Here is a 144,179-nt window from a genome sequence, read left to right as displayed (position 1 = left end):
CCTAATAGATATCAACAGAATTTTGAATACCAATTTACGCATTCAGAACAGTGTAGAAACTAACATGCATAGAGTATTGCCTAACATCATTAAGAGCATAAATAGCTTTGAAATAAGGCATAACACTATATTTTAAAGCTATGTGTAGTGTATATGTGGGGTGTTGTTTTTTCTTGGATTGTTTTTGTACTCATACAAACCTTATTAAGGTTAGTATTGTTATAGATTTAAGGTTTTAAAAAAACATGAGTGTATGAAATAAAAAGTATTTTTTTCAGAATTGTAAATTCTCATGCCAGGAATGCTTGTTCTTTCTCTGACTGCTATCTGTTCATTCCTAACAATTGTAAAGCACCTGGATAAATGTGAAAAGTGAGATAAATTATAAACCATAGGTATTCTCTATCTACAATGGAACAGTGCAGAGCTCAACAGCATAACTCTTTAGAAACAAGGAAGGAGATCTGCCAAGAGTTTTGCACTGTAACTACTATCTGTGTGCATACTCTGCAACCTGCAAATCCATTTTAGAAAGGTAGATATGACTTGCAGTTGGTTTTAGATGCTTTCCTTGATGTTGCCGTACTATAGAAATTGTTATTCAAATGTTTTTTTGAAAATTTCTCCATTCTCAATAAATTGTCCAGAATTTAGATTTTCTTGCTTACTGCATGTGTGTATAGTGACACACGCTTTCATGATCTAATTTTCAGTCCCACTTTTACATTTAGCACTCATGGACTTGTTCTATTATTCTTACTTGGAAAGAGAAAATTAACAAGAAACAGGACAACTATTTTACTAGTCATCATCTTCAACTGGCATGTAGAGGCTTTTGCTGAGAATAGCCCTTGAAGTTTGGTTTTATATTAACAGGAAACAGAAAACTATTGTGGTTTAGCTCACTGCATACAGGAAGTGTGACATATTCATAGTCTTTAGCTTCCGTGTTCAGTTCTTAAATTCAGAATTAGAATTTGCTTTTAACTTTCATCTTATATGCATAAAAATGGCCACCCAAAGGGAGTCACAGGGCAACCCAAGTACTGGGACAGCTAATGCTTTGCAGAGGCTAGAAGGGTTTGCAAACAGACTTTTTCATAGGCACTCCAAGGGTTCTGTAAGTGAATTGAAAGTAACGGCAGAAAATGGATCTTCGGACATGTCTGAACTGACTGCACTGTGGGAAAAATCAAGTAAGTGTGTTTAGGTTCCTTGGTTTGAAACTGCAGGCTTTCCAATATTGCCTACTAAATAAAGGAAAATGCTGAGAGCTAAACTGCTAAATTAAATGATTGGCAAGTTGATTCAGGGCTGTGGCTCTTTTTCTTCAGCAGGGGCTTTCATCATATACTATCAGCCAGTTTTCTTTTGTTGATTTATTGCCATGCAGGCTGTTCTGTCTGCTTAAATATGTATTTTTTCATTATTTAAAGTAGGTCTTTTAAAGCAAAAATGCTAGAATAAAATTATTAACTGTTGTCATACAAATGAAAGAGGAGAATACGATGTGCCAGATGTTATCAGACAGCCAAGAAAGGCATCTGGTGATGATAGATGGGGGGTCTCAGGTACATAGACTGATAGAATGTGGAGGAAGATGGCTAGTACATAAAGACATTAGAACTGAAAATATATCTTCTAAAAGTACTAGAAATTCTTGGATGTCTGTGTTGTTTCTGCATGCTACATATATAATTTGCAATCACGAAGTTGCTAACCATGTTTGGGATACGTGAGCAAGGGTGCGTTTAGTGACTGAGGCTGGAAAATGGATAGGGAAGTTCCACAACTTCATAAAACCAAACTGAAAATGTAATGTTGACTTACTTTTCCAAATGATGAGACTACTATGCTCTAATTTTTGTCTACCTATCGAGTCCTTTCCAAGAACCTGGGATAGGCAGGTATGGATGTTTGATGGTGTTACAGATATTGTTGCAGAATGTAAGCTGTTCCGAGTAAAGCTGCCTTTTGCAATTGACTGATAGTGAATTTGTCAGTGCTGATGGTGTGCAAGTGGTGCTTCAATTGTTTTAGGATTGTATCCAAGGCCCTATTACATTTGCTTGCTTTTGCGATAGTCATTCTATTTCTATTTGCAGGTCTTTATATTTTGCTATCTTTGCTGGTTCTTTCTCTTCTTCCTATTGTATTATTGTTATTGTTGTTGTTATTAAAAAATTATGTGCCGCCTATTTTGCCATAAAGTAACTAAGTTAATATTGACAAATGTGCAGTCTGCTAATTTTAAAATATTTACTAGCATGTTAAATATTAAGTTACCTTATAGCCACTCAGAGTAGCCTTATCGGTGTGAGGGGAGGCATATACATTTAATAAATAAATAAAATATTTACACATATGTTTCTGTGAACTTGCATGGAACAATCAAGAGTTCCCTCATATTTTCAGACAAGATCTTTTATACATAAAAGTCGGGATTTTTAAAAAGCTGCTTCTGTCGTACAAAATTCTTCAATCTATTATTCAAAGTAGCACTTATTTTAAGGGCACCGATATACAGTTGCTTTCATTTTTTCATATGTTAAATTATCTATATGATGTAATATAATATTATTAGTTATATATACCAATATGCATTGGTTTCTTGATCCTGGTGCCATATGTACTGTATGTACCTATTTAAATATAGCAGATGTAATTAGATTTAATTTTAATTAATATATGAGCAAATTATATTTTGGACTTTATTGTAGAATATTCTACTTGGTCCTTTGTTGTTGAAACACAATAGTCTTGAGAGAATGTTGTTTAAGATGAAAATTGACATTTTAGCATGTTCTTAGATTTGTATTTATATGTTTTACACACAAAGAAAGATAAGTAATTATATATGTACTTAAAATCCATGGGCAAAAGCTGCTATCCAAATATTGATGTCTCAAGAGGTTTGGGGAACAACTAATAAAAAGACTCCCTAAATTCTGTAAAACAAATTCATTGAAAAAATTCTGGCCTTCTATATGGATTCCAGCAGTAATTGATCTATAATTTATAACATGAACATTTATTAAATCAATCTTATAATATTGACGGAAGTCGCTTCCAATGTCAATAGTGTTACTTATTTTATGCTATCGGAAACAATTGCAATCATGAGCCTGGGTTCATCTTTATAACTTAAGGAAATCTATATTCCATTATGTATGCTCTGAATGGAAAACACAGAACCAATCTAAAAACCCAGATTTATGTTACGAATCTGGGATTAACTTGGAAATCATTAGAGAGGTTGCATTTTTATTGGGCTTTTTGTTTGTTCAGTTCATAATCATCTGTGTTGCAGAATTCTGAGTTGACATGTACAATAAAGAATGGTTTTATTGCAATCCTAGTTAATACCTTCTGTTTTTTCACAATATGAATCTCTGACTCTTTTTAGTTGATAGCGTCTGCTTTTCTGCAGTGAGAAAATGTGTTATTTTGGATTTAAGAGTTTAAACTTTGAACCAATTATTTTTTTGTTTAAATAAGTAATTATATACTTGTGAGTCAGCTGACCCACTTTAACACTGTAGCTTGTTGAAACAAGGAAATATGGATTCAAGAACTGTTCTGCATTCATAATATCAGACTTGCTTCAGTTGTAAGTGGTAAAACATTTAAAAAATAATGTGCTGAGAAATATTTATTCATAAGGGGTTTTTGTTTTTGCAGTGGGACTAAAAGACTGCTTCACAACAGTTTTCCAAATATTGACCTTTCCCTCTGTGCATTGTTTTTGATGTAATAATAATAATTCTTATTTTGAAAGAGGGGAATATGTACTAAATTTAGAGTCTAGGTGATGACAGCCGAGCACTGATTTGTGCTATCAGAATTGGTGGTGACCCTGCCTTCTTCTCCACCTATTATAACGAGCATCATTTGTTTTTGTTCATGCCCTGTTCTTTCTGCCAACTTAAGCAGTTAAAGTAATAGAAATTAACCTGCAAATGAAAACAGTGCTTTGTTAGAAGGAGTACTTCTCATTTGTCTATCTAGAATGTTTCTGTCTATTTGTCTATCTACAGTGTTTGCTATTGGTTTCTAATTTATGAATTGTTAGGAAGCAATTTTTCAACCCTCCAAGGAAGACAAGAATAGGAAATCAAAATCATGCAGGCTAATACTATTTAATAATAATAATAATAATAATAATAATAATAATAATAATAATAATAATAATAATAATTTTATTTCTATACCGCCCTTCTCCCGAAGGACTCAGGGCGGTGTACAGCCTATTTAAAAACATAGACAAAACAACAATATAAAATTTAAAATAATTAAATAAATTGGCTCAGATTTAAAACCCCAAAAAATTTAAATACCCCAATTTAAAACTATTGTGTTGATAGTCCGGCCTGGCGGAACAACAGGGTCTTCAATGCGCAGCGAAACACCCGGAGGTCGGAGATCTTACGAATTTCCGGGGGCAGTTCGTTCCACAGGGCTGGGGCTCCCACAGAGAAGGCCCTCCCCCTGGGTGTCGCCAGCCGACATAACTTGGCTGATGGCACCCTGAGGAGACCCTCTCTGTGGGAACGGACTGGTCGGTGGGAGGCTATTGGTGGCAGAAGACGGTCTCGGAGGTACCCGGGTCCTATGCCATGGAGCGCTTTAAAGGTGGTAACCAACACCTTGAATCGCACCCGGAAGACCACTGGGAGCCAGTGCAGCTCGCACAGGAGGGGTGTCACATGGGCACAACGGGTTGCGCCCATAACCACCCGCGTGGCCGCATTCTGGACCAGTTGGAGCCTCCGAGTGCTCTTCAAGGGGAGCCCCATGTAGAGAGCATTACAATAGTCCAACCGGGAAGTAACAAGGGCATGAGTGACCATGCGCAGGGCGTCCCGATCCAGAAAGGGCTGCAACTGGCGGATCAGGCGAACCTGATAAAAAATTTTTATTGTAAGGCTATAGTAATAGAGTCTTGCAAGTCTGAATCCTCTTCCTTTCCTTTATCTTCATGAGAACTAGGGACGATTTTGCCCAAGACACTTTCTTGGGTTACAGTTCTTGCCTAGACTTGGATTTCTCTTATCTAGCCATTGCCTTGGTTGTGGCTCTTCGCCCTCTTCCTCAAGTTTATTCCTTCTGCCCATTACAGCAACAGATAAGGAATCTTGAATACCTCTACTTTAGTTTCCAGTGACTTGAGCAATTAGACAACATGCATGATTTTTTTTCTTTCCCTTGGCTTTTGTGATAGGATATTGGAGGCATACTTTCTTACAGTGCTTCCACTCTTTCCATAGTGAATTAGCCCAATTAATGGTTATGGGAGAGGAGGGTTTATCTTGGTGACTGCACTCTTGAGGGATGATGGAAGATTCAGTCTTTTAAGATCTACTTGAAGCTATTGGATATTTATTGATTGATTGATTGATTGATTGATTGATTGATTGGTTCGATTTATATGCCGCCCTTCTCCGAAGACTCAGGACGGCTTACAATGCGCTAAGCAATAGCCTTCATACTTTTGTATATACCTGCTTAGTAGGGCTTTCGGGCCCCTCTTAGCGGTGTTCTTTTTACACAAAGTCAGTTTATTGCCCCACAATCCAGGTACTCATTTTACCTACCTCGAAAGGATGGAAGGCTGAGTCAACCTTGAGCCTGGTGAGATTTGAACTTGCAGTAATTGCAGGCAGCTGGCTTTACTTTAACAGCACTTTAGCCACTGATATCATTTTGTTCAGAGCTTACAATATTGAATTGTATATTGTCACCCTGGATCGTGCCGATAATTTTGTTGAAGTCCTTTTCCAGTAATCTGGAAGATGTTGAGGCCTAGATGCAGGTTTTGTACTTTGGGAATCTCTTGGACTTACTTTATTTATGTTAATAAATGTATATGGCCATTTATCTCAACATTATAACTCAGACACCAGTCAAAAGAACATGCTATCGAAATAATAAATAGAAATTAGCAACAAGGTTAAAAAATCACAACCATTCCACAGGCTCTGTCATACATCCAAACTCCCATGGCCAGTTATAGTACCAGTTTTCAGAGCTTTATGAAATGCCACCACAATTGGGTCTAATCTGAAACCTAGCAGAATGATGTTCCAAAGAATAGAAATGGCTGTCATCCTGAATCCCACTATATAGCTCACCTTAATAGACAGGATCCAAGCATACCTCTGCTGCCAGATCTGCTGGAATAAGTAAACACAATCTAGGAAAGGCAGTCCCAAATAACCTGGTCTCGTGTCATAAAGGATTTTATAGGTAACCAGCACATTGAACTTAACTGAGAAGCACACTGACAGCCAATGAATCTTGTAGAGCAGAGATGTAATGTTCACTGATTGAGAACTATGGATAACTAGCTGCAGCATTGCATTTTGAATCAGTTGCACCTTCTGGATGTTCTTCACACATAAAGCACATTGCAGTAATGCATTTAAAAAGTGACTAATGCGTAAGTGATTGTGAATGAAGTTTCTTGATCCAGGAACAGGTGCAATTAGAGCTCAACACAAAACTGCATACAAGCCTTCCCAACCACAGCTGCCACCTTTTCCTCAAAGCAGGGGCTGAGGATTGACTTCTGTACCATTATCATGACTGACTGAAGCCACCCTTGAAGAAAGAAAGAAAATTAACACAGCACATTGCCACCCATTTGTAATCCCCAAAGCTGATCCAGAAGTATATGAATGCTGCTGAGAATTCAAAAAGAACAAGGAAAGATGTACTATTACCACACCAGCTCCAGAGGTTATCCATAAGTGTAACCAATGGCATTTCAATCACATACCGAGGCCTGAATCCCAACTGAAAGGAGTCCAGATAATCCACTTCTTCAGTGTTCTCTCAAATTTAGGAAAGACTAGGCCTAATTGCTTAAGCAATTAAGCTGTGGGAAGTTTATGCCTTCAGACTTGCAGGATTTTGTTAATGTTGCCTTACAATAAAGTAAAATTGGTCCATCTAATTGGACTAATGTGTTTCCTTGTGCTTCCTATCTGGTTTATTTGGGAGGGCTGACAGGCTACTAACAGGTGATTTCTGAATTGTTTCAAAAGTCAATATAAAAATATTTTAAAAATGCTAATATCAAGAGAAAGGTGAAAGAATGAAGAATTAAACACAAATTTAGTAATGTTTAGTAAAGAATATAGTATATGAAACGTATATGAAGTATATGAAAAGAGCTATAACCTACAAAGAAGAATTAGAATGGAACGAATGACAAGCATGCCATAAAAATACATGTTTTGAAATTGTTTTGTTGAGGATGAGCAATTACATGTTGTTGCTATGGAGAAATGGCATAAGAAACAACTGAACAGAATATGTGCAACTGTCTCCAACCTCTGTATCTGAGCATATTCACAGGCATTCCTGTTTGCAGATATTGAACAAAATCCCCTTTGTCGCCTTTAAGGTTAGATGTCAGACCTTGCTAATATGAATGCCTTTCTGCGTGGGTGGAAAGGATGATGTGAAGATATTTACGGATGGCATAAAGAGTAACAGCATGGTCTCTATAGTGGTAAGTTTAGATCTATTACTTTATAGGTCTGAGTCAAACTCTGCTTAGTCTGTTTCCTGGAGGCAAAATTGATAAAGCTGAGGTTGGAGAGATTGCTGCAAACCAGATCAGAAACTATTAGCTCATTTCAAGAGAAAGTATATTTATCAACCAGGTTAAACTGGGCCAGGAATTTGCCATCGAATACTTGTTTCAGTACCTAAAACAACAGAGTTTTATACAGACTCTCTAGAGCAAAGGCCAACCCAAGATGTATACAAAGAAATGTATAGGTTATGGAGCAGGAATGCAGAATGTAGATCTCAGAAATTCTGACTGAGTTGGTTTTTGAAGCAGTTACATAGTTATAAATACAGAGATGTCAGATCCTGGGATCAAATAAATATAGGATTGGCAAATGTGAGATATTTTGGTTGCATTTAAAGTATTTATGCACCGGACACAAATTCCTTGTGTGTGCAATCACATTTGGCCAATAAAGAATTCTATTCTATTCTATTCTATTCTATTCTATTCTATTCTATTCTATTCTATTCCACTCTACCCTACCTTACCCTACCCACCCCACCTCACCCTACCCTACCCTACCCTACCCTATCGATACATGATAAAGCAATTGCACCCTTTAGAAGAGGGGGGAAAAGAAAGTTAATGTTGTAGAAAGTTTTTAAAAATAATAAAAAGCATATTTGGGAACATAAGAGTTCAATGAATTATGTTTATTGTGTACTGAACATTTATTAAAATATATTAAGCCAACAAATGGGATGGGGGGGACACTGATAAACCGCTGGTTTAGCATTGAAACAAATAATATAATGCTTACAAGAGACTTCAGTGACAATTTCCAGAGGTATAACTACATTAATTCTCAGTATATGGAATTTTATTCAGGTTTATGTTCTCCAAATGAATACCTATTAATGTTTAAAAGAGAATAAAATGTTATTATAACTAACAATCTATATTATTAGAAGATTGGTATCCTTTCATAAAAGTACATTGTGCTGGATGAATTAATGATGGTAATATTCATGCCAAAGTGGTTGTCTAAATCATAGCATTGACATTTAACAGTATATTGGATACTTTCCTGCTTTCCATATAGTATTATTTAGGTCTCATTGCACAATAAAAGCAATGTCCTTTTATTAAAACAGTCACGATATATCTCCAAGAAAAGGCAAACTATCCTTATATTTTTAATAACATCAATGGAAATGTCTAATGCAGGTGCCTTCTGAATGTCATTGTTTTAATAGTATCAAATATCTTCTACACTTCTAGATTAAAACTGTGACTGCATTCTTTTAATGAACTTCCAAACTTGGGAGAAGATTTATTCTCATAATAATGTAGCAGCCATATTAGCTTAATTTAGATGCAAAAGAAAAGCCTTCAAAATGGGGCAACTTGAACTCTTTATTTCAAAAGGGATATCTAGTAAAATTTATATATTTGATAAAAATGAATTAGTCTAATTCTTCTGCTTGAATAATTATTAATGGAATTATTTGCAGTGTAATTAAAAGGAGACATACTTGTTAAGAATGCCTATTAGCTTCGTCAGTATTTAGTTTGATGTAAACATAGGTGTGTAACTTTCACGGTATTTAGGAGCAGGAATTGCATATAGTTCATTGCTCTACACAGGTGTCATGGTTTTTTTCAATGATTATCAAAAGTCTATCAAATTTGAGGAAATGGTATGACACTTTGGTAAATAGGTACATTTATCAAATGCTCTTTACATGGGGCTCCCCTTGAAGAGCACCCGGAGGCTCCAAATGGTCCAGAATGCAGCCGCGCAGGTGATTGTGGGAGCGTCATGGCGCTCCCATGTAACACCTCTCCTGCGCGAGCTGCACTAGCTTCTGGTGATCCTCCAGGTGTGATTCAAGGTGTTGGTGACCACCTTTAGAGCGCTCCAAGGCTTAGGACCTGGGTACCTACGAGACCGCCTTCTGCCACCGAGAGCCTCCCACCGGCCAGTACGCTCCCACGGAGAGGGGCTCCTCAGGGTGCCGTCGGTCAAACAATGTTGACTGGCGGCCCTCAGGGAGAGAGCTTTCTCTGTGGGAGCACCTGCCCTCTGGAACGAGCTCCCCCTGGAGATACGGAGGATTCTGAATTTATGTACTTTCCGCCGGGCCCTCAAGACTTTTTTATTTCAACAAGCCGGGCTGGGTTAACTTCTCCAATTGCTTAATTTTAATTTTAAAAGGGGTATTTTAATTGTTGGGCCAAAATTATTTAATAAGTTTTTTAAACTATTCTTAAATTTTTGTATTCTGTGTGTTTACCTTTGGCTGTTCACCGCCCTGAGTCCTTCGGGAGAAGGGCTATATATAAATTTAAATAATAAATAAATAAATAAATAAATAAAATAAATACGATAAATACAATAAACTGGAATAAATCTAATATTTCCCAATTTGCAATACGCTAATTATAGAAGCATACAGAGGATTAGGATTTATTTATAGTAAAAATGAATATAGCTTCAACATACTTTGAAATTATTGTTTTGTTGATTCTGCTTAGGTATTTTTAAAAAACGAAGGCGTTGGTGTGTTTCTACTTAGTTAGGCATTGATACTTTGATGAACCAGATTCTTGGGATGAAATGTTAAATTATATTTCCCCTAATTTGGAATTGGTCTATTTATGAAGACCATTGGATATAGCATGTTGATGCGTTCCTGGAAGGATATTTTTAAAATTCCAGATTAGGTTGCTTCATGAAATTGGTCAACTCTCAGCCTTTCTATTTATGGAAAAGAAAGATTAGATAATTTGGTTCAAATTATCTAGCTAGGTTCAGGTTTTTTTTTAAAAAAAGTTACAATTGGCATAAAGAGGAAATTTCTACTCCCATAATAGAAAAATAGTCTTAATGTTAGTCATATAAAATTCTGCCTCCACCCTGCTTTTAGAAAACAAGGGATTATTAAATTCATGACAATTGGGATTTTTATCTGCACTAATCTATTTATATGCTTTAGAACTATGATGACAAACCAATGGCACGCATGCCCCCCCCCACGCCCCATTCTGCCTTCCAGGTTGGTGCAGGAGGCTTTCCAGGCCCAAAACAAGGGTGGGGGGGCTCGCGCCTGCAAAGAAGCACTGACTGCAGGCCCTTCGTGCCAGCAAAGAGGCAGTGGCTGCAGGCCCTTCGCACTGGTAAAGAGGCAGCGGCTGCAGGCTGTTTGTGCCAGCAAAGAGGCTGCAGCTGCAGGTTGTTCATGCCAGTAAAGAGGCTGCGGCTCCATTCGCACCAGCAAAGAGGCTGCGGTGGCAGGCCGTTCGTGCCGGCAAAGAGGTGGTGCCAAGCCAGTGTCTCGGGGCGGAGTCACGCCCAGCTACATCAACAAAGGCTGGAAGTAGCTGCCCACAATGTTTTAGCCCAAAATGGGGTGTGGGGGTGCCGAGGTGCATGCGCGGGGGTGGCGAGGCGCATGCACGGGGGGTAGTCGCATTGCATTTTAGGGGTTTGGGCACACGCATACATTCGCGTTCACACACTTTGGGCACTCAGCACCAAAATGGTTAACTTCTTTAGAATATAAGAGTACCAGAGAATCCTACAATATCACATTATATACATTTGTTCTCATACAAAGTTTTCATAGGCAAAAATTTCAACCAATGCAGCTTTTCCTAACAATTGCAAATTAAAGTTTATTGATATAAAAGGTAAAGTCTCCTTCAAGTTGTGCAGGCCACATCCACCCCAGCTCTGCGAAGGGAAAAAAACATTGTGATATCTCACGTGACGGCAATGTGACGCCGCAAGTTTGACACATGTATCTTAAGAGAGAGAAATCACAATAAAACCAATGAATACAATCTAAGCAAGTCAAAAACTAATATACTTTAAGTATGAATTAATTTAAGAAGAAAAATGGAAAAAGAAATTTTAAAAATTTAATAGAATTAAACTATATTGCTCACAGCTGTTTGTTTCATCAGCTTCTGGGTGTTAGATACCTAGAATTGTTTCATAACTCTTGGTATCTTGATTTCACTTACTGTACAGAACTACTTTGCCCAAATAGATCCTAATATATGCATACAGTATTTCACAGGTAGTGGAAAACCTTCATTGCATGGATCACAAGTTCTTGTAGACTCCTATCCAGAATCAGTTTGCTTCTTTTATTGCATAACATATTGAAGCCTGTTTTTCTTCTATTTTAATGAAATACCGTATTTTACAGAGTATAAGATGCACCTTTTTCCCCCCTAAAAGGGGGTGAAAACTTAGGTGCATCTTATACACCGAATGTAGCCCCGCCCACCCACTGGCCCCCACCCTTTGGCCTTTGCCTCCCAGCAGTTACCTCCTTGAAGCAAACAGCAAGAAGAAACAGCTCCTTTCAGCGTCAGCACAGCCTGATTAGCACAAATTGATTGGATCGGCCTCCCGACACTCAGCAGGCCACTGCTGCTTGCTGCAAGGAGGTAAATTGGTGGAGCAGATTTTTTTTTCCCCTTGTGCTAATCAAGCTATGCTAAAAATGAAAATGAAAGTAAAGCAGGCTGTTTGCTGCAATGAGGCAAAATTGCTGGGAGGCAGAGGCAGATTTCTTTTTCTTGTTTTCCTCACCAAAAAAGGTAGGTACGTCTTACAGTCTGGTGCATCTTATACTCCAAAAAATCCGGTAGTTTTTTTTTTTCCTGCTCTTAATTTCTTCATTTTTCTCCCAACTCTTAAAAGTCCCTAGAATTATTTGTCCTTTTGCCTTAATGAAGATCATGCAAGGCTTTTACTAAAAAGTTCACCTCAGGTGTTTTTATTTACAGACCATTCTCAAATGGTCTCACAAGCTTTAAAAGTAGGAGATACTAAGACTGTTGCAACCTGCTCATCTTCCCCTTAGCTTCCTAGGATGTTCAAAAACTTGGTTGGTGAGCCTTCATCTCTTGGACAGATCACTGAATCCATCACTGCTGACACAAATCCTGAGGTTTCTGTTGCATCATTATCAGCACCAAGGAGATCGCCCATTTCATAATTTAGAAATTCTGTAAACCTCTTAACAGAATAATAGAGTTAGAAGGGACCTTTGAGGTCTTCTAATCCAACCCCTGCTCAAGCAGGAAACCCTATATCATTTCAGACAAATGGCTGTCCAATATCTTCTTAAAAATCTCCAGTGATGGAGCACCCACAACTTCTGGAAGCAAGCAGTTCCACTGATTAATTGTTCTCACTGTCAGGAAATTTCTTCTTAGTTCTAGTTTGGACCTCTCTTTGATTAGTTTCCAGTATGGCTTCTTGTCCTGCCTTCAGGTGCTTTGGAGAATAGGTTGGCCCCCTTTTTGGCAGCCCCTCAAATTTTGGAACAGTGCTATCATGTCACTCCTAGTCCTTCTTTTCACTGGACTAGACATACCCAATTCCTGGAACCATTCTTCATATGTTTTAGCCTCCAGCCCCTTAATCATCTTTGTTGTTCTTTTCTGTACTCTTTCCAGAATCTCAACATCCTTTTTTATATCATGGTGACCAAAATTGGATACAGTATAGTCTTACCAAGTCATTATAAAGTGGTACTAACACTTCACGTGATCTTGATTCTGTCCTGCTATTAATGCAGTCTAGGACTGAGTTGGTTTTTTTGGTGGCTGCAGCACACTGCTGGCTCATATTTAAGTGGTTCTCCACTAGGACTCCTAGATCCCTCTCACAGTTATTACTATTGAGCCACAGGTACCAACTATTCTGTACCTGTACATTTAGTTTTTCTTGCCTAAGAGGAAAAACCTTACTTTTCTCACCATTGAATTTTACTTTGATAAATAGGACTCAATGTCCTATTCTCCTGCTCGGTGGGAACGGCAGTCAGGCATGGGTTAACTCTCTGTCTTTTAGTCATTAGGACCGAGTCTGCTTATCTTTTAGTCCCACCTCTTCCTGTGCCTTCTAGTTTATCAACTTGGTCTTGCTTGGACAGACGTGTCTGTTCCATCTCTCTGCTAGAGATACTATTCTTCAACCTCTTTTGCTCCTTTAGAGTTTAATAGGCATTTGTTCTCCCTAACATCGGTGGACATTGTCTCTCAGCGTGAAAGGCCTTTGCCTTACTCCGCTGAGGGCCACATGGCGGCATCGGACTGCCAGTTGGCGGCTCCGCCTGGCAGTGCTAATGAGTCCTCCCGATGCACTCTCCGAGGCAGACCATCAGCAATGGGTAGAGGTAGCTGCGTTTAGAGCCTTTGCTCAGCAGCCTCAATTAGCGTGATGATCCATTCCGTGCCATTTTCTTATTTGCGCTATTGCCGGAAGGCTAGTGACTGGTGGCTCGAATGACAGTTCGTTTTGTCTAGCCGAGCATTTTTCTCACATCGAAGGAAGCCCTAAGCAAGGCTGCAAGTACACCTACTCAGCGCAGTGAGTAGCGGGCTGGAAACCCGCTGAGGGGATCTGTTAATTTCATTTCTAACGGGGCCGCAGTTGGGAAATTCAAAATGGCGGATGCCATCGTTTCCAAGTCAGCCCGTGTGGCATCTACCAAGGGGAAGAGGCCAATTGACAACGACCCTGGTGAGGGCACCTCTGGCATAGCCCCTCATAATAAATGATCCTGGGGGCACATGTCACCCCCTCTGGCACATTTGGAAGGCACACTAAGCCTTCCAAGGCTTCCAAAGCCAAAGAGAGGAGGCATAAGGCCATTGAACGGGCAATCCATAAGGCCCAGCAGAAGGCCAAAAAGAAGGCTCCTCCACCCTCGGGGGTTGATTCTTTTACCCAGCCGTCTCCTATTTCTACCCTTGCAGGTCAATCTTCCACATCACAAGGGCATACTGGGGCATCATTGTCTCTGGATGGGCCAGCCCTCGGGGTTAGTGCCACCCGCAGATGCGGCCTTGTTATTTGCTCCTCTATCCTCTGAGCAACCTACCCCAGCACAGAATATTATTGCAGAAGTTCACGCAGACTCTTTGGTCTCCTTCAAACCCGCAACTTCAGCGATGCTGCCTTCTTCACAGGCGGTTTCCCATGACTCTCCAGCTGTGGCAGCTTTGATTTTGGATGCCATTTGTCAGGGCATCGCCCAGGTCCTACAGCAAAGGGTGTCTTCGGAGGTTTTTTCTTATGTTGAGTGCCTCAGTCATTCCTAAGGGTCTCGGGACCTAGAGGAATCCACGGCGGGTTGGGATCGAGATCGCTCCCCTGGTTCCGCCAGCCAAGCTTCCCTCTCTGAGGAAGGAGAAATCCCTCTGGATCCTGAGTTGTCGGATGATGACGGAACCCGACCAACCTTCCTTTATCGGCCTTTTCAGGCCCCAGCTTTTCCGTTCTTTACTATTCAAGGCTCAAACCACAACGCGTTTGGCATTTCCCCCCTGAGGCGGATCCATCTTCTGCAGGGCATCCCACTTCCACTTTGTTTGAAGAACCAGCTATGCAGACGGAAACAGTTCCAGCGCCTAAGTTGTTTTCAGATGTAGTCTTTCACCAATGGGCTCTTCCGGGATCTGGCCCTATCCCTTATGGACTTGACAAATGCCTTTTCAATCTGGCTCCGGATTTTTCTCATCTATTGCAGGTTCCTACCGTAGATTCTCTGGTCATAGCACTATCATCTTCTTCCCATTTGACGGGCCTTCCGGAGGAATCCTTACGCCTGGAAGATAAAAGAGCAGAATGCACTCTAATCAAGGGACACCAGGCGGCAGCCTGGTCGGTTAAGGCAGCATCGGCCGCATCTTTTTTCAATAGAGCATCCATCCTTTAGCTTCAACAGCTCCAGGAGAAGCTTCCTGCCAGTGATTTGAGTCCCACCAGGACATCAATAAAATTTGAGCAGCAATTGAGTTTTCTGCCGACACTAGCCTCCACACCTCCCGGTTTGCAGCTAAGGCCATTGGCTCCTCTGTCACATCTCGTAGGCTCCTTTGGCTCAGACAGTGGCAAGCCAATGTACGAAACAAATGGCGTCTCGCCTCCTCGCCTTAAGTCAGAGACCAGCTGTTTGGAGCTTCTCTTGATCCCATTCTCATAGAGACCAGAGACGGACATAAGATCTTCCCTTCTGTTTCGCGACACACAGAATTTCGACATCAGAACCTTTTTCGTCCTCAACTCTTTCGGGGTTCAGATGGCGGATCCCATCATTAATGAGCCGAGCGTTTCTTTTCAACCAGAGGGGGTCTACATGAGGAGGGTCAGGTCAGGCAGGGTTCCAGATTCCCTCCCAGGAAATCCTTCAGGGGTGGGAGAGGCCATCCTTTCTGGAGGTTTAAGTAGTCGTGCTCCGGACTCCGGCGTTGGTGGTCGTTTGGCACTTCTTGCTAGTCAATGGGATGCTACGACCTCTGACGCTTATGTTCGGAAGACAGTTAGGCAGGGCCTCTCCCTCGAGTTTTGCTCCATTCCCCCGCACCTCTTTGTTCATTGTCCTATCTCTCAGGACCAGCGTGTTTTGGTGGAATCAGCTATCCAGCATCTTTTAACTATTGGGATGGTTCAGCTGATTCTGCTGGACTAACACAGACAAGGTTTTTATTCCCATCTGTTTCTAGGCCGGAAGGCCGGGGGGGGGGTATGGAGGGCTATTCTAGATCTTAAATCCTTGAACCGGCATATTGTTTATCGCCGGTTCAAAATGCAATCCCTCCATATAATTCTGGAAAGTATCCGGCCAGGCGATTTCCTCTCCTCACTCTACTTGACTGAGGCGTATTTACACATTCCCATTCTCCCTGCCCATCGTAAATTCCTGCGCTTTTTTTACAGAGTTAGTCATTACCATTATCAGGCCCTACCCTTGGGTTATCCTCAGCCCCCAGGGTGTTACTAAGATTATGGCCTCCCTAATTGGTCACATTTGTTCCCTGCCTATTCGAATTCAGTTCTATTTAGATGACATTCTCATTATGTCCCAATCAGCCTCCCAGGCTCAATGAGACCTAGGTACAGCTATTCAGATTTGCAGGATCATGGATTTTCAATCAATTGGTCTAAAAGCCACTTGATGCCTTCCACTCTCTTAATGCATCTGGGGGCTTTGATAGATACTGTTAACATCAGAAGTTTTTTTCTCCCCAGAACGCCAGTTCAGCCTCCGGGAGCTGGCGGGACTTTTCCGATCGGAGCGTTCTGCCTCCCTCATGGGATTTTCCAGGCTCCTAGGAAAGATGGTATCCTCCTTTGGCATTATTTCTTGGTCTCATCTTCACAGCAGGGACCTGCAGTGGTTCCTTCTCCTGTTCCAATGGGCTTGCAGGAGCACATCCTTACAGATTGTCCTGCTGCCTCAAGCAGTCACTGATTCCCTGACCTGGTGGACAACCAGCGCTATTTTCAAGGGCAGCAAGTTCCGGACCCCCCAATGGCTAGTCCTCACTACCGACGCCAGCCTCTATGGATGGGGAGCCCATCTCGGGCCCCATATGGCTCAGGGGCACTGGTCTCAGCTGGATCTGAGACAGAATATCAATTGGTTGGAGCTCCAGGCTATCCACCTTGCACTACAGAGCTTCAGAGACCTGGTCCTCGGTCAGGATGTGCTAGTCCTGATGGACAATGTTTCTGCCAAGGATCACGTAAACAGGATGGGAGGAACGCGTTCAAGAGCCCTCATGCAGGAGGCTCTTTGCTTGGGACTTTGGGCCGAGGCTCACCTGGCTTCCTTGACGGCTGCCCACATTTCGGGAGTGTCAAATGTTTGAGCCGATTCCCTCAGCCGGGCTCCTGTCGACCAGGCAGAATGGAGCCTTTCCCCGCTATTGTTCAAAGAGATATCAAACCGCTTCAGCCTCCCATTGATTGACCTCTTTGCCTCACAGGACAATCATCAGGTTCTGAGATTCTATGCCAGATTCCCAACTCTGGGTGCGGAAGCTGTGGAAGCCTTGCTCAGTCCGTGGCCCCAGGGTCTCCTTCTTTATGCCTTCCCTCCGCTACCTTTGATAGCCAGGGTCATTAGGAAACTGTTGGAAGAGAAGGCGGAACTGATTCTTCTTGCTCCCCATTGGCCCCGGCGACCTTGGTTTGTGAACTTGGTGTCCCTGTCCGTGACACGGCCCTGGAGGATTCCCGACGACAGGATTGTCCTCGTCCAGGGAGCATTACGTCATCTGGAGCCCCAATGGTATCAGTTAACCGCCTGGAGGTTGAGCAGTGCCTCCTAAAAAGGGCCAAGGTTTCCTGTATTGTTGTAGTTATTACAACAATACAGGCAGCGCGCAGGGCTTCTACTACCCGCATCTACAATGCTACTTGGTGGGTTTTCGCCTCCTGGTGCAGACACCAGGGCCTTGCTCCTACTTCCACCTCCATACCTCAGATATTGGACTTCTTGCAGGCAGGCCTGGACGCCGGCCTGGCTCCCAACACTCTCCGCCGGCAGGTGGTTGCCATCTCTTCCACCCTGAAAGGTGACTCTCCGGACTTGATCTCCGGACTTGATCTCAAAGGATCCTCTGATCCGTGATTTTTTGAGGGGCGCTACCAACCTACCAACCGTCGTACATCGTTTTCCTAGCTGGGACCTCAACAAGGTCTTGTCAGCCTTGACTTTAGCTCCCTTTCAACCACTTCGAGAGGTAGGTCTTCGATTCCTCTCCTTTAAGGTGGCCTTTCTTGTTGCAGTCACTTTGGCCCGCCGCATTTCTGAGATGGCAGTTCCATCTCTTTGTAAGGACCTCTGCATCTTCCACAAAGACAAGGTTGTGTTAAGGTTGGATCCCACCTTCTTGCCGAAGATAAAACCTCTCTTCCACAGATCACAAGAGCTTGTGCTCCCCAATTTTTGCCCCTCCCCAACGCATCGTTTGGAAAGGGCTTGGCATATGTTGGATGTCCGGAGGGCTCTTAAAATTTACCTCTCTCGCACGGCCTCCTTTCGGTGAACCGAGGCCCTTTTCGTGGCCTTCCTCCCGGCATCCATGGGTTCCACAGTAATAGCTCCAGCCTTGGGGTGTTGGATCTCAGCCACCATTTCCACGGCCTATGAGGTTCAGTCCTTGCCTGTTCCACACAACATCACAGCCCATTCTACAAGGAGTGCGGCCACCTCAGTGGCCTGGACCACCCAGGCTCCCTTGGATGAGGTGTGCAAAGCCACTACCTGGTCCTCCCCGACTGTTTATTCGCCATTATCGTTTGGACTCCTATGCAGCGGTGGATGCTGCCTTTGGCAGGAGAGTTTTACAAGGAGTTCATTCTGAAGGTAGTCTACGTGGTCCGACTGCTCCCGCCCGATAGGACATCAAGCTTTGGAATGTCCCATGCCTGACTGCGTTCCCACCAAGCAAGAGAATGGGCGTTGGTCTTACCTGATACGCCCTTTCTCTGTATAGGGGGGAACGGCAGTCAGCCCCAACTAGCGTAGTTGTCCCTGGGGTGTCGGGGAGGGTGAATTCTCATTCTTTCTCATTACAGAAGACACGTCGTCTGCATCATGGTCCTCACCGACAGATAGACAGAGAATTAACCCATGCCTGACTGCCGATCCACCCCTATACAGAGAAAGGGCGTATCAGGTAAGACCAACGCCCAATTTGTCGAGTTCCTTCTGGATCTTTAGCCTACTTTTTGTGGTAAAGATACTAACACTTAAAGTAACATGATTAGGTGAAATATGTACAAAATATAGCACAGAAACTTAGTCAAAATAGAAACAAAATAAACAACTGAAAATGATTTGTAAAGAAGCTCGGGTCGTCATAATAAATAGGTTTTTGTACCATCAACACCACAGTTAGAACTTTTATAGAATAAAATGAAAGGGGATACTGTTCTTAATTATAGTATCTGCCATCAATAGTGTTCTGCACTTATATAGAAAAAGGGCAAAGTATTAATAACCGGAGGCACATTGAATTCTTCAGAATCTTTTAGCAGCTATAGTTCTCCTTGTTGTTCTGTTTTACCTATGATGTTAATCTAACTTTCTTTCCATCTGTCAAGATAAATCTTCTGACCTTGATTCTGTCTACCTTAAAACTTTGAGGATTTGATTCACAAAGACTCTGGGGATGAGGTAAAGGAGGATATGTTTATTCCTCAGAAGCCTTCCACAAGGGCTTTCAGCATAACCAAAGAGAAATGCTTTTAGGACTTCATCCAGAAATAGCAATCCAATCTCATACAAATCAGATCCATCATGTGTTGATACATTTGAAAGAGTAAGGCTAGGCTCCATCTTCATTCTTGCAACTAATTCCTCTTTTTTCCTTCATTGGTAGGACTTCTCTTTTTTTTAGCTAAGCACACATCTCTATCTTCTTGCATCTACATTGCTTCTGGCCTCTCATTTACTTTAATGCCAAAGACCTTTAAGCTGATGACTACCATGCTGATTCACCTCCTGCAGAAGGTGGCATTACTAATAACCATGATTTTGGATTGTTGAACTGAAAAACTATGTGATTTATTACAGTATTATTCTCAAAACCTCTTCAGTTTGGGGAAAACATAAATTACATTTATTTCATCCCCTACATTGTAAATTGGATACAGATTAGAGCAGAGCTTCAGGATTGATAGCTAGCTAGACATGAAGGCTCTGACTATTTTTAACTACTTCTAGTTTCTCCCTGTATTCTTCTGCTTTCTTCTTTGTGAAGCAATCATTCATTGTCTTCTCCAAAATTTAGAAAAAGTGAGGGGGGGATCTTATTTGGGATCTAGCAAACAGGATGGGATGGTCTAGTACAGTGATGGCTAACCTTTTTGCTGTCACGTGCCAAAAGCGTGGGGAGTGTGGCGGGATAACGCACACGTGTGCCCACACCAATGCACCCCGCCCCCCCGTGCATGCATGTGCAACCCCCCCATGCCCTCCGCTTTTGGCACGTGATGGCCCGGTAGGCCCATTTTTTGCCCTCCCCAGGCTCTAGAGCTTTCTTGGAGTCTGGGGTGGGTAAAAATGGCCTTCCCCATCCCCCCGGAGGCCCTCTGGAAGCCGGAAATGGTGTGTTTCCCAACTTCTGATGGGACTGGAAGGCCCGAAAATCAGTTGGCCAGCGTGCACATGCGCGCTGGAGCTGAGCTAAGGAAATGCTCGGGTGCCCAAAGATATGTCAGGTGGCATGCGTGCCATAGGTTCGCCATCATGGGTCTAGTACTTATTTTTATTTATTCGTTAATTTTTTATACTAGTCATCTCCCCTATAAGGTGACTCTGGGCAGCTTACAAATAATAAGTAGACTTACAAGCAGGTAGTATTCAAATTGTAGGTTGAAGTTTGCCAACGCCCTTTTGAGATTAAAATACATAATTTGTGATAATACAGAGCAGTAATTCAGAGTTTATGCAATCAGGTAGTCATTGCTTAGCAACCACTATAGAAACCTGTAGCTTTAGCGCTAAGCATTGCAGTTGCTAAGCGGAAAATGAGGTGACCATAATGGACTTACAACATGACTTTCCATTTGGTTGTTAAGGATGTCACTGCAATCGTTAAGTGAAAAATCACATGATTGTGACTTACAAGTTTACTTTCACATTCTCCATTAACTGCTTGTCACAACAAGATGATCAGAAAGCACACAAATAGTCAACACATGACCACAAGATACTTCGACAGTTGTAAATGTGAGATTTGATTCGTCTCAAAACTAGCTATTTTTACACATCAGAACTTCAGGCATTTGCTAAATGAGATATTAAGCAAGGACTATGTGTACTACAATCTTTTAAGAGGATTTGAATGGTTGATTTCAGAATAATTATGTTTGAATCTATTTTAAATCTGTAATTTAAGGATTTAACTATATAGAAATAAATAAAAAATGCAGTTTAGAATAGTTTTCAGCTGGATACAAATGCATTCAGAAGCCATTTTTGAAGTTTGTACATAAATCATATTTTAATTTTTGTCTGAAATCATTGTTCATGAGTTGAAAGGCACACAGCGTTAACAGGCTATTCTTGGGAATATGCAACTGAATTATACATTGCTTCCTAGAAAGTCTACTTAAGCCTTAGGGTTAACATGTTATATTATCATGTGGGTAACATAAAAATCTAAGTACAGAAAAGGCATCTCCTGGTTTTTCCTCAGAGGGCTTTAATATCAGATATTTCAAAACATGCCATGCTCATCTACAGCAGAACAATAACAAAAGTTTATATAGGTTCCTTTTTTTCCCAGCCTGTTAATCCTTCACCTCATCTATCCCATATCATTAGAAACAATGACAAAAAAATACATAAACTCTTATTTTGATCTGAAATGCCTTTCTCGTTTTACTACCACACTACCATCCATCTGTTTCATGGAGTACTGGAACACATACTATGAAAAATGTTGGAGCTCAGTAAGAAAAAAAATGCTTGAATTAAACTTTAAAAACATTTTTGACAGAAAAAGGGAAAAGATCTATATTAGATGGTGAATATTATATATTGCAGAATCTTTTAAGACATTGCTTGGCATATTCTCTTTGCAAAACTTCTTACACCTCATGTGTTGGTACACATATATAAACTCTCAAAGAGGAAGCTGTTTGTCTGTGGGTTAACATGTTGTAGTTAGTAATAAAAGCAGAAGTTCAAATCTTTCCACCCTAAACTGATGTACTCACAGAATCTTTTATTTATTCTATGAGAGTTCTAACATTTGTCTCTTAGGAACAATATTTCCCCATTAATTATCCTTCTAAACATCCAATTTATACAACAGGGGTTCCTAACTCCCAATCCGTGGACCGGCACCAGTTTGTGGCATGCAGAAACCAAGCCGTGCAAACAAGTGAAGCCCAAACTGCGGGATGCTGGCAGCACATGAAACCATGTCCCCTTCAGTTCGTGGAAAAAAACTCTCCACAGAAATGGTCCCTAGTGCCCAAAAGGTTGAGGGCTACTGGTATACAGTACTGTAGTTGTTTAGGGAGATTTTCAGAGCTACAGTGTTTGATTTACAAAACCAATTAACAAACACATTTGTTTTCCATTTTGACATGATAGAAAGATTCATTGCTTAAATTTATCTAGGTTTAGAAAAGTAGGGGTTTTGTACAATTTACTTCGTTTAGCAAAACCATACCAAAAGTTGTTACGTTGATGCTCAGTTTAAATTTTCAGGTTCATAAACATGCCTTCATACATAGTTTTTCTTATTTACAGTTAAGCTTACTGACTGATTTCATACTTCATGCTAAACAAATATGAAACAAAGCACATTATGGTTTAATATGATGAATGATTCAGCCCACTGCATACTATACTGATGTCTGTAAACCTTAGTTTACAGCCATCAGTATAGTATATTTTTTATAATTAAATTCTAATCAAGATTAACATAACAACACAATGATGTAAGTCAGATGCTTTGGAATCTCAAAATCTGGCCAAATTATGGATTTCTTATAAACTGCTTGGCAAAAAAAAAATGGATTTTGTAGCTATTACATTGGTATATCATCACATTTTATCTGATTATCTAAAAGAATGGCATAATATAAATCATGTTGTAAATCACATTGGGTTTGTTTGAATTAGCTGTGTGAATGTTCTAAAGCAGGGGTCCCCAACCTTTTGGACCTCAGGGACCATCAAGTTCATAATTTTAAATCCCGTGGGCCACTAATACGAATCCAGTGTGCCGCTTGCTGAAGCGCCTGGACTCCCAGTGACAGGATGGAGTCCTTCAGGCATTCTCCCTCCTCTCTCTCTCTCTCTCTCCCCCTCTCTCTTTCTCTCTACTTTTCTCTTTCTCTCCCCCCTCTCTTTCTCTCCCACTCATTCTCTCTCTGATTCCCTCTCTGTCTCTTTCTTTCTCTCTCGTTCTCTCTCTCTTTCATTCTCTGTCTCTTTCTCTTTCATTCTCTGTATCTCTTTCTCTGATTCTCTCTGTCTCTTTCTCTCTTTCATTCTGCCTCTTTCTCTCTTTCATTCTCTGTCTCTTTCTCTTTCATTCTGTCTCTCTCATTCTCTCTCTGATTCTCTGTCTCTTTCTCTCTTTCATTCTCTCATTCTCTCTGATTCTCTGTCTCTCATTCTCTCTTTCATTGTTTCTTTCTCTCTCTCTCTCATTCTGTCTTTCTCTCTCATTCTCTCTTTCTCTTTCATTCTGCCCCTCTATCATTCTGATTCTCATTCTCTCTGATTCTCTTTCATTCTGTCTCATTCTCTCCCCCTCTTTCTCATTCTCTCTCTTTCATTCTCTCTGTCTCTTTCATTCTTTCTCTCATTCTCTTTCATTCTGTCTCTTTCTCCCCCCCCTCCCACTGTTTCTCATTCTCTCTGTGATTCTCTTTCCCTCTCTCATCTCATGGGCCAGCCAGTGTCTTGGGGCTGAGAGGAAGTCAATTTAATTTAATTTAATTAATTCAATTTATATGCCGCCCCTCTCCAAAGACTCAGGGCAGCTCACAATACATTTTAAAAAATTATAAAAAACATTTAAAAATTAAAAACATTAAAAACTCATTCACGCCATTCATTGGGGAGACGCTTCAGTCAAGCGTCTCCCCCGAGAGACCGAGGTGCGTGGAGCACCAACAAGGGCCAGAAGAAACGGCCACAAGATCCAGTAAGAGATGAAGCTTCACTCCCGCTCTGGAATATGAAGCGAATCTTCATCCCCCCTCCCTTTCCCTTGCCAGGCGAGGAGTGATTGGGAAGTGAGGGCGAGGGGTGTGGACAGCCACTGGTAGTTCAGCCAACAGGAAGCTTACAGCAGGGGGAAGAAACAGCCCGGGGTTGCTGCCACCCGTTGCTTCAGCCTGCCTGCACCGCCACCCCCCTTGCACCATTACCTCATTCCGGCTGGCAAGGGCTGGCTGCAAAGTTGCAAATTGCACAAACCTCCCTTTACAGCAGAGATTTACAGCCCCACCATGAGCTGCCTGGCCAGTCCCATATTCCAGAGCCCTAGTCACAGGACTGGCCATTGCTCATCCCGGAGCAGCTCCTCCACCTGGGTGCGCCGCGGACACCAAAATTTTCTCATGGACCATCGGTTGGTGACCACTGTTCTAAAGTGAGTAGTATCAATAACCTGGTTTTGTAAGTAGTTACACATGAAAAAAGATTTAACATGGAACCAGTTGTGTCAACCTCGTGGATATATTTCAGTATTTCAATGACTGTCCTGTGTACTATCACAAAATACTTATGTATAAATATCGAGTTACAGAAAATAAATGATTTCCCAGTATGATAAGCTACACTTTTGTCTCAAAGTATCCAAAAGTTTGAAGGGGGTGAAGCCCCTCCTCAAGAAGCCCTCCCTGGACCCGGCTGTATTAGCGAACTATCGTCCAGTCTCCAACCTTCGCTTTGTTGCAAAGGTTGTTGAGAGTGTGGTGGCGCGACAACTTCCCCAGTACCTGGATGAAGCTGTCTATCTAGATCCGTTCCAGTCGAGCTTCAGGCTAGGGTACAGCACGGAAACAGCATTGGTCGCATTGGTTGATGATCTCTGGAGGGCTCGCCACAGTGGCTTTTCCTCTGTCCTGGTCCTATTAGACCTCTCAATGGCTTTTGATACCATCGACCATGGTATCATGCTGCGACGATTGGAGGGGTTGGGAGTGGGGGGCACCATTTTGCGGTGGTTCTCCTCCTTCCTCTCCGACCATATGCAATTTGTGTTGACAGGGGGACAGAGGTCGACCTGGAGGCGCCTTGTTTGCGGGGTGCTGCAAGGGTCAGTCCTCTCACCCCTTCTTTTCAACATTTATGTGAAGCCGCTGGGTGAGATCATCCGTGGTTTCGGGGTGAAGTTCCACCAGTACGCTGATGACACCCAGCTGTACATCTTCACCGCAGACCATCCCAATGATGCCCTTGATGTGATGTCCCGATGCCTGGAGGCCGTGTGGATCTGGATGGGGAGAAACAAGCTCAGACTCAACCCTTCCAAGACCGAGTGGCTGTGGCTCCCGGTGTCCCAGTATAGTCAGCTGGTTCCATCACTGATTATTGGGGGTGAGATCTTGACCCCCTCAGAGAGGGCTCGCAACTTGGGTGTCCTCCTGGATGCACGGCTGTCTTTGGAAGATCATATGGTGGCCGTGGCCAGGGGAGCTTTTTATCAGGTTCGCCTGATACGCCAGTTGCGTCCCTTTCTGGACCGGGATGCCCTGCACACGGTCACTCATGCCCTTGTCACGTCCCGTCAGGACTACTGTAACGCTCTCTACATGGGGCTCCCCTTGAAGAGAATTCGGAGGCTCCAACTGGTCCAGAATGCGGCCGCGCGGGTAATTATGGGGGCGACATGGCGCACCCATGTAACACCTCTCCTGCGCGAGCTGCACTGGCTCCCGGTGGTCTTCCGGGTGTGATTCAAGGTGTTGGTTACCACCTTTAAAGTGCTCCATGGCTTAGGACCGGGGTATATACGAGATCGCCTTCTGCCGCAGATAGCCTCCCACCGGCCAATATGCTTCCACAGAGAGCGGCTCCTCGGGGTGCCATCAGCCAAACAATGTCAACTGGTGACACCCAGGGGGAGAGCCTTCTCTGTGGGGGCACCAGCCCTCTGGAATGAGCTGCCCCTAGAGGTTCGTATGATCCCCAACCTGCGTACCTTTCGCCGCGCCCTGAAGACTCTTTTATTCCAACAAGCCAGGCTGGCCTAATAGGAATTTTTAAATTGATTGTTTGTTAGTTTTTAATTTTGAGGGGCCAAATTTTATATATTTGTTTTTAAATTGTTCTCAAATTTTGTGGTTTATATGTGTTTTAATATGGCTGTACACCGCCCTGAGTCCTTTGGGAGAAGGGCAGTATAGAAATTCAATAAAATCTAAATCTAAATCTAAAAGTTTCCAAAAATCATTGATAACTAATAAATTACATTCCTGAAATCATACAAACATGTACATTTAAGAAATGACAGACAAAACTACTAAATTCATAAGTGCCCACCAAAAGGCAATCTTTTGTAGAAATTAGAAAAAATACCTATGAACATAGGCATTACAAAATTTTAGTACATATCCTTTCAATATACCACTTATACCAACAAACGGCAAAATACATCACCGTATTGCCATCCACCACATAAAATTGCTGAATACATGGAGAAAGGTAATCTAGTCCAAATTCTCAATGAAACATGTTTCACACACAGTGAGTATAGTCTTCTGTCCTTCCTGCAAGCTTAAATTAGGTTAACCAGAATGCATAACACTTTGAAAATGTGCATTTAACACAGCATGGCTTGTCCTGGGTATAAAAGGTAAAATCTAAATCCTTAGGGAGGACAAGAAACTGTTTAAACATCATTTGTGGTATCTGGGTCACAGGTGTCCTGCAAACACTACTATACTAGAAACTTAAGAAATGTGGTGAAGATGGTTAATATTGTATAATAGAAAGAACAATACATTATAATAGAATAAGTTATGGTGTGGGATATTTGATGTAGTAGTATAGAGCTTCAACTAGAAAATTCTGAGTTGTTTGCCTCCAGAGATATATTGAAGCTTATATATATAAAATGAGATATTTTCTGTGTGAATAAATTAAAGCTTTAGAGAAAGCTACTGGTTGGGTACAAGCAGACGGATAATTCTCCTCTATGGTTGCTATGGAAACTAGCAGTGCTTGCTATAATTGAGAGCATCTTAAAACATCCTGACATTTCCTTTTTTTCTCTCAGCCATTTTACATTATTTTTATGTTGTATAGGTAACATCCATTCAAAAGAAAATAGTTAATGAACATTCCTGTTTGAATATCAATCTACTTTGCTGTTATTTTTTATTGGATATTTTAAACTGCCTGCATGAAAGCAAGCTCCCTGGATTTGTTTGTCTTCCAGTTCTAGTGGCTGTGTATATGGGTTCCATTGCATCTACTGTAGAGACTAAAAACTAATTTAACGGATAAATTTTATAGCAATATGTTTCTGAAAACTAATCTTTCAATATGAATGGTAAGTTGATTCATTTTTGCACTTCTGTTTAGATTATTAATTGAACTGCATTTCTTTAAAAAAATAAATCTGTAAAATTATTGTCGTGCCATTGCACATTTGTCATGAGCATTTTTCCTTTCTATAATTTGAATAATAGAGAGTTGCTGTTTTCAGTCAGTTGATACCAAATTATTTAATATTGTACAAGCCATTGAAAAGAAGCATTTCTTACTATAAAAGCATTACATAGGATGTGAAAGATAATGTAATTAGCTTATTTTTTGTAGATTGCTTTTAATATACAGTATGTAATTAAAGTTTGGTAATTTTAGAGTTAGTGCAAATAACCTTTTATTTCGGTTTACTGGCATGTTTAATGTCATATACATTTCTACATAGTATTTAAGTAAGTAATTTGTTTCATGATTGGCTAAGGACTTTTCTTAGTTGGCAATTGAAACTAATATGTGAAGTAATGGTCAGATGGACTGATTAGCTTGCCAAACAGATTTTTGTTATCATTTCTGACAAGAAAACTTGATTTTGATATCAAGCATGTACTGTAATAGGCTGAAGCAAAGTATTGTCATAAATTTAATGGAATTGGAAAATTAAGAATAAAATTATGATGTGTATAATAATTATTTTAGAATTTAGATAGAAATTTATGTTTGACCTTATTTTAGCAAAGATCTCTGCTTCTCTACTTTCAGAAAAATAACTTCTAAAAGATTTTATATAAAATTGTAAGTACCTCAGCAGTCTCAAAACACAGCTTGAATAGGAAAGCTATTTATTTTTAGCTACCTTGGGTGGGGGGTCAATATAGAATAGAACTGAAAAATACTTACTTGCAGGGTTGAATTTAAAAATATATTGACTAAATATAGTCTTATGAGGCTCATAGTAGATATGCAAAAAGGAGTTCTGACTTGTACAACTATCTAATTTAGTCATGGTAACTGACTATGCAGCTGCCACACAGATTGCAAAAACGTGGCCCATATGGAGTGTAGGCTATCTTCCCTTGAATTTCCTCTCTCCTAAAAGATTATACTAAAGGATTGTGATACTTTTTCTATATTCTTCTCCATTGTGGTGGTGTCTTACATACGGTTTGCCTCAACATAGTACATAACATTTAGAATCAGTAACCCACATGTTTATTCTTCCTCTGGATCAGTTGCTATGTGTATAATGGAATGTTATACTGTATTTAAAATGTTATGCTTTTAATATTTGAAGGTATCCATAAGAGTTCACACTGGATGCTTGCAGAATTAGCTTTAGCCATAACATCAGCTGAAATATTTGTCGATTGTATGAACATGTGTCCCTATTTTGTTTCCAATCAAAGTACTTACAGATGAATATATATATATATATTAATAGAACATACTGTATATAGATAGAATCTAGCAAATGTATATTTGAATTTGTATTTGATATCCTAGGCAAAATCTAGGAGTGATCACACAATTTAAAACTATATGTATTTTTATTATTTTGTGCTTATACCCCCCATGCACACATTATGCTGAGATATTGTACCAATTCATGAAGACCAAGAATATTACAATCAAGCCAGATATAATGTTCTTATTTTTTATTAGAAGAACAAGATCTGATGAAGACCAATCTCATTTTGAAAAAAGAAAGTCTAAGCTTACCTTCAACAGTCTCAGTATAGTTGTTTATAGTCATCAGAAGATTCTGTTCCAAAGTTCATAAACCAGAGTTCTGATTAAGAATGGTGTTGAGAACAAGATTTCATGTTGATTGGTACCATTATGGTCCTCTACTATTCTGTCTTTAGGTATCTGGCATTAAAGAAAACTTTATTCATCTGAAGAATGTGATATATTTACTTTCTTTTATACCTCCCTATAGACTTCAAGAAAACAGATGGGAAAAAGTCAGAATTAAAGATCTTAAATTAACTAATGAGATGCATATTTTCCTATAATATTTATTCTCTTGTTTCCACTGTGGTCTGCATTCAGTTGGGGTTTTTTTTTCAGATCGTCACTATCCTCTGGAGTATTAGTAATGAAGCAATATGCTACCAAAGTAATTGGAATACATTGGAGAAGAAAAAGGTAGCTTATAAACCCTGCCTGGATTTGGAGGATTAAAACACAGCATATTAATCTTTGACAGCCTGAAAACTCAGAGCTATGTGCTGCTCCCTGAAATCCTTGAATGCAATCCCCAAGGCCCCATTAAAAATTACCACTGTATTATAATGTTTAATGTGATAAAGTTAAATTATTGAATGCTGGAGAATAATCATGCTAAATGGATTTGTAAATTTAATATAATTGTAGTTATATTTCACTGTAGAATAAATTTAGTTTGAATTTTAACCTTATCTATTTCACCTGGCCAAACTTTTTTTATATATCTAGAGCACAGGACACAATCTAAAGGCCCATAATGTAGTCCATCTTTTTATCTATGGTGTACTTTGGAGCAGAGCTGGAAGATGTCCCATTGCTAGATTATGAATCCAAACTGCAGTCAGAAGCATGGCATTTAAAAGTTGAAATACAACAATCCAAAAATTGAAAGTTAATACAAAAGATTTGTATAATACAAGTTATTTATTTAGTTTTAATATTTATATATTAAAATTAATCTTCTAGGCCATGGAGATAAATAATATAAATAATAAAAATTGCAGTTCAAGAAATAAAACTTTCTACTCTTAACTGTGATTGTGAACTGTGATTGTTCTTTTCATATTTATCTGGCATTATGACAAGCCATATCTTCCCAATGTAATTGTTGTTTCAAAAGTGACTAGATATACTATAATTTTCATCCTGCTCACTTACTCCTGCTCTGGTGGCTAGGAAGACTAAATCCATCATCATGCAGGGCTGACTAAGACATTGTAGATTGAATGTTGCTGACACATAGAATTGAAGTAATAGGCTGGAAGTGGAGATGTCGCGTAAAATCATGTAGTATGTAGACAACCACTGATATTTAATGCAATTACATGGATTATCAGTTTGTAGGTGAATGCTCTTAAAGGATCAAGTAATTGTCCTATTGTCAAGTAGGAGTGGCTTTTGTAACAACAATTAAGTTTAGGTTCTGTTATGACCTAGGTGGTCAAGGCAAGCCTTTAGAGCAGGGATGTCAAACTCGCGGTGTCATGTTGTCATGTGACATATCACAAGTTTTCCGCCCTTTGCTAAATCGGGGGTGGGCGTGGCCAGCGTGTGATACATCTGGCCCATGGGCCATGAGTTTGACATCCCTGCTTTAGAGAGGCTTTATTGCTCTCAATAAGTGTGCAGCAAATGGCTCGCCAATTATCAGTAAGGCTCCACCCAACACTACCCTGAAGGCAGCCACCCTTAGTCCCCAAACAATAGCCCATATATTACCAGGAAAGTCCACAAGGGAAAGTCCAGGCATAAGACAAATGGCAGTCCTCAGGACAAGATACAAGGCAAAGATAGTTCTGGAGGTAAAGCAGAGCAAAGGGCAAAAGCAGTCCATAAAGCAAGACCAACGGTAGGCCTTGAAGCAAGGCAAAAGACACAAGTCAAAACCGAGAGAGAGTAATCCAAAACAATTGGATCCAAAACAATTGTTCCTGGCAAAGACTAACTCCCCCATGATTTCTCCTTAAGTCTGTCCATTCCAGGTGTTCCTTGTGAGGAGGGATGGGACAACCTCCTTCCAAGTAGCCTTCCAGCCCTTCTCTGAGCTTGCTTGCCTACACTCCCCTCTCTGTGGCCTTGGATCAAGTGGGAAAGGCATCTTTTCCTCATCTGAGGTGATCTGCTCCCTGTCAGTACCAGTGCTTGATCCTTCCCTGTGTCAGTGAAGGCAGGCAGCTCTTTGCCAAGTTGACCATTTCCTCCAATGCCTGAAGGGCCTGAGGTAGTATCCTCCTCAGTCCCTGGGTCTCTCCACACATGCCAAGGGAGATGTGCCATCTCTGTCAGACAGTCCTGGTTCCAACTCCTCCTCTGAATCGGGCTCCGAGGGGGCCATGACAGGTTCCTGCAGAATAAGTAGACAAATCTTCCTACACAAATTTATTTTAATGGCAACTAATTATTATCAAACTCCAAGACTGATAATAAATACCTGCAGCAGTTCATTTTTAAGTGGCTATAATAATCATGTGTCTGTAAATCTTGGCATAGCTGTTTTCTTTTATTCCCGTGTTATAGAAACCAGTTGTGCAGTTATCACTCTCTCTGCATGCTGCAATACACACAGTGTAAAACAAAAACAAAAAACTCAGCCATCTCTAAGATGATCTGCAGTTCTGGGTCATTTTTATCGTGAAGGATCAAATTCGAGCTATGAATTAAGTTTGGATATTAGAGTATCCCACAGTCAAGTGGTCACCATTCAATTGCTTCACAATTGGCTTCTGACAAGCAAGAGTTAATGCAGAACATAGAAGTAAAATTGTTAGTTGTAGTGGCACTTATTAATGGAGTTGCCAGTCCCAATTTTGGTCACTAGGAGAGCAGTGTGCATAACAAGGTGCTCCTCATTGTTTTAAAATAGCTTCTTTTTAGACAGAATTGCTGAACATTTTTGTTCCAAACTTGTTCATTAGTTTATTTTATCGGGGGTTTCAAACTTGCAGTGTCACGTCACATGACGTATTGTGACTTTTTCCCTTCACTAAAACAGGTGGGAGTGGCCAGCATGTGATGCACCCGGCTGGCCATGAGTTTGACACCCCTGCCTTGTATGCTTTGGAAAAATGGAATGATTGGTCTGTCACAAAAACCTCTCAAGATTAATGATGATAAATTTTATAATTTTAACTGGATTAAATAGGAGAAGCTGATAATGCTGGTGATGCTGAAAATGAGGTTGACAGGACTCGTAGCTCTTAGTGAGGTCATGCTTATTGGGAAGATCAAAACATGATGGACAGAGCAAAGAGTATTCTTGAACAGGGGTTAGAGCAAGTAGTACCTGGCAAGAATGAGACTAGGCAGTAGCCTGAGAGATCAAACTCAGAAGGAGATACCAGTACCATTTGTATAGTTGTCTAAAAAAACTATATGGATATAGCTTTAGCATTACAAAAGTCGACTATGAGATCTTTATGTGGACAATGTTCCTCTGACTATTAGAAAACAATGTAGTAGTTCACAAGTAAACTTCTGAGTAATGATGTAGACAGACCAAAGTCAAACATTGATGGGGACAGAATTGAAAGATGAATTAGTGTTCTACAAGTCACATTAAATCATAACATTGAATGTGAAAAGCATGAACTAAGGAAATACAGTCCTTATGAACATGGAAATGAAATAAGTAAATTGAACACTTGAGAAATTAGTGTAATTGGTGAATTGAAGTGCAATACGTTCAACATATCCAGGAACAGGCAGAGCAGCAATATGAAATATTGGCGTCAATATAGAATATTAAAAAGTCGATGTGCAATATACTGATTTTTTTCAATTTGAGAAAAATCAGTATATTTCATGCATTTAGTAGTCTTCAACTTACAACCACAATTGAGCCCAAAATTTCTGTTAAGCAAGACAGTTGTTAAGTGAATTTTGCTCCATTTTACAATCTTCCTTGCCACAATTGTTAAGTGAATCTCTGCAGTTGTTAGGTTAGCAGCAAGGCTGTTAAGTGAATCTAGCTTCCCCATTAACTTTGCTTGTCAGAAGGTCACAAACATGTCCCCTGGACATTGCAGCTGTCATAAATATGAGTCAGTTGCCAAGTATTTGAATTTTGATCACGTGACTGGGAATGCTACAACAGTTGTAAGTGTGAAAAAAACCTCGTAAGTCACTTTTTTCATTGTTGTCGTAACTTCAGTCACTAAATGAACTGTTGGCCCAAACGGTGCTTTTTTCAGGAGGCAACTGGACTTCCTTGTTTTTTCTTTGAAGACGTTTCACTTTTCATCTAAGAAGCTTCTTAAGCTCTGATTGGATAGTGGGGAATGGAAGGATTTATATTCCTTGCAGACAGCTGGTCATTTGCATCCTTTTTGAGGGTTGTTGAAGGATTTGGAGGTTTATCTGTGCCCTCAGGGTCACCTGAGTAGTGCTAATGGTTCTTGTAGTCGGCAATATTTTTTTAAAAAAAACTGTTCATAATCTTACACCATTTGAAGGATGTTCATCTCAAATTGCATAGCTAAAAGTCTGTAAAGATCCTCAGTCATCCAGCTCATGGTTGTCCCAAAAATTGAGAATCTCAACAGACTTTTAAATGAACTGTTGTAAGCTGGGTATTACCTGTATATGAAAGAACATCTGAAAAACTAACAGAAAAAAATACTTCAGGGGAAAAAAAGCTGAAAACAATTTCTCAAACATTGAAAGATATCTAAGTAGCTTTTAGAATAATTAGTAAACCCAATAATTTCTAAGGATGCTTTACAGTGAACTTAAAATGAATCAGCTTCAAAAATTGAGTTTGGAGATACAGTGATTCAGACCAGTGAAGATAGTGAAAGTAGGGATATGTAAAGGTAAAGGTTTCTCCTGTCCCAGTCATGTCTGATTCCAGGGGACAGTGCTCATCTCTATTTCTTAGCCGAGGAAGCCAGCATTGTCTGAAGACGCTTCCGTGGTTATATGGTCTGTATGACAATATTCCAAGGCACATGGAATGCTGTTACCTTCCCACCAAATTGGTACCTATTTATCTACTCACATTGCATGCTTTTGAACTGCTAGGTTAGCAGGAGCTGGGGCAAGTAACAGGAGTTCATCCCATCACGCTTGGGTCTTGAACCTGGGCTGCAGCTTTCCAGTTGACAAGCCCAGTGTCTTTAACCACTGAGCCATCACACTCCCGTGAAGATAATGATGCAGGGATACATACATCTTCATATATATTGTATTTACACTGTAAATATAAAAATGGCACAATTGGAAATTAATGCTGGTACAAGAGCCCACTTTTTCAACTGTTGTTCAAGATATTCTTTCTTAATTGTAAAATGAGATTTATACATTTGCTTTGATATTTACCCCAAACATTTGAAAGGGAAAAAAAGCTATCATCAATAACAGTGTAATTTACATTTGAAGACTTTTCTTCATGTTTCCATTGTGTTTGGCATAAAATATCATTTTCCATTAAGTTCCTTGGCGCAGCAAATTCAGCATCCTACTACCATCTTACATATCTTTATTTCTGCACAGGGCAAAGAACGCTTTTTTTTTTTTACTAAACTACCTTTTCTTGCATATTAAATAGGAATGAACTAATTTTATTCTGGTGATTTAGCTGATACTTAACTTTATTTGCATTGTTTTATTTCTACCTGTGCATATAGTAAATTGAGTGAAAGTAAATAAAACATTGGAGGAGTGAATAGTTTTGGAATTGTCTGCTTAACTGTTTCAGCTAGGAGTATTGCATCATTTAATCATATAGAAATAGAAGACTATTTTTAGCAGTTGCCTACTTTACTTGGTTTAGTATTCATGTATATAAAGATCATATGTTGAACCTATCCTTTTCACTACCTAGTATACATCTTGTGGTGGCATGTGGGGTAATATTTTAAGACAGAATGCAATATAAGGGGGTGTGGGGGGAATGATCATGATTGCATACTACTTGAATGTTGTTTAATTCCACCCACCAACTTGAACTGCTGAAAGGCAGGCTACTTTTTCATTTCAAAATATGAGCTGCCTGATCAGATATGTGTGTAATTTCTGTGAATTCTGCACAGAATGTGAAGTTCTCTCCCACGCACCCATGTTGCTTGGCAGCTTTGAAATTTCACCTAGCATTTATTCCTATTTATGCAGTGGGCAAAAAGAGAATGTTAAGTCTATCCAGTCTGCACCACCATTCTGTGAATGTTATAGTGTTTTTTTCTGAGCTTTTCGTATAAATCGATTTTGATATTAGTGTGCTTGAATCTGGTTGTTCAGATTCCTTATAAAGCTATTAGAGGTAATTTCTGTAGCACATGATGTAAAAATTGTTTGTCTTTTTTACAGAAATTCCATTTGTTGTTGCCTTGTCCACTTTGGCAACATATGGGAGGGCTGGGGTATTTTGGTATCTATTCCTAGGAAAGAAAGGAATGGAGACAAGAACATGATAAGAATTAATCTAGTTTTTATATATTATATGTGGAAGATGTGTAAATCCTTTTTCTCTTTCTTCTTTCTTTTCTTCACATCTGTGTGGGTGAATACTTCTGCAAATCCTTGGCGAAAACTTTAGAAATCTTTGGTATGGTCATTTTTTTCATTAGAACCCAGAGTCATTGACTACATTACAAAATTATTAAATGGGGAAATTACAGTTATCCTAATTTTTAGAAAAATATTATGAAGTTTATAGTAAATTTTGGGGAAAAAACATGAAATGTGCACTAGATAGAAAATTCATAATGGAATTATCTTTACACTTAAGAAGGCTATGGATTTTACATGATACCCCCTTTTTAAATAAGTAGCTAATACCAATTAATAAAATGACATAACTATCTTCTGATTTTGGTTGAAGCATTTTAATAATTTGATGTTAGACTAAATTGTTCCTAAATTCCTAATTTCAAAGAGTTAGTATTTACCTTTCCACTCTTTTCAAATATAGAAATGCAAAGTGAAATCTAAAAATAATAATAGGCACAAGTAAAAGAAGGCATAATTTGAAACTTTTAAAGGCATGCCTTGAAAGTCATCTATATTAAAATCATTTGTTCTTATTGGGTTTATTTCTTTGTTGTTGCAAACTTAAAATTAAATACTTGCAGAATTATTTGCAGTTTCATGTCATATCTCTTAAAAGACTATTCAGAACAGCACAACTTTAACTTTAGATTAAACTTTACTATCTTAAATGAAGGAATGTCAAACAAGCCCACTTGAAGTACTCATTAAATGATTTTAATATGTAGGTTGGACAAAATATTTCCTAAAACATGCATGCTGCAGATTGTAAAACCACTAACTCTAAATTTAGTTCAGAAACACATTGACAGCTTATATAGTTGCAGTATTAACTGCTGCTAATATTAAATAATATTCTAAAAGATAGTTCATTAAACACACACTCCGGGGCCACACTCTACAAATTAGTATCTAGAATCCATGTTCAAAATGTTCTCAGTATATTGGCAAGTATCAGCCATTAAAGTCTTTAGATGCTGTATTTGATCTTAAAACTTCAACAATTTAGTCTATGGGATATTTAACAGCCCTGTACAAAATAAGCAAAAAAGGTGATTCCCAGCATACAGGATCAAGAACAAAGCACGTTTTCCCACAAATTGGGGGAAAAAACAACTGCAAAGTTTTCAAGATTTGCACAGTTACTTCAGAGGCTGCTTCCCAAATAGAAAATGGAACAAAATGGCTGTCAATGTACATATATGAGACAGTTGGGAACAGTTTAGAAATAACTCTGCAAGCCTGGAAAAGGTGCAATTTCTTTTAATGATTTAAAACATGCCCCATACTTTTTTCAAAGAATTTAATTTACCATATTTCAAAATTTCCATCTCAGATAATAGGTCTCTTTACTGTAGAATATTATTTAAGACAGGAATCTAAAAAATGCACAACTCGCTTAGAAAGTGGAGCATACTGCTTCCTTTTCGCCTTTCAGCCCCAGTCCAGGAGCCCTCAGGCAAACCTGGGCTTGCTTGCATATTAGGCAGATATATTAACCTCTAAGCCACAGGTCACAAAATAGTTTTTGCGACTGAGGGCTCCTGGATTGGGGCAAAAAGGTGAAAAGGAAGCAGTATGCTCCTTCCCATATTTGGGTAGACCAGGTTGCTTTGATAGAAAACCCATTTAATCTCCCCTAGCACAAGCTGACAAAGTGAGGAGAACCTGTGGCTAATATATCTGCCTAATATGCAAGCAAGCACAGGTTCGAATCCCAGAAGGGTATGGCTAGCTGATGAGAGCTAAATAGCTTGAAATAGATGTATCCTAGTCTCCCTTATATAAATTTAAATTTATATTTAACACAAAATAGTTTGTCATGTAACTCACCCATGAGAGACTTCACCCCAGTGCAACTTTTTCCTTACCAAGATCTTTTCTGGATTTAATTTTAGTTTGTTCTCCCTTGTGCAGATTAGGCAATGTTCAAGGATGTTAATAATTTACATAGAATCAGAAAGAAAATAGCAATTGAGCCAGATGTCATCAGCATACAGACACAGAATGGCCTTATAGCTCTAGATGCAGTGGAATGAAACTGGTTTTCTGGATCCATTCAAATAGGGAGTTTCAGAACATTGGTTTTCTTGGTAGATGATGCAGGAAAATAGACAAAGGAAGTGCTCCTGGTGGCTTAGAGGCTCACTGCCAAATAACTATACCTATCAGTTTTATGTAGCTATTGCATAGCATAAGAGTTTCTCTAATGATACAGAAAGCCACCGAGAGCACTCACTTCCAGATAAAGCTCCAGAGTAGAACTCCTTAGCTATTTTTTCTAGATTACAAGTAAACAGTTCACACTCAGTAAACATGATTGACTTCTGTTTGATCAATTTCCTCTTTATCAAGGTTATTTTGTGTCTCACTTTCCTCACCTTTATATCATATATAAAATGTTACTAATTTTCACAAAAATTTGTCCCTTAGTTCTGCTTATTTGTCTCCCCTTATTTGCATAGTTTTAATATTCTTGGATTTTCAGATTGAACACAAATTATTGTGTTATTTAATCAACTATTTAGCAATAGGAATAGCACTTAGACTTGCATACTGCTTCATAGTACTTTACAACCCTCTCTAAGCGATTTACAGAGTCAGCATATTGCCCCCAACAGTCTGGGTCCTCATATTTATATGCTACACAGAGCCTCAAAAGGATATGGATATCTAAGTATCAGTTTTTTTTCTAACTGATTCGAAAAGAACATTATCTTAAGCTACCAACTGGCAAAGCTCAACCTGCTACCAAATTTTTGGAGACATTCCATGAGAATAGTACATCAAAAGAACTGTTCCAGAGAGAGATTCTGCCTCTGTAAAACAGCCACTTAGTCATATACTTTTAAATGGACGCAGGCTATGTAAGGCACAGAGATCACAGTGAAGAATCAGATATGTAGTTGAAAGTCTGGTTTTTCATGATCACCTGTCCATTTATTTTAACCCATGTATCTCTCTTCCATAGGCATATTCTGGCGAGTGGTCTGGGTCTAGGATTGCTCTGTCTCTTGGAGAAGTAGAGTCGAAGCATTAACAAAGGACTAAATATTAGCAGAGTTTTGATTAGCGCCTTAGCCCAAACTGCAAATTCCATGCATGTAAATGCAGAGATGAGCACTCAACCATGAATACAATAACATTCCATTTCATATATATATATATATTTCCTCATCAACATTTTACCACAGCTTGTCCACTTCCTATAAAAGTGTAAATAGAATTGTCCCTATCCTACCCCTCCCACTCATTTGAATGTCCCAGATTAGTAGAATCGATCACGTGTTTTGCCTGGAGATATCAAGTACTCTTTATATAGAAGTGCAAAATAATCTATCAGTTTGGTTAATAATCATATTTAAAGGCTTTTTAAAAGACAAATCATATTGAATTATTGTATTATCTGTGCACATTTTATACAGCCATGATCTTTCTTGAAATGCAAAATTAGTAATTCAAGGTAGTCTCTGACTGTGGGCATTTCTAATGTGCAATTTTGTAACCTCCTAGTTTGCCTTTGCTTGCAATACTGCAATGCTATTATGCACTTGATTCCTTAGCTTGCAAACAGCCATTAAGTGACAGTAATGCACTGTAGCAAGAATTGCTTATTTTTGAAATATCAACCGATTAAAAAAAAAAAGCCTCCTCTAAGAGGGTTCTGAATCACATTCAGTTCTGCTTGTATGTTACAGTTGTGTGCCTGTTAGATTTAAATTAGTTTAAGCAAATTGTGCTAAAATTTATATTATAATTCATAGAGAGCTGATAGAACTCCTATAGAAATTTTGCTTTTTATTTATGGATTTTTTTCAGCATTTCTTGAAACAGCTTTAAATAATTTTGAAGTGTTCTGCTATGTAGTGAATTGAACCTAACAGTTTTCTTTGTTTTCTGATTTCAGTGAAAGAATTTCTAGCCAAAGCCAAAGAAGATTTTTTAAGAAAATGGGAAAGTCCTGCTCAGGTAAAGAAGTAATTTAAATGTTACTTGTTATTTATTCTAATTTATGGTATTCAGGAATAGAGAAAATCTCTATTCCTTTATATGAAGGAATATTCATATAAAATCTCTATTTATTCTAATTTATGGTATTCAGGAATAGAGAAAATCTCTATTCCTTTATATGAAGATCTTTATATGAATAATCTACTGCATTATACTAATACACTCCAAGAAGAACAGTGCATATTGTGCTAAATTATAACAGTTGTTGCCATTTCATGTGTCTATTTTTTACACACATCCTGAAGCCAATTCTCAGTTTCATTCACAATCCATGTTTGCTGTAAAACCTTTGGGCAAATAAACATTTTTGCTAATTAATATTTGAGTACATATATTGTATGGCAAGATTTTTATTTTATCTCTAGCACATAGTGTTCCAACGTATTTGTTCAAACCTCTTTACTTTAGTGCTTTGTTGAGGCAAGTTGATATATTTCAACTCTTTCTATAAAATACCATCCACCAGAGAAGCGAATAAGCATATGGGTAAATATTTGGATCCTTAAACTGTTCATTGCCATCCTACTGAAGTTTTCAGTTTGATGATGGCATAGCAGTGGAAGCAACATCTGCCTCTGAAATGATGATCATTAATATTTGCAGCAAAAGCAAAACTTTGCCACATTGCCAATTGAAGCATATATCTGTATTCCCTCCAGTATTAAGGGGCACAAATGAGGATAAAAATAAATCTTATTATTACAGCTAGAGCCAGCCCACCACCCCCGCAGAACCCAGTAATTAAAGCCAGATGGCTACATTTCTAAGAGTGGAACGCCTTTTCCACTGAGACCAACCAGGTCTTGGTAAGATATATAAAGTTGCACTCTCCTCCAAGATAATGTGTTGTGTGAGAGCAAATTCGTTATATGTCAGTCTGTCGTTCAAAAGCAACAACTGAAATCCAGGGTCACTAAGAATCCAGGTGCCATGCACTGAGCATAGAAACTGAGGACTGGACAGTGGGACCATTTTCAAACAGCAGATCCAATATCCTCAACTGTGGCTCACCCTCCATTCCCATCATATATCCTTCTGCCCATCACTGTTGAGGTAGTTCTGTCTACAGCCTCAATTCCCACCCTTTGCATCCCTTCACAGGCCAAGGACACATATATAGTCTCCCACAATACACACACAAATTGAACTCAGCAACCCATCCTGGCCCATAGGGAACTCAGTCAGACCTGCTAAAACACTCTGCAGCCTCAGGAAAGACAAGCCTTTTCAGGCGAAAAAAGAGCACCCCAGGACCCATTCCATCCAAGTCTTGCTGTGTTGCGTCATCATTCCTGGGAATGAGGAATGAGCATATATTTCCAGTAGGGTCACCCAAGATATGAATGTCACTCCAGCTGCCAGCTAAACTAAGCAGGTGCCTGTATTGGGCAGTAGTGATATGCAGTTGCTAGGAGCAAAAACTACTTGATGGCATGTAATCAGGTCTCATCACTTTTTTCACCCCGCCCTCAAGCTAGCATCTATCAACCACCACATCAACTAGCAGTCCAGGAGGCCTCGGTCAGCAATGTTTCCAAGGGTGGGGGTGCTTCACAGCCTCAGTGCTCATAACCCAGGGGTGTCAAACTCGATTTCATTGAGGGCCAAATCAAGGTTGTGTTTGACTTTGGGGGGCCAGGTGGGTGTGGCCAGTTCAATGTCACTCATGTCGGGGGCACCTGTGGTGACCCAGACAGGGCTGTAGGGGGATCATCCTGCAGCCCTCTGCCCAGTGAAAACGGAGCTCGGGAGGGCTGCACGCGGCCCTCCCGAGCTCGTTTTCACTGGCAGAAGTACTGTGGGCCGGTCCTTCGCTATTCCCAGGGCAGCCCCATGTGCCAGATGTAAGCGGGCAGCCCCACGTGCCAGATCCTGCAGGCTGGATGCGGCCCGCGGGCCTTGAGTTTGACACCCCTGTCATAACCACAGCAAGTGTTTCCATCTTCCTTTTCACACTTAGCTGGTTCATGTCTTCAGTACACATAAACATATTATTCTATGCAACTTGTCCCTGACGCTTTCTGAGTGAGTAGTAAACTTGACAGAGCTCCAGCACTTTACAAAATATATCATTTAACCAATACCTTTTCAATACATGAGATAGAAATATTAGCTATTTCTGATTACTGTTCCCATTTGGAAACACAAGAACTGCTCTATAGTTCATTCATCTATTCATTCACCTCTTGTACTTGGGATGTTTTATCTGTTTCTGAGTAATATTGGCGCCGAGAATAGGTTATTTACAATTTCACATGCAAGGCTTTCTGCGCTACCCAAAGGTTTTAGAGCTTGATCCTAGGTTCCTCTACAAGCATAACAGGTGTTCTGTTTCCCAAGTTACCTTTTCTCTCCAGTAGAAACGGGTGCTATCCTGCTTAATAAATTATATGTATATTTAATTGAATAAATTACTGTTATAATAACCTGTTACACTTGGGATATTTTATCTGTTCTTACTAATATAGAATACTGCTGGGTTAGATGATTTCGAGAGGCTTAAAACACTTGGAACTGGATCATTTGGCAGAGTCATGTTGGTGAAACACAAATCTACAGAACAGTATTATGCCATGAAGATACTGGATAAACAAAAAGTTGGTATTTTTATTACAGTTTACTTAATTCTGTATTCACCGATATGTATGTATATTTCCCTGCCAAGCTGTGGTTCAGGTGGGGTAAAGTTTCATTGTTTCTGGGTTGTTCACATGCCTCTTGAATGCTATTTTCTGCACTAGTTCAGCTCAGTGCAAATCCTGCTAGTTTGCTTTGTGTTGGAAGAATGGCATACCGACTGCTCTAGAGATATATAAAGCACATGCTGAGTGTTCTCCATTGACTGTATTTTACAGAGAGCATTGGTCAAGTGCCTTGTTCAGTTGTAGCTCAATTACTGTTTGAAAAATGACTTAGGAGAAGAGTTGAGATAAATCTGAACAAGCAATAAGTATACAGTGCGAATGGAAAAAATATGGCATTTTATAAATGAATCTTGAGGTTGTGCTTATTATTATTACAGCACATAACTTACCGTTATTAATATGTGCAGTGAACAGGTGTACAGTTATGAGTATGAGTAGTATTAAGTTATTATTTAATGGAAGAAATAGTATTATTCTGCAACATTTTCACCTCTAAAATAGTAATAGAGACATGTAACAGTTAAAGCCCTTTTTTTCATTTTGTAGTATTTTAAGGTTGGGATTTTTTTGTTGGTGAAAGGAATATAAAAGAGGATTTTGATATTTAGGGTCAATAACAACCATGGTGCAAATGTTAATAGGCTGTTACGGATCCCGGAAAGAGAATTAGGGAAATCCAAACCTAGCTACTATGGAAATTCACTTTTACCCCAGTGTCAGAGTAGATATGCTAGGTAGGGGTGCCAGAACAGGGCATTGATCTTGGCAGTACAGTTCCTAAACAACGCTCAAGCTAGCATGTTGGTTGCAATAGAATTTGTACTTTGAATCATTTTAATAAAGGAAAAGGATTTTAAAAAGAAAAGAAGATGCTCCTCCTTTTCTGACACCTACCCACCACAGTTTGATCAAGGTATTTGATTTGTTTTAACACCTAGCAGGGGGAATCATTTTTACATAGCATATAGGAAATAATGAATATTCAGAAAAAATGTAATATTTAACAATAAACTTTTGTGTAATGTCATATCATTTTAAAGCATCTCTGTTTAGACTGAATAATATTTGTGTAAGTCTGCCTTGTGTGTGTGTGTGTATATATATCTGTGTTTTTTAACAAATGAATACTCCTTGGTGTAAGTATTTGAAAAGAAGTGAGCTAGTTGCTGATTAACTATTGTCAGATTGTGTAGCCAAACCAATGCTAACATTTATCTATATTCACAACATCCTTTTTGTTTTATGAATATTCTGCAGTTTTTCTGTTCACTTAAATCTGAGCTCTCTCTTAAGAAAATTGTATTTTTAGATTGGATTTTAATAGAGTTTCATGTAGTTGGCAGTTACAAGTTAGAAGGGTTGGCATGCAGCAGCAACACTTTAACAAGCCAATTTCATTATGTTAATATATTGAAACAATGTAACTAAATGTTTCAAAACGTGTAATGTTTATGTCTTCAATTCCAGCATTTACTGCTACTGTATTATTGAATTACAAAAGCAGCTGCATTTTTAAACTTAATTTTTCATTAATTGAAAATTAATTTTTTTCAAGCAGCAGTAATCAGACACTTGATATCAGAATGACACAGACAAATGGTGTGGTTATGTCATAGCACTGGATGCAAGTGCATGTCATATCATTTCCACCCTAACATAAATGACAGTCGTTTAACTGACTTTCACATTTCATTTGCCACAGAATAATTTAATTTCAGAAAAATATCCCTTTGTGATAAGTGCCAGTTTGGGATAGTTGTTAGTTAAGGCACTAGGGTAGAAACTGGGAGACCATGAGTTCTAGTCCTGGTTTAAGAGACAAATCAAGTTAGGTGACCTTGGGCCAGGCACTCTCTCTCAGCCCTAGGAAGAGGCAGTGGCAAACCACTTCCAAAATCTGCCAAGAAAACTGCAGGGATTTGTCCAGGTAATCTCCAGAAGTCAACACTGATTTGATGGCAGAAAATAAACACGTCTCTGTAATTCATGTTATAAAAACATGGAAGAAAATGAGTATGATAGCTGTTAAGTTAAATGTAAATTTCAGCAAAGGAATAATTGTAAAACTGTAACAAAATCAAGATGTCATTCAGCATTCATGGGATGTAGGGCTTCCAGACACTGCTTTATCTTGTCTAGCCTGAATCAGGCCTTTCTACTCTCTTCCTACGTCAAATGTTGTTTGCTCATGTAATTAGCATTAGAGTTGAAATTATTCTTTGTGGGGGTATTTTCCAGTGATTCAGATTCTAACCAAGTTCTCAAAAATTATTAGCCTCATCATCTTCACCATCTACTCTTTCTCCTTGAAGACACTCCCATAATCAAATGTTATAGTTTAATTAAGAGAATAGTATGAAATACATCATTTTTTGTAAGTTCTTTGGGGGTGTGAGGTTTTTTTTTTAATTTTAGATGATATGCATTAAATGAACTTTCTAAAACTCTCACTGTAACTTGTTGCAAGCATTCTACAAACTGTATTTGTTCAGATTACTTGTTATACATCTTATGTACAGTATAATCTGAACCCAAAGATGAAATAGAATACAGTTCTTTTATTCATTAAGCCAGGTTTCACAGAAGACAATTTTTCCACAGAGTGGGGGAGGGGGGTGTTGGGTTTTTCGCTCACTCACCCGCCACTCATCTCCAGCTGTGCAGCTCAGTTCCTAACAGGCCACAGAGTGGTACCAGTCCATGGCCTAGGGGTTGGGGATCCCTGCTTTAAGCCACTTATAAAATGCAAACTGATTTTAGAACTGATCTTTTTCCTATTTTTAACTAAATGTTTTGTTTTGAATCCTTTCTAAAATGGACTTTGTTCTTAGGTGGTTAAACTGAAGCAAATAGAACACACATTGAATGAAAAAAGAATATTACAAGCAGTGAACTTTCCTTTTCTTGTAAGACTGGAGTATTCTTTTAAGGTAATAATTGGATTAGAAAGTAACACTAGTTACTTTTTTCTAGCATAATTTGTCTTGTAGTGCCCAGTGGGTGCCGCATTTTTCATAGAAGTTTATTTCCCAAATAAGACGAGTCCAAAGATGATTGAAGATGCTCACTTGTTAAAATTACATGTTAGATGCTTCACTAATTTAATATGATTGCAAGTTTTACAAATTGAACAAGTCAGTTTAATAAAATAAAGTAAGCCCTTTGGTCATATTCATACATCACTATTTAAATGAAAACTATGATCTTTGTAAACCAGAATGTGGAAAAGTAATGTGCTGTTGCATCTAGCTAGCTAGATGTCCAAATCTGGTATTATCAATTAAGTGCTCCTGACAAACTATTTGCTATAAATTAATGGCCTTCATTAACTTAATATTTGTTTATAATCCATTTTTATTTTGATATTTTTAAATTGGGTTTAAGATTAAATACAGTTTCAAGTAGTAAGATGACAACAGGTGTTGGTGTTAATAGAGCTAGTTAATAGAGCCAGTTTGGTGCAGTGGTTAAGGCACCAGGCTAAAAACCAGGAGATGTGAGTTCTAGTTCTCCTTAACCATGAAATCCAACTTGGTGACCTTGAGCCAGCCACTCTATCTCAGCTCACCTCACCTCACAAGATTATTGTTTGGGTGAAATAGGAAGAAGAGGGTGTTTTGGATACGTTCACTGCCTTGAGATATTTGCAAAAATAATGAAGGCAGGATAGAAATAAATAGAAATAGAAGTAGAAAGCATACGTAGCCCTGACAGTGGTATAGAAAGCAAGGAAAATACAACCCCATGGCTTATTTAAAAGAAATCTCATATAAAATCCATCACCATGGATTTTGCTGTGGCATGGGAGATAACATTGAATGGAATCTATTAGCAATTGACTTAAATTTTTTTAAAAATGGAACAATTTTCATTGCGTACAGTTATATAACAAAGAATGGCATCAGAAAAAATAATTCAATTCTCCAGCCATACGTTTAAATGTAACCGTGTATAAATTAAAATTACATACAGGTAGTCCTCACTTAACAACAGTATTTGGAACAAGAATTTCCATCACTAAGCACTGTGGTCATAAAGCACATCACATGATCACGATGCCAGCACTTCCAGCTGTCATCATTAAGTGAACCCTGCACTGTTGTTAACTATGATGCCACCTGGTTGCCATTTTTATTTATTTATTTATTTATTGGTTCGATTTATATGCCGCCCTTCTCCGGAGACTCAGGGCGGCTTACAATGCGTTAAGCAATAGCCTTCATACTTTTGTATATACCTGCTTAGTAGGGCTTTCGGGCCCCCCTAAGCGGTGTTCTTTTTGATACAAAGTCAGCTTATTGCCCCCACAATCCGGGTCTTTTTGCACACCTGCCAGCTTCTGCATTGAGTTTGTCTTTGGAAGCCAACAGAGAATGTCCCAAATGGCAATCACATAACCAGAGTATGCTACGACATAATAATTGCAAGTCAGTTGCCAGCAATCACAGTCATGTGACTACAGGGGCACTGTGACAGCCACAGTTATGAGGACCAGTTGTAAATACTACTCATTCAGCACCATTCATACAGTTACTGAATGAGTTGTTGTTAAATGAGGACTATCTGTCTTATCAATAGTTGTGTACAAAAACTCTATATGATAACATTGTTGTGAGGAAAAATCCATTAAGTTTTTATATGTATAGAATTTTTTGCCAAAATCTCATGCACACTTACTACTGCCATTATCGCTCCTTGTGTTCTTCTGTTGAGAATAATGGAGTAAGGCTGGTCAATTTTAATTCAGCCAGGTACTCTCTGTTTCACCCTGCTCTTTTTCCCCCCCACTTTCAGTGTTCAGGAACATTGAGTGCTTAAATAAACTTTTTGTTTGTTTGCCAGAAATATATTTAGATCTTTGAAAGTGTATTTACAATTTCAATTAACGATACTTCTCTATATTTTAGGACAATTCCAATTTATATATGGTTATGGAATATGTTCCTGGAGGGGAAATGTTCTCACATTTAAGAAGAATTGGAAGGTTCAGGTAAGAATAAACAAATAAGTTATTTGGGAAAGTATATGCTGTCATTCCTAAGTGATTTCTTTATGGGAAAAGATGTACTTCACTTAGCATAAACTTGAAAACTTTCTGAAATAGCTTTGAAAAACAAGTTTTGGTTTGGCATGTATACAATAGTTTTATATATTGAAATACATAGGATCTGATCCAGATAGTCCTCCCTTGACTGACCACTTATTCCACAACTGTTTGATGTTATGATGTACTGAAAAAATAACTTTATGATCAATTGACAACCATTTATTACATTGGCAGCTTCCCTCAATCCTGTGATCAATACAAAGGGTCTGGTCTGTTTTTATTACCTCTCTCCTCTTGCACAGTGGAGATTGGAGACGAGATTAGAAGAAAGTAAGATGGCACACAGTCGAGAACACACATAGAAAACAAAAGCAATGTGTTAGTCCTGGCAGCTGCTTGCCAAACAGCCACTGTAATCCCCAAAGTGTGCCTGCTTATTCTCTTCTGATCCAGAGCTTCTTGTGGCAGAGTGCCCTATTAGGGAGGGGAAAGATGACCATCCCCCAAAACCAGATGGCGCTACTCAGAAAAAAAGGCAGCTCTGCAGCCATTTAGCAAATCTTGGTTCCTTTGCAGTCCCCTCCATTCAGTCAGTTAAACTTTTCCTCCTAGCTGAGCAGCAACCATGAGGAGACCTTCATACCAGTTAGCTTTCCTCTGCCGCTACCATCAAAATGGAAAAGGTTGCCTGAGGTCCCAAACCGGCACAATCTAAGGGCAGTTGGCAAACTGCCTGCAGACACCTTCTCTTTGCAAGCATGCTGGGACAGAGTCTTCAGACTTGGAACATCAAATGTGGCTGAGAAGGTGTCCCTTTGGGTCTTTTCAGATCCAGGGCCAGCCAGGAAGAGATGCGCAGGAATTGATGGTGTCTTTCTAGGGGTGCCTGGTCTCTATCATGGCTAAACAAACTCTGGACAGGAGTAGCAGATGAGGGAAGCCACCTCACCACAGTGCTCCAGTTGGGAGCTGCACGCAACAAGCCCTCAGAGAACTCCTGTCCTTCACTTCCTCCTCTCTACCTTCCAGCACCCATATTGGACTAGTATGCACAAATCAGAAGCCCCCATCTCCCCTTGCCAATTCCCTCCTATCCAAACACATCACCCCCACCTGAATCTACAAAGCAAATTTCAGCCCTCCCAGATGAACCAAACAGGAAACAAAACTAGGTTAATTCTATGTTATTTAAGGCTACATTAACAGAATCGTCCAAGTTTGAAAGTACAAACTTTCATTGCTGCTTTTAATTGTTTTGATTCATTAGGGTGGGCCCATTCTAAGTTTTGTTTCTCTGACCGAACCATTGAGGGCTCCTGCCTCTCTTATTTTATTGTTTCCTGGGCAGCATCTATTCCCTTCTAGCCCCAAGATTACTGACATACTTCATTACAAAAAGATAGAGACCCATCTATCTCCACCCCACCCTTTCGATGGCCAGGTCACTTTGGTTCTTCCGTGCCCTCATACCCCCCCTCAACATGACTACCAGAGCCCCTCTTTCCTTCTTGCATCTCAGAAAAGAAGGTTCCCACCCAGCAATTTCTGTAGGTAATCTCTCCTAGCTGAACTCTCCTCCCTTGCAGAGCAGAGAGATTTGAGACGATGGGATTAGAAATTAGTATAATAAGCAGGCACAGTGAGGACAACTGTTTTCAGCTTTTGCTGTGATTACTCTCCTTTGATCCCCTTCTTTCTACTGCAAAAATTAATACCTTTTTTATTAATTATCCAGCATGGGGTGACCAATCCAGAGGGTGGGGGACTGGCTAGGATGCAAAGAAAAGCAGAAGGTATGAAACTGATTACTCTTGTCAGTTTAGAGCTGAAAAACAAAGTTATGGTCATATGATTTGCGATTTAGCAACTGCTTCACATAGTGACTGAGTTGTCAATCCCAATTGTGGTTGCTAAATAAGGACAACCTGTATTATATATGTACTTTTGAATTCATTTTGCAATCATTGTAGAACAGAACATAAATTTTCTCATATATTTCTACCGGTTCATAGATTTTTGTATTTAAAAATACATGTATCCACTGTATTTAAAAGATAATGACGGTACTTCTGTTAAATGTACTAGTTTTAATAACTTAATATTTTCATTGATTACAGTGAACCACATGCACGATTTTATGCAGCTCAGATAGTACTAACATTTGAGTACCTCCATTCATTAGACCTCATCTACAGAGATCTAAAACCTGAAAATCTTTTAATTGATCAACAAGGATATATTCAGGTATGATACAAAGATTTATAGACATGAATATTTTGTTATCTATAGCAAGATGTGGTGAATACTTAGAGTATTTTGTAAGGAAATCAGTTTTTTACAAATCAGTTTCATCAATTAAAATATATATTGTCAAAAACAGGAGAAAATAGATGCTGAATTTGATCCAAATTGGTTTATATCAAAATGGATAGCTTTTTCCAATTGGGGCAATACTTTCAGTTTTATTCTTTCAGCTTCCAAGTGATGCAGGAGGCACAACAGCTTATATAATTGAAAACCTTCAGCTTAAGTTTCCTGTTACTGTTGTTCAGCGCTAGGGGAAAATAGATGTGTCAATCACCTTTTTCACCTTTTCATATCACTCCCACCCCCCAAAAAATATCCAGCCAAATATTTTGGGACTCCAAAACTGATTCCCCAGCCCTGGAAAAAAAATTTGCTTTTTAAAATCAAAAGCTTAATGATGTTATAGGTATTACCTAGTGTTGAATATAGCATATCTGAGGTTTATACTTTGGCATTAATTCTTCCTTTTTAATGCTTCTAAGAATGAATTGGTTACCTATCATGCCTTGTTTGATTAAAAAGATACACCTAAAACTACTATTCTTTTGTTTCTATTATGACATACAAAAAAAAACCTGTTTCTGTGATTAATTACCTCTTGATGCCTATGTGTATTATTATCATTAATTTGGTTTTATTTTAATTTATAAATAAACCTTGAGAAATATAATAATTCTTTCTGTTCTCTTAGGTCACAGATTTCGGATTTGCAAAAAGAGTAAAAGGAAGAACTTGGACGTTATGTGGGACTCCAGAATATTTGGCACCTGAAATAATTCTTAGCAAGGTATTTGAAAATGCTTGACAGGTTCATTAAGCATTGCTGAAAGGAAAATACTGTTCTAAATATGCTTAGGAAGAAGTTTCATCTAAAATTTCAAATAAACTCATGCATGGCTTAGGTAATAATTATTAAATATTGTCATGATATTTTCTCACGTAGAATCTAATAATTTAGTCAAATTCTTCAAGCCAAAATATTGCTTGGTATTCTATAACATGCCATCTTAAAGTCTTAACACATTTAATTTCAGGAAATGGTAAAGAGTCTTTACTTGGGATGATTTTAGCACTGTATAATAAAGTGTTTTTATGACTCTTTGAAGCATGAGGGTCAATTTCTGTATGGGTAGTTCTTGACTTACACTTCACCAGTGGAACTGCAAAACTTACATGCAAGAAAACTAGCGGTATAATTTAGAAACAAAAAAGTTACTGAGAAACAACTTTTGATTTTCTTTGCTGTGTTGAAGAGTCTCTTCCATTTGCTTTTTGTAATATAATTCTGAGATATATATATATATCATTTATTTTTGTTTTAGATGTCATCAAACATCTATTTATTGAATAATATGAGAATAAAACGTTTAAAATTATATGTATGCTATCTAAATATGAAGCATTTATATTCTTATATGTGTGTGTGTAATTTTTTAATACTAAAAGTTTGATGAGGTATTATCATTAGACCTAATCACAGTATTTTTCATCAGGGCTACAATAAAGCAGTGGATTGGTGGGCCTTAGGAGTGTTAATTTATGAAATGGCAGCTGGATATCCTCCATTCTTTGCAGATCAACCAATCCAGATTTATGAAAAAATTGTTTCTGGAAAGGTAAGCATTTTCATGAGAATAGCACACACAACATTTTTTTCTGTCTTGATTAATAAATTAGAGAAAATATAAAATTTGTCCCTAAAATTGAAAGTTATCCTTTAATTTGTCCCTAAATTCAAATTGTCCTTAATTAACTAACTTTGCTTAATTGTTGACTATTCATATGTTTTAGCATTTTTTTAATCATATTTCCCCCAAAATAAGACATCCCCTGATAATAAGCCCAATCGGGCTTTTGAGTGCATGGCAATAAGGCCAAGTGCTTATTTCAGGGTTCAAAAAAATATAAGACAGGGTCTTATGTTTGGGGAAACACGGTAGCTCTAAAGAGTAGGATTTAAAACAGCCAGAAATGATTGTCAATTAAATTGTTACATTCAGTCCCCTGAAAGCAAGTGGCGGGGAGAATTTTCGATTTCATCCTTTCTATGTCACTGGCTATGTCTTTTGCTCTGTATAGATAGATATATGTGTCTCTTTGTCTTGCTCTGTGTTTGAAATAAAATAAGAAACAGAGTGTATGTTTATCTGTGAAGGTGTCAAAAATAGAAGGAAATGAAAATATGCAAGTTTAAGATTGTCCTAGTCTAGCTCACATAATTGTTCTTTAAACCATTTAGTCATGTCCGAATCTTGGTGACTTTATAGACAATAAATGCTACCCTCCATGCACAGCTTCTCCTAATCACTGGATGTTCAGCTTGGTATTAGATTTGATGTTCTCACGCCAACATGTTCTTTCCTTGATCTTTCTTGTTTCATTACCCATTCCCAGCATCATTGCCTTCTCCAATGAATTTGAATGCATGACATGGCCAAAGTAAATTGGAAGGTAGTCTTATGATTTAGCTTCTAGTGATGTGTCTGATAGCTCACGAAATGCTATACAGTAATTTAAAATGGGGCCCCTTTATAAATAGTTCACAGATTTAGCAAAAAATGTAATTGAAGTGAAAATACCAGATAAGGAAATAAAATGACATAAGGTACATATTATTATATATTAATATTATATTCCAAGATTTAATCAGAAATAATTTCTAGTGAAAAATAATTTTAAGAGTTCAGTCATATTCAAATACATTATTTAAAAGTAAAGAAGAGGCAGACACTAAAAACTACCGTGTTTCTCCAAAAAGAAGGCCGGGTCCTATTTTCTTTTGACCCCCCCCCAAAAAAAATGGCTACGCCTTCTTTTTGGAGGGTCTAATTATTAACTCACCTCGCAACAGTGGCACCGACAGCCCTGCCCAACAGGAGCCCACTGCTGGCCCACTTCTTCTGCAGCCACTTGCCGCCACTCTCATGCGTCGCTCCGGCCTCCGGTTCGCCTTCAGATGCCTTCCAGAAAGCCCTCTGCAGCCGATAATAGAGCTCCAGATCGATCCAGAGCTCTGGTACTGGCTGCAGATGCCTTCCAGCAGGCATCTAAAAGCAAAACAGAGGCCAGGGCGATGTGTGCGAGTGGCCACAAGCAACCGCAGAAGGTGAGGCAGGTGTCGGGGTCTGCGAGGCCTGGTAAGTAGGGCAGCTCAACCCCTCCATCCCCATCCTAGCTTATTTTTTTACCTGTGTGCCTCGCCCCATCCCCTGCAACCCGGGGTGGGCAGTATCTTAATTAGGGCTAATTTTGTGGGTGGGGCTTAATTTGATTGCATGCGCTCAAAAATGTGATAGGGCTTCTTTTCAAGGTGGGTCATCTTTTTGGAGAAACGTGGTATTAGTTTACATATATACATTTGGAAATGATTTGGAAGTCACACCAAAGCCTCAGGGAACATAGACTGTCCTCTTCACTATATGAATTTAGCATGTAAAGCACTGTTTCTCAACTTTGGCAACTTTTAAGATGTGTGGACATCAACTCTCAGAATTTCCCAACCAGTAATGGTGGCTAGGGAATTCTGAGAGCTGAAGTCCACACATCTTAAAATTGCCAAGATTAAAAAAGGCTGATGCAAAGAGTGGCGGAAATAGTTACTGGCCACATTTACAGTATTCATGTAATTACAGATTTGCCCAAAATTCCTACATTTTCAGTGGAACATAAAGGACATATTAGATTCATTGAGGTGCTAAACAACATCATCACCCATCATGTTATTTTAAATTCTTGGGTAAAGTATGGGAAGATGCCATAGTAAGCTGAAAAAGTAAACTAAAATATATTAGAATAATTTATATAAGCTGGAACAGGAATCTGTTTGGCATAGATAGGAATTAAAGAAGAAAATTATATATTTATACATACAGACACATCATTGTCCAAACTATTATGTGTATTTGCTTTGGAATATGTACAATTTCAGTGAAAGAATACAGAGGCAGGGAGAGAGATGAAGTGACACTAGCAGTCTGCTGATCCTTGAATTTGCTGCCTTTCCATTCATATAATGTTAGAGAAGGAATATTGTGTCTCATATTTTGATGCATCTGCTTTTTGCTATTGGATAATTTGGACAAGGACAATACATTCTTTGCGAATGATAGGGAAGAACTTCTGACTCACACAAGAGTGACTGAAGTAGCCCTTCTATGCTATTCCTTAAATTAATCTGATTTTTTTTTCCCCTGTGAGCCTGGAAAACAAAATAAAGCAAAACAAAAAAAGGAAGCACTACTGCTTTAAGAGTCATATTAACTTCAGTGGCTAGATTTGCTTAAAACAGTGGCACTTTTTTTCTGAATCGCATTGTATGTATGGTATAGTGCATTTATTTCAGAGGTGGTATTCAGCAGGTTCTGACCAGTTCTGGAGAATTGGTAGCGGAAATTTTGAGTAGTTTGGAGAACTGGTAAATACCACCTCTGATTTGCCCTGCCTCCATATATTCTCTGCCTCCCGAGTCCCAGCTGATCAGGAGGAAATGGGGATTTTGCAGTAACCTTCCCCTGGAGTGGGGAGGGAATGGAGACTTTACAGTATCCTTCCCCTGCCATGCCTACCAAGCCATGCCCACAGGACCGGTAGTAAAAAATTTTGAATCCCACCACTGATTTATTTGCAACCTTCTTCTCCACTTTTGTGTGGGACAGAGGACTTCATGGAAGTACTGTTTCATGGGGCTCTTGATTGATTTGAACAGAAAACAAACATTTGAAAACATGCAGTACTGTCAGTGAGGGTATGATTGTTTGTGGCTTTCTATGTTCTTGATTTCTGACATTTCCTTCCTTTTTCCCTCTGACATTCACATTTTTCTCCAGTTTCTAAAAACTAACTTTCGTTGATTGTTATTAATTTGTCTTGTGTTTCTTTCAGAATACAGTTGTATTACCTGTACCATTTCACCACCAGCATTCTAGATTAGGTTTCATTTGGAATTAAGTTCTGTCTTAATTTTTCTGTTCAGTTACTTGTTGGTGTTAGGAATAGATTATAATTATGTATGTAGTGTTCTGTTTAACTACATTCCTTCTATGACTATGAGTTCCTAATGTGTTTATATTGTGTATAAACATTATGTGATACCAAAAGGAACTCCTGTGAGTGAATTAACTTTACTGTGAATAAAAGGGACTAAGGTTTAACACATGATTCTTTACATGAAATCATGCTGAGGGCAAAGCACATAGTAAATGATGTAAAGATAACTATTATTTCATATTAGTAGTGTCTCTCTGGGTTTCTTCTGACAAAAAATAGAATATTTACCAGCAAAAACTTTTTCCAATTGGAAGAGTGTGGAATAATTCTTCCTCCAGAATCCCTCACAAAATAGGGCTTATTTTGGGGTGGGGGGAGCAGTAATAGAACTAAATATCTGGGAAAATAAAATATCAATCTATTAAAGTTCTTTCGCTATCCCGCCCTCCACCCCTCGGCCAAATCAGCTTTGATAGAATGTCACACAAATACCTGTCTCTGGAGTAGCAGACATCTTTAAAAAACTACTCTGTCCTATCTGGTGCTCAGAAATTGCCCATGTAACGATTGGAAAGCTTAGGAAACCCATGTACAGATAGTCCTTGAGTTATGACCACAGTTGAGCCCAAAATTTATGTTGCTAAGTGAAACATTTGTTAAATCAATTTTGCTTCATTTTACGACTCTTCTTGCCACAGTTAAGTGAATCATTGCATTTGTGAAGTTAGTAACGTGGTTGCTAAGTGAATCTGGATTCCCTATTGACTTTATTTTTTTTATTTTTTTTTATTTTTTTTTATTTTATTAAATTTATATTGCTGCCTATTCGCCCATGGCGACTCAAGGTGGCTTACAGAATACAAAACCACATTTAAAACAGTAAAAAAAAACTTTCTGACTTTGCTTGTCAGAAAGTCGCGAAAGCTGATCACATGACCCCAGGACACTGCAACCGTCATTATATGAACCAGTTGCCAAACATCTGAATTTTGATCATGTGACCATGGGGAACCTGCAACAGCCGTGTGAAAAACAGTGCATACGTCATTTTTTTCAATGTCATTTGATTGGTCATTAAATGAACTGTTGTAACTCGAGGACTACCCAAAATCTTTGAAAGAAAACATGGATCTGTTTGAATTTTGATAGGCTTTATCTCTATGAATGGAAATATTCAATAGTATAACAATATGCAATATTGGCATTTGGATTTACACCATATATCCCTAACTCATCTGTCATCCTTTTCAAAGAACAGCACATATATGTTGCTACAGTAAATGTATTGGATATATTTTGTAGGTACGTTTCCCATCGCATTTCAGTTCAGATCTTAAGGATCTATTAAGAAATTTACTTCAGGTAGATTTGACCAAGCGGTATGGAAATCTCAAGAATGGAGTAAATGACATTAAAAACCACAAATGGTTTGCCACTACAGATTGGATTGCCATTTACCAGAGAAAGGTAAGTTTGTGTTTCTTTAAAAGGAATTTAGCGACAGCAAATGAAAATTTCCCTGTCCTTTCTTATTTAAAATTGCTATACCTGCTTTTACCTTTAAAACACAGGATATTTCCAAAGTATTTTGGGCCTTAGAATCCATAAGATTAGAATCTCTATTCAAAACTCTATTCAAAAACAGAAGGGTTCCATTCCTTCCTCTCTTAATTGTAGAAATCTCCACTTGTTTCTTGATATCAAATGATTTTCAGTACAGCTGTGTTCTCCTTTTATTGACTTCTCAGAAATACTGTTCCACATATACAGATACTGGATATTCTTCTTCACCTAAGTATCAGAGAGACAAAGATGATTCCTAATCGAACTCTCACCAAAGCAATAGTGAAATATTTACTAGTATTTTCTATGAAAAAAAATATCATTCTTTCTCTAAAATATTTTGGGAATCTTTAACTTTCTTAACTTACAATTCTTCTTAAAATTATCTTGAGAAATTATATTTCTTGAACTTTTGTACGGTAAGCATTTCTAGTAGTCATATGATAGTTTCAAGGTTCATAGGCATGCTGTTTTACAAAAACGTTATTTAAAAGCCAAATCGGAAACATAATAATTTATAAAAAGAAGCTAGTTACAGAGCTATGCAGTGTGACAGTACAGCATAGCTGTAATAAATAATGTATTAATTATTTAATTTCAAGGGAGATTTTTATTATTTGTATTCTCTACTGAATATCAGAATGTATTTCATTAGTCTTCTATCACAAATCATTCTTTTTATATATATTGCATATTAAAATATTTCAGAAATGTGTTTATGCCTATGCCTCAAATAAATACAATTTTTTAAAAAAATAAATTGGCATTACCTTTGAAAACCCCATGTCAAAATATGGTTTATGCAATTGGCTTATTTATTTTTTATTTTTTGGAAATGTACTGTAAGAAAATTTGACTATATAGCTAATCCTTAACACTAGACCAAGCGTATACATTTACTTTCTTCTTTTTTAGTCACAGGACAGTCCTAGCCTTTGAATGAGGCATAGAGAGCCACAATCCCCAAATAAACAGGATTAGAGTGAACAAAATTTCATTTACTTTCAATTTAGTTCAGTAACAATATATTTGGTTACAATATTTGGCAACTTTGATGAACTCCTAGAGTCAACAATTGGGCATACCATAGGTTGCATGGAAGGCAAAACCATATATGGCAACATTTAAATTAGCTTCTCTTATTTATCTTATTATCAGGATCCATTTTGTGCAGATGCAAGTTTGATGAGGTAGTGTTTACGTCTGTGAGGTTTTATATTTCTGTAGTAATCCCGTGCATTAGTCTATACATTCATAAAAAGGCTGAGTTTCTAATAGTAATTGTCTTACATGAATAAATTCTAAGCTAAATGCGTTTAAGCTTTCTAAAATTAATGTCTGGAATATACAGAAAAAATATTCGTTTTTTCCTCACAAAGCAGTCTTTGCTGCAGATCTTATTTGAATTTGATTTGTTGGCCATTTTAGACTCACAAAAATCACTTTTTGTGTATAACACAGCTGTAAACAATGTGTAAGAATGCAGCATATCAACAGTATAATCAATAAACAATGATTGATTGTAACAGATCATATGACTTATTGAGATGCTACAAATTATTTTTCAAATGATCCAAGAAATTCTGCATTCTTTATCCTTCTTGGCCATGTATTTCTGTTTCATTTGCTTCTTGGATTTTCCTTTTGTATTTGTTGGCTTTGAAAGTTATGATTTTCAAGTCTTTATGCAATGTTCAGTTATTCCACCTTTTCTGTGTATTCCACAGTCCTTTAATACCCACCCTGTTTCTTCTATATATACATTCTTGAAGGATTGGGAGAGGGGTGTCTGATAAATGTCACTTTAGTTCTTTCAGTCTTTTGGACCTTGTTTTGTTCTAGTTTTCTGTACTACATTTTGACTCGATTTTGCTACATTAATTTTGTTATTTTGGCAGTTTCCCGATCTGTGTAGCTGCTTGATTCACACAGTGGGTGACACAATGTATTTCTATTTGTTCTTTGGGGTATTTTCATTCTATCAAATAGTCCTTGTAATGATTGTTTTTGAAGGCTTTATTTTTTTTTTTAGTTCCCACAGTCTTAGTGTTTAATTCTTTCAGATTAGCAATTAACAACCGTTCATACTTTTTTTATTATACAGGTAGAAGCTCCATTCATACCAAAATGTCGAGGCCCAGGAGATACCAGCAACTTTGATGATTATGAGGAAGAAGATATCCGTGTTTCTCTAACAGAGAAATGTGCAAAAGAATTTGCTGATTTTTAGTACTTGGAGGATAAGAGGACATCAGGGCTCATATTGGGGTCTTTGCACTCTGTTAACTCATGAAGTGGAGCTGAGACCATCATATGTCAAAACAATTACCTAGTTACTTCATTCCACAAAGCTGACTGAGGTCTTTATTGCCATCTTCCATGTGTGCAGGTTGCACCAACCCTTATAACTAGGCACAATTAAGCAAGCACGGTTTGTGCTGTTACACAGAATATAGACCACTTTTCCTATTTACCTTTTGGTTTCTATTGTTTCCTTTGTTTTCTGTGTATTGTTAATTTCTCCTCTTTTCTCTGACCCACTTTTTTAAAATGAAGTAGCCTTTTACTCAAGAATGCTCCATTTTATTTTGAATAATGTATGTGTATGAATGAAACTGAAGGTGTTCGGGCTAAATACAAGTTAGACTGAAGTGGAAGATAAATGTTGCTTCTAGTTTGTGCTGGCCAATCCTTCTGTGTCCATCTTTGTGCGTGAGGCTACAGTTCATAGGGTTCATAAAAACCAGTTAGTGGTTTTTGTTTTTTTGTTTACTTTGGTAACACAATCTAAACCTAGCCAACTTCATTAGCATTTTGAAAGTAGTATTTATCACTATATGATCGTATGCTAATTGACTTAAGGATCTCTTCCTGGAGACTGACCAAACCTATTTTCAAAATTGGAAAATTTGTGTAGGGTACAGTAGCTAGCCCTGTGCCTTGGTTTTTTACATTGCTGGCAGTTCTTCTCCCTGCCTCATAGTTTGTGTTATTTTCCTAGGCAGTAAATTAATATGCTATAAGCATACTGTGCCATAAGTAGCACAGTCTCAGTAAGCAGGAACAATTCTATCCAGTCTGGGCTTTGGACCATATTTAATCATGTTTAGTAACGTGCATCTAAAGAATTGACTATTTAAATAGGTTTTAAACACCTGAAAGCCTGGAACTTGTAAAAGATTTGGTCAGTATTGTTAAGAGATAGGACTGATTTTTAGTAATGTCAGTGGGGCTCCTGAAGTATTTCACATTTCAACCCTTTTTTTATTGAAGGGGGGAAGCATCTTTTTTATCTCTTTAGCTATGAGAATAAATGGTTTAGCAAATTGAAAATTTAGTATTAAAATATTGATAAGTTGCTAGATAAACCTGGTATTTCTGTTAGCTGTGAAGAATAAAAGAAACAAATGCCAAGTTTTTATTCTGGTATACTATATTAGTAAATTCAAGGATGGAATGCTGCTCCAATCATGGTTTCTATCAGCAGCACTTCATTCATATAGAAAAGAGACAACGTTTGAAACTGCCACCATCTGTGATGTGGTGTCTTCATTTCTAACATTTTTCTTTTGGTGAAATGAAATTTATGATTGCACAAAGAATTGATTGGGTTGAATTAAGTTTCATATAATCTCACCAACTGACCTGTATGGATATTGCTGCCATGTGCTTGCTTCCAGCACTTTTTCAGACTTCTGTTTCAGTGTTTAATGATCAGTAGCTCAGCACATGTCCTTGTGCATTTTAAATGTATCCATGCAGTTTTTAGTTAGGCACTTACTTTCTGATTTATCCCAAGAGGGCCTCTCTTAAGATGGCACATCAGTACACTTAGACTCATGTTTTATGTTCAATTTACATGTCTACAAGAATGAAGGGTTATTCTATCCAATTGATCTAAAGTGCTAGGTAATCAATGAGTTCTCTACAATGCCAATACATGTAAGATAATTGGCATTATTTCCTTTTAATCTCTGTGACACTCCTTAATGAAAACCTCTGTAGACATTTTTCAGTCTAGAATAAGATGAATCATACAATCTTTTAAACATCTTTAAGTTGTCAGGCAGTTTTGCTAATCATTGTTAGTTGTTTGCCATCTTTGTCCACTACTGTCTGTCTATGTGCAAGACAAGCATATGAAAATCTGCAGTAGCAAATTTTATGTTATATATTGTCACATTAATAAATTAAACAATTATTTGTATGAAAAAGGTTACTTTTTTTTGTATTTCATCTAGACAGAGGACATGCTGTTGTATGCTAGCTGTATCCAATAAATTCATTAATTTGTTCATGGATTTTTAATAAATGCTGCAGATCATTTTTTTAAAATTCTGGTATGAATTTTAGCCAGTAGTTTAATTGGGTAATTTTTAAGTATGTGTAAATATGAGGCTTCATTCTGGATGTCCATGGAATGGATTCTAGCATGCCTAAGTTCTCAATTTTAGATGGACAATTTTGAAAAACCTTTTTCATTCTGTTGATTTATGCTTGTTTAAATATTTTAAGTTGTCAGAAATAAACAGTAAACATAAATCATAATAAGGGAGTAATAGATTGACTAGAAAGGGGTTGGGCAAAATATAAGGAAGTTGCTATTCACAGTGCATGAAAACACATTTTCCAGCATGCTGTCTTCCAGATATGTCAACAATAACTCCCTGCCAGCACTGGACATGCTAAAAAAGTAAGGGGATTTCTGTCCAACACATCTGGAGGGCAGCAAGAAGACTGTGTTGAAGTACACATTTGGCATTGTGCTAAATGGTCCTATCATTTTAAATATACAAAAGCCACAAGAAGATAAAGATGCCTCTGTCTAATTTCAAAAACAAAAAAACCTTTTCCATCATATGAAATACTGTATATTTGACAGTAGAGACTTGTTAATTTTACACAATTTGAGGAATTAAGTGTTGGACTGTATGGTATCTTTTAACTGTACTCTAGCTGTATGTAACTCTCATTTTCAACATAAAAAAATGTATCTCATTAAGTAAATTGCTTCTCTTTTTTTGTCAGCTGCATTAAAACCCTTATTTTTAAAATCCTTTAAGTATTTACTGATTTCTTTGAAAATAATTAGTTTGTTACAATAGTGTGCAATACAGTAAAAGTTTATATACAGAACTGCAAATTAAATTATGTACAACACTGCATAAAGACTGTGCTGCTTTTTTATGAGGTAGTATATCCCATTGTGCATTCTCCTTTGCCATGGCAGTCAAGCTTATGTGCTTTCTGTAAAATGAGTTTTATTTTGAGGAATACACTGCAGGTGACATATAATGTTAGGCCTAATTCCTATCTAGATAATCTCTTAACATTTCTAAGAACTATGCCTATTAGTACAGGATTCCTTTTTAAAAGAAAGATATAAATGGTGGTTTGTAACAGTATTTCTCAACCTTGGCAACTCTAGGAAGTCCACATTTCTTAGAATTGCCAAGATTGAAAAACATTGGTTTGTAATCTTCCAAACGGGTACTGGACTTGTATAAGTATGGAAGTGGGTGTATATAAAATTTAAAATGCAAAAATCATGGCTTATTACAATTGTCTGCTGCATAATTCACACATCTTCCAAAAGCAGAAATATGTTACCAAAAGGAGAATGATGGTACAAACTGATTAATTATGTTCTATGACTACAGAGATGGTCTATATTACATCTCTGAGACCATAAGGAATCTAACATGCTTGCCATTTAATTGAGGTGTGTTTTTTTGAGAGAAAATAACACTAGAAACATGCTTGTTGACAACATTATTTTAAGATAGTCCTAGGGTGGGATGAAAGGCCTCAACAGGGAGGTTAGTACTTTCTGAGAATATAAAAAAGCTTAGAAGAACAACTTGGATCAAACTTTTCCCCAAGGAGTAGCTTTCTAAAAATCTGACAAGATTGGAATTCCACAATCTCCCACAGTCGGATGAGAATTTTTGTAATTTTCGCAGTATAGGACACTTCAGACCATAAGACGCACCTAGCTTTTTGGGAGGAAAAAAAAGGGGAGGGGAATCTGCCTCTGTCTCCCAGCAATTTGCCTCCTTGTAGCAAACAGCAAACATCCTGGTCAGCTTCAGCACAGCCTGATTTAGCACGAGCAGTTGATTGGTGGTTGGATTGGCCTCCCGGAATCGTGCCAATCAGCTGTTCCAGGCTGCGGGGATCGCCATTGCCACCTCCACACGCTCCATTTTTTGCCTCCACGCACCCCATTTTCGGTGATATCCGCCGCCTGGAATGGGTCAAAAATAGGACGCACGGAGGCCGAAAATGGGGTGCATGGAGGCGGCCATAGGCGACAGCAGCGATGGGCAGGAGGGGCAATCCCCGCAGCCTGGAACAGGATCATCCTCCTGGCAGTATTCCAGGAGGATGATCCAACTGTCATTCAGTTGTTCTTGCTAAATCAGGCTGTGATGAAGCCGACCAGGCTGTTTGCTGTTTGCTGCAAGGAGGCAAATAGCTGGGAAGCAGAGGCTGAAGGGTGGGGACTGGCAGGTGAGCAGGGCTTCGGCAACATTTGTTCTATAAGATGCACAGACATTTCCACCCACTTTTTTGGGGGGGGGGTGTCTTATAGACTGAAGAATATGGTAATCAGCAGTTAAGGTAAAGATGGTTTGTTGTTGCCTTGGCTTTTCCTTTGGTCCTAACAGCTTTCCAAGAAATGCTTGCAAACCATATGACAAGGAATCAAAATTTATGTCTGACCTTGCTGCTAGCAGCTTAGACTTGGTAAAGAATAAGATGAGATTTAGAACAAAACAGCTAGCATTTAAGGAGCATGGTAAGGTACCCAGGCTAGAACAATCATTGGAAAGAGACTGGAGAGTAAACTATGGAGAAAAGAAATAGCTGCAGAGAAGCACTGAATTTCTGCTGCTGGAATCGTGGTAACTGATGGTACTGCAAATACATGCTTGTCTGCTTTTAAGCAACCTTCACAGCCATAGTCCCATTTCATTTTAGCTTAGATAGATTACGTTTTGACAAAGACAAATTGATACCAATCGTAAGCAGAATCTCTTTCAGAACATCTCGGATTTTTAGAATATATTAGGGCCTATATCTCAAGGAGATCAGTTAACAAAATGTCTATAATATATCAATGTTTCTTATCTGATTTTAGTAATCTTAGTTTTCAAACTAGGAAGTTCTGGGGAGTTTGCTTAAGGATTAACTTTAGCAAATTCAGGAAGTATCATCCTAACATAATCACAAGACAAGACACAAGATTATTGTGTAATAAGTAGAAACATTAAAATAAAGCTCTCTGCTTGTATATACGTGTATACGGATATAATCTGCTATAGTGCCTAATTTAAATTACATAAATGTTAGAAGGACTTTATGCAAAGCAACCCTGCATGTGTTTGCATATCAGCAGGTCCTACTGAATTTAGTGGACCTTGTACAGTGTAGTTACAACCATTGAATTACACTTTGAATTACATTGCCTTTCTGAGATGCCATGTATATCTAGTTATTTTTTAAGGGACACTTTCAGCAGTAACTTTTCATCATTTAGATCTCTTGTTTCTTCCTACTTCTTGTCAACATTTTTATAGATAGGTAGGTAGAGATTTTAATTATTTATTTTATAGATCTAGGAAGAGAAGAACCAAACAAGCTGGACCACTGTTTTGTCCTAATTCTGTATAGCTTTGGGAAAGGGATGGTGCCTTGAAATGAAGGTTAACTGCTTTTTCCTTAACTATAATTCAGAAGGAATGATAATAAAACACACATTTAAAAATACAAACCTGCCAGGAACAATATAAAACTCGGGAAATTCCCCATATTTGACTGGAGCTTCTATTCAAATAATAAGGGTTTAATAAGTCTTGTTCAAGTTCTGGCAATGTTAATTTCCTCAGGGATCGTGGTTTTGTCAGACTGGTGTAGGGCAGGGTTGGCAGAAGAGCCTGGAGGTATTCAAATTGGAATTAGGGAAAACTTGGTTCAATCCCATCTCACACAATGCTCAAGAAAGCTGGCGTGAGTCATCTCAGGGTTGCTATGCAATAAAAATGAGTGATGTATGTACAAAGAAATCCATGACAGCCATAAACATTAGTAGTAGTAGATCTCTTGATGAATACCGATTTGTATTTCAAGGAGAACTTGAATCCCACACACATTGTCATAGCAACAGTCAAGCTATTTATCCCACTCCCACCACCACCCCAACTTAAGATCACAGAAAGGACTAAAATAAAGAAAGAGAAACAGGTGAGTAGATTAGCATGTGAAAGAAGTGAGAATCCCTTTCCCCTCAGGAAACAGGAACTTCGTTACTAATCTTCGTTAATTAATAGCATCCACAGGGGAAGTCAAAAAAGTCAAGATGACAGAAGTATCCTACACCTCTTCTATGTGTTTACATGCTTTATAAAGAGAAGGGGCTTTAATAGCATAGTCATGACTACCATCTTGAGTTTTCTGGGCCTCCTGCAGATGTCACCATTGCTAATTATAGAAAACTAAATTTAGAACTTGAATAAATAGTTAAACATAAACTGCAAGTGTTACACTTAACAACAAAAAAGCCTTTTTGTATTCTAGGAAGTTATGAACAAAGACAGCTAATAAGAAATGAAACAAGCACTGTTGGAATAAAAATAATGCCAGGTACCATCTAGCAAGAAATAATTTTTATAAGAGCTTGGATGGGAGCAGAGCAATTTCTAAAATACATACATTTAATTTTTGCTCATAATGAAATTCTAAACAAAAGTTCTATTGTAAACTATAACCAGGAAACCTCCACAACTGATTGTGTTCAGTGTCTACTAATCTAGCAAAGAGCTGCTAACTTTTGCTTTCCCTGGAGAGTTTGGACTATTTGCTATGTAAGGCTACTCTTACTCAGCAGTAAATCTTTCTAAAGGAATATGCAGAGAATAGAGCACTTAAATTATGGTTACTCCACACGAAAGCTTTTTTGCTCCACAAAGAAACATAATTTAAAAGAAATATAGAATAAAATGAGTATTTATTTAAAAATCACATATTTATTTAAAAGTTTTATTTCTAGGTATGTGAAGTAGGTTTTGGATGAATTTAGTCCTCTGCAATATTTTGGAGGGAACTCATGTGAATTTAGTACAAAGTAGCTTAATGTAGGGTTTTTTAAACTGTGTTCTGTTCAGTGTTGGGGTTCTTCAAGAACTTGATGAGATTCCATAAGAGACAAAGGTGTTTTTTTTTAAAAAATAGCAATTTTTCTAATGTAGAATGGAAAGGGTGGAGCTCATCAGTTAACATTCAGAACCTTCAAATTCTCAGGTAGCATTTGTACTCATGAAGATTCATTACTTTGCCTCTTGATTGGGGTCCTGGATTTGTTTTTTTTAACTAACAGATTCCATGGCCTGAAAAGATTTTTTTTTTTGGGGGGGGGGGAATCCTGGATTAATGCATAAATTTAAAACATAGCTAGAGGACAAAGGCTGCCAGATCAAAAAGGTATTTTATTTCACTGACCATTTCCTCCAAATGTAGTATGGAATTGTTAATTACACATCATATTAGAACATTTTTGATTGAATCCTACATTTTTCTCCCAACTCAAATTTCTTCTATCATGTGTTTACAGTTCTTGTCATTACTAGTTGGACATCTAATGAATGGAAGGAATTCAGGTCTGTAGTTCCACCTTGTGGTTGTTGTACAATATTAGCATTATGATAATTCTGCTCTAAAGTTAGGAATCCTTTTATATTACTTCATTACGCATATGTTTGAAATGCACAGTCACTCAATGCAGTGTCACTATCTTACTTCCAATTATCTTTCTTCTTTTGTTCAAATCGAACGTTAAAGGACTGTTTTCAAAACCTTCTATAAGTTTTTTTTCCACATTAGCTTTTTGAAAAATAGGGAACTGGGGAAGTCATACTTCCCCAGTTCCGGAAATGCACGGAAACGGCATTGGTCGCGTTGGTTGATGATCTCTGGAGGGCTCGGGACAGGGGTTGTTCCTCTGTTCTGGTCCTGTTAGACCTCTCAGCGGCTTTTGATACCATCGACCATGGTATCATGCTGCACCGGCTGGAGGAGTTGGGGATGGGGGGCACCGTATTACGGTGGTTCTCCTCCTTTCTCTCCGACCGGTCGCAGTTCGTGTTGGCAGGTGGGCAGAGGTCGACCTCAAGGCCTCTTATATGTGGAGTGCCTCAGGGGTCGGTCCTCTCGCCCCTCCTGTTCAACATTTATGTGAAGCCGCTGGGCGAGATCATCCGTGGCTTTGGGGTGAGATACCACCAGTACGCTGATGACACCCAGCTGTACATCTCCACCCCAGGCCACCCCAACGATGCCCTTGAAGTGATGTCCCAGTGCCTGGAGGCTGTGCGGATCTGGATGGGGAGGAACAGGCTCAGGCTCAACCCTTCCAAGACTGAGTGGCTGTGGCTCCCGGCATCCCGATATAGTCAGTTGACTCCATCACTGACTATTGGGGGCGAGTCGTTGGCCCCCACAGAGAGGGCTCGCAATCTGGGAGTCCTCCTGGATAGGCAGCTGTCCTTGGAGGAACATCTGACGGCTGTAACCAGGGGGACCTTTTGTCAGGTTCGCCTGATCCGCCAGTTGCGGCCCTTTCTTGATCGGGATTCCCTGTGCACAGTCACTCATGCCCTCGTCACCTCTCGCCTTGACTACTGCAACGCTCTCTACATGGGGCTCCCCTTGAGGAGCACCCGGAGGCTCCAACTGGTCCAGAATGCAGCAGCGCGGGTAGTGACGGGAGCAGCCTGGCGCTCCCATGTAACACCGCTCCTGCGCGAGCTGCACTGGCTCCCGGTGGTCTTCCGGGTGCGCTTCAAGGTGTTGGTTATCACCTTTAAAGCGCTCCATGGCATAGGGCCTAGCTATCTTCGAGACCGCCTGCTGCCACCGACAATCTCCCATCGACCCGTGCGCTCCCACAGAGAGGGCCTCCTCGGGGTGCCATCAGCCAAACAGTGCAGGCTGGTGACCCCCAGGGGGAGGGCCTTCTCTGTGGGGGCACCTACCCTCTGGAATCAATTGCCTCCAGAGATAAGGAGAATCCAAGACCTCGGTGCCTTCCGCCGTGCCCTTAAAACCTTCCTTTTTCAGCAAGCCGGGCTGGCCTAATTTTTTAAGTGTTTTTAAGTGTTTTGTTTATTGTTTTTAATTAATGGGGCCAAATTTATATATGTATATTTTAACTGTATTTTAATATTTGTACTTGATGTTTTTACTTGGCTGTTCACCGCCCTGAGTCCTCAGGGAGAAGGGCGGTATACAAATTCAAAATAAAATAAAATAAATAAATAAATAAAATACTATCATTGCAAGGGGGAAAACTTGCAAGTCTTAATCAGAAGCATGTAAGTTTTTTATGTAGCTAGATGTTCACATCCTGGGCAAATGCTTGATATCAAAGATCTATAAACATCTAACAAATCCAAGTCATAGGATTTTCTATATTTTTTTTCTTGTTTAGTTTCATAATTCCTAATGTAATAAGCACAGTTTAGACAAAATCATCTATGAAAGATAAGATATTTTTGGACTTTATATCTTCCAGCCTTCAATCTTAAGATTCCCTATATAGATGAAAAGCATAACAATTCAATACTTCCATAGCCGTGGTTTAATATCATATGTCATGGTGTTTCTATATAATTGGTTCTTCTCCCCAATTCCTTAAAAATAGTTTGAAGATCGTTAATATTTTTTTTTCCATCTGCCAATCTCAAAGCACAGAGAACAAGAAGCCAAGAATATTTATTCGCTGTTCTTCATCAAATTCAAAGGATTTCTACTGTGCCTTATCTATGAATGTTATCAGTAAAAGTGAGATTATTTCCAAACCACCCCATTTTGGTTCCCAAATGCCTACATAGTACCTCCAAATCAGTTTATGATCATATCCACTTTGACAGACTTTAAAATGCTGAGAATATGCAGAGATCATGAAAGTTGGTGACTTCCACCTAACAGTAGAAGAAAGAAAAGGACACCATTCAACCAGGGCCCCATCTGCTGAACAATTATCATTTTAACAAACTGCATCACTGTTTTGGTATGATGGTAGCAGTGCCTCAGATAGAAGGTCCATACAGAGAATGGTAAGGACAGCTGAGAAGATTATAGGAAGCTTGCTTCCTGTTATTCAGGATACTGCTTGTAAGTGCTATGTGCTTAGAGCTCAAAGCATTGTTAGAGACCCCACACACCCACTTTACAATCTGTTTCTGTTGCTCCCCCCGGGAGGAGTTTTCAAAGTATTTCTAACAGGACTACCAGTTTCTGTAACAGCTTTGTTCCCTATGCCATCCGTCTGGTAAACTTGCAAGATTCATTTTTTCTCGCCATGTATATGTATACATTCAAACTAGATTGTGTTGCTTCTCTGTGTCATATATGTGGGTATGTGGGTATATGCATAATTTATGTATGTATGTATGCATTTTATTTATTTATTTAATCATGTTTTTTATATAGGGTATATTGGAGGTGGTGACCCTTTCAGAGCTGTATGCAATGGAATTTCATTTTAATGTATGCTGATTAGTGTCCATTTAAAATGACAATAAGGTTATTTTAACTCTAAATCCAACTCTATTCCTGAAGTCACAAAAATCATATCATGGTCACTCCATTCAAAAGGGAAATAAATTAGTGTTAGACTCAAGCTGTGACTTTACTTCAAGATATGTATATTTCTCTGGCCATATGAATCAGATCAGGCCCTGAAAAGTTGTGAAGGGGTAGAAGTTAGGAAGTGGAATGAATTAGGGAATTAGGGAAACAATTAGGGAAGGAGACCACTCACAACTATCTACCAGCTACTTAGAATTGCATCATTTCAGAGAAAATAGTTTTATTGAATATTTCAGCATACTCCAGCCTGAAAAGATGTAGATCAACTCACCCTCTATATCAGAGTGGGTTTCAGCAGGTTCTGGCCAGTTCTGGAGAACCGGTAGCGGAAATTTTGAGTAGTTCAGAGAACCGGTAAATATCACCTCTGACCGGCCCTGCCCCCATCTATTCTCTGCCTCCCGAATCCCAGCTGATCAGGAGGAAATGGGGATTTTACAGTAACCTTCCTCTGGAGTGGGGAAGGAATGGAGATTTTACAGTATCCTTCCCCTGTCACGCTCACCAAGCCATACCCACAGAACGGTAGTAAAAAATTTTGAAACCCACCACTGCTTTATGTGTACTATAGTAGAGGTGGTGAGATTATGCAAATCTGAAGAAGTCCATGCAAAGGCTCTCTTGATAATTTTCTCAGTCATAATATGGGTGATCTGATTTGGCCTTTGTATGGTCAGGGATCCTTACTGTTATGAGTTGTGGGACTGGTCAAAACAAATTCAAACTAAGTCCCTGCAAGACAAAGTTGCTATTTGTAGATGACTGGCCAAGCTTGAAGGCAATACTAAGTTGTCTCTGGCTGGCGATCATCCTGGATTGAAAGCTCCACCTCAAGCAATAGGTGGAAGCCAAAACTCAGAAGATCTGTTCTCTAGTTTTAGCTGGTATGAAAATTACAAACTCTTTGGATTAAGATGTTTTTGCAAACTTGCAAATTTAGATTACTTCCACACATTATATGCATATGGAGTTGCCCTTGAAGATGGCTTGGAAACTGCACTCAGTTCCACATGTGGCAATTTTGACCATCGAGCAGAAGAAGCAGTTTCATTGGTAAGGTGTTGAGGTCCCTGCATGGATTAGCAATAGGTTTCCAGGCCCAGTTAAAGACCTGATTTTAAATCCTATTTCTACTGATTCAACCTAAAATTACATTTATCTTCTGATAACTACATCATAGTTGATTCATATTCAGTTTGTAACCATTTACTATTCTGAAATCATTTCCACAATATTACCACCATGCTAGGAGCTAAGGTTACTCACTTACTGCACAGTCTTCTTCTACAGGAGATACACTGATTACCAGTATGTTTCCAAATGCAATTCAACATGGTCATCACATGTAAAATATGGCTCAGGGTTTTGATATTTACTTTACCAATCTCAGATTCTGTCTGCCGAGTCCAAGGGAATGGACAACTATGTTCTGTGGTCAAATGCAGGGCCCCCGGGTGTGCGATGGAGCCCATTTCCTGCCTGAGTTGAGGGATTTTTTTATGATTATCTGGCTGATGTATGTATTTTATTTGTTTATATTTATGTGTGTGTGTACGTGCATTATGTGGGAGTGTGTGTGTCTATACCTAAATATATAAATGTTGTGAGCTTCCCAGATTCATCCTCAGGTAGTCCTCGACTTATGACCACAATTGAGCTCAAATTTTCTGTTGCTAAATGAAACATTTGTTAAGTGAATTTGGCCACATTTTACAACCTTTCTTACCACCCTTGTTAAGTGGATCACTGGAGTTGTTAAGTTGGTAACACTTAACACTCTGTCTTCCCCATTAACTTTGCTTGTCAGAAGGTTGCAAAAAGTGATCACAGGACCCCAGGACACTGCAACCATCATAAATATGAATCAGTTAGTTGCCAAGTATCTGAATTTTAATCACATGACCATGGGGATGCTGCAATGTGAAAAATGGTAATAACTCATTTTTTTTCAGTGTCATTGTAACTTTGAGTGTTCACTAAACAAAGTGTTGTAAGTCGAGGACTATATGTACTGAGATGGGTGACTATATCAATTGGTTAAATAAATAAATAAATACATCAATAACTGAAGTTATTTATTTAACTTTTCACCTACTGAGAAGTGACATAGGAAGATCTCAAAAGCAAGCATTGTCAGGAGGCAGGTTCAGGGGTGGGCTTCAAAAATTTTAGTGAGGGTTGTGGCCATGGTGGGCGTGGCCTAGTCAGCCTCCTGCACCATGGCAGGGGGGTGTTTTTGCCCTTCCTGGGCTCCAGAGGCTTTCCTCGACCCTCCAGGAAGGCGAAAATGGCCTCCCCTGGCTCCAGAGGCCCTCTGGAGGCTGCAAACTTCCGGTAGGCCCATTTTTCACCCTCCCCGAGCCTCCACGCACACCCTGCATTATCTGCATCCAAAATGGGCCACGTGAGGACTCCTGGGAGGGAAGGGAGGGGTGGGAGGAGCCAGTCAGGAGTGGGATTTGGGGGTTGTCCGAACTGCACAGAATCTTAGCTAGAGGTTCTGCCGAACCCCTGCAAACCCCCAGCAGCCCACTCCTGGGCAAGTTGCTTTTCTCTTCTGGAATATTTTACCCCTTGAAACAAGCTTGGCTTTCACTTTGATCATATTCCTGAAGCTTTAAAAACATGACTGGTTCAAAAGTTCTGTGGGATCTGATTGCTGTGAAACTGTTGGTACAAGATGTATAATGCTTAATTAAGTTGATATTTATGGTGCTTATAATTTCCATTTATATGCTGATAATCTTTGCAAACCAGTTAAAATCTTGTAAGATTGTAGTAGTCAAAACACTTTTAAGGAAACTTTTATACTTATGCGAATGGTTTTTTTCCCCCCAAATATACAACTTTTTTTTCCTGATAAATCTCATTTTGTTACTTATTTCTCCAACATCTCATGATCATTTTGAACATTATTTCTAACTCTTAGGGTGTTAAATATGGGCATTTGCAATACATTAAAATGAAGGGCACAATTTTAAGAAGTTAACATGAATTCAGCAAAAATAAACCTGCCAAATTAACCTCATTTTTGGTCAGGTAGCGTTGTTAATAGATTTTGGGAATGCAGAAATAATATACCTTGATTTCAGCAAATGGTGAAATACTGCATGACAACCTGATCTGAAGCAAATGAACACAAGCAATTAAAACTCCACCTCTTCTTATGTGGGTATGATGTTTGTAACATAAAAAGAGATGTGGTGTCAATCATTCTTGTCCCTCACCACCATTTTTATGTGGTTGATCCCCCTGCCCCCTGGCAAATATCTCAGTATTAAATACACCATAGTATATCATCTGCAAATGTATTCTGTTTACCTCTTTATCTAATAATTAATAATAATTTGAAGAATAGAGGATTGGTGATATAGTTTTGGAGTCAGTTGTGAAACCTGCAATCCAGCCTACATTTAGCTTGCTAAATCGGGATGTCATGCAATATATCACTGTATGTTTGTATACCTATATCAAGATATGTCATTTCTACATTACTACAATCTTCTTAGAAAGCTACCTGAATAAAAATAAAGTTCATTTGGGAGATTTGCTGTTGACAAATCCATGCTAACTTCTTAAAATTGCTGTATTTTTTTCAGGGTGGTTACAGACTGATCTCTTTATGGTTTGTTCTGGAACCTTTCGGGTATCAATGTCATATTAACTGTAGAGCCTCTTTTTTTTCTCTTTTTGAAGACAGCAGCAATATTTGCCCTACTTCAGGGATCAGACAAGTTTTCCAGTTCTCAGAGATAATATGAAATAATACAAAAATAATAATAGAGGTTTAGCTAGACTTTTAACTAATTCCCATGCAAGGAAGCAATTCCTTAGATATTTAAATTCATGATAAATAGATGAAAAGATTCAACTTTGCCCTTCATCTTCTCATCATTGTTGCCTGGTAGAACATACTGAATACTAGGATTCAAGGAGCTTTCTCTTCTCTTTGATACTTTCATATCATGAGTGAACAAACACATATTTTAGACTTCAGGAAAGCAAACTGTAATAAATAAGAGATTGGCTGGATTTCATTTCAGAAATGGACATGGAGGAGGAATGGGGGAAAAATAGAAACAAATGAGAAAGAAAGCAGAATGACTACAGGAAGAGAATGTAGGAGCCCTGGTTTTTTTTTTTTTTTTTAAGGTTTTTATCCTGCCTTTTTCCCCATACAACTCAAGGAGGCAAATATATCACAATGAAATGAGTCCACACAATGTGCCTAAGTCACTACATATTTCATGACAGTTTAATAAGTAAAACATAACCGAGTTTCTACAGTATTAAAAACAATATATGGTTTACAAAACACAATGGTTAGGTAGGCCCAGGGGACTATGGAGATGGCGGAAATCATTTTGCTCAGGAGCTGAGATAATACAAGGGGAGACACCGCTCTAGCCCGTTCAACCTTAGACATCAGGGACCTCAAACTATCCTGTTGCTTGCGCGAAAGGTAGACCCTCCCTTCCAATGAATCAATCAGAGCCCCCAGATGGAGCAAACAAATGGTAGGGACAAGATGGCTCTTCTCCAAGTTAATGGAGAAGCCATGGGCAGCCAGAGTCTGGAGAGTAAGCTGCAGGTCAGAGGAAGCCTGCTGCTGGGTAGAAGACAAAATTAGAATATCGTCTAAATAGCATTGCAGACGAATAGATTTATGCCATAGAACACCAAGCAATCAAAGTTAAAGCAAGCCATGTTTAGCTATGTATAAGCCTAAGAATTTCCACTTGTGAAAAGCATTAGTCTACTCCATGTAGGCTGCCCTATTGGTCTCAAGAAGGGAGATGTAAAACTGGAAGGCATTAACTCATTTCCCCTTGTTATTTTAATTATGGGTGGGATTCTTCTGCATTATTCTGCTGTTTGAATGTCAACATGCATAGAGATGGTCCAATAAGCATGGAAAGTCTAAAGAAAAATCTTGGATGAAGATCATTCAGCAAAACCTCAGAACATTTTATCAAGGATTATCAAAAAGAAGGCTAGATTTTCTTACAGAAGTGGAAAGTTAGAAACAGAGTTTAAAAGAAATGGAGGACATGAAGTTTGATGGAGCACCCATAGTGGTAAAATCTGCTTAACCAGGGCTTTAATTACCGCATAGCTGGAAAACATCAGATTGGTGTTTTTCCTAGCTCTGCTAAAAAGAAGGGCTTTTCCGCAGTCACTTGGATATTACAGTTATTTTCTAGAGCAGTTAAACATTTCCTAATTTGACTCAGCTTTTTAAAGGCTTATGTTGCCTCAATCTGCAGTTGTTGCAAACCATGCTAAACCAAGATTATTTAATCAGCATTTACTGACTATTATGCAAAGACCTAACTGTTTAGAGAAAGTTCTAATGCTGGGAAAGGTGGAAGGAAAGAGAAAAGGATGACCAGCAGCAAAGTTGATGGACTCAGTGACAGTGATTGCTTATAAATTATCAGGGCTGCAATTCATACATTATGAAGTACAGTATTGAAATATCTGAACCCAGTCTTTAGGTAACCTTTACAGACTTTTTTTACTACCTCTATTGCCAAGAAAGTTATGTTTTAATATGTATTTTATTTTAATTGCTTTTCTAATTTCGATGTGCACTGCCAAGGAATATGATAACCAACATCCATGCCCAAAATATGCAAGTAGTTCAATGAATATAGACTGCATGGCTGCTGGGTAAACAGCACATTGGAATGTTTATCCATCATTTAACATTTTCTAGATTTGCAAAACACCGAATCATAAAACCAAATCATGATCTGGCTTTTCATAAAATCAACCCCTTCCCTACTGATTCTTGCCACTAAATTGAGACAGCCATGTTATTTCTTGTTACTTTCCACAGACTTTCTGCAATTTCCAGATTTACTATACAACCCATTCATTTCCTAGATCGCATCTAAGTTCCAACCAGGCTAGTAAACTGACTAGGTTTTTTTCAACTCAGATGAGGCTGGTTTGCTGTGTTGCTGTAACCTACTTACCACTGCTAGCTAGTCTGAGAAGTGGAAAGTAATCTTAAAAAAAGACAATACTGTACAGAAAGTAAACCGCTCTTACTCTTGCTACGAAAACAACACAACATTGTTACATCAAGCACTTGACTCTTGATCTAATCAGGTATCAGGTTTGACTCAAGGGAGAAATTACCTTTTTGCAAAAAATGTTAGGCTAAAATGCAGCATACAAATGCAGCTTTTAGGAATAAGGCCTGTTGTTGCATTGTCTCATTTGTAGGTTTTGCAGAGACAATCGACTGCTCATTGGTGGAAAGAGGATGCTTATAGAAACAAAGTTTGGTTCCATCAGGATTTATGACACCCCTTTTGGGCTACTCCGGCAGAGCAGCTCTGGGACACCAGCATTATCCCAGGGAAGTGGAATAGTGTCCTCCTGGTTTAAGGAAGAGGGGAATTCTTCATTTCCTTTCTGAAGAAGAAAGCTTCATTCTACATTAGTCAACTCCAATCACTCTGAAATCTATGAACCCAGGTAAGAAAAATCATTCCAACTTTATTTAGCTGATGGTGTAACTAGAGAGAAAAAAAGCATTTAGGTTGGATAAGTTTGTCATTACTCCTGTTCCTCAATGGAACGATTTTCTTGGCTTCTTAATGCATTTGACTTCTTTGCTCCGTTGTTTGTTTGTTTTTAACATATATTCAACCAAATTCATGTCATATTCTCAGCACTTCCGCTCATTCCCAGTTATAAACTACACTGATCTCTTTTCAATAATATTAGTACTACTAGAAGAAGTAGTGGGTATACTGGAAGAAAATTTGGTGCATATACTGCCTCTCAATTAATTGCGAATCACACTCTTTCTGGATTAAAATAATCCTTTCCCTTACAAGACAGTCCTTAAAGACGAAAGGTTTAAATTTGGGAAAAAATAATTTAAGTTCTCACTGTCGCGCCCACGCCATCCTTTGCCTTAATTTTTTTTTTCTCCTTTCTTGTGCAAGGGTTTTACTTCGTGGCTTCTATAAATGTGTGCTTCTAAAATATGACTGCATCGTAAGTGAAGGATGGACGGATTTGTTGATTTTTTAACATCCCGTCCTTCCGCACGTTTATTGGAAAGATGCTGCTGAGATTTCAGTGGAGTTTACACCCGAGGAGGTATATTTCGGAATTGTAACTCCGACCTCCTAATCCAGCCCGAGGCACTCGCTGTCCTCAAACACAAAAATGGTGGGTCTATAAATACGATTTATTCCCAAACGGTCTATTCTGGAGTTTTGGACTACGCTTCCCAGCATGCCGTCCTCCATGACAGCTTCTTCTGATTGGCCGCTCGGTGTTCTAGTTGGAACTCGGCATGTGGCTGCTGCTGTGCTGGGAGGAAGGCAATATTTTTGCAGGCTTTATATGTATGTATATATGAGAAAAGGTAAGTGAAGTCTTCTGCTGCTGCTGTCTTTAGAATGGGATGTTTTCCTTCCTTTTAATTCTTCCCCCCATTTCTTTGTCCCTGATCTAGTTAATTGTGAGCGTTGCCCTGAAGCAGCTGCTTTCAAAAGGCATGTTTTATATTGGTGTGTGTTTAGGGAAATTTAACCAATCCGAAACTGGAAAAGCAAGACTTAGTGATGCACTGAGGATGATCCCAAAGGGATAAAGAAATATATGCAGCCCGAGAGCTGTGAAAACATCAGTAGTGATTTTTCGTTCATGAACCTAAATGCTTGCTGCAGTATTTATGTTTTTTTCTTGGAGGGAAGCTTTATTAACAAGCAAAAAAGTGCAGTCTTAATGTGGGAAAAATGTAATTTGCATTATCATTTTTATTAGCAGGTACCTTTGAGAGGACTGGGGTCTTTTAAAGTCATTGCAAAGGAAAAAAAATGTGAGGTGTTTGGTTTGTTTATTTCAGTTCTGTTTTGCATTCCAGTTGAAATGCTGCTTTATTTCCCTCTTAAGTTTGTCCAGAATGGGTTAGGAAGTTGTTTTTCTTCTTTCAAAAGCAGATTCTGACATTTTGAAGGGTATGCAAAGCTTTGCATCTTTTTTGTTAAAACTAGTGTGTAAATTTAAGACTGAAAATTATATATGAAATAATTCCTAAACAGCAAAACTTTAAGCTATGATTTTAAAATGACAGGAAAATTGTGGTTTGATTTCACTTTCAACCATTACAACATTGCCAAGGATGGTCTGAGAAAGAAAATTGTTTGGACACTGCAGGTGGAGAGCTACCTATAAAATTCTTCATTTCTCACATATCTGTGTTTTTCAAATTAAATAGGCTAAGGTTCATGTAGACAGCATCAAACATGCCAGTTGACCTCAAATTCTCTCCAAGTTAGTTTTTCTTTTCCTTACCCATCTTTTCTTGCTTTTATGGGTGGAACCTTCCTGAACAGAGTAACAGTAAATAATTGAATCAAACAATAACCATCTCCAAGCAATTTAAGAGTATTTTTTTTTCAGCAAAAACCCTGAGCAGTCAGGCTAGTTTTAAAAATTGAGCAACCTCTGGATGAATAAACTGAGACTGCATGAGGAAGAATTGCATTCTCTTTATATGCCAAAGTGTAACACACATGCAGCCAACCTTCAAGATGCTATTTTGTATTGCAGATACTTTCTTTGTGGGTGGATAGGGGAAAAGAATGAGGATTATAATACTGATAGTTGTATCTGTACAGATGTGAATTTTTACAAGCAAGATTTGCAAGATGTCTTGTGGCTTGATCCTTAAATTCTGTTTTCAGTACAAACCTCAACTTTGAAATGTGCTGAGGAATGGGGCATGTCTCAAATATGTCCTTTGTCACAATGTAAAAATATAACGTCTGTCTAATCAAGTCCTGGTGACTTCATAGACATAGTTGTATAGTTTTCTTGGGAATATGAAACCTGTTTGCTTTGCTTTCTACCAGAACATTGTTTTGATTTTCCACTCAAATGTAAAGCCCATTTTCCTAATAGTCTCCCATCTAAGGGCTAACCATGCATTCCTGATTTCCTGGTGGTCTCCCATCCAATGCTTACTATGTCCAACCTTGTTTAGCTTTTTGAAATCAGTCAAAATCAGCTAAGTGCTGCCACTATTGAAGTATAGTGTAAGCAGAATCCAGTTTATCAGAAAAAAAAGACTTTCAGACAATTCTGAGTCCTGACATTTTTAACATTGTTTCATTCATAAATTCCCCATTTTTCCCCTTTATTCTTGTACCCATATAGTGGCTGAGGAAGGAAAGTTATGAATCTGGAAATTACCTATTGAGATGTCTGTTGTTCAATCATAAGTTTCCTGACTGCTCTCAGGGAAACTATCTGGCAAATCATTTTCACCTGGACATAAACTTTCTGTGGAATTTGAGAAGAAATAATCTCTTATCCCACTTTGTAGTCCCAGGGAGCTGGGTAGCCCAAAGACTATCAGGTAGGGTTAGCAGGACTTTTTCCTTGGCCACAGACTGGGACTTTATTAGAAAGAGATTTTATTTTTTTACATTGTGGCAAAGGACAATTTGATTCCCCCCACCATTCCCCAAATAGCTGGTCAGGTTTTTTAAACTACTTTTCTGCACTGTAAAAATAGACTATAATAGGGGAAATGCAAGGTGCTTGCTAACTGTTGCTTTTAGCATTCCTTCATTGGCCAGTGGGAAGAATCATTTCCCAATTCAAGAAGAGACTCAGAAGAGTTGCTGAGTGCTACACAACCAGTTTTACCCAGTGTTTTCAGTTGTGGAAGCGGGGGGCTACATAGAGGAGGTCTCAGCTTTCCCAATCCCAATTACGTAATGAGATGTTTATGTATCCTTGAAGTGATTGTCCAAAAAGAAATGCAGGTACAGTACTTTGAACACTCAAACCTACTATAGAATCCAAAGTAGTAAGGAAGAATGATACAGAATTTAAGCAAAGACAGTTGTGTGTTTTGTCTTAAAGCTTTGTTATTCAGTCGATTAAATAGTTTTTAAAGTTGTCTTTTAAAAAGTTGAGTTTTGTTTTTAATGATGTTTTCGACTACTGCTTAGGAAACCCTTTAAGAGAAAAAATTATTGCTGTTACCATTGCAAATTCTAAATCAGCCTTCTCTCCACAGATGCTGTCCAGATATATTATACTTCAGCTTCTTTAATTTTTAACTATTCTAACCTCTTTTAGCAAATGGACTCTTGATTCCAGATATTTAGTGCCTTTAAAATAGACAGTTTTCAGCATATGCCTACAATTTTTCCTTTCATCTCTCCTTCCATTTTTGGTGGTCAAACATTGCACGCACATTTTAATGAAGTCAAATCTTCCTCTCTTGCCTCTGCCCCCTCCCTTCTGGTACATAAAAAAGATATCAGTAAGTTTAGGGTGACTTCCAGGTTTGCAGAAATCTATTTCAAAATTGGAGAGAGAAAAAATAAATAAATACGGAAAAAAAGAATATAGGGCCTCAATTCAGAAATTACCCTATGTGGATTAAGAGCATTACAGGCATGGATTCTGATCACAGGAGAAAGTTTGCTGGGTCCTTTTCATTGCATGTGGTCTCATATTCCACCAGCCATGATGACGAAGTTTTGTAGAAGGAGGTAACTTCCATGCACAACAAAGTTTGCATCACAGCAGATGGAAGCTAGAACCTTGACCGGTGATAAGCATTCAACAACACTGATGATGGTTTGGGCAAGCACCTGTATTTCTTTCTTACAAAAACTAAAGCACACCCTAGGGAATGCTTAAGGATCACAGAAAACCAAATTAGATTAAGGATCACAGAAAACCAAATTAGAATGCAAACTTATAGAACTGGGTACACATGATGGGACAGTTAATGTGGCACTTGACAAATATTTCTTGCTTGCTTGCACTTAAAGTGCAGATAATTAGTGTCTAAGCAAAATGAGTAATGCTTTTTCCTTTGACTCTGTATGTACTGCTGCAGAAGTATGGAGTCAATAGCTCCAGTTCACGTTGCCCTTCCCATTCTGTACATAAGGTATATGGCAACAGTGAAGACAAGATGGAAAAATTATAAGTAGTCTGACTGCAGTAGTAATCTTACTGACTGCAATTGGGTCTAAGAATTCTACCACTGAGCAATGCAGTCATAAAATGCAACATCACATGACCATGCCAAATTTTTGACATCAGTTCCAGTACAGTCATTAAGAGAATCACTGTGGGTCATTAAGCGCAACATCACATGACTATGACTTGCAACTTCCTGCCAGCTTTCCTATTGACTTCTCAGAAGCTGGCTGTGATGGTAATAAATAGTGATCATGTGACTGCATGATGTTGCCAAACATCTGAATTGTGATGTCAGGGACCCTGTAACAGCTACAAGTTTGAGGACTGGTCATAAACCTTTTTCAGAGCTGTTTTAACTTTGAATGGTCCCTGAATGAGCAGTCAGTAATTGAAGATTACTTGTAAATAATAAATGGATAAGCTTCTATGGGAGCAAGCATATCTTAAGTTTTGGAGTTCTCTCCCTACAAAAACCCTACTTTATGTATTTATTAATTTTGTTAATGTTTTGCCTTTATTTTTTGTCAATTTGCATCATAGATACTTAATTTTCCTGTGTCCTGTTTTCTCCACAACAACAACTCTATGAGATGGGTTGAACTAAAAGAGAGTGACTGGCCCAAAGTCTTCTAGATGGCTTTCATGCCTAAAGGAAGACTAGAACTCACTTTAACCACTACATCAAACTGGTTCTTCAGTTTTCTACTTACATATGTTCAAAGAAATGGTTTTTCCCCTTGACTCCTATCTCACTCTTATGCAACTAAATACAGTGAATAAAGAGAATAAATTTTTTGATGTGATACCAGTTGAGGAATGTGTATACAGCCGTAGATAACAGTCCTTAGGGGTATGTGAATGTGAATCAGTTTGAAATAATCTGGTCAGTGAGCATTATCTGTAAGGAAGTTATCTGTATATCTTCTCTCTACAGAATAAAATTAAAATATATTATTTTGCTCTTTTCAATCTCTTCAAGCCATTTGCTTTTATTGAATCTTCCTACTAGCAAACATTATGGTTACTGTTAAAGAAAAAAAACAATCCAAAGAAAGTGGCTTGGGGTGTAAAGTGATAAAATAAACTTCTTTCCTGGGTTGCATAAACATAAGCAAATCCTGGATTTTTGGAGCTTCGTGTTCTGTTCTGAAAAAGACAGGAGGAATTTTATTGAAAACGCAACAAAGGCTGTCATGGTTTCCTTTAATTTATAAGTGCAAGAATTGCCCTATTTTTTAACTTGCCTTCTCAACTCTGTTACTTCAAACAGTCACATAGCAAGTGAAATATTTTCTTTCACTTTTCTGTTTGCTGGGAAAGGTTTTACAGTAAATGAAGATATTACATAAAAGAAAGACCTGAATACAACCTCTGAATTATGTTTACCTAAATAGCCAATTCGTGCCTGCCTCTTGTTGAAGGATTAATTTTTTAAAAATGCAATTCTTGTTCTCTTTGGCTCCCAAGAAAACAGTGAACACACATATGTGTTAAGATGTGTTATGGTTACAAAATACAGAATCATAGAATTTGGAGAAAGACTTGTAAGCTTATGCAAATAGCTCCTTGGTGCCCCAAAATGTAGAATTAGTGTATACTTCAATAGGTGTAGGTATATCTGGTCTCTGCTTGAAAATCTCTAGTGAGGGAGAGAAATCATTCACCTTATTTTTATTTATATCTATATATTTATATCCCACTTTTTTATTTTTTATAAATAACTCAAGGTGGCAAACATACTTAATACCCCTTCCTCCTCCTATTTTTCCCACAGCAACAACTCTGTGAGGTGAGTTGGCTGAGAGAAGGTGAGAGTGTGGCTCAAAGTCACCCAGCAGGCTTTCATGGCTGGGGCAGAATTTGAACTCATGGTCTCCTGCTTACTAACCTGGTGCCTTTAACCAAACTCTCCAGTAATATGCAGGTATAGAAAAACAATATAATTAAACTGTTAGTAGGCATGCTCTTATCATTACCTCTTCCTAATGACCTTCCTTTAATATATGAAATCTAATCATACGCTATGGCACCACAGAGATGAAGTTTTTTCCTTCATCTGTGTAATAGGTCTTTGGTGTATGTTACATGCTACCATCTTCCCTTTCTTTCTAGACACATACAATGCTGCAAGATGTATTAGGCTAAGGAAGACAGAGAAATTCAAGCAAAGCCATACTATATTGTCAGGTAGGCAGTCCCTAGGTTAGGATGGCATTAAAAGAATTAATTCTAGAATCTAGAGTGGCCTTCCTCAGAAATCAAATCTTCTGATGTTTCCAAATGACAATTTCCAAGTTCCCAGTTGGGAAAAGGCTGTCTAAACCATAATATGGTATTTTCTCCCTTCAGATTCCTGCCATTATTACATGGTTCTGTATCAAAGCTCTCTAGAATCGCTTCAGCATTCCTTTTTCACAGGTGTGGGAAATACACTTCCTCAGACATGTCACCCAGTCCAAGGGCAAGAGTCGACATTTTCTCAGGCTTAATGAAGCTGTGGCATCCCTAAAATTACCGACAAGAGGAACAAACAAACCTATTCACCTTTCTGGATCCTTTCCTTTTATTTGCCTGAAAATACTTCCTCTATTTTTGTTTTTCGTGCCAGCACAGGCTAAAAAATTTTGGAGCTGTGATTGCTGTCTCCTTTCTCTTCTTTTCCTGCTGTTCTTCCAGAAGGTAAACGAGAAAGGAACAAGAGAATCACTTGTCAAGCAATCCAGTTTTCTGTGGCTTTAAAGATGCTGGAAAGATTTCTGTCCCCTTCCATCCTGTCCTTGCAGATAACACTGTTTTGACACTAAAATGGCTGAACAATAGTTGCAAACACAGTGCTGTGAAATCAAACCTTTTGCCTACTTCTTCCCTATTTTAAAATTATACTCCCATTGTCCAAAACTAAAGCCTAAGCACTGTAGGGAGAAAGTATAGGCCAGGTTCCACCAGATACAGCGACTGAATTTAGGTCAAAATCAGAAGTTGTCAACCAATCAGATCAGAGAAAGATGAGAATACAGTACAAGAACCTCTAGTGAGCCGTAGGCTGATCATGATAATGTTTCAGGTCTGAGTGATAACAATGCCAGATAAAAGAATTAATATAGAACTGGCTGTTGTCACAGGACTGACTCCTTTGCCTCTAGTCAAATTATTAAATTAGCAACTTCCTGCATTTGCTTAAAGAAAAAGTCATTGGGAAATTGCATTAATTATATTTCTTTTGGCACTGTATATGCGTAACTCAGCAGCCTCTAAACTTTGACAGTGATGAGCAAGATGATAGTAATAGCATTTTTCGTGCGACACTGACACTGCTGGAAGGAACTCTGTTAGGATTACAATATCCAATATGTTTTGGAGTCAATTTGCTGACAACTTCAGCTCCCAGCTAGAGAAAAGAACAAGGTCTGCCAAAACTTAATCCTGACCAACTTGGATACAGTGATTGATAAAGTGGAGCTATAAGCAATATGTAGGGAGAGAGGAATGTTCATGCCATTTGGGAATTTGTAATATTAATGGTGAATAAATTCATTGGGTAGTTCGAAAGCTGATTGTTAGAAGTTCAGGAAAAAAAGTTAAAAAGCACCCATGGTTCCAAATTAAATAGGAAACCCCCCCCCCCACTTTTAAGGATTCAAATACTTGTGTTATATCAAGAATTAGTAAAGGGGAAAGGGGAAAAACAGGTGTATCTCCAAGGACTCATTAATAAAAAAGACTCTTTTTAAACAGGTAGGAATATTACCAAAGAAGAATGGATTATTCAAAACATAATGGTAGGAAAGGTAAGGCCCAGTTTAGCTGAGACTTGTTTACGAATGCTAAAAATGGCTTTCTTTGATCATGCTTGGAGCAAGAAGATGATCAAGGAGAGAATAGGTGTGCTACTTGGGAAAAGAAAACGAAAAACAATGGGATTACTTAAAATAATTAATAGAATAGACACGCACACATACACACAACAAATGTGGACTTGAAGCTCAAGGCACCGAAGTAAATGGCTAGAAAACATCCATCTACCTTAATTAAATAAAAGTCTCTTGAGGTTCAAATTATACCCAAAGTCTTGAATAAATTAATTTAGATTAATTTAAATAATTTAAATTTCCTGATCTTGAATGCTGTTCACCAAGAAAACAGATACCTACATAAGAGGTATTTTTATATACATTTTATTAAAAGAGAACATGAAAACTACCCCAAACTAATACAGAATAAAGAAAGGAAAAGAAAGAAAGAACAAATAAAAAAATAGAAGTTTCTAATTTCCTTTGCATCGAATACAGGTATGATTAGACAGAAAAGTCTCTGATTTCAAGATATTCTGAATTAATGTATCTTTTTTTTTTTTTTTTGGTTCATTTTTTTTACATGTCTCTCAAGCATGATAAATTGTCCTTTTCACATTTCTAGGAAAGACTGAAAATGCCTTTATACATGCTAAACAATTTCTCTGGTGAGAAATACTATTTATTTTATTAAAATGCTCTTTAAGGTTAAAACCTTAAAACCTACCTGATGTTAAGTTTCAGTCCTTTCAACCTCATGTTTTTCCATTGGTCCATTCCAATGAAAAATTTAGCCAAATAGCCAAATTTTTAGCCAATTTTATTGTTCATTTTTCCCTTGTTCTTCTGTCTCATATTTCAACAACAGTTTATACAATTTAGCAATAACATTTATCATTATTATATAATTCTGTTTCAAACTCGGTCTTACTTCTGTTCCAAACCATAAAATATTTATTCACTTGAAACCTTTTTGTCAGTTGTACATAAGAAAATCATTGACAAGAGTATTCTGTTATCAAATCTCTTGATTTCGTTTTGCAGTCCCCCTGAGAAAATTCTAATACATCATGCTGTGTTAACTACTTACTTTTATTTATTCTTTCCCGTCTATAAAATGCTTCTTGTGTTGAACGCCACAAAGGTGTTTTCAGAAAAATCTAAGTTTAAATTTGTTCCATATTCTAAGAATAGCCTGCCTGACATAGTGATTTTTAAAGTCTACATTTATATTAATTTTATGAAACCATAGATAACCATGCCACCTAAATCTCAAAATAGTGACTTTACACACCAATTGCTGCCTATCTCTTGCAATACACTACCCACTCTTTCATCTAAACCTAACAGTGGGCAGCAAAATATAGTTTGGTATCTGGTAAGGCCAATCCTCTTATTTTCTTTGCATATTTTAATACCTTATATTTATCTTGGGGTTTTCCCCCTAAATAAGAGGTATTGTAGCAAATCTGGATGGCAGTGTGTTATAGGTCCTGTAACTGCGTTCTGTGTAGGACAACTGAAGTATTTTCTGTATTCAAATAAGCTTCTCATGTTACTTGTTCTTGCAATAAAAGTTTTAGTTTTTTTCTTAATTATATTTGCACAATATTTTTGTACACAACCTCTCACATTTTAAACAATTTGCCAAGCGCTTTGAATGAAAAACTAGGAAACACATCATATCTTTTTGCATGTGGGTGGGGAAGAAAGGTTTGAAAGAATTTAAAAAATGCAGCACTACTTTTTTCTAAATTCTCCCCATTATTTTCCACTTCTTAGCCTGGAGGAACCAACAAAAATCAATTTCACATTATATTGTATTATTGGATTAGATTGTTATATATATACAGCAAGTATTGTCGTAAAATTTTTAATTTATCACATGCTATGTATGGGATCTGGAAAGGTTCTTGTAGAAAAGACCTTAGTCCCAATCTATTTTTCCTTGGCAGGCCCAATCAGTGATGGCACCAAACCTAGGAAAGGATAAGACAGAGCTAGAAAAGATACTGAAAAAGAGAACAAAAATTATTAAGGCAAATAAGGAAGGCTTACAACAATCTTTCCAATTAGGTTATCTTTCAGATATGTGATTTCAGACTGATATCAGTACAATATTGTGGTTAATCTCACCTGTAAACTTGAAATAACTATATCTTCAATCCTCCAAAGGGGATTGTCGGTATATATAATGTTGATGGAATGGAATAGGCCATTGTTGGAAGAAGTCTAGGTTAGAAAGAAATTATATACAGGGGATTAGAGCTATATGTCTATGTGTCATCAGGATAGCTCTCCAAAAATAGAGTTGGACCAAATGTGATGTGGGAGAGAAGCTAGTCAGAGCAAAACAGAGTTTGAAAATGGACTCGATCTGACCAGGACCTGCAAAGAAAAACAACAACAAAACAACTCAGTACATTCCCTATAAGGGAGGCAGAGGGGCAGCAACTTGTGACAGTATTGATTGCCTTGTTCTTCAGCCCACCCCCAATCCTCTGGTTACATAACCCATGGTGTTGCTATTAAGCAGTTGGAAAGAATTCCAGAAGGCATGCCCTGCATGCTTTCTCTGCCTTCTTATTCTTACAAGAATAAGAAGGCAGAGATTCTTATTCTTTGAAGTCATTAATAGTAGACTTCAAAGTCTACTATTAATGCCCATATTTTATCCATCTTCTCAGTATTGTTGTCAAACCTGTTGCCTGGGAGAGTCCATCCAGTTCCCCAGAGCACTAATTTAAATAGAGGGCCAAATGTTGAAAAAGAAGATGAACTTTAAAGAAAAATACCAATACGTTATGTGGAAATGGAGGTGTTGACATGTCTAGAGTGCCTGTTGCCTTCACCTGTGCATTTCCTAAATGGAGAATGGATAAAAGATAATAACTTGCAGAAACCTCTCCACTGTCTTTCTGGCCAAGAAAATCCTTGCTAAATATATTAATATGCAACCTGTTGGAAACTTTTTGTTGATTATTAAAAGACCTTTTCTTTAAACTGTTGAAGTTGGTTTTAAAGTTCCACAGTGTGACAATCTATTGTGTCTGTTCTTTCTCTCTGTTTAAAAACAGTTCAGGAAAAGCAAGGTTTAATACATTCTACAACATTTACTAATGCTAGTAACATACAACATTTACTAATGCTAGTAAATATATGCACCTTTTTTCTTTATTGATTTAGTTCCTGACATAAAAGATCCCATTGACATCTCCATGCTGTCCATTGACATGGAAAACAAGGAAAATGGATCTCTGGACAAAGAAAAGTAAGTGGTCCTCTTAAATGCTGTATATTGATTTACAAAGCTGAAGTTTAAATTTTCTGGGTACCAAAAATGGTATACATCTGTAGTTTTATCTTGAAAGATTGCTAAAATGTTATTTTGCTAACTTCACAATATAGTCAGTACAAGTGGAGTTTGTTCTGACTTTGAAATCTTTGATGGACTAGGGACATCATGTCTGAAGCATATCTTTGATTTAAAGTATTTTATATCATCACTGTCTAGGCTCAATTGTAATCCTAACCTTTTGATGCATATTTAAGTATATCTTCTAAGGCAGAGTTTCTCACCTTTGAAGATGTATGGATTTTAACTCTCAGAATTCCCCAACTAGCATGCTGGTTGGAGAATTCCAGGAGTTGAAGTCCAGACGTCTTCAAGTTGCCAAGGTTGAGAAACACTCTTCTAAGTGTTTAAAGAGCCTGTTTACTAAGGGGCATCATGGATGGTATCAACAGTTATAAAACAAAAAGATTGGTGGAGTAGTTCATGCTGACTACCTACCATTTAAGAACATACAGGGTTTGCTATGAGCCCACCAGGTTCCCTCTAGGTGACTAATAATGACATCACTTAAGTATCTTCTAAGCTGTTGCCAGTCCTCAAGTAACAAGTAATAATCCTCTCACTACCTCTTCACACAAAAGGGAGATAAAAGATAATTGCTAATACTCTGCCTCATCTGTAGTTTTAATTTATATGGTATGCATTTGTTTCCTTCTTTGTAAACACAATCAAATGAAATCTAGTGGTGGTTGTAAGAGGGAAATGTCTGACTTCAAAGCTGGCATTCCTCCTGCTGCTAATAGCTTTTTGAAAATTGTGAGGATGAAAGAAGAGCATCTCGGTGATTTTGCCATCGTTTCCTCTCTTGAATAGCTATAACGTGGCTGGATAGTGCTGCAGTAGCTGAAGAAGTGGACTTTCCCCATTTTCATCTGGGTTTTTTTGGTCATGTTCCCGTTACAGGGGAACCTATCATGGTGTGAAAGCAGTCACTTTCCTCTTAAGCCAAAGAACATCCGCTGACCATCTCAGTGTTTTAAACTGGTTATGGATTCTCATTAATTTATAAATATAATCAGGTAACTGATAGTAGGTGGAAGCAAAATGTGGCCAGTTTCCCTTTATCTGGGTACACTCCTGTCCTCACTGGGCCTTGATCTGGCTCATTGGCCACCATTTCACTATGGTTTCTCTAAGGTGCTGACTATAGCAGTGCTGTCGTAGTGATCTGTCAAAATTGTTCAGTAACACAAGGTTGCTTTGTCAACAGAACAGGAAGAGCGTACCTGTTCAACAGTGAAACAATGGAATGATAGGGTCAACCCCACTTTCACCTTCCATTGCCTGCAGAAAAGAGTGCAGAGAAAGCTAAAAGTCAGCATTTGTTATTTACATAAAGAAAAGGGGTGCAGGAACCCTATGAAAAAATAACTCAGTTTGAAGTAATAGAGGGAACGATTTTTTTAAAATGACAGCACGAGGTATAGGAAAAGGAGCACTGGAAGTCACCCTAGACATGACAACCAGACACATCCCATTCTTGTTATAGCCCCCATGCTTTGCAAGTGTGTTTTTCTGCCAGCTTGTGAGATGCATAAAATAAGGGATGACAACTGGGTGATTCAGCCAAGCATTTTGCTTATCGTATGCTGCATGCATGCATAAAATCAGCACCCCACTAATCGGCAGTGAATCAGAACAGATGCAGATAGAGGCAGGGCAGACATTGGCAACAGGCAACAGGTGTCATGATAATATAGTATATCCGCTAATATCTGCTAATTCAAAAATGGCAGAGAACATTTACTGTTGGATTAAAGGAAAGAAAGGCCCAGCACAGGTAGACCTCGACTTATAATAGTTCATTTAGTGATTATTCATAATTACAATGGTACTGAAAAAAGTGACTGATGACCGTTTTTCAAACTTGCAACCATTGCAACATCCCCATGGTGATGTGATCAAAATTCCAAGGCTCGGCAACTGACTCATATTTATGACAGTTTGCCATGACCAAGGATCATATGATCACCTTTTGCGACCTTCTTACAAACAAAGTCAATGGGGAGGCATGATTCACTTAACAACTGTAGCAAGAAAGGTTGTAACATGGGACAGAATTCAGTTAACAAATGTTTCGCTTTGGGGCTCAATTGTGGTCGTATGTCGAGAACTGCCCATATTTGTTGTAGGCCCCAAGAACAAAATGTTGAAACTCTGGTTTGGGTGGTGAAAACAGATAAGAATATTGATCACTCTGATACCAGAAGGGCAAGAATTCTTACCAATTGGAAGAACCATCCACAAGCTCAGCAGCAGAAAACATAAGTTGTGGTATAGTGTCATATAAATTGCAGTACAAGTCCCATTGTAAAAACAAAAATTAAGTTGTCAAAATTTGTTAAATTAAATAAATTTTCACACATCTGAAATAACAAAGAACAAAAATAATTTCATGATTGTCTCAAATGGTTACATGTTTTGAGTACTGCAATAAAAAAACCTGCAATCTCTCAACTATGCAAAAGGCTTTTTTTTTTTAAAGTGCACTTCCCACCTTCCATATCTTTTTTTCTTCATACCATGTGCATAATATCCAATCAAGCTAGAGAAAAATCCAAGCAGCGCCTGAGGCGGGGAATTGATACTATCAAGCTGTCTTTCCCCTTGAAAGACTTGGTGATGTCAGATACTAGGTGACAGGGTAAACAACATAAATTCAGCTGTTCAACTTTGTCCATTCTGCCCAATATATTTGGAGAAACCTCAAGCAGGTGAAAAATCAATTTAAGAATTCATGGCCTCCTTTAGGTGTATTTTAAACTGCTTGCCAGTAGGTGTCACTGTAGCAACAAAATAGCACAGAAATGTGAGCCTGTATTCAACTGTAGGATTCTTGGATGGAACCTGATATTATACCATGTTAGCCTTATAAATACATTTTCAGGTTACCTTCCATGTACAGTATATTTACCACATTGTGTAGAATTAAGATTTAGTTTCTGCTACAGAGATACCATGCAGGTTCATTTTAGATTTTATTTTACAACTAATTTGGGGGACAATTACATAGCATCATTGCACTGTTATTCAAAGACAGAGCCCATTTAATTTCTTACACTTATAATTAAAGGTCTCTGCATTTCTCATTTTGTATAGTAATGGCAGAACTAATCTTAAAAAGTAGTGATTTGGTTGGATTCAAATCTGATACACATTTTCTCGAAAGTAGATTTCATTGAATTAAATTAGAGCAATCACCAAGTAAATAGACATAACCCAAGGCATATATTTAAGTAGAATGTGATTATCTAATTATTATATTATTCTCGAAGCGGTGGGTGATCTTGGATACTCCTAGCATATAGGTTGGGTCAAAATACATTATTCTAAGAAGTTTGGATAAAGTTCAGTAAATTAAGAGTATGTTCCACCAGCACTATATAAGGTCTTTTTATAAAGTTGGTCTACTTAATTTCATACTTCTAAAATAGCCTGATGTAAGCAGATATTCTCTGGATGTGTAGGATTTCAATTCCTATTATTACTAACTTCTGGCTATACTGGATTCAAAGTGGTAGGTACTACATTGGGTGAGGTGGCTCTAAGATCATTGAAAGAATTGGGTTTTAGCATCCAAATGTGATTGCTGTTGGAGAGTTAAAAATTATGTCTCATGCCCATGTGTGAACCAAGTTAGCATAGGAATACACCAACAATCTTTTTACCCATGGAATCTGCATGGGTCAGTTTTAGATTAACAGAGAGCTGACATGCAGATGATTCTCAGACTGCACATCTGGAATTGGGCAATTGCTATTACCATGTTTGTGCTAGCACATTCCTGTTTGAAGACTTACAAGGTGTGCTTTGTGAGCTTCCTGTTGCAATAGCTATTTTAAAAAAGATTGTTGCACAGAACAGCAGAGAAAGGGCAAATAGCAAAAGGGGGAGGAAATTGCACTGGGTGTGTGTGTAAGCATGTGTGTATGTTTCTATAGGGATAACAGAATACATAAGTGCAGAAGTCAAGTGCAGAGAGTAAGAAATCTTACATATCACTTGGCTGGCAATTCTGAAAACCATTTCCTTTAAAAAATAATTGTATTAAAAGTTATACAGTAATTGTAATAGTAGAAACAAACTAAATAGTAATTGCAATAGTAGAAACAAACTAAAAGAAAATAGAGCAGAAAAAATAAAAAGCGCAAAGGTAATTTCTATTTTGCTTATTCTGCAACTAGCGTCCAATAGATAGCATCAACAGAGGAGCTGGCAGTAAAAACACCAGATGTCTCACCTAACAACCAAATGGAAAGTGACATCTTAAGTCTATCACAGTCACATGATGTTTCACTTAGCAACTGTGTTGCTGTGAACTCAGCTGGAATATACCTGATTGTTTATCACAGAGTCTGCATATCCATCCCTGCTCTGAATCATGCAGATGTTGGAGGAAATATCCTGGGCTTAAATTGAGGAATGAGGTGAAGGTCAATGCTCAATCTCTGTTTTGGAGGCAGGAATGGTGCAGTTAGTCCTATCCAGCTTAATGCTAAACTTTATTCAGAGCTCTTCGTTGATTAGGTTGGTTAGTCTGCATAAGACTGCATTATTGGGGGAAAGTAATAATAAAAGGGCTCTTTGGCATTTACAATAAAGAAAGCATGTGTGCCTACTGCCATAGGCTCCTTATTAGTCCATACTGTTTTGACAACATTTGCTAGGAAGTGTTATAGCGAAAAAGAAAGCAGACTTGGAAAAGGAAGAGCAGAATGCAAATTTTAATTCAAACAAGAAGAACACTACGTGACTTTGGGAGAGTTATATGAGACAGTGCACCCAAACATTTGGCATTTAATGGAGGAAAAAAGTTTATCTTCACTCAATTCAGGGCAGGGAACGCCTAACACGAACCCTACTCTAAGATACAATTTTTCCACTTCATGCTTATAGGATTAAAATTACCAGTATATATATTTTCTACCTATAATTACATATATTTTGTGTGTATGCATGTGCGTGTGTCTGGCAGTTTAAGTGCTAGATTTGGAATAAGGCAGGCTCAAAACCTCAGTTGCCCTAATATTTTTGCCTGGAAACTTTTTATGCCATCTCTCTGGCCAACCTGCATGGTACTTCATTGTACCTAAAAAGATACGGAAGGACACTCAGGAAGCCGTATCTTTACAAGGCAGTTTTTTGGAGGGTACTACAAAGGGTATCAGCAGACCAGTGGTGAAAGAAGGCCATGTGTTGTAGAGATAACACTACCACACACAACAGATACCAAACTGACAATGGCTGCTTAGGCTTTCGAGGAGAGAGGATTTAAAGTGGACTCTAAATGGACATACAGAGAAAGTGGACACACAGGTGTTTTAAAAGGTCTTTAAAAGATGGTTATATCATCAAGTAAGATGGTTTTCCCTGATGGTTTTCTTTTTCTTGAGAGAGCAGTTGAGTAGCTAGTTTGTGCTAGTTTGTACATCCATGCCAAAGATTCATTTTTGTTTGAATTTCTTAAAACTCCATAGCTTGGTAGAGAATGGAAGACCTCCTGATCCGGCTGACTGGGCAGTTACAGATGTGGTGAATTATTTCAGAACAGTGGGCTTTGAAGAACAAGCAAATGCTTTTCAAGAACAGGTAAATCTGTTTGCACAAAGCTTTTTACTTTTAATTTCCAGCTTGGGAGATTTCAGAGTAGGGACAATTACAGGCATATTTTTGGCATTGCAAAGATCCAGGTTCAAATTTCTTCTTAATAACATTGGGTCACCTTGGACCAGTTGTGCTAAGACCAATGTACACCACAGGTTTATTATGAGAGTAAAATGAAACACACACACACCCTGCCTGTACTCTGAACTCATAAATGAAAAGAGCAATAATGCAAGAAGTAAATAAAATAAGCACTCAAGGAATGCAATTAAGAGTGAATTGCTTGGCAGTTTAAAATTGAGCTACATGGTAGAAAATGAGCATGGGAATGTCAGTCACCTACACAATGTTACCAGGACAATGTCTGTAGCCTTCCATTCCCTTGATAGACTTCCTTAGGTTGGCACTAACACATCTGAAATGAATGAAAGGGAGCAGGAAGTGGTGACAGGTTTTTCACTATATGCAAGTCTTTGACTTGCAACTGATCATTTAGTGACTGTTCAAAGTTATGACAGATTCCTGTTCTGACCTAGGCTTCCTGATACACTAAAAGCACACAATGAGTCCCAAAACCCCTTTTTTATTTCAACAGCTATGTATTCTGCTCATTCAGAGACTGTTCATTCTCAATCTGTTATATTAACAGATGAGTCCCAAATAGTTGTAAAGAGTCCGACAGAAGTCTGCCACAGTTCTTCTGATAAGGCTGATAAACACCCACCTTTATCTCCCTTGACACTCTGCCAAGACCTAATTGGCAATTAACTTTGCAAGGCCACACGGAACACAGATTCAACACAGAGCTGCAGTCTTGAAACTGGCCAGCATGAACAACAGTTGCTTCCTGCAAAGGCCCATGTGCCTTTGCTCCTTCTTTATGTCCTATGGGAGGGGCCTATCATCTCCAAGCCCTACTCCCGAGTCGACCCTTTTATTTTAACTGTTCTTGCCTTCTGACAGCTCTGCACATGCGCACACTGGGAACAGGCTCCCCCTGTTCCTCTGCCTCACTGATGTTTGACTCTGGAGGCTCCGGAGTCCGCACGTAACTCCCAGGTGGTCCTGGCCCCATCTCTGCCTCTGATGCAGAGCCCTCGTCCCAGCCTTCCCCAGACTCCAGGACTGGCCATGTTCCTCCCCAGCCTCCTCACTGTCAGACTCTGCTACCAGCTCCGCAGGCCGCTGGCGGACCGCAACAATTCCCAGAGATACAACTCAGTTCCAAAATTCCATCAGCCAATGGGCGTGTGTGTGCGCGCAGGCACATGACCACATTATTGGTGCTTGGTAACCAGCTCACATTTATGGCTCTTTGTAGTATCCTGTGGCCACGTGACTGCAATTTACAGTGTTTTTGCTGAAAAACATTGTTTACCTCAGTTTTTGGCATGAACATACCACAGTGAATAATGGATTTGAAGATCATGAATTTGCTTAATGACTGTCACAAAAACAATTCATTAAATTCAGTTGGTCATGTGGATGATTTGCTTTATGACTGTCATGACTTAGGACCATAATGTGCAGGCACCATTATGGTTGTAAGTCAAGGACTACCTGTAATTGCCACTAGGTGCTATGGCTGTCTAATGAAAAGCTGTTAATGCAGCAGCACTTATTTATTCCTCAGTACTCATTATTAACTGAGTGCTCTTTTTTAAGTACCCTTCAGATTTTATTGCTAGAGAAACTCAGCAGGAAAAACAGCAGGATGAGTAATAGAATTGGCATCAGCTCCACGTTTTGAAGCAGGATCCCAAAGCCATAGGAAAATTGTATATTTGATGCTATCTGCTAAATGCCCATGTAGTTTGTCCATATTTTGGAAAGAATCCCTTTAACTCCTTGATAGGACTCTGGTTTTGTATAGGATTGCACAATGATGGTGGTAAGGCCATAACCATAAGGAAAATGGTTCTTTTAAGTACAGAAATGGGGAAAACATCAATTTCAGAGACTATGAATACCGAGATTATTTTTAAAAAAACAAAGATCCTTTTCATCTAGATAAATTGGGGTTCAAATGGGGTTGTTGTCCTGTGATACCAACTTTCCAAAGATAAGGAATTGTAGATATTTCAACCAAACCTTCAGTTTTTAGATATTTCATATGTCCTTCTTTTTCTTTCTTGTCTTTTACACATTATTACAAGAGTCACTTTTCTATCGTATCATCTATTGCTGCTGCAGTAACATTTAAAAGGCTGCTTTGGCATGATTAGAGTCAATTGCTTGAATCGTTCCCTTTCCCAGATGTTGGGGGGCAGGGCAGATGCAATGCAGATAAAAGAGAGATAGGACTTTGCACCATTTTAATTTATTTGAGAACAACACACTTGCACGCGCACGTGCACATGCACACACACACACACACACACACACACACACACACACACACACAGCAGATAGTCCTGATCCTACCAAATCATGACCTTCATTTTTTGGCTTTGTGATCAGTTCCAGGCGTAGGATTCTAATATTTTCATCAGTTTCTGCAGTGCTGGATTAAAACAAATAATTGAAAATCATGCTTGCTAATGCCTGCACTACCCCCATTTTGCACTTGTGAGTATCTTACTTTCAGTTCAGTTCAATCCCTGATTCATTGTTTTAGCATATCATAAATTGAAGGAAGTTCAGCAGCTGATATTGCATTTAAAGATTGTTACTGAAACTTCTCATGTTGAAAGACATTGTTTGTGTAAAGGACAGCTTTTTAAAAATACCTTTGAATGGCTTTTTAAAGTAAGACTTTTATGTTATTTATTACGTTTCTAATCCTCCTTTTGGTCAGCAGCTCAGGGTGGCATACATACTGTTCCCACCTCCTGCTTTTTCTCCACAACACCCCTGTCAGGTTGATTAGGCAGATAGAGAGTGTCTGATTTAACAGATTAATAGAGTTGGAAGGGACCTTATAGGCAGTGGTGGGATTCAGCCAATTTACACCACTTCGGGAGAACCGGTTGTTAACTTTCTGAGCAGTTTGGTGAACTGGTTGTTAAAAGAAATCATTAGGGCAAGAACTGGTTGTTAAATTATTTGAATCCCACCACTGCTTATAGGTCATTTAGTCCAACTGCCACCCCACTCAAGCAGGAGACCTTACACCATTTCTGACAAATGGCAGTCCAATCTCTTCTTGAAAGTCTCAAGTGATGAAGCTCCCACAATTTCCGAAGGCAAGCTGTTCCATTGATTGATTGTTCTCACTGTCAGAAAGTTCCTCCTCATTTCTAGGTTGAATCTTTCCTTTGTCAATTTCCATCCATTATTCCTTGTCTGGCCTTCAGGTGCTTTGGAAAATAGCTTGACCCCCTCCTCTCTGTGGCAGCCCTTCAGATATTGGAACACTGCTATCATATCTCCCCTGGTCCTTCTCTTTACTAGATTAGCTATGCCCAGTTCCTGTAACCGTTCTTCATATGTTTTAGTCTCCAGTCCCCTAATCATCCTGGTTGCTCTCCTCTGCACTTTTTCCAGAGTCTCAACATCTTTTTTATAGTGTGGTGACCAAAACTGGATGCAGTACTCTAGGTGTGGACTGGTCCAAAGGCAGCCAGTAAGTTTCCATACCTGAAATTGGACTAGAATCTGGGACTCCTTGTCAAACTCATTTCACCTGGCCAGACAGGAGCTTCATGTTGCAGACTTCATTAGTTACAAAATGTTAACAGATGAGGTATATGGAGAACGTTGTCCCATGAGGTGAGGTTGGCCCTCACTTTGCTGGTGAGAAGAAGAACTAAGGCTTGGCTCTGTCAGCTAGCATGAAGATCCACGCTTGGGGGGGGAGGGGTGTTGTCTTTTTAACTTTATTTTTGTATGGATTTTTATGTGGATTTTATTATTTTTTACTTGTAAATACCTTCACCATTCTACTATCCTGACTCTATTTGAGGATTTTCTTTTTGCAGAACAGATCAGTGAAGTTTCAGATGTGTACTGCCCAGAATTACGTTATTGGGGTTGAGTATATTTAGTGCACCTCTCTTGCAGTAATTAAATCAATTGTTGTCTTCTGTGGATTGATAAAAAAAATTCATTTTTAATGAAGTGTTTCTTCCTATATTAGAATCTTTTGAAAATTATAATATCCATTTTTATTTTTTATTTTTTTTAAAAAAAACTCTTCTGACTGATTAAATTTCAACTGACAAAATTTAGAACATGGTATTCGGAGAACTGAAGAAGCTACTTGGATGAGAAGCAAAATATTTTCAAGGAAAAAACCCAAGAAAGTCCAGTTATCTTTTATAAAAGCATCTGGGACAACCATGACTTGGATGATTGAGAATCTCCATAGACAGGAGATCATAGAGTTCTTGCAATGTTTGGCTATTAAAGTTACATAAAATATGGCCATTATGTACCTTTAGGAGTGACAGGGCTGATATGGGTAGGCAATATTGATCTGCCCTCCACTAAACTGCTTAAAGTAAATATCTCTGAGGACAAACATTGTCCTCTAGAAACAGACTTACAAAGCATGACATCATCTTACTAAAATGGCACTTGAAAGAGGCTATGTAGAAAATGGGATCAAGAGATGTAAATTCAGGATATTTATTTAAAATGGCACATATGCTTAATTGTTTTCTTCAGATGTCATTTAATTTTTAAATACACAGTCAGCTAAAGTTAGGCATTCAAATATAAAGAGAAAATCAGCAAACTGAAAGGTTTTTTGCACAAAATGGAAACATAAGCCAATCCAAAAAAAGGCAAAAACTATTTATACCTGAAATATTCCTTTCAGTTAATATCTGTGCCCCATTCAACTTCAAATTTTCATGCCAGTATAAAAAAGAGACTATGGAGATGAAATTTCAAATTGTGATTAAAATTTTCTGCAGGTGTGCCGTTCACTAAAATTACCAAGTCAGTTGCCAAAATGCTGTACCTCTGCTTGATATTTACAGTTTTGTAGGTTTTGGTAATAAGCTGGAATGAGTTTGTGAAGTAATATGGATCTTTTCATATCTTGTATTTGATTTGCATGTAGAATAAATTGAAGCCACCGCAGGGCCAATGGGGCTGCAGTATGCAAATGAACAAAATCTAACCGTTATTTAGCTTATCTAGTGATGATGTCACAATCTTTTACAGGGAACAGTTTGAATAATTTTGAAATCAACAGTTTCCTTCTCTTGAGCTGATTGGTTATTATCCCAGTTAAGATTACCAAAAGCCCTGACATGATACATATTTAACAGTATTATGGCTCAGGGGTTTCTGAGTGTATGTTTCTTTTGTTTGCTTTCAAATGTATTTTACACTTCAACTGTGAGACTGACAGAGCTCCAAAAAGGCCTCTAGACCTTGTTCAGTTACTTGTCTCAGACCAGCCTGTTGTGATCAACATTTGAAGAAGATGGTAAATTATTATGAGGTTTTGGGAGTATCAAGAAGTGCATCTGCAGATGATATTAAAAAGGCCTACCGACAGTTGGCCTTAAAAGTACATCCTGATAAGAATCCAGGAAACCAAGAAGCAGCTGAAAAGAAATTTGTAGAAATCTCTAAAGCGTATGAAGTCTTATCTGATACTAAAAAACGAGATGCCTACGATCAATCCAGTAAAAAGAAGTTAAATGAAAAAAAACCTTCAGGAGGACAAGGTAGAGTTGGAAATGTGCAGAGGAGTGGCCATGGGGACAAAGGGCGTAGGACAAGGCAGGCGGACCCTGAATTCAGCTTCTTCGGACCAGAGCTGAACATACAGATGGGTATGGATTCCTTTTCTCAAGATATCTTTGACAATCTGTTTGAAGACTTTTCTGGGCTTCGGCTAAATCCCCGCAGATGTAGAAGCAAAACTGACAGGAGCTTTTCGGTTTCTATCACGGGCGTCTCCCCCATTGTAGGAACTGGTTTCACATCCTTTGGTTCTAACATCCCAGGGAGCTGCTCCCGCTCCTCCATCACATCTCTAAACAGGGGCAAAACTGGCAAATTCCGTTCCATCATCACAACCAGCAAAATTGTGGGTGGCAAGAAAATCATCACAAAGAGAACAATAGTAAATGGCAAAGAACGTGTTGAAAAAGACGAAGAACCCATCTGTCACTGAAGTGTTTTCAGGCTATTCCAGGTAAGGACAGCTGCTGTGCTGGAAATTATTTTAAAACATATGCTCTATTTTGCATGTGGGCAGATTGACATACATTTCTTCCCAGGATCTGGGGCACTCGCTTATTGTGCCATACACTAACATTTGGGAATTATGCCAGTTACCTTTTAGAACAGTCTTTTCCAAACTTGGTGATTTTTAAATTATGTGGACTATATGAAACATCATGATTGATCACTCGATCTACCTTTATTTTGGCCCAGCATAAGGATGGACGGGGTACAGAAAATTTAGAAAGGAAAAAAAAACAGAAATAAAATTAAAATTCTACCAGTTAGAAAACATAAAAACAAAAAATCTAAAAAACATAAAAAGAAAAAGAAAAAATAATTTATTATAAAGTGTGAACATTAATCAAAGTGGTTGAGTAGTCAGAAATGATGTTGCAACGGTACCATAAAGTGGTTTAAGATTAAGAAGCTGAGATTGAGGAGAGAGTGGAACTTGTTCAGAAGATGGAGAAATGGTCAACCTTGCCTGAAATGCCAACCTTGTCCTGGCTGTGTTGGTGTCAAGGCTCCTTGGAGGTAGTGAGACAGCATACAAGAATTTAGATCAGACAAAAAGAAAAAGTAGAGATGAGCTGGATTTGCCTTAGCACTGTCCAAACAATATTAGAAGCAGCCTGTCTGAGCCTTGTAGCTGCTGGTGGTGGGTGTTTTAGACAGAGCAGATTATATTTTCCAAGGGTTGGGAAAAACTGTAGAGGAATTGGACTGGATTGATTTTAACCATTCTGTGCCAGATTGGGCCTAAAATAAGATCATCAACAGCAAACATTGAGAGTCAGGCCTTTGTTGAGCAAGCCCCAATATAGCTGTGGCTGACTGTATCTGCCAGAGCATATATCATTTTTAAAATTGCTGACAAGAGCCCAGGGTTAGAGAGACTCACATTCCTGCTTCCCAGAATACTAATCTGTGCCTGGAAAACACCTAATTGTGGTTTTCTCCAAGCACTGCATGATGAGGATTACTTTACTAGAGAAATTATGCTGTGTTTGGAAGGCTAGATAATGTACAGATATGACAAGAAAAGAAGAATAAAAAAAATTGGAAGAGGGAAGGGTATAAAGCTATAGAGGGAGTGAATTGAACTCTTCCCATTTGGACCTTGGTGAAAGTGGGGACAGACAGGAGAATAGATAAATCAGGTAGTTCTTGGTTAACAAGAACTAGTCAGTGATTAGTTGGAGTTACAATGGTGTTGAACAAGAAGACTTACAATCAGTCCTCAAAATTGTGGCCATTGCAGCATCCCTGCAGTCACATGATTACAATTTAAGCATGTTGCACAATTACAGCACTGGCTGCATCACATTGTCACCATTTGTGACATTCACTGCTGGACCTCTGACAAGTAAAGTCAGTGGAGAAGCTGGCAAAAGGTTGCAGGTGGCAATTTGTGTGTGGTACAATGTCATGCTTAAGGACCACACAGGATTCATTTAACAACTGCAACAAAAACTGCCAGAACTGCCATTGTAAGTCAGCAAAGTCACGTGACATTCCACTATGACCATTTAGTGACAAGAGTTCCTGATCCCAATTACCATGTTAGCTGTGGACTACCTGTAGAAAGGAGGTCCCTCTATTGACCTAGTGATCAGCAGAATGGTTAGGTGGTGAGCTATTGGTTTTAAATTGGAGAGGATGGAACTCAGTCCCAACATACAGAGTAGAGTGGCTGTGAGTTTGAAGGACTGCTAATTTCAGTGAAATTCCATTGTTAACTCTGAATAAGATTTATACCCTTGGATGCAGTTGGCCTGCAATTTGGGGGTGCTTCAGGACCTATAGCCCTTCTTGAGACTATAGCTCAAACTCAGACCTCCTTCTGCCAATAACTTCTGCTCACATGATAAGATCCAGTAGGTCAGAGCCACTATGTCTCCTCAGAAACAGACTGTCACCTCCTGGGACCACACTAACCATGCCTTTTCGGTTGCCATTTTGCTCTGGAATACCACTCCTCCCGATGTGGATCAAGCCTTCCTTCTAGTATTTAGGAAACTGAGAAAACTTTCCACCAAGCCAGAGTAACTGGTGTATTGTAATAGCCTCTCAGTTTTGAGATTGGTTTTTTTTTTATTATTGTTGATGTTTTTATTCACAATATTCATTCACAATAAAAACATTAACAATAATAGAAAGAAATATTTCTAATTACTATTTTTCAAACTAGTCAGTTTTAATCCCCAATGTGTATTAGGGAATTGTATGCCACTCAGAGTTAGCAGAAGGGGCTGGTTTATAAGCCCTGTGTATAAAATTTAATAAATACACTTTATAGTGAAAAATATTTGAATTAAACAAAGTTATATACATTGGATAGCAATATGGAATGTCCAAGGTAAATTCGTTATCCAGTGGGAGCTGACCAGGTTGGCATCAATTAGTGGCACAGGATAGACAACAGATATTTCCATTCTGAGAAAATCATTATATATAAGTTATAAATGGAATGGAATTTGCCTAAGCAATGGAAAGTTTCTTGATGATTAATTATCATATTATGACTATCCGAATCTATGCCATTCAACATCACAATTGTCCAAGTTATGCCCCAGCAACTGGTGCAATGGAGCTTGAAACAGAGCTTGTATGTCAGCCAAGAAAAGTGCTAAAACAAGTGCCCCAAAAAGACATTGTTTACACACTGGATGCTTTCAGTGCAAAAGTTGGGAGCCTGGTTCAATCAGCACAGGTGTTGCTTATACACTTGAACAATACCAAATAAACTGCACCATAATCAGATCAACTCTATTCTATTCATACATCAATGGTCCAGTTCAGTCCTGGCTGTCAAGTTATATCTGGGTGCCAGTTGCAGTTTAGATCATGAATTGTTGGTGGCTAAGATCAGAGTGAAATTATGCAATATCAAAAAGACCATACTAGCAAAACATTTAGACATCTCCAAAATCCCTATGCAACTGAAGTAAAAAATAAGTTTGAACTGCTGGACAACTTCTGAGAAGATGCCAGATGAACCGTGACAAGAAATTCAATTGATCATCATTGAAGCAACAGTTTGAACACATACCATACAAGAAGCTAGAGAAAAAGCGCAAGTGGCTGTCAGATGAAACCTTCAGAATAGCTGAGCAAAGAAAAGCAACCAAAGAGCAGGCCAATGGGAGCAAGCAAGGAGATTGAATACGAATTTCCAAAGAGCAGCAAGGTAAAACAACAAAGTTTACTGGGACTAGCATTGCAAACAGTAAGAAGAGATATAAGGTCTTTGAGGCTCTCTGAGCCTGATGGTTTTCTTGTAGATGTTTCATAAGCAAACTAAGGAACATGTAAGAAAGGACTGCATGAAGAGCTATACCAGAATTCCACGTGTACAAATCAAAAAGATGCAAATACTATTTACTGATCATAAAAGCACATCAAAAGCAAGTAAAGGAAAAAACTGTCTGACCAACAAGGTGCCAAGAACAGATGGTGAGAACATACAGAAAAGCTGAATTCCAGTAACAAAGAGGCCTGGCATCCTCAGGATGATAAGGAAAGGGAAATAGAACCAGTGATTCTTCAGGAAGAAGTTCTGTGGGCAATGAGCCAGCTGCCAAACACTAAGGTCCCAGCGTTGATACCATTTCCACAGAATTACTGAGGCCTGTACCACTCTCAACCATCACAGCCGTGGGTCAAAAAAATATAGAAAATGAACACATGACTACAGAATTAGAAAGGGTAAGTGTTCATTCCATGGCCAGAAAGGGCAACTCCAAAAGTTGCTCCAATTCTACTTAAATTCTACTTAAGATCATACAACAATGTCTGATACTAGCCATTGAAAGGGGATTATCAGATGACCAAACTGGTTTTAGCAGGGGTCATAGACACTTGTGATTATATTGCAAATCTATCATTAAAAATCTCAATATCAAAAGAACATCTACATTTGCTTTATTGAATACAAGAAAGCCTTTCATTAGGTTAATCAAGACAAGCTGTGAAAGTCCCTTGAAGACCTGGGTGTGCCAACATATCTGGTTAGGTTGGTGCAGTCACTATACATAAATCAGGAAGCTATTGTGTGAACATCATATGGAGACATTAGTTAGTTCAAGATAAAAAAAAGTGTGGCTCGGTTGCATTCTTCCATCCATTTTATTCAGCCCGTATGCAGAAATATTGTTGATGACTGGAGGAACATCAACAATAAGCTGAAAAAAAACAACTCTCCTCTCAAACCAAATAGAAAAACAAATAAGGCCTAAAACATCTGATAAAAAGGATTAAAAAGGAAAGCAAGAAATTTGGCCGCCTTCTGAACATCAAAAAAACCAAGCTCATGACCACTGAGGAATGGACATGTCAAAATAACAATTGATGGTGAAAAGATTGAATGTATGTAAGAATTCCCTTTCCTGACATAGGAGATTGATCAAATAGTGAATGTGGTCCAGAAACAAAGTATTGAATCACATTGAGTCACCCAGCAATGACGAGCATTAAATGGTAAGCAAGGATATCACCCTAGCAACTAAATGCAGATTAGTCCAGGGGTCCTAACTCCCGGTCCATGGACCAGGAGTCCATGGCAGTCCATGGCATGCCAGCAACTGGGCCATGGAAACAAACGAAGCTCCATCCGCGCAATGCAGGGTTAGGGTTACGCCCCCTCTGGTCCTCTGAAAAACCTTTCTCCATGGAACTGGTCCCTGGTGCCCAAAAGGTTGGAGGCCACTGGATTAGTCCACATAACACACTCTACTTTTCTACTGCATGTAACCCATGGATAGGCATCTGCTCATTCTGTTGCTCAATTCTAACAACCAAGACTATTGCATATGTAGCATGCAAGCATGCACCTAAAAGGGTTATTGTTTGTTATATGAACGAAATGAGTTGGTGTAAATGATATCAGATGTAGGAACCAGGGACATTATCTTCCAACTTCGTGAGTAATGAATTCTATTTCATTAGAATGATTGATGTAAGAAGAACTTATAAGAATCTTTTCCTAATCTTTTAGCACATAGAAAATGGTAGATGTCATCTACTAGATGAAGTATATCATGGAATCATAGGGCAGGAAGGGACTTTGGAAGATTCCAGTCCAAGCTCCTGCACTGTGCGGGAGTTCTATACCTTTCTGGACCAATAGCTGCCTGATCTTTTCTTGAAATCTTTCAGTGTTGGGGTATCTATAAATTCAGCAGGCCAGCTGTTCCTTTGTCTAATAGTTCTCACGGTCAGGAAATTATTCCTTAGTTCAGGTTTGGATCTCTCACTATAAAGGTTCCACCCACTGGTTCTTGTTCTACCCTCAAGTGTTAGGGAGAGTAAATCTACTCCCTCTTCCCTGTGACATCCCTTCATATATTAGAAAACTTAGCCTTAGCCTTCTTTTTAAACTAAACAGACCAAGTTCCTTTCACCGCTCTTCATAGGATTTAGCCTCCAAACCCCTTACAATCTTTGTTGCTTTTCTCTGCACTCTTTCTAGTTGCTCAGCCTCCTTTTTGTATTATGATCAGAACTGGACACAGTATTCCAGATGTGGTCTGATCAGTGCAGAATAGAACAGACTATTACTTCCATGATCATGACACTGTATCAGAGTTTGATATAACTTATCCTAAGTAAGATCTGTTCCTCAATGTTTTTCCTTAAATGACATGAACAATTTTTATTGTCCCAATTATGGCATCTGTATTTGTGTATATTGTGACATACTCAGTATGTCTAAATTATCCCTTTTACTACATGTATTGTTTTGTTTCACCCTTTATAATATAAAACACACAAGAAGGCCTCCAGATAACAATTAAATATTGTTTCCTGTTTCATTCACCAGGAAATATCTTACCAGCTTTGGAACAACTTGGCATTTTAAACAAGTTTCAAACTGGTTTAATATCCTAGAGTTCTCTGAAACTCTAGGTATAGTTCCCCAATTTAGAAAAAAAAACAGGAAATTGGTTAATTAGGAGCTTCCTATTGCTTGTGCCATGAAGGAAGTAAAAAAACAGGTGGGGGGGAAGGAAGTATCAGATAACTTGCATATGTGGGCAAAATGTTCATGCATATCTTCCATATTTAGCTTATTGCCTATATCTGCAAAACCTTTAATCATTTTGTTAAATTTAGTTTATTGTATGAACTTCTTAGAAACACATTGTAAATATATGCTCTTGCTTAAATATTCAAATGCTTAAAATCACTGGAACCTTTACTATTGTAAGGTCCCAAAATGTACTTGAGTCACTAGAATGCCAAAGAGAGAGACTCAAGACCAGGCTTGCAAAAAGAAATTTATGGCCGAAAACAAAATATGGGTGGGACTATATCCAGAACATACAGATACAATGTATGTGAGGAATAGCCACCCCTTGGGGAAGGTATGGCGTCTTTTTATACCCTCAGAGACCTCACCTTAGTACCCAGTTTTGGCCCCCTGGCCCATGCCCTCCTTGTAGCCCTGCATTGGCTGTGCAGCAAGGAAAAGGAGCAGGGGATCTGAGCGCCTAGCAACCCTGCTTCTTGAGATAGCCACCAGGCGCAGAGTGGTACAGAAAAACAAGATAACACAGAGGTGAGATCACTGGTAGAAGCAAATGGCAGAGGCAATTCTAATTCTTAGCAAAGCAATTCTTACAGAAGCAAAACAGCAAGTCAAACCAATTCTACTGACTCTACTATTATGTCCCACTAATTCTAACTATTCTATTATTACTATGTCCCTTCACTATTATACTGGAGTGTTTAGTATTGTAATGTGGCATTTTTAGTGACATTTGTTTGAAAATGTTTATCTTTGTTGGAGCACTTCTTGCAGGAATTTTAAGAGCCCTAACCTAAACTCATTACAAATAAATATATGGGTTTTCAATTGCTCTTTATATAGTTACATAATTAGTTTACTTGTTTATGACTTTCTATTTGTTCAGCAGTCTGAAAGATCCGAGCATATAGTAGGCAGGTCTCTTAACTGACATGTTACATTTATACATATTATTTTATTGACTGTTTTACACTGCCCAGAGTCGCTTCTTGTGAGATGGATGACCACTTAAATGTAATAAGTAAGTAGGTAAATAAATAAATAAATAAGTGTGGGTCTAGTTCCGTGATGGCAAACCTGTGGCACCTGTGGCACGCATAGCCATATCAGTGGGCACACGAGCTCAGCTCCGGCGTGCATGTGCGTGCCGGCCAACTGAATTTCGGGCATTCTGGGCCCACCAGAAGTAGGGAAACAGGCTGTTTCCTGCATCTGGAAGGCCTTGTGTGTGTGTGTGTATGCGTGTGCGGAAGGCCCTTTTTTCTCTCTCACCTGGCTCCAGAGCCTTTCTAGGAGTCTGGGGAGGGCGAAAACAGCCTTCCCCACTCTCCCTCCCCCAAGGCCTTCTGGAGGCAGGAAACTTCCAGTGGCAAACAGGCCATTTTTGGCCTCCAGAGGAGCCTCTGGGGGGGTGGGGAAGGCCATTTTCGCCCTCCCCAGACTCCTAGAAAGGCTTTGGAGCCAGCTGAGAAAGAAAAACGGGCCTACCGGGCCATCACATGTCAGGAGCGGGGAAAGCGGGGGGCAGTCACGGGGGTGGGGCGCATAGAATTATGAGTGTGGGAACACGCGCACACGACACCCCCACCCCCCCTACACCCCTCCTGGCCTGTGATGGCAAAAAGGTTAGCCATCACTGGTCTAGTTTGTCAATATTACCTTTCATGTACATGATTTTGTCATAACCTAGCACATGCTGCCAATACAGTTAATTGGAAATATTCCCCAACATCTATCGATAACATTTTGGTCGCTTTATAGCGAAAAGTTTAAGATTTGGTTAAAATGTTTTGGTGTTACTTTTTCCTAATTGTTTACAATAAATATTAGCTAAATGGAATTTCAGAAGGACAGAAATTGGCCAGTGATTAATCTTTGACACACCCAATTTCATAGCTTAGCTTTATTAGTCAGACTTTATGATTCTTGCTAAGACCTATGCCTGTTGAATCTGATAAACTGCAGAAGTCCTTTGAAATCTGATCATTTCCAGATGTTTGGAATTGCTAACCACATACGTGAGTGAAAATTTTAGGAGTTCTAGATCCAAAATTTCTCAAGGCATTGCATTGAGGATGACTGTAATATGGAATTACCATGAATTAGGATTGTCATATTTGGCTGCAGAAATACAGACAATCACTACAAAACAACAAAGAATTATTGTAGAGGTAGTCCTTGCTTACTGACTGCTTTGTTCAGTGACTATTTGAAGTTATGACAATGCTGAAAAAATAACTTTATAACTAATACCTGCATTTACAACATTTGCAGCATTCCTTAATCATGTGATTGCTAGTCAGTATGCATTGTCCTGTGCCTGACCTGCCATTTCCCCCTTTTGCTCACCCTGCAGAGTAGAGAAATTGGAGAATAAGTCAAGAGAGTAGACAGGTACACAGTGGGCAATATACATCAATAGCAACATGATGGTGCTGACAGCCCTGAGCATGCTGCACAAACAGCCTGGTGTTTTCCCCATTCTGTGCCTGTTTACTCTCTTCTAATTCTTTCCTTCCTGTAATTCAATGAAAGTAAATACATTAATTTGTTTCTAGCTAATTATTCCAGCATTGTAGGGAGCATTCCAAAGGGCGGGAAAGAGATTAGAAGGCAAACAAAAGTAGACTATGTGAAATTGATTAATCTTCTGCTGAGAATATTGTGGGCAGCCAAAATCATGAATCGAAGAGCAAATCAATCCAGAGTTCTAACTCAAGACACTGGTACTAGGGCTTGGTACTTTGTGTGAAGGCACACTTATCCTAATGCTGGGAGAGGTAGAAGGAAGAGAAGGCAACCGCCAGCAGCCAGATAGATTAATTCAATTAGTGACTCACATTGGGAGTCTGAAAAGGCCATGTTGGAACAGATTATCCTGTTTATTTTTATGGTTGCTAAGAGTCAATACAAACTGGATGGCATATCTTTAATTTAGGAACAGTACAGGCCCATACTTGATTTCTGAATGCAGATAATCCTTGTTTAATAATGTGATAACTTTGCAAGCAATGTCCGCAATTACATCCTTTGCAAGATCGCTCTCTGTGTCATGTGTTTGCAATTACGGTCAGTAAGTACACATTTTGTGCCTGACCTTTTTTTTTCCTGACCCTCTCCTACCCCAATGTAGTGGAATGTGATCTGGATTCCCAGGAGAGGGGGGAGCTGCTTCCCAAAGAACAAAAAGACAGTGGAGCTTTTGGAAAATTTGGTCAACAGGAAGAGGATTAAAATGGCTCCTCCCTAACAGTTCCCAGAGTATATAGTTATTCAGATAGTTACTTTGGTTTGGCAAGATTATGTCTATAGTGAAGAAGAATAAAGAAACTACGTAGAGGTAACTCCACATATCATTCTTGAGGCCTGACACGCACAGAAAGAAGAGATTGCTTGAATAACCTATCTGTTCCTGAGCAGCTTTTCTCCGCAGCACAGAATGTCCCTAAAAAGTGCAAACCACAAATTAAAAAGCTCAGCTTTGTCACTTTAATTACTTTGATTAGAATCTTCCTGTCGGCTTACACTGCTGCCTGAAATGAACAAGACCTTAATTAGTTTCACACTAAAGGCTTTCTTTCAACTCCTAAGTAGCTCATGGCAAGCATGTTGGGCAAACAGTCGTTGTTAGCGCATTCCTTTCTGTGTGTATTGCCCATTATGTACCATTGGTAGGGTGTGTCATTTAAAGGGGTAAAAATTAATTTTTGCAGATTTTTTTCATGAGGTGATGGGGTTCTAAAAATACTGTAGGTGCTTTTATACCAAGAATTCAAATCTGTATTTTTTGCAATGGCACAACGTTTAGCTTGGTAAATCCTTGTCTGATCATATGCCCCACAAATACTGTTAACTTTATGTTCTCAAAATTATATCTTGTGCTACAAAAATTAAAGTTTTTTTCTGCATTAATCTTATCTACAGTAGCTAAGCAAAAAATAAGCCATGCAATCATAAACTAACATCAGAAAGCAATTATCTGAGTTACAAAAATGTTTGTGAGTTTCAAGTCTTGTTTTGATTCGTTCTTTGACATCAGTTGCCGACTTGCATCTTGGCCTCTGATATAACCTTCACATTTCTCATGTGTATATACTCTGCTTGCTGCCTCTATGATCTGTTTCACACATCTCTCTACTGATTGGGCATGACAGGGCCACTGTGGTACTTGCATTGGTTCGTCAATAAACTTCTTTATTTCTGCTGTAGTCAGTTTTCATGTCAAAGGTGGCTCATATACACCTTCAGACCAGTCAATCAGCTTCAACAGAGTGCATGCTCTGGCTTGACCGCTACCCAGGTATGGCACCACCTTCACAGCCAGTATTAACATTTGTAGAACCTCCTCCAATGGCGTTCAAGCTTTTGTAAGTGCCTTTCTTCGTCATGAAATATGCAAGATTATCTGCAATCACTTGAGCAGGTTTTTCTGTTTTTGAGCCTTTCTCTGGAGTGAAATGATAAAGATATCCTCTACCCAGCTCACTGCACACAGAATAATGTTCTTCTTTGATGGTACTGGGGAATTGCTGGTCTGAATTGTTTGCTTGGGAATTGCTGGTGTAAAAAGTTATGATAATTATGTAGTTATTTACCAAGCATGTCTAAATTATATTAAAGTAATCAACATTTCTTTACAATCCCCAAGGCATATCACAACTTTTGAGCACCCCTAATGTTTGGAAATTGAAAGCTGAAAATTTGACATGCCTAATTATACCAGCTTAGTCTTTTTTAATCCCTTCCTCTCCAATTAATCTAAGTACAAACATTAATTCTCTTACTGCTAATTATCCCAATACCAGAGTAAGCATTCCAAAAAGTGGACAATGGGAGAAAAGGGTTTTAAAAGTTGCCCTTTTACCTAGGTTTCGCATGAGACAAGTTCCAGAAAACCTCCTCACTATTTGGATTCCCTCAGTTGTTTGGAGTTGTAACTTTCCAATACTGTGATGTAAAGGAAAGCTGAAATAAAATTATAAGCACAGTCATGGTCATGTGATTTTCTCATTTAATTACTGTTCAGACAGCCCCAATTGCAGACACTAAATGAGATTACGTGTATGCAACACATATAACAGGGTTCTATTTCATTATATTCAATTAATAGGAAAAATGCTACACTTTAGAATTATGTCATATTTTCTCCATAGACTGCTTGCTCTTGCTCTTTTGAACTTTCTGAAATGATCGTGTGACTGCAGATTCGCAGAGGTTCATAGTCATTCATCCCAAATACCCCATTTCTCTGAAAATAAGACCTATCCTGAAAATAAGACCTAACATGGTTTTTTACATGTGTGTCTAATATAAGCCCTACCCCCCAAAATAAGCGCTTCTGAACCTGTTCAGCTGGCAGCCTCCCTATTCCATCTGGTTGCTCGTGGTGCGGTGGCCATGAGGCAAGGTGGGGTGGTGGAGCTGCCCCATGCATTCCACACCGACTTACCTCAGGACCCCTGCAGTCTGACCATCTATGCCCTGACACCTGCCTTGCAGAGGCAGCACCAGCAACCATGTTGTTGTGGCCTGTCAGGTGCTGGCCCCTTCAGGAGCTGAATCAGATGAGGAGGAGACGTGGGAGTCAGGACCAGTGTCAAGGCCATCTGAGAGCTCCAAGTGGGAAGAGGGAAAGGAGCTGTCAGAGATAGAGACTGATGTAGAGCCTGGGCCATCCATCAGCCCTCAGATGGAGAGGCCACAGCCCCCAGGTCTAGAGGTGGCTGATGAGGAAGAGGAGGAACAGCTGGGTCCAGCGCCTGATGTGCGGATGCACAGAAGGCAGAGGAGAGGAGAGCAGTGGGAATCTATAAGCCAATCCTTGGGACGGAAGAGCCACTACTACAAGCTAAGCCCCATCCTGGCTCTGGGGATAAAGGCAGGTGACGGAGATGAATAGGTGTGGCAGACAACTATTCATTTTTCTTGGTCAGACACTGACTTCTGAATCCTGTCTGGGACTTATCAAACTCTTTCCTTTGAATTGGTGGTGCTGAGAGTCGGGCATGCCTTCTGAGTGTGTGTGTCTGCTGCTGGAAAAAAGCGAGCGCACCTTCCAGGACTTCTTGTGTGAGCACAGAGAGAGAGAGAGAGACTCCTGGTGTGTGGAGCCATTTCAGGGGGAAAGGGAGCGAGCTCCGCTTTCCACAGGCACTGAAAGACATGTTAGCCTGTGTGTGAGAGAGAGAGTGTCAGCCTGCCTTAGAGTCTTACTTGGTTGGGGGTGTTACTTGGAACCCTGACAGAAAGACTTTTTGCCAGGGCTACTGGCACTCCTAATAAAAGGAACATTTAATTAACTACAGAGGGTTTGTCCTGTTTGGGAGCCAAGTCAGAACACATGTGCAGAAGGAGCCCAAGTGGCCACTGGCCCACTTCTTCTGCTTGATCATGGCCACAACAGAGCAGGAGGCTGAGTTGTGTGATGGTGCCGCGAGGCGAGGAAGGTGACGGGGTGCATGGGGCAACTTCACTGCCTCACATCGTAGCTGTGGTACCAATGCATTGTGGGAGCCTGCTGGATGAGGCTGCTGGTGCCGTGGCCGTGAGGCGAGGCAGGTGTCAGGGCGTTGGTGGCTTGGCTGCAGAGGCCCTGAGGTAAGGCAATACAGGGCACATGGGGCAGCTCCATTTCCCCTACCTCATGGCAATGGCACTGGCACACCACACGTCCTGTGCCACCGTGAGCAAGCAGAAGTGGTCCTCCTGTACATGGGGAAAAAAATTAAGACACCCCCTGAAAATAAGCCCTAGTGCTTATTATTCTATTTCCAAAAGAAAATAAGATCTGGTCCAACACGGGTAAGTGCTGAAAGAAGCCGGAATCTCTGCTGCGAGCCCACACTGCTGGAAGTCTGGTAAGGATTTGTAATGGAATACATGACTAACCTTGAGGAAAAAGGAGAAGAGATGCTGCTTAGGAAATCATTAGACAAAAGAGGACTACAATCAGTTAACAGTCAAAGAAAGAACCTGCCCTAATGGATCTAGGAGTTAAAAGTGGCAGGCAGGAAGTTTGTACTTTCAGAATTACAAATTAATGTAGCCTTCTAATAAAGTAGATTTAGCTCATCTGGTTCCATGTCTAGTTTATCCAGGAGGACTGACAAGACTTTATTTGTTTTTTAAGAAATTTTTTTTAATGTTTTTTCTTAAATTAAAACAAAGAAACAAGTAGTATTGTACATTTTTAAAGGTCAGTTAGGACTTTTTTCCCCTGGGAAACAGCAAATTGTAATCAAACTTTATTTATGCTAGGATTTGTCTTTTATGCATAATTTGGGCATTATAGGGGAACTCAATGTGTTTGGACAGAAGTTTATAGGTGAGTAAATATCATACAATATTTTACTACCAAATATGGGACCAAAATGATAAGAATTCTTATCACATCTCTTAGCTGTTTCTTTTCCTGCTGTCATAGTATTTTGAGTTGGTGGACATTTTATTCTTTCATTAACTCGCGGGTAGGTGAACAATTTTAAGCAAATCATTCTATGATATAAAATGTTTCTCTTTAAAAAGGAATACTAACAATATTCCAACTGAGCACTTAATTATAAAATTGTTAGAAAGTCTACCATTGTTCTTCTTTTTCTTTTATTTACATCACTTTTCTTTTATTTTCCTCTGAGTGTCAACAGCCTTTCTTTACTTTAAGCCTTTCTAAGTTCCCTTAGCTGTCTGTCTTCCATATAAGAAATTTTTCAGATAACCGTTTTTTACGCTTATGATCATTGCAGCATCCCCATCATCATGTGATCAAAATTCAGATGCTTGGCAACTGGTTCATATTTATGATGGTTGTAGTGTCCCGAGGTCATAAGATCACCTTTTCGTGTTCTTAATACAAGCAAAGTCAGTGGGAATGCCAGATTCACTTAACCACGTTACTAATTTAACAACTGCAGTGTTTTCAGTTAACAACTGTGGCAAGAAAGGTCATAAAATGGGGCAAAACCAGTAGTGAAATCTGAACTGGTTTACTACTGGTTCGCTGGCTACACATGTGTGCCGTGCGCCAAATGCAAGATGCGCGTGCACAGTGCACGCCAAAAGGAGGCATGGGGTAAGTAGAACAGCACGCGGGGGGGTGATCAGCTGTAGCGTGCGATCTTTTTTTTTACTTTTAAAAGCATTTTTTTACAACCTATTTGGCCGAATAGGTTGTAAAAAAATGCTTTTAAAAGATAAAAAAAGGCTGTGACGATTGCGTGCCACAGCTGGGATTGTCAGAGCCTTTTTTTTACCCTTTAAAAGCATTTTTTTACAACCTATTTGGCCAAATAGTTTGTAAAAAAATTGCTTTTAAAAGGTAAAAAAAAGGCTCTGACAATCACAAGGCACAGCTGTGATTGTCAGAGCCTTTTTTTTTTATTTTTAAAAGGAAAAAGGCAAAACTTTCTGCGGATGCGCAGAGGGTCCAAAACACATTACTTCCTGGTTAAAATCAGGAAGTAACAACAACTGGGCAGGTGGGCAGAGCCTCGCGCCACGATCGCTACCGGTTCTCCGAACCACCCACCATGATCGCTACCGGATTGGGCGATTCGGTCTGAACCAGGAGCATTTCACCTCTGGGCAAAACTCACTTAACAACTGTCTTCCTTAGCAACAGAAATTTTGGGCTCAATTGTGTTCATATGGGTTTGTCCTGAAACCCTGCACGGTGGCTGCTAGTTGGACCAATGAACCTGATTCAGTATTTCTCAGGATAAGAAGTCAGGATGGTTGCTAAATGCCTCAAATTCTCCCTAGCCATCACAGAAGGGAAAACAGCTTTAGATTCAATAATTACAGTCCTTTTCATTAAAACAAGAACTATTGATAAACCTAAAAAAATGTACCACATTCCAAGTACCTTTAAAAACAAACAATAAAAGGGCTGTTGAACCTATTCTCCATTTCTAGATTGTTTTAAGCGTTTATTCATTTTTGTTTTAGGAAATTGATGGGAAGTCTTTACTGTTGATGACAAGGAACGATGTACTCACTGGACTTTCATTAAAATTGGGGCCTGCGCTGAAGATCTATGAATATCATGTAAAGCCTCTACAGACACAGCATCTGAAGAACAGTTCACTATAGTGGATTTTCAAACTGGACCGTGTTTTCTTCCTGCTCTTCAAAATAAACAAGCAGCATTGGTTTTTGGCACTGGAACTTTATTAAAAACAAAATAACAACACAAAACCTGTATGTGTGCATAATGAAATTAAACCAAATGGCACTGAAATAAATATATATTTATATTTATACATATCCTATTGGATAACTTTAGCAATATGCTGTTTAATAAATGAACTGGTAGGGTGTAGAATTTCTCATTATTCAAGCAAAAGATCAGTTCAGTATGCTTTTTAGTAACTCTGTGGAGTCACAAAATGGTAACTGGAAACAGAAGTATTTAAAATGGATACACTTGATTTTTTTAAACTATTGCTTAAAACAGAAGGATGACCACCTCTGTGTTGCACAAGGCCCACTAAAGCGCTGTTATATCTTTGCACAGATCCCTTTTATTTCAAATTAATTGTTCCTAATTTGGAAAGGAAATCGGGAAAGTGTTAGATGACCTAGAGACACTTCTAGAAGTTCTGTAAAAATCACAATTCTTTCATAACATTAGCAGCAAGTTTTGAATTTGCCAAAATAACTTTTTTTTTCCCAGAGGGAGCACCTATTTTTATCTTACTAATGTTTGTTCATAGACTAATGTTTTAAAGTTGTGCAACCTATGTCTTTGAACCTTTTGGGAAGGGCAAAAGCTACATACAGAGGGTGTAAAGGGGTTTTTTTGTAAGTTTTTTGTTGAACTTGAAAGGGTGTTCTGTGAAGGAAATTTTAGAGAATGTTTGTACTGCTTTGTGAAACAAAATTCATGTTCTAATTTATAACTTATTTGTTAAAAGTTTTGTTACAGTTGTGTAAAAAATGTAAATCCCTGCATATTTTTACATACTACAGTTTGTGGTGTGGTAAAGAATTATATTGATATGTAATTTGATTCATGAGCCAAATATCTATTTCTGAAAAGCTAAAGAATGCTATCTTACAACTGTGAAACCCTGCTAAGGGAAGACCTGTAGTTTCAATCTGTTTCAACCAGTTCTTGATTTTAATTACAGATATTTTGCATCAACAAAGATATTACCTATGTTCTGATTCAGTTTGTTTTTTGACTTTCTTGTGAAGAATCTTGTCTTCTACTGAGTGTCTTTCATGTTAATAATAGACTCAGCTGAGCTGATAGGACTTCTGTTCTTTTAAGAATACATGCAAGAATTTATTTATTTCCACTTAGGAGAATTTTTTACTTTGGGAAATCTAGAAAAGAAAACAACTTTAAGAAAAGGCAGAAATTATAAATACAATCTCCAGGCCTGTCTCTTTCATTGACTTCATTTTGTAGTTATTCCATCCTATTTGGTTTTTTATTACCAAGAAGATTAATAATCTGCTCCCTGTCAGTCATCAAAAGTCGTTTAGTTTTATTCTGATCCTGGTTACATTTATTATGAGAAACAGTATTTTTGAGCTACCTGAAGCTACCTTTTAGCTTTTTGAGCTATCTGAAAATATCAGAGCTTGTCTAGAACACCCAGATACTACTAATAATATACAGAATCAGTTCAAAGGGTAAGCAATTTATCTTACTGACATGACCATATAACTTTGCAAGTTGTAGACATTTGAATACTCAACAGCATGTGACATTCACATATTTTGCTAAATTTTAGACCTATGTATTCCTAATTGCATTTTGTGTTAGATGGCTTTTGATTCCCCCCCCCCATAAGCCAGAGAGGCATAAAATGTGAGATCATTTCTAAATCAATAAAAATGTATTATCTAGAATTATGTCACCATGTGAAAATGTAAAAACTTCCTGCCTAACCCCTGCAAATTTCTTTCATGGCGAAATTGTCTTACAGTATTGGTGAATAGCAATTTGTGATAACAATTGTTATTATCTCATCCTTTTATCTTTACCTCAGCAGATTTTAGCCTCTGGCTCTATGTGCCACTTTTCAAAGATAAAGGCTTGAGATATCATAAGAAATGCAAGAAGAAATTATAAGTTAAACTTGATTCTTACACATTAATTGAATGTACTGCTTAAGTGCAATGTTAGCCCTGAATTACTTTTTATTTTTACTTGTAACTGCTGACTTAATGGAATATTTCAGCAGCTTACGATAAAAAATGACTAAGTTATTTGAGCATGTCAGGCAGTTCCTCACCAAAGCTTAGAGATGATACAACAAAGTCTGCTTTAAATAAAATTAAAGACTCACTGGACAAGAATGTTGCAAGTTCCATCATGTTATAAAGATACACCAAAGGAAAGCTGCTAACTGAACTCTGTCTAAATTCTGTTGAATTCAATCTAATTTATATCCATTTAATAGCTAAAGAAAGCAATTTTGGCAGCAGAGAGCAATCTGCTTGCTCCATTGTCATCTGAGGAGTGAAAAATATCTGTGCTAATGCCACAAAACAAGAATATGTGAGAAATCTTCAGCCTTAGGAGGCCCAATTGGATTTGCCATGGGGTAGCAGATCACTTGCACACTATTGAAGCACAACAAGGATACACTGGAGAATTCCTTGTAAGAAAAGAGAGAAAAATTCATGGGAATTGGGGGTGAGAGGAAGAGTTGAAAAGAAAGGAAAAGAAGATGAGCAGACTGTAGAAAGAAAAAGAAAATCTGTGTGACAATCATGGAAATAAAGATGTTTAGCTGATGTACTTTTTAAAGAGAATCTTGCCTTTATTTTGTCTTTGCATGATATTTTGTACATACAGGAGAACTATATGTACAATACAATGATATATGTACCATATTCATATTTAAGTTTCAACATTTCAAAATAGAATAGAATTCTTTATTGGCCAAGTGTGATTAGACGCACAAGGAATTTGTTTCCGGTGCATAAGGTCTCAGTGTACATACAAGCAGCAAGCAAATTAAATTAATTGGCGTTTAAGCAAATGAGAGAATATAAAAAGTTTTGTGCATATCTGTACACCCCACTCCTATTTTTCATAGGTGGCAGCTGGAGAGGAGAGGGGCAAGGTCTTTCTTAACCTTAAATCTGACTTTTGTTATTTCAAATCAAATAGAATTTCCTCCAAACTTTTCTTTAAAAGAGGTAGAAGATTCCCAGTGTCCCAGAAAGGGCATTCCAAATGGGATGAGCAAATAGCACAGCTCCTATCTCTTTCCAAATCTGTGTTTGTTTTGAGGGGAAATTTATTTATTTATTGATTTATTGATTTATTTCAATTTGTATACCGCCCTTCTCCTAGTGGACTCAGGGCGGTGAACAGCCAGAGCTAAAACACATGCAGATACAAAATTTAAAATTGTTAAAAGAATTATATAACTGGCCCAATTTAAAACAGTTCAATTTAAAACCCCATGACAATTTAAAACTAAAAAACTAAAAAGATTAAAAAGGGGGGAGGGTTCACGCCAGCCCTGCTTGATGGAAAAGAAAAGTTTTCAGGGCACGGCAAAAGACCTGGAGATCCAATATCCTTCGTATCTCCGGGGGCAAATCGTTCCAGAGGGCAGGAGCTGCCACAGAGAAGGCCCTCCCCCTGGGGGTCGCCAGCCGACATTGCCTGGCTGACGGCACCCTGAGGAGTCCCTCTCTGTGGGTGCGTACTGGTCGGTGGGAGGCTATTGGCGGCAGAAGGCGGTCCTGCAAATACCCAGGTCCTATGCCATGGAGCGCTTTAAAGGTGGTAACCAACACCTTGAAGCGCACCCAGAAGACAACTGGAAGCTAATGCAGCTCACGCAGGAGAGGTGTCACATGGGAGCGCCCCCTGGCTCCCATAATCCCCCGCACGGCCGCATTCTGCACCAGTTGGAGCCTCCGGGTGCTCCTCAAGGGGAGCCCCATGTAGAGAGCATTGCAGTAATCCAGGTGGGAAGTGACAAGTGCCTGAGTGACTGTGCGTAAGGAGTCCCGATCCAGAAAGGGATGCAACTGGCGAATCAGGCGGACCTGATAAAAAGCCCCCCTGGCCATGGCCGTCATATGCTCTTCTAAAGACAGCCGTGCATCCAGGAGGACGCCCAAGTTGCGAGCCCTATCCGTGGGGGCCAATAACTTGCCCCCAATAGCCAGCGATGGCACCAGCTGGCTATATCGGGACGCCGGAAGCCACAGCCACTCGGTCTTGGAAGGGTTGAGACGAAGCCTGTTACTCCCCATCCAGATCCGCACGGCCTCCAGGCACCAGGACATCACTTCAAGGGCATCGTTGGGATGGCCTGGGGTGGGGATGTACAGCTGAGTGTCATCAGTGTACTGATGGAACTCCACCCCAAAGCCAGAGATGATCTCACCCAGCGGCTTCACATAAATGTTGAACAGAAGGGGCGACAGGACCGACCCCTGAGGCACCCCACAAACAAGGCGCCTCGGGGTCGACCTCTGCCCCCCTGCCAACACTGACTGAGACCGGTCGGAGAGATAGGAGAGATAACACTATGCAATGACTTTGAAGTGATAATATTCATATATACAAACAGCCCAAGTTATATCATAGGATTTTGATGAGGATAAATCAAGGACTGAGAGGAAAACCAGAGCAAATGCAGTTCATAAATGTTTTCTCCTAGTGTCCTGTCATGCCCCCGTCGGAGTCTGAATCTACAGAGGAAGACAAGCCAGAGCTGGAGCCAACAGAGAGATCGAGGGGACAACTTCATTGGCTTCAGAGGAATGTGGGGAGGAGCATGCCAAGTCAGCCCAGGGCCCTTCAGGATTGTGACAGCTTGTTAGCAGGTAGGAACGGGGGCAGGATGACCGAGAGAGGCAAGCAGGAGACATAAGCGACGGAGCTCAGGCAATAAACAAGGACTGCCCTCTCCTGATCCCTGAGCATGGAGAGTGGAGAGAAGGCAGGAACAGCACAGGCTGACCCGATGACTTGGGAGGAGAGCACCCCACTCCTCTTCACAAGGCACACCTGGAAACTCAGATTTAAGGAGTTTAAGGTACCACTCGGACGGGACTAACAACAGAAGCAAAAAAACAACCAGTGCCAGACTGGCCTGAATATGAAACAAAAGGCAGAGAAAAAAGTTCCGGATGATGCTGACACACTTGTGGAATGCTGTTGGCTTCTCTGGGTTGCGGAGCTAGTTTGCCCCCTGTGGCACATCCTAGTTAGTGCATGAGTGTGAACATAACAAATTAATAATCTTAAGCAGCCAAACTACTACTCTGAAATAATATTATAAACTCTTGGCTTTCATATATCAATGCCATAGACTAAGTAAAAAGTTCATTATCTCAACTCTGTTGCTTTCATCTGCAAGATAAGGAATTGTATGGCTCTAGAATATGTTTATGTTTTGATACTTAGAGTTTCATATTTAATTGAATAAACAGATTCAATTTGTTTTTGTCTTTGCTCTTTATTCACCCATAAAAGAACTAGAAATTTAGAAACCTTAGAACCAAAAACTGATAGTAACGAAACAAGACATTTGAGACATTCTAATATTAATTCTAGTAATTCTCTAGTTGAAAGATAGGATAGAATAAAAAAGTAAACAGATTAAATTATGCAGTCAAATTTTGAACAACAGAAAGGATGATGATGATGCTATTTGATATTAATTAACTCATATTTTGGAGAATCTTCTGGGCTTTCTTATTAAAAACCTTGTTGTTGATAAGGCCATTTTCATACTTTTTAATAGTAATATGTAGATTTTCTTTTAGAGTGGGTGTGTACCCAAATTGTAATGTGGCCAACAAGTTTTTTTTCCCCAATAGGTCACATTAATCAAACTCTCCCATTTCATAAGAATGCAACATTAATATATATTTCCCAACAAAAAGCAAGTATTAAAGGTGTTGGTAAATATTTCTGCTGTTCTGAGATTTGTAAATGAAGAAAAGACTTGTTACAGAGGAGGCCCCTAGAAATTTTTTACCCATTGCTATAGACATTTTCATTTCTTCCAGTTTAGAATGCTTAGCTCTAAAGAACAGGCCATAGAAAGCAAGTGAAACTTGAAAACTACTTATACCTTAATAAGTAAAGGAATGGTAAACGAAAACATTTAAATAAATTTGTTTAATATTGCCTATGATGAAAAGCCCTGTTCTGAAAGACTGAAATCCTTGATAACTTTTTTCCAAGCAATCCTACTACAAAGGATGAAATCTAAAATGAAAAAGGGTTTTATTTATTTATTTATTAAATTTCTATCCCTCCCAACTTACTGATAAGATGACTCTGGGTGGTTTACAAACAGTTCCTAGAATTTTATTTTATTTTTGAAAGCAGATTAAAGAAAGCTTATCTCAGATTTGTTGTTGATCTATTATTGTTTAAAGATAACATGGTACAAGACAAGGAAAGCTGCAAAGAGACAAGTGTGGCTAACCTATCATGTTACAGGTTTCCTTGAATAGCCTCTAGCTTTGACAGTAGAACATGTTGGACTGTAATTTTATAAACCTGAAGAAGTACAAATCTGATGATAGGTTATTATCTATCTGCCGAGCACAAATTGTGGAAGGTGATTGAACAAATTGTTTCTAAATGATATGGCAAGCTACTAAAGTGTTTTGGCAGGTAGTCTGGCAATCAGTTTCAAATTTGATTTTAAAAGTTCAGGTTGCCACCCAGAATTTCTCTATTGAATGTATAGGTGTCTGCCTATAATATATTTAAGACTATTGCTTGTAGGAAACTTTATGCAAGTAAATAAATTGAATCTTATGTACAATCATGAAATATCAGAAGCCTTGTTAAGAACATGGTCTACAGTTAATATTGTAAAAATATTTTTTTTCATCTGACTCCTTCCATCTGGAATTAGATCTTCTGAAATCTTCTGTTTAATTGAATTAATATATATTTTATAAAAATTAATATGGAATCAACTCATTTTATTTTTTTGAGTAAACTGTATGTCAATGTTTAGCAGCCATATATTTTGAGTGGAGCTAGGTGGTAGTTTGAGTATGTTTTATGATTATGTAAATGCATAGCTATTTACCTTCTCACATGCATTCCCTGGTTTGGTTACGAAAGTAAAATGCATGAAAATCATATTTGTTCCTCTTGAGTGTCAGTCCGTCAACAGTCATAGTTATACTATGATAGTGATGGCGAACCTATAAAAGACATTTGTGGTGATACACCAGGTCTCCAGACCCTCTGGAAGCCACATGGCCTTGCTTTCTCATAGCTTCTGAGGCACACAAAAATCATGCAAGCATTCTCACACAATTTTCTGAGGCTCCAGAGGCCTTGAAGGATCCAGAGAGGAAAGTCTAGAGAAGGGGAGAGTCCAGAGAGGAGATCTGGAAAGGCCTCTTTTGTCCAGGGTGTGTGTGTGTGAGAGAGAGATCCAGCAACCTTAAGGTAGGCATTTTCTGAACTTTTGACACTATATAACATTTACAATATGCAAAACTGCAAGTCTTCTGCTTCTTTTAACATTGTTAGTCTAATTCAACTTACGTAGGCGATACAGAATTTATTAAACGGGCAGGAGAAATTTAGATCTCTGGCGCTAGTCAATTCAGGAAAGTAATGGGATCTTAACGTATTGTTTTCTTCATCTTTTCAAAATCAGTGAAGATAAACTCAGTAATAATCATTTGAAAGTAGCTAATGGTGCTTCCCATATAGCACATCTGTTTACTTGATGAGCCCTGGTTAATTGATATAGAAATTCTGCAATGTTACTAAATTGGATCCAGACCAGGGGTGAAATGCTCCCAGTTCGGACTGGATTGGAGAATCGGTAGCAAAAATCCCCGCCCCCCCCCCCACCCATGCCCAGCTGAGTCGCACAATCATCAGAGGCTTTTTTTTACTTTTAAAAACATTTTTTCTACAACTTCGGTTGAAAAAATGCTTTTAAAAATTAAAAAAAAGCCTCTGATGATCGCGCGGCTCATCAAAGGCATTTAAAAGAAGAAAAGGTTTTTCTTTTTCTTTTAAATGCTCTGATGACCCAAGCTGAGTTCCCTGATCAGGGAAATCAGCTTGGATCGTCAGAGCCTTTTGAAAGCATTTTTTTACAACCTCTTAGCCGAAGAGGTCATAGAAAAAATGGTTTTAAAAGTATATATATAAAAAAAAAAAAAGGCCACGCCCACATTACCACCCGCACACCAAGCCATGCCCACAGAACCGGTAGTAACAAATTTTAGATTTCACCCCTGATCCAAACTTCATTGTGTTAGAATGGACTGTAATTGACAATTATTTTGAATCATGGTTAAATTTGGATACAACTACTGTGTGTTGTGATGAGTTCTTTGGATTTGGGTGTGGGTTTTCAAAAGAGAGAGAAGAAAAAAAGGAAATTAATTAATTATTCCTTGAAACTCTGCTTGGAAATAATCATCCATAACTGGCTTTTTATGGTAACATGGAGAAAAGCATGGAGTAAGTAATGCCTGCTGCTATGATTTCAGTATTACATAATATGATGTACTCAGAAAAGAATTGGGTCTTCAGTAAATTCCACGGGCAAATTTCCACCCAACACAGCAACGAGGCTTGCAGTCTACTGGTATATTACGCAGCTGTTTTGAGCAATCCTTCCTACGCAGTGTGGATGCACAAGCACCAAATGGTGTCTCCTGAGGTGTAAAAATCTGGAAAGGAAAGATGCATACATTTCAATCATTGGTCTGTAACTTAAACACTCATTATTAACACAAGAGAAAGCAGGACTATTTTTTTTCCTGCATAGTCACACAAAGCAGGGGTCCCCAACCTTTTGGATCTCAGGGACCACTAAATTCATAATTTTAAATCCTGTGGACCACTAATATGCTCTATCTAATGACCAGCTGGGTGAGCATGGCCAACTCAATATCAGTCAGTTCCAGGCCATGATGCAGTCCCACTGGAACAACGCCCACCGGCTCTTTACCACCAGTGGCGCTTCCTTCCAGCCTTCGCCCAAAGCCCCGCAACAGGTGGCTTCAACAGACCCCCCTCCGACCCACACAAAAAGACTCCGGAGGGGAAGAGTCTCTGCAGCAACACAAACGTTCATTGCACATATCCGGCCCAGGGGCTGTAGATTGAGGATCCCTGATTTAATGCAATAATAAAAAATGCAAATAATTTTTCTGCGGACCACCAAAATTTTCTCATGGACCATCAGTGGTTTATGGACCACCAGTTGGTGACCGCTGACACAAAAGATCTAACTGGTCTGTACAGTTAATTTCACCTCTTGGATGACTCCGGTAATTTGGAAAGGGCTAGATTATTAATAAAAATGTCAGGGTTATGCTTCATTGCATAATAATCATTTTTCAGATTTAATCAGACCAGGTAGCTAGTGGAATAAACTCAACAAATAGATGCAACCAGGAGATAATCTGGGCTAATCTTTCATTGGCTTTAAGATTATTCAGGTTTACTCCTGTAAATTCAGATCTTGAGAAGGAATTCTTCTACTTCTTCAAATAACTTCCATGATCGTCTTCTTCCAGTGCCAGGAATTCTTGGTGTCAAAAAGGTCTAATTGTCTGAATAACATTTTTTATGTGTTGGTTCATTTTGTTTTGGAGGCTAAGTGACCCAAAGTAAATTCAATTAAATTTGTATTACCGGTAAATGATCCCACTCTTCCCAGTGTACAATCCATAATAATAAATATCATAGTTTGGATGACCAAGAAAAAGTAATTCTCACCTCTTTGTCATTGGATATTCCCAGTTTTTCTAAATTTGTCACTGAATAGTGGATGTTAGACAGGATAACTTCTACCTCTTCAATCTGAAAATACAAAAACACCAGTATGACTTATAAAGAAATCATATATACAGATTTAACATAACAGATAAACTCAATAAAGTTGTCTGACTCCTGATATTTATATTTTTCTGTTTGACAGTTTCTTGAATTATATGAAATATCTTATTTTATTTACTTAAATTTATATCCTGCCATTCCTTCCACAGCTCAAGAAAGATTGCAATGAGTTCTCCCTTCATTTTATTCCCCTCAGCCTGGAAACCGAGCTGAGCTGAGGCTAGCCATAGACATAGAGTGAGTTTTCATAGCTGAGAGTGACTTGTACTACACACACATATATATACATACATATACATATACATATACATATACATATACATATACATACATACATACATACATACATACATATATATATATATATATATATATATATATATATATATATATATACACACACACATATGTACATATACACACACACGTTTTTCTGTTGAATTTTATATATATATAAAAAAACACACTGAAAGCCCCAAATGAAATAGTTACTGGCCTGTGGGATTCTGTCCAGAATGTTTGTCTGAATACAGTTGACTGTCTTCTGGTAAGACGGTGAGTAATGGCCTGTTTCTGGTGGCCCAGCAAAAGCATCAAGAACACTTTCGTGGGCAGTTCTCCTTTAAAGTTGGAACAAAAAACATACAACATTTGGAATCAAACTGCAATGGATAAAATCTACACTGTGCAAGGCAACACACATGGGCATTGGTGAACAACTCTGTGTGTTGTGCCTGTAATGTTTATAAACACTGGGGTAATTTTCACACTGAGGAAATCAAGAGATGACAATATATATATATACTGGTATATGTGCCTAAAATCCTCAGACACTCCACATAATCACAATCAGCCATGAGTGGGACTAACTGGGAAGCCTGAAATACTATAGCATTGTTGAAGCCAAATAACCAGGGAGCTAAGCAAATTCTTGATGGAAAATTAGTCAAAGCACCCAAAATAAGCTGGAGTATAAAAATATGAGTCATTGGGAATTGGGTGGGCATACAAGTTGTTGATTATGATGGTGATTGTAATCTTATATACTTGACAGTCAGGTTTCAGTAACATGTAATGCTTATCTTAGAGATTTTTCATTGGTCATAAGAGTTGACAGACACATACTAGTGGACAGTTAAAGGATTTAGTCTTATAGTCATGTATAATTTACGTTAAAGAAAGTTTGCAGTCCGAGTACAACCATCAAAATACAATAAAAAAAAAACCTCAACAATTTTAGAATAATACAGCACTCTAGAATTGTGGATAATCCTAACCTCATCTATTCTATACAGTAGAAATCACAGACACTGCAATGTTTTAAAAGAACTGGGAATAAAAACAACAGATTCCAAAATTACTATGAGGCTGGGAGAAATCAATGCAATGTCTGGAAGCAAAAGCAGAAGTAAAATTTGCAAACTGTAATCTTTTGGTGTTGAGCCAATTGAATGAAAGTGTGCATTAGCAGACAAAAGAAATGCACATTCATATTGCGGTCAAAATTAGCAAAATTATGGAATTATTTTATAATGCTGGTGCCTTTACAATTATGGAGGAAAAGCCCACTGCAGACCACATATGATAATTCATTAAAAATAGTGAATTAAATAAAATAATCATTGATTACTCTAGAGCAGGGGTGTCAAACTCAAGGCCTTGGGGCCGGATTCGGCCCATGGGGTGCTTAGATCCGGCCTACAGGGCTGGCTTGCAAACAGCAAAAGACCAGCCTGTGGTGCTTCTGCCAGCGAAAATGGAGCACCTTGTTTTTGCTGGCAGAGGGCTATCAAAACAAACTAACAACAAACTAAAAGGAGAAATGTTTCCCCTTTTGCATTTCAGCATGCAAGAAGGGACAGGAAAGGAGAAAGGGAAAGAGGAAAGACAAAGAAGGGAAGATGGGAAGAGAGCAAGGAAGGAAAAATAAGGAAAGAGGGAAAGGAAAAAGAAAGGAGAATGAAGAGGGAAGGAAGGAAGGAAGGAAGGAAGGAAGGAAGGAAGGAAGGAAGGAAGGAAGGAAGGAAGATTATAATGAGAGTGAGGGAGGGTCTCAGGGAAGTCCTGCATTAGTACTTGGAGAACACAAGTGCCCCCGACATGAGTTCCGTCTGCCATGGTCATGCCCACTCCTGACCACCACCATGGCCACACCTGCTATAGCCATGCCTGCCATGGCCACGCCTGCCATGGCCACACCCATTCCCCAGGCCTCCGAGGTCAAACACAACCCTGATACGGCCCTCAATGAAATCAAGTTTGACACCCCTAGAACCAACACAAGTGCAAGACTTTTATATGCACAATGGCGGAAAGATGTGACAATACCCACAATGGAAGAGTGAATGGTGAAGATGATAGAACGTCTTCAAATGATAAAATTGACAACTTTGAATAGAGAAAAGACATTGATTAATTTTAATGCTGATTGGAAAGCCCTTTTGGACTTTTTGCCTGAGACAGAAAAAAAAATGAAATTATGATATATGGGCTTGGTGATTAGAAAACCTATTAGATAATAGGAAAAAGTGAAAGTTATGTGATCTTAGAGGAAAAGGTTAATTTAAATTTATACTTACAATTGCTATAACAGAAAATCTTTATATTTCTTTACCTTTCCTTTTCTTTCTTTATATTTCTTTTTCTTTCTGTACTTTTGGCTTTGTTCTTTATTTTCTTTATTATTTATTTCTGTAAGTTTGTAATCTTTTTAGTGTAAAAAATCTAATAAAGTTATTTTAAAAGAAATGGAGTCAAGCCACAAGAAATAAAACGCTTGAAAAAATAAGTCAAGACTATGAGTCAAAATGATCCTCAAATATAGGTAGTCCTTGACTCATGACCACAATTGGGTCCAAAATTTATGTTGCTAAGTAAGACATTGGTTAAGTGAGTTTGCCCCAGTTGTTAAGTGAATCTTACAACCTTTCTTGCCACAGTTGTTAAGTGAATCTCTGCAGTTGTTCAGTTAACAACCTTGCTTGTCAGAAGGTCTCAACAAGTGATCACATGATCCTGGGACACTGCAATTGTCATAAATATGAGTCAGTTGCCAATTGTCTGAATTTTGATCATGTGATCATGGGGTTGCTGCAATGGTCATCAATGTGAAAAATGGTCCTAAGTCACTAAATGAACTGTTGTAAGTCGAGGACTACCTGTATGGTATTTTATCACAACCTCCTTAGCAAGAGATATTATTTGTTGCTAGTTTTAGCCTTATTTTATGTAAGCCCTTTCCTCCACTGTAAAGAAATTTCAGAGGCCCCATTATTTATAGGAGAATCCATGCAAAATTTTTTACTTACCATATGGAATCATAATCAAGGCCATCCAAACATTCACCGTAGCACCATTTGATGAGAGTTTCCACCGACAACACTCTATCTATCCTTTCTGGAAGTGTGGTGTATTTTTCTTTAAGAAAGCCCTGGAATCCAGATTGGGTTGTTTTCATAAGTTTTAGATCCTTAATGCCAGAAAAAACAATTGGAGCATCTAGGAGAGGAAGAGCATGAATTAATTTTAATATAAGACATGATGTCCCACAGTTACATATAGAGCTTTTTTTCCTAAAGATGCAGTGATACCTGCAAATCAATTTTCAGCCCAGGAAAATTAAATTTATTTCCAATCAAGCATGCATTGAACTGCGCTTCTATATGGCTGGCTGAAAAACCAAACATTCTTGGGAACTCAATTTTTTTAAATGTATTATATTCTTGATTATGAAGTCTAATAATGGATGCCTTAGTTAAGTTTAAAAGGAAATGTGTGTGTCAGTTTTAGCATGGCATATTTGGATTAATTTGTATAGGAGCTGAGGCCTTTGCTTTGATTCAGCAGATCAAAATCCCCCCCCCTTTTTTTTTTATGAAGAGGCCTAGTGGACTCACTGGAGAAGAGCCTAATGCTGGGAACGACTGAGGGCAAAATAAGAAGGGGACGACAGAGAATGAGGTGACTGGATGAAGTCACTGAAGCAGTTAGTGTGAGCTTAAATGGACTCCAGAGGATGGTGGAGGACAGGAAGGCCTGGAGGAACATTGTCCAACAACTAACAACAACAAAGTGGATCAAAACAAATATCATTAAAGCAGCATCATTTTTCTTACAAGGCTCCAACTTTATTGTAAATTCACAAAGTTATAGGGATTGAGAGGAATATTAAGGTCATTCAACATGCTCTGGATTGATCCAAATGTTGAGTTCAGATCTGACTTCAAATATTACCACTGCAGAGAAATTGTCACCAAAAGGGACTGTAGCCTGTTGTGGATTCTGTTGCTCATGTGCAATTTATATGTTTATTTATGTTTATTTTTTTCATTGATATCCGGAATTATCGCTCTTTAAAAACCAAATTATTTCATAGTTTAAAATAGCATTTTAAAAGATGACAAACATTCCACTTTCAAAATTGCAGACAGGCAGTCTTAGACTTACGATCGGTCACTTAACGACCATTCAAAGTTGCAACAAACCTCCCAAAAGCTACTTCCAATCAATTTTGAAGTTACATCTGCCATATAGACATATACACGCACACACAATGGACATATTTTGAGTGCTTGGCACCTGGCTCACCATTACAGCCATTTGCAGCATCCCACAGTCTTGTTATGGCATTTTTACTTCTGGTTTCTGGCAAAAAACCCCGCTCATTGGATAAAATTGAGAACATAGGAGCCTGAGTGGCATAGGAGGCTAATGCCTCCTAAGGCAGCATTTAACATCCAGCTGCCTGCAATTACTGCGAGTTCAATTCTCACCAGGCTCAAGGTCAACTCAGCCTTCCATCCTTTCTAAGGTGGATAAATTGAGGACCCAGTTTGTGGGGCAATAAGCTGACTTTGTATAAATATACAAAAGTATGAAGGCTATTGCTTAACGCATTGTAAGCCGGCCTGAGTCTCCGGAGAAGGGCGGCATATAAATCAATTTTTTTAAAAAAAATTGATCCACTTAAAACCTCTGCTAAAAAAATATTAAAATTGGGTCCAGTCACTTGGTGACCCATAACAATGTAGGACCATAATTTCAGTCATAAGTTGAGGACTACCTATATTAAAATTATCATACTATCCTGTTTCCCCCAAAATAAGACATCTCCTGATAATAAACCCAATCGGGCTTTTGAGCTCATGGCAACAAGGCCAAGCGCTTATTTCAGGGTTCAAAAAAAATATAAGACAGGGTCTTATTTTGGGGAAAACACGGTAGATAAATCCCATAGTATGTTACTGGCAGATTCTGAAGGACTTGTAGATCTTGGCAACAAGATACAGAGTTATAATATATTTGTTTGGGAATGATTGGTTGGTTGGTTGGTTTCCTATCTCAAGGCAGAATACATTGCAATAGCTCTTCCAACTTTTCCCCAGACCAGCAACCTTATGGGGTACATTGAGCTGAGAGAAAGTTGACAGCCAAAGTCACCCAGGGAAACTTTCACTGCTGAGAATGGAAGAACAGACTTTATATATTCAAGAAAAGGGTACAAGTCTATGTTTGCTTTGTTACTTGCTTTTTTTGGTTCTGGTCTTCAAGAATAACACGAATAGATTTATCTTGTTTACAAGCTACCATTGCAAATATGAACCTAATGTTTCTACTAAAACATTAGCCCTTGTCATCGTCAGACCATTCTCTCTTTCGACTTGACTTCCATACTGCTACACCCTGCCGCAGGGAGGCGGAACCGACTAGGTGGTTCCGCCCCAGGCGTCTGATGGATCCTGATAGGTTTCGGACGGAGCTTGGGCCATTCTCTGAGGCTCTGGCTCACAACTCTACTGAAGACCTAGTGGCCGCCTGGGATAGGGCAGCCGCTGGAGCTTTGGACCGTGTCGTGCCTTTGCGGCCTCTGACCCAGCGCCAATCTCACTTAGCTCCCTGGTTTTCTGTGGAGCTGAGGGAGATGAAGCGCTGGAAAAGACGCCTGGAGAGCAGTTGGAGGGCTAGCTTTTCCGAATCCGACCGAACACTGGTGAGGTCTTATATTAAGACCTACCTAGTGGCGATAAAAATGGCAAAGTTTAATTATTTTTCCATTCTTATCGCATCTGCCGCCCTGTTTAGGGTAACCTGCTCCCTGCTCCATCCGGGAGTGCAGGAGGACCCCTTGGAGGGCAGGGCTGAGGATTTTGTGCAGTATCTGCATGACAAAATCGCTCAGATTCGGGAAGGCTTGGACTCTGACTGGGTAGATGCAGGTGGGGTGATGGAGGCAGGTCTTGCGAGTGTTATCTGGGAGGAGTTTGACCCGGTGACCCCTGAAGACGTGGATAGGATTCTGGGTAGACTCAGTGCGGCCACATGTTTATTGGACCCGTGTCCCTCCTGGCTGGTGCTGGCTTCCCGGGAGGTTACACGAGGCTGGCTCCAGAGGATTATCAACGCTTCTTTGAGAGAGGGTTGCTTTCCTGCCGCCTTGAAAGAGGCGGTGGTGAAGCCCCTCCTCAAGAAGCCCTCCCTGGACCCAGTTGATTTAGCAAATTATCGTCCAGTCTCCAACCTCCGCTTCGTGGCGAAAGTTGTTGAGAGTGTGGTGGCGTGACAGTTCCCCCAGTACCTGGATGAAACGGTTTATCTTTATCCGTTCCAGTCAGGCTTCAGATCTAGGTACAGCACGGAAACGACATTGGTCGCATTGGTTGATGATCTCTGGAGGGCTCGGGATAGGGGTTGTTCCTCTGTCCTGGTCCTATTAGACCTCTCAGCGGCTTTTGTTACCATCGCCCATGGTATCATGCTGCGCCGGTTGGAGGGGTTAGAGGTGGGGGGCACTGTGCTATAGTGGTTCTCCTCCTTTCTCTCTGACCGGTCGCAGTTTTGTTGATGGGGGGGCCAGAGGTCAACCTCAAGGCGCCTTGTATGCGGGGTGCTGCAGGGGTCGGTTCTCTCTCCCCTTCTGTTCAACATTTATGTGAAGCTGCTGGGTGAGATCATCCGTGGTTTCGGGGTGAAGTTCCATCAGTACGCTGATGACACTCAGCTGTACATCTCCACCCCAGACCACCCCAATGATGCCCTTGACGTGATGTCTGAGTGTCTGGAGGCCATGCGGATCTGGATGGGGAGAAACAGGCTCAAGCTCAACCCATCCAAGACCGAGTGGCTGTGGTTCCCGGCGTCCTGATATAGTCAGTTGGTGCCATTTCTGACTATTGGGGGCAAGTCGTTGGCCCCACGGAGAGGGCTCGCAACTTGGGTGTCCTCCTGGACGTATGGCTGTCCTTAGAAGAACATGTGACGGCCGTGGCCAGGAGGGCTTTCTATCAGATTCGCCTGATACGCCAGTTGCATCCCTTTCTGGATTGGGACTCCTTGCGCATGGTCACTCATGCCCTCGTCACTTCCCGCCTGGACTACTGTAATGGTCTCTACATGGGGCTCCTCTTGAAGAGCATCCGGAGGCTCCAACTGGTCCAGAATGCGGCCGCGTGGGTGATTACGGGAGCATCATGGCGCTCCCATGTAACACCTCTCCTTCGCGAGCTGCACTGGCTTCCGGTGGTCCTCCGGGTGTGATTCAAGGTGTTGGTTACTACCTTTAGAGCGCTCCATGGCTTAGGACCTCGATATCTACGAGACCGCCTTCTGCCACCGAGAACCTCCCACCGGCCAGTACGCTCCCACAGAGAGGGGCTCCTCGGGGTGCCGTCGGTCAAACAATGTCGACTGGCGGCCCCCAGGGGGAGAGCTTTCTCTGTGGGAGCACCTGCCCTCTGGAACGAACTCCCCCCGGAGATACGGATGATTCCGGATCTACGTACTTTCCGCCGGCCCTCAAGACTTTTTTATTTCAACAAGCCGGGCTGGCCTAACTTTTCTAATTGTCTAATTTTAATTTTAATTTTAAATGGGGTATTTAAATTGTTGGGCCAAGTTGTTTAATATATTTTAAATTGCTTTTAAATTTTGTATTTTTATGTTTTTTACCTTTGGCTGTTCACTGCCCTGAGTCCTTCGGGAGAAAGGTGGTATATAAATTTAAATATAAATAAATAAATAAATAAATAAATAAATAAATAAATAAATAAATAAATAAATAAATAAATAAATAAATAGAAATCATTTCCTTACTGTCCTGAGTCTGTTCCACTTCACAAAATCGAATTCCTTCAGAACTGTAGAGAAAAGCATGGGCATGGGGAGTATTGTCCTAGAGATTAAGGATGACATATTGAAGTTGCAAATAAACCATTTGACCTTGCACTTGGAATTCATGAATTCATGAAAAGAAATGAAAGCGCTCACTCACCATGAACTCCTTGGCAACCTATTGTTCAACAAAAACTTTCCCTGCCCTTATCGTATGCCATATTTCTTCCCTGTCATTGTCCCTTCCCTAGCTTTCTGCAGGGAATGTGGCCCAAATGTATGCTTTATTATACCTTTTCTAGGCGCTGCCAGGGAACCTCTTTGATAAAAGCATTGCAATACACCACGTGGCAAAAAGTTTTAATGAAGTGCTCGCAGATATCCAGCCCAAACTCCTCTATTGTTCTGATCTAAAAAGAAAAGGTGTTAGATATGATCAGGTTCCATCTCCAAATCAATTTTTAGAATTAATATTGTACCTTACGTATCATAAAAGATTTATCATACTGATCATGGCAGCCCAAAGCTATTCATGAGAAATTATGAAATCCACAAAATATGAACTATTACCACTAACCACCCACTGGTCATTATAAGCTATTGTTGAAATTTTTACACTTTTGTTTAATAAAAATAAATTTTATACAGGGTTTTTTTTGGGTTTTTTTTAAAAGAGCAATGAACCCTGAGTTCATAGAATTAAAACCTCTTGCTTACTTTAAATCTTGACTTCGGCTTTCAATTGATTTCATTCCTTTTTTGTTTATCTGAATTTTGTATAGATCTTGTATTATAAAAAAGACAGCACCTCATAATTTGTTACCTGTATCCTGCTGCTCTTTGAATTCTGAATTATTCAAAACCTGAACATTTTGCCTTATTATACAAATATTAGTGATGATCCCTTTTAAAAATAAATATTACATAATCATAAGAACTGCAGATTAGACATGTTTTTGAGTTTTTGTTAGAAAACCCAACATAAAATGCTACCACATCTAATTTAGAAACTTTCTCCCACATAGCACCACATCTTTTTGTTTATTGCTTTGTCTGAAGATGGATTCTATAAATAACAAAAAAGAGGAAATGCAATCCAATTCTAGCTATAAGATAAGATGAATGGTTCTGCAACCTACCCCATTGCATTTGGCCAATGCTTCAATTGTATTCTTTATGGTATCTGTAGGGATGACTCTGGAGTTGTCGGCATTCAAGTATTCATTCACAGTGTTGAGTCTGATGTGTACAGAGATTGCCAGTTCTTTAATGCAGTGTACCTGGCCTTCCCGTCTAACGTACAGGATTCTCACCGCGTTCTTTCCATATTCAGAATTCACATATTCTACCTCCCTAGGCTGCAATAAAGAAAACACACACACACACAAACTCACCTTTTTTGTCCATACAGCTTGGCATTAAAACAACAAGAGATAAGCTAGTTCAAATAAAGAAATGCACGAACATAAACTCATCTTTTTCATCCATTCAGTTTAGCATTAAAATGACAGAGACATAAGCTGGTTCAAATAAATTTGTATCCATATATGTTTGGAATCATCTTATTTTACCAAGAATGTTCAAATTTTGGACACACAAGATACAAGAAAGATGGGGCTATGTCATCCTATGAGTGTATTCTGTTCCTTAAATCACATTTTCAACCTTATGAGCCATGGTGGCGCAGTGGTTAGAATATAGTATTGCAGGCTACTTCTGCTGACTGCCGGCTGCCAGCAGTTCAGCAGTTGAAGTCTCACCAGCTCAAGGTTGACTCAGCCTTCCATCCTTCCAAAGTCGGTAAAATGAGGACTCAGATTATTGGGGGCAATATGCTGACTCTGTAAAACCACTTAGAGAGAGCTGTAAAGTACTATGAGTGATATATAAGTCTAAGTGCTATTGCTATTGCAATTTCTTTATTTGAATTTCTAGGTTGTCCAACTCTGGCCAGCTACCCCAAATTAAAAGTACAATAGTATGGTGGGCATGAAAATTGGCTGGGTGACCTTGGGCCAGTCACTATCTCTCAGCCAAACCCACCTCACAGGGTTGTTTATGTAAATAAAATAGAGGATAAGAGAGTATTAGGTATCTTTGCTGCCTTGAATTATTCTTAAAAATAATAAAGGTAGGATAAAAATCAAATAAATACATAAACAAGCCATCTATCCATATCCCCCACCAACTCATCCATTTAACCCAAGGCCTAATGGAAAACCCAGGTTCTAAGGCAGGGAATATCTCTCTACACCTTCAACTAGGCTGCTTCAAGATGTTGAAGGGAGATTGTTTAATGTGTATCTGGATTCCCTCCAAAGGTTTGATCCATTTGATATGTATTCGTTATGTAAGCTATGCCAATGCCTGAGCAAGGAAGCTGCCCTGGGTTCTTGACCCTTATCCCATTTTTCTCATCCTTCCACTCCCTCCTGGAATAGTGTGTGAATAAATACTTCCCAATAGTGGAAGAGATGGTGGGAAGCCTGCTCTAAACACACAGCTGCCGTACCCAGTTTTCGTCTTTGGCAGCTAGAATGGAAAGGATTGGGCCAGGGAAATTTGCTGTTTAAGACAAAAGGACAGGATGGGGCATAGACAGAGCACTTAACCAAAATAGACAGTTGAAGCAAAGCACATGTCATTATATAGTATGTTCTGTTGCAGCTGCATCCGGCTGTTAATTTAGAGAGATAATGGACATCCACATGGCACATAGATTTGTCCTCCAACAATTTTCATTGCTTTTGCCTCCTGACATCTCCTGCCTAGGAGCAAGTCCACCTTGATAGTGAAACTCTTGAACAAATCTATATTATTTCTTTGAAAAACAGTAGCTCAGACTATTAAAAGTGCTGCAGATGTTTAGAGCAAGTTAATACCTGGTCCATTGCCATTATTGTTTTTTGAATATATCAATTACCTTTTTCTTGCAGCATACACAGTTCATATTGCTATATTATACAAAAATAGATGCCTTTTAATTTTGCTCGGTTGACTTACACTACCACCATAAAAATAGCATTGGTCCTTTTAATGTAGCATCGATTGTTCAGGAACGACATAAAGCATCTATCTTAAACCCTTCCTCCCTTTCTATCACTCTTCTGCAAAGGTTAGTTCTTTCCAGAAGGAATTACATCAAAGGAGGGTTTCTATGAAGTATGCTTTTAGCATTCATTGCTTGTTTCCTCCAATGAAAATTTATTCAGTCTTGTCCTTTTATACAAATCCCAGAGTTCTTTTGAAGTTTTGAACTTGATGTGTTTATTCAGACACTTTACCAATTTATTCAGTGTTTTGGTGAATCGGAAAGATGAAGCTACTATATATAACCCCATCTCAGTTTCCTAAACAAGATTAACAATAAAAAAAAGTAAATCACATTAAACTGACTTGTGAGGAAACAGGACACATGGCAAGGTAAGGTAACCCTACTTTATTGTAAGGTTACATTAACAGTATCTTGCAAAACTGAAAGTACTTCTCTCTTATCTCACCACCCATCTCCTCTACAGGTAAAGAAACTAGGAAGTGTCTCTTGTAGGCCACTTGCTCCCTCCACATTCCTGTTGCAGGCCAAATTACCTTTTATCTGACTGTTTGCTTAGCTGTGGCTCTTCAGCCTATCATTCCTTTCAGCCTAACATTCAACAAAATGTTGAGAGAAGAGCAACAAAGATGATTAGGGGACTGGAGGCTAAAACATATGAAGAATGATTGCAGGAATTGGTCTAGTTTAATGAAGAGAAGGACTAGGGGAGACATGATAGCAGTGTTCCAATATCTCAGGGGCTGCCACAAAGAAGAGGGAGTCAAACTATTCTTCAAAGCACCTGAGGGTAGAACAAGAAGCAATAGGTGGAAACTAATAAAGGAGAGAAGCAACTTAGAACTAAGGAGAAATTTCCTGACAGTTAAGAACAATTAATAAGTGGAACAACTTGCCTGCAGAAGTTGTGAATGCTCCAACACTGGAAATTTTTAAGAAGATGTTGGATAACCATTTGTCTGAAGTGGTGTAGGGTTTCCTGCCTGGGCAGGGGGTTGGACTAGAAGACCTCCAAGGTCCCTTCCAACTCTGTTATTCTATTCTATTCTATTCGCACATAACATTACAACAAGAAATGCCTTTATTGGTTACCTGGAAATGCTTTACTCTCATATAACATTGGGTTTCTAATTTCTTAGGTGATAAACCAAACTATGTTTATCATTTAAAAAGTGCTGAGTTCTGGAGATAACTTATTCTTACATGGTTTTCCCCATCAACTGCCTACCAGATGTCTTGGGCTACACTCTACATCAGGGGTCTCCAACCCCCAGTCTGTGGACTGCCACTGGGTCACGGCATGCCAGAAACCAGTCCACACAAACAAGCGAAGCCCCATCTGCAAGATGCAGGGAGCACATGAAACCACACCCCCTCTGGTCCAAGGGTGGGTTCTATTTACCTTTACTACCGGTTCACATCGTGCCCGTGCAGATCACTTCTGATGATGTCCGGGTCAGTGGGCGGAGCCTCCCGCCAGTTTTACTACCAGTTTTTGCTAACCGGTCCGAACCGGTGGCAACCCACCACTGCTCTGGTCAACAGAAAAACCTCTCTCCAAGGAACTGGTCCCTGGTGCCCAAAAGGTTGGGGGCTACTGCTCTAAGTCTTCCAGCCAGCATACTATACTGGGGTGTCTGGATGTTGCAGTCTTAATTTCATTAGATTGGAAATCTAACCAAATCTAAATTTTCCCTACAATAAAGGGGGGAAAAACTATGTCAAGCAACTTGGTTTGCTTTTCTGACATAGCTGCTCATACTTTCCTTGCAGTATTTCTGAAAATTGATAGTTAATATAGAATGGTAAGATGGAAGGAGTGGGGTACCAGAAGAATGCCCACAGGAGCAAATCAAAAGCAAAAAACTACAAGGAATGGTTTCAAAGGGAAATTCTACCTATTTCCTGCAATAAGCAGAATGTTCTTCAAGGCTACTGAAGGGAGGCAGGGACATTTTCTCACCTTCCTCATGATGTATTCTACAGTTCTGTAAAAAATAAATAGAACAAGCTGCCACTTTTAAATAGTAATTTTATTAAGCATTACAATTAAAGAAATAGCAATAATAATAGCACTTAGATTTATATGCTGTTCCATAGTCCTTTACAGCACTCTCTGAGCAGTTTACAATGTCAGCAAATTGCCCCCAACAATCCGGGTCCTCATTTTGCTGACCTGGGAAAGATGGAAAGCTGAGTCAACCTTGAGCTGGTCAGGATTGAACTCCTGGCTGTGGGCAGAATTAGCCTGCAATACTACATTCTAATCACTGCGCTACCACAGCTCTAATAAAACTAATACAACCTCAGAAAACAAAAATAATAAAAAGAAAAAATAGAAGGTGCACAAAAGAAAAAAAATAGAAAAATAGAAAAGAAAAAATAAGAATATAGTAAAGAAAATGACAATTTATAGAGAAATGAGTTCCCCCTTCACTGCAAAAAGTTTAGTAAATTATCAATTTCTCTTAAACTACAAGAAATTTTATCTTCTTTTCATATTTCATCTCTTATCTATAAACAAATCATTAAAGCCTCATTATTCAGTCCATGTAGCAAAAGCCATTAAGGATTACCAGAGATAACAATATATCTCTTGCAACCTGGATCAAATAAACCAACATTATATTCCTTACTTGTACTTTTAACAATCTTGACCTTTAATCCTTTCAAACAATGCCCTATAATTTGATTTTGTTTCATTTTTATCTTTGTCCTTTCTCACAAAAGTCTTCAAAACTTTAACAAGTTTCTGTCATAAATCCTTGATGGGAAAGTTATCCAAGTCACTCTTCTAGTTTCTTATTTGTATATACATTTAATTATGAAAATAGCAGCCGTTTTCATTTGTATATCCTATGTATATCCTAGTCACAACTTTCTCCATATCATTCTTGTATCCTGTTTCTATTATTTCAAATCAGTCTCAATCTTGTCTGGTAAACCTGTTCCTCTTCCATATCATCTTTTAAACTCAGTCTACCAATAATGGTAAATAGTCTTAAATTAACTACTGGATCCATTATTCACAAAATTTTCCAACTTTAAAGTATTTTACTCCATTCTGTATTAGTAAATAAAATTTAAGAGTACTTCTCCTTTAAATGTAATTTAAATCTTAATTCTTCTGGTTCCATCTGATGTCCACCCTTTGTTTTTATAAAAAAGTTTTTTTTATTTTTTAGCCAAAGAAACATTTAATACATCAGTTTTCTCTTCCCTCTGACATCTCGGTGTTATCTTCCAAAATTCTTTCTTCTTCTGTATAGTTGTCATTACTTCTATCTTGATTCTTTTCCAATCCACAATATCAATTAATCACTAACATAATATTCTACTCATCACGTATTTTTACATACTTATATAATTAATCATTTATATCTCTTCTCCAACCAATAATAAATATCATTACATATTTTAAAATATTCTGAGTCTTCTCTATCTTTAATCTTCAGAGTTAATCTATTCATTTCTGCACAATCTTAAGATTTTTTTTAAATTACTTCTTTTTTTTTTTTTTTTTTTTATTGCAAAAGTTTTACAATTACATTTTCACCCCTTTTTTCACCCCCCCACCTCCCTCCCCAAACTTCCCATCCTCCCTAACCCTCCCTGACCCGCCCCCCCCCCGGACTTCCCTATTACATACTCATAACTAATAACACTAATATATAAGCCTGAACCCATCCCTCCCCCTATATAATTTTTCCTCTTTAATATTTCTAATACATTATTTTCAAATAAAAGCTATTTGATACTTTCTAGTTTGGTATTTGTTCTGAACATATTCTATCCACCTTTTCCATTCCCATTCATAAGTCTCTTGTGAACAATCCTTTAAATACGCTGAAATCTTCGCCATCTCTGCAAAACTAGCCATCTTCAAAGTCCATTCCTCGATAGTAGGCAAAGCTTCATTCTTCCAATATTTACCTATCAACAATCTTGCTGCAGTTATCATATACAATATTAATTTTATTTCACCCCGTGTAAAACCCTTAACTATACCCAATAAAAACAATTGTGGAGAAAATTGAATTTTTTTCTTCAAAACATTCTGCATGACCCACCAAATTTTTATCCAAAAAGCCTTAACTTTCCTACAGGTCCACCAAACATGATAATACGTAGCATCCAAACATTCGCATCTCCAACATTTTGGCTGAACATTAGGGTACATACATGACAACTTTTTGGGATCTAAATGCCATCTATAAAACATTTTGTAGAAATTTTCCCTCAGGTTCTGGGACTGTGTAAATTTAACATTCTGAACCCAAATATTTTCCCATGTTTCCAACATCACTGGTTCTTCAAAATTTTGTGCCCACTTAATCATACAATCTTTAACTAATTCAGTTTCTGAATCCCTTTCTAGCAAAACATTATAAAGCCTTTTAATATGCATTGGACCTTTCTCTCTTATATGTCTAACCAATTCTTCCTCATGCAACATAATACCAGTTTTTTGGTCCTCTTTCCATCTCAATTGTAATTGATTATATTGTAACCAATTTAAATTAATTCCTTCGTCCAACAGTGTCTGTAATGTCTTCAGCTGCCATCTGCCCGCATCTGTAAAAAGAACCTCTTTGTATAAAAACCCCCCGAGTGACATTATATTTGTATTCCACAAAGTATGACCAAGATCCAGCCATAACGGTATTTTATAATCCCATTTGAGTCGGTGCTTCTTCCAAACTCTCATCAAAGATTCTCTAAGTATATGACTTTTAAATACTTTATCTATTTTGTCGTCGTAAAATAAATAAGCATGCCATCCAAATTCAAGATCAAAACTTTCTGCATTCAATATTCCAGCCTTCTTATTTCCAAACCAATCGCTTGTTAAAGTTAAAGCTGCTGCATCATAATATAACTGTAGATTTGGGAGTTTAAGACCTCCTCTTTCTGGAACATCTTGCATAATTTTCAATTTCACTCTCGGCTTTTTCTCATTCCAGACAAACTTATTCACGCCAGACTGCCAGACTTTCAGTTGTTTATCACTTTTAAGCACCGGAATCATTTGAAACAAAAACAGAAATCTTGGCAAAATATTCATCTTAACTGCTGCTATTCTTCCAAGTAAAGACAGTTGCAGCTTTTTCCAAGTCTCCATGTCTTTCTGAACCTCTCGCCACAACACCTCGTAATTATTTTGAAACAATTTCATATTTGATTCTGCAACCTGAACTCCAAGATATTTTACCTTAGGTACAATTTCAAAACCTGCCCTCCTTTCAAGCTCATGTTTACGATCTTGTGTCATATTCTTAACTATCATTTTAGTCTTTTTTGAATTCAGTCTAAAACCTGAAACTCTACCATAGTCTTGTATAATGTCGTTCATCAGGATTGTTGATTCCATTGGTTGTGATAGGGTAACAACCAGATCATCTGCAAATGCCTTTATTCTATAATCCTCTTGCCTTATCACTATGCCTTTCAGAATTTTTGAGTCCCGTATTGTATTTAGCAAGACTTCCAATGTTAAAATAAATAAAAGTGGGGACAACGGACATCCCTGTCTTGTTCCTTTTTCAATTTTAAACTCTGTCGTCAAACTTCCATTAATAATAATCTGTGCTTTTTGCTCTTGATAAATTGCTGAAATCGCCTGTATAAATTGGTCCCCAAAGCCCATCTTTTTTAAAGTCTTTAGTAGAAAATTCCAATCCACTCTATCAAAGGCCTTCTCCGCATCCAAAAAAACCAGCACTGCAGAAATCTGTTTATTCTTATCAAGATATTCCAATAAGTCTATTACTTGCCTTACATTGTCCTTCATGTATCTGCCCTCAATAAATCCCGCTTGGTCCTCATGAATCACTTTTTGGATTACTGGCATCAACCTGTTGGCTAATACCTTCGCATAAATTTTATAGTCTGTGTTCAAAAGAGATATTGGTCTGTAGTTCTCTGGTTTTTTAGGACCAACTTGTTCCTTTGGTATCAAAGATATATAAGCAGTTGTCCAAGATGGGGGTATTCTACCCCCTTGTTGAATATTGCAAAATAAATCTCTAAGTTGTCCCACCATTTCAGCTTGTAAAGTTTTATAATACACTGCAGTCAAACCATCCGTGCCAGGAGCTTTGGCTGTTTTTAGCTGCTTAATTGCCGCTATTATCTCCTCCTCTGTTATAGGATAATTCATTCTTTCCTTTTGTTGATCAGTAATTTTTGTAACTCTCTTATCCTTTAAATATTTTTCTATAAGTCCATTCTGCACCTCTTCTTTGGCATATAATTTAGTATAATAATCCACAAAAGCTTCTTTAATTAATTTTTGTTGAAAAATTTCTTTCCCTCCAATGTCAATACTATCAATAGTCCGTATACTTTGTTTTTTCCTCAGTGTGTAAGCCAACCATCTGCCCGGTTTGTTAGCGTTGCAAAATGTATTATGCTTCGCGTATTGTAAACTTGTTGCAACTTGTTCCGCCATAAGCATTTGAAATTGGTCTTTCAAAAGTTTTATAGCGCTTCGTATTCTTTCATCTGTTGGGTTTTTAATAAGTAACTGTTCTTTATTCTTTATTTCCATTTCCAACTCAGATCTTTTCTTTTGTCGGAACAGTCTATGTTTAGAATTCATGTAGATAAGTACCCCTCTCATATAAGCTTTACTTGCGTCCCAAACAATTTCAATTGGAGTACCTTTATTCAAATTTATTTCAAAAAATTCTTTCAAATGCTTTTTAAGTTCTATTATATTTTTTTCATATCTAAACAAGTTCTCATTTAATCTCCAAGAACGTCTCTCAACCTTATCCATCTCGATTTCTATCCATACAGGGCTATGGTCAGTCAAAGTTCTTGGAAAAATCTTTGTTCTTTTTGTCTTAACAAATAGATCATTTGACAACAAAATAAAATCAATCCTAGAAAAGGATCTATGTCTATCGGAAAAGAAAGTGTAATCCAATTCATTTGGATTATGTATTCTCCAAACATCTTTTAGTTCCATATCTTCTTTCATATCAAAAAAGGTCTGCGGTAGTCTAATTCTAGACTTTGCCAAGCTCTTTTTGTCTAATTTAGAATCAATTACTCCATTCCAATCTCCCATAAGTAAAATAGATCTATAGTCCCATTGCAATATTTTAGTATGTAACATCTTGTAAAAATAATCCTGTTGTTGGTTGGGAGCATAAATTCCAATCAGAAGAATTTGACCATTTGCTGTGAACAATTCAATTGCTACAAACCTACCATCTTGATCTACTTCTATAACTTTTGCTGTTAATTTTTTATTTACATAAATAACCACACCATTCTTTTTCTGCGAAGTTGAAGATATATAATGTACTCCTAATTTTGAGTTTATCAAATATTTTTGATCTTGAGTTGTAATATGCGTTTCTTGTAAACATATTATATCATTATTAAATTGTTTCAAATATGTAAATAATTTCTTCCGTTTCTGTGCTGAATTCAACCCATTAACATTCCAAGATAGACACTTAAGGGTCATCAGCCTGTTTCTGGAGCGCAGAGCAAAATATTTGAAGTTCATCCAAGAGCTTCGATCTTGCTCCTCCCATAGCTCCACTCTCTTGTGGGGTACTCTTAGCTGCCTTCTTGTCTTGTCTTTCCTGTTGTTGTTGTTGCTTTTGTTTAAGTAACTTGGATTGAGCTCTAGTTATACGTTGATCTTTAACTTCAGTCAACTGAATCAAATCCAAAATTGGAGAAGAATCCAACAAGGGCTCACTCAGAAAACCTCCTTCTGCACCTTGCACTTCTAATTCCTGCTTAGACTGTTCTTCCAATTGCCTCTCTTCACTCTCCTTAATCTCCAAAACTGTAGATGTACGTGGAGATGGTGTTCTTTCCTTAAGAATAGTACTATAAAAATGTTGTGCCTTCTCCACGGTGTTCAACCGATATCCTTCTCCCTTATATCTAAAAATTATCCCAGCTGGTGCATCCCACCGGAAGGGTACCTGTAAGTCTTTCAATTCCTTAACAAGAAAACCAAATTCTTTTCTAGCTTTCAGCATTTTAGGAGGTAATTCTTTAAAAATTACAAGTCGTGAGCCCCCCACTTGTACAGAGGTGTAAAAAGATTTTTGGAGGATTTCATTTCTAATTTCTCTCTCAGTAAAGTATATGACCACATCTCTAGGCAGTTGTCTTTGTCTGGCCACCCAAGAGTTCACTCTGTAGATTTTATCTATTTTATGAAATACCAAATCAGGATTAACTTGTAAAATCTTAGCCAGGGCTTCAGAGCAAACTTGTCTCAAGTCCTGTCTCTCCTCCTCTCGAATTCCCCGAAGCCGTATGGCAAATTCCATCGCCCGGAATTGTATCATGACAATCTCATCTTCAATTCTCTGCATTTTATTGTCTACTTCATCAATTTTATAATCATTATCTTTCATCCTAACATTAACTTCTGATTTGAGTTCTTCAACTTTAAAATCAACTTTCCCAATAAAATTTGCCAGGCCAGACGCCACTTCTGATATTTTTTTGGTCACCATATTTTGATTCTGTTTCACCATGTCTTTAACTTCATTAATTTCCTGCAAAAATTCCTCATGTGATTTTTGAAGTTTATAGTCTATTTCCTGTTGAGATTCTTGAAATTTGTCATCCAAAGTTTTAGAAATAAATTCTTTTAAATCTCCCACATCAAAATCTTTTTTCTGAGTCTGTATCTGTTGTGCTGGGGGAGGCTGTGCTTTATGTGTGGGAGATCCACCTCCTGTTGCCTTCACTTCCTGCTTCTTTGAGGCCATCCTGCCACGTAGGCTAGTTTTACTAAAAAGGGAAGTTCTTCTTCCTCTCCCACCTCCACAAAGACTTTTAAAAAAGTCCCCCAGATTTAATCAAATAAGAACCAAAATAAAGCAAAGTCCAATATTGAAAAGTTCCTCTCTTATTTCTCTTGTAAAAAAAAAATACAAGCGAAGCAGCTTCGTGGCAGTTTAGAAACTTTGTAACAAAGCAAGATGAGTTCAGCAATCCACACTCGCCCGCTCGTTAACTTTGAGGCTAAGCGCCATATTTTTACAGTTCACTTTCACTCATCCGCATTTCTCAATCAAGTTAGAAAGCCAAGAAAACTCTGATACTTGCGATTCCGAGTTTCAGGGTTCAAGTAACAATATGCTGCTTATTCAGGCTGGTTTCTTTTCTTTCAATTTAAAGTTTCCTGTAGCCGGCTTGTTCTGCGAAAGCAGACTTGTCCCACGCCGCCCGGAGTTCCAGCAGGTCGAATGGGAGCCGCTCCTGTTCCCTCCCCAGAAACTGTTCCCTGGGGGGGTTGCAGGGGCTCAACCTGTACCCTGCGATCTCTCTTCAAAAATCCTAAAGATTTTTGAAGTTTTCGAGCCGCTTCTTAGTCACGAAGCGGCTCTACAAGCAGCGGGGCTGGCGGAGCTTCAAAAGGCACCGCCGCCGCCGAAGACGAGGAAACCGGAAGTCAAGCTGCCACTTTTAAATAGTAATTTTATTAAGCATTACAATTAAAGAAATAGCAATAATAATAGCACTTAGATTTATATGCTGTTCCATAGTCCTTTACAGCACTCTCTGAGCAGTTTACAATGTCAGCAAAT

The 144,179-nt window shown here is 38.6% G+C and overlaps 4 protein-coding genes across 4 annotated transcripts in view; 3 read left to right on the top strand and 1 right to left on the bottom strand.

Moving 5' to 3' along the window:
* PRKACB (protein kinase cAMP-activated catalytic subunit beta) overlaps window positions 1-61,202 on the top strand; it is a 79,886-nt gene extending 18,684 nt beyond the window's left edge. The window contains exons 2-10 of the mRNA XM_070941232.1: window positions 39,425-39,486; window positions 41,997-42,125; window positions 45,005-45,103; window positions 47,081-47,163; window positions 49,338-49,464; window positions 50,219-50,314; window positions 51,021-51,143; window positions 55,816-55,980; window positions 58,181-61,202. Coding sequence (XP_070797333.1) covers window positions 39,425-39,486; window positions 41,997-42,125; window positions 45,005-45,103; window positions 47,081-47,163; window positions 49,338-49,464; window positions 50,219-50,314; window positions 51,021-51,143; window positions 55,816-55,980; window positions 58,181-58,306 — 1,010 coding nt within the window. The 3' untranslated portion in view covers window positions 58,307-61,202. The remainder of the gene's footprint in view (window positions 1-39,424; window positions 39,487-41,996; window positions 42,126-45,004; window positions 45,104-47,080; window positions 47,164-49,337; window positions 49,465-50,218; window positions 50,315-51,020; window positions 51,144-55,815; window positions 55,981-58,180) is intronic.
* A 25,481-nt stretch (window positions 61,203-86,683) lies between these two features.
* Window positions 86,684-113,704, top strand: SAMD13 (sterile alpha motif domain containing 13). The gene is made up of 3 exons (XM_070939433.1): window positions 86,684-86,772; window positions 92,334-92,445; window positions 113,561-113,704. Exons 1-3 carry the CDS (start codon window positions 86,720-86,722, stop codon window positions 113,702-113,704), a joined length of 309 nt encoding a protein of 102 aa, XP_070795534.1. The 5' UTR covers window positions 86,684-86,719.
* Window positions 97,838-98,536, top strand: LOC139313945 (dnaJ homolog subfamily B member 6-like). Its single transcript, XM_070939434.1, has one exon. It carries the CDS (start codon window positions 97,838-97,840, stop codon window positions 98,534-98,536), a length of 699 nt encoding a protein of 232 aa, XP_070795535.1.
* Window positions 113,705-122,128: 8,424 nt separating the features above from the next.
* On the bottom strand, window positions 122,129-135,119 carry LOC139315053 (uricase-like). Its single transcript, XM_070941078.1, has 8 exons — window positions 135,053-135,119; window positions 132,692-132,963; window positions 131,846-131,962; window positions 131,535-131,613; window positions 126,755-126,944; window positions 123,943-124,066; window positions 123,327-123,410; window positions 122,129-122,272 (listed from the first exon to the last, which is right to left on the bottom strand). Exons 1-8 carry the CDS (start codon window positions 135,117-135,119, stop codon window positions 122,129-122,131), a joined length of 1,077 nt encoding a protein of 358 aa, XP_070797179.1.
* Window positions 135,120-144,179: the final 9,060 nt, after the last annotated feature.

The sequence above is a fragment of the Pituophis catenifer genome, unplaced genomic scaffold (assembly GCF_029215685.1).
Source record: "Pituophis catenifer annectens isolate HBS135680 unplaced genomic scaffold, rPitCat1.0.hap2 SCAF_3, whole genome shotgun sequence".
Classification (NCBI taxonomy): Eukaryota; Metazoa; Chordata; class Lepidosauria; order Squamata; family Colubridae; genus Pituophis; species Pituophis catenifer.
Note: the sequence above shows the minus strand (reverse complement) of the source record. Positions and strands in the feature narration are given on the sequence as shown.

What these genes read in the sequence shown, in the direction of transcription:
- SAMD13 (XM_070939433.1), top strand. Translation starts at nt 86,720, where the DNA reads ATGCTGTCCATTGACATGGAAAACAAGGAAAATGGATCTCTGGACAAA. An exon ending in GGATCTCTGGACAAAGAAAA is followed by an intron (nt 86,773 to 92,333) that starts GTAAGTGGTCCT and finishes AAAACTCCATAG; the next exon opens with CTTGGTAGAGAATGGAAGAC. An exon ending in CAAATGCTTTTCAAGAACAG is followed by an intron (nt 92,446 to 113,560) that starts GTAAATCTGTTT and finishes TTTTTGTTTTAG; the next exon opens with GAAATTGATGGGAAGTCTTT.
- LOC139313945 (XM_070939434.1), top strand. Translation starts at nt 97,838, where the DNA reads ATGGTAAATTATTATGAGGTTTTGGGAGTATCAAGAAGTGCATCTGCA.
- LOC139315053 (XM_070941078.1), bottom strand. Translation starts at nt 135,119, where the DNA reads ATGTGGAGGGAGCAAGTGGCCTACAAGAGACACTTCCTAGTTTCTTTA. An exon ending in AGTGGAACAGACTCAGGACA is followed by an intron (nt 126,945 to 131,534) that starts GTAAGGAAATGA and finishes TTCCTCTCCTAG; the next exon opens with ATGCTCCAATTGTTTTTTCT. An exon ending in CTTGATTATGATTCCATATG is followed by an intron (nt 124,067 to 126,754) that starts GTAAGTAAAAAA and finishes CCAACTTTAAAG; the next exon opens with GAGAACTGCCCACGAAAGTG.